The sequence below is a fragment of the Hydra vulgaris genome, chromosome 10 (genome assembly GCF_038396675.1).
Source record: "Hydra vulgaris chromosome 10, alternate assembly HydraT2T_AEP".
In the NCBI taxonomy this organism is placed as follows: Eukaryota; Metazoa; Cnidaria; class Hydrozoa; order Anthoathecata; family Hydridae; genus Hydra; species Hydra vulgaris.
This window is the reverse complement of record NC_088929.1, coordinates 32,224,991-32,332,500: the sequence shown is the minus strand read 5'-3', so window position 1 is coordinate 32,332,500 and position 107,510 is coordinate 32,224,991. Positions and strand designations below refer to the sequence as shown.

General features: G+C 27.8%; 3 protein-coding genes across 4 annotated transcripts; 1 reads left to right on the top strand and 2 right to left on the bottom strand.

The window, feature by feature from the left end:
- Positions 1-19,379: 19,379 nt before the first annotated feature.
- On the bottom strand, positions 19,380-93,210 carry LOC100212805 (glycogen debranching enzyme). 2 transcript variants are annotated; one of them, XM_065807817.1, is made up of 24 exons: positions 93,013-93,210; positions 85,305-86,064; positions 77,210-77,315; positions 76,952-77,058; positions 76,644-76,856; positions 74,618-74,884; positions 73,916-73,973; positions 73,685-73,808; positions 73,389-73,552; positions 63,834-63,935; positions 62,565-62,717; positions 62,047-62,194; positions 54,165-54,304; positions 52,218-52,342; positions 45,933-46,099; positions 40,497-40,764; positions 40,128-40,361; positions 38,209-38,428; positions 37,797-38,044; positions 36,444-36,559; positions 36,138-36,328; positions 35,008-35,105; positions 34,798-34,885; positions 19,380-19,654 (listed from the first exon to the last, which is right to left on the bottom strand). In XM_065807817.1, the coding sequence occupies exons 1-24, from the start codon at positions 93,077-93,079 to the stop codon at positions 19,397-19,399; spliced, it is 4,422 nt and encodes a 1,473-aa protein (XP_065663889.1). In that variant the 5' UTR covers positions 93,080-93,210; the 3' UTR covers positions 19,380-19,396. The 2 variants fall into 2 exon arrangements, with proteins under 2 accessions (XP_065663889.1, XP_065663890.1); XM_065807818.1 differs by lacking the exon at positions 19,380-19,654 and having other exon boundaries at positions 34,866-34,931.
- On the bottom strand, positions 59,182-60,672 carry LOC136085697 (uncharacterized). The gene is made up of 2 exons (XM_065807003.1): positions 60,419-60,672; positions 59,182-60,317 (listed from the first exon to the last, which is right to left on the bottom strand). Exons 1-2 carry the CDS (start codon positions 60,630-60,632, stop codon positions 59,182-59,184), a joined length of 1,350 nt encoding a protein of 449 aa, XP_065663075.1. The 5' UTR covers positions 60,633-60,672.
- Positions 93,211-93,996: 786 nt separating the features above from the next.
- Positions 93,997-96,452, top strand: LOC136085917 (uncharacterized). Its single transcript, XM_065807808.1, has 2 exons — positions 93,997-94,146; positions 94,597-96,452. The coding sequence occupies exon 2, from the start codon at positions 95,328-95,330 to the stop codon at positions 96,081-96,083; it is 756 nt and encodes a 251-aa protein (XP_065663880.1). The 5' UTR covers positions 93,997-94,146; positions 94,597-95,327; the 3' UTR covers positions 96,084-96,452.
- The last annotated feature ends 11,058 nt before the right edge of the window (positions 96,453-107,510 follow it).

Sequence of the window (107,510 nt, the reverse complement as noted above, 5' to 3'; positions counted from 1 at the left end):
TTGTTGGATAGCGATCGAGTGCTATTTTTCAATTTTGGTCCGTAAAAGTAAAAAGTAAAAGTTTTTTTCCTATTTTTCTCTTAGAAGTTTTAAAAACAATCATATGGTATCACTTAAGTGTTGGTATTTATCCCATTTATTAGGCTCTCGATTATAGTTAACCATTTTAACCACAACCTAAACCATAATGTCCTCTTTATAAAAGAACTTAAATGCCACCTTGTCTAGTCGGGGTAAATTGAGCAGGTTTAAAAAAATAAAATCTAACGGCACGATAAAATACGAAGAAACGATTTCGTTAAGTAAACATTTTAAGGTTCATAATATATAGGTATACTTTTCAATTAATTATTTTTAAAAAGATCTTAAAATTGCCTAAATTCAATTTCTTTTTTAAAATAATACAATTAATATTTTTAAAATTTTATTATATTTTAAAATAATTTTACTTAATTATTACGTAGTCATTAAAATATATAAATCAAAAAGTTGAAAAATTAAAATTTGATTTACGCGTTATATGTTTGTTTAGTTTTATAATGATAGTACTGTACATTTTGCATTAAATATCATTTGTTATATACACTTTATAAAATTTATTTATATAAAAATGGATTTTATAAATTAATTCATTTACTATTGATAGGTACGCGTAAATCCGACCTTAACAGAAGCGGTATCTTTCTCCAAATTTTGAACCACGCTTATGGTGGTTCATACCCCAAAAAAAAATTCAAAGAAATCTAATAATTTTAATTTATTTTGAGTTGAAGCAGTTTCATGGCTCTCAGTTTCTTTCTACGTTCAGTTCACTTTTTATTCATTAATGTTATCCTTTGATTGTCCATTTTGGAAGCATTATTAATTAAAAAATAATTATACGGTATACCAAGCTCATTATAAACTGATTCCAGTCCAATTACTCCATCATTCAATTCAATAATAGCTGAAAATACAGATAATTCTAGTGCTTTCTAAACACACTTTTAGGGCACTTTTTCCAAATCACATTATTCAACGACTCGTTATTATTTTGTGTTTGTCCATGTAAACATTTGATAAGCAGTTCATCTTTTGAAAGATTAAAAATAAGTATTACCTTGCTTCTTCAGCTTTAATAAACTTGATAATGCAAGTTTTCAAGCTTGTAATGGAATTCATTTCAATATTAAGGAGTTGTTCCTATGGTGTTGCTAAGGGCGTAATTTTTATAGGGTTGCATAAAAATGAATTTTAGTTGACATACTCAATATTTTTAATAATTCAAATAATATATTCAAATTTATTATAAAATTTTGCATAGAAAAAATCAAAAAAATTTTTTTTATGATTTTTGACCAAAAATAGGGGTTTGAACCACCTTAACTTTAGTCTTTTTAAGAGTGGCATGCTATGAACATGTTATGCTGTGTTATTTTTTTAGAAGTTTGCATCAGCATAGATTTATTTTGAGAACTAGAATAGTTTAACCTGCCAGCTACTACAGTTTGATAAGACCAGAGTTTTCTTTATCAATGGAAGCAGTTAGAAATTTTTTTTTATTATCAATTACAAATTGAACTGATATTGGTTCACTTTGTAGCCATTGTTATTTTCTTCAAATCGAATTTTAGAGTTTTGCATATATACCTTTGTCAAATATGCTTTATGAAATTAGACAGCTTATTATTTGCAGTTAAGTTTATGCCATTTACAACTGTATCCAAAATATTATGGTTAGCTAACTTAAAGTTTTTTGTGTTTTATATGAATAAATATTAATATTTTTTCATGTTTTAACTATATAAAAGTATGAATTTCATTACAAAATCTTATAAATAGGTGTTTTCAGATGTGCAAATATTAAAACAAGTTTGTAACACTTATCTAGTTTTGCTAAGACCCAATTATTACATAATTATTTAGAATAGAATACATAATATTTTCGCTACATAAAATCGGATACATCATCTAACTTGTAGTAACCATTATTAGAGACCAGGCGGACATCAGCGGATTACAAACCAAATTAATAATATACATATTGAAAAATGTTTTTTAAGTCTCAAATTACTGGACCAATTTGGACCGCAAAACTATTTGAGTTAAAATTTCACTTATATAAGTGAAATTTTAACTAAAAAAAGTACTTCAAATACTCCATCATTTGAAATCATTTTATTCGATTTAACTTACGTGCAAAATAGTGTTGTAATAAGTAGCTCATTTGAAAGATAGTAGGCACCGCCGATTCGGTTCTCAAAGTCCGCAAAAAGTCAGACCGACTTATTTTGCGGATTAAAACAGTCCGAGTGTTAAATATTTTACAAACCATGGTGCGGATTCACAACTCTTTCGTAGGGAAGAGTGACCTAAAACGGGCTCCTTTTCAAAAAATGATAGAATCAGCTATCTATAACCAACCGAAAATTACAAACAAAGTATTTTTCAGGAAATTCAATCTATGCTCTACAATTTAACATCAAAAAAATAAAGGTGTGGCTATGCCTTTCATTAGGAAATAACCGTTGAACAAAGAGATGCTAGGGGCCCGTTTCACCCTTGAGGTAGCCTAAAATGGGCCCCTTATTTAATTTCTGAATAAAACCTAATTATTAAACAAAAATTGACTGTAATTTATTGATGGTACATAATCTTCTGTTCATTGTTCACATTAAAATTTGAAACTCTGAGTAAACTCAACTGAGGCAGAATGTACAATGTGCCTAAATTGAAGTGACAACTCTCGAACTAATCTTGTGCAAATTAAAAGATAATATGTTTAATTTTAAAAAATATCAAAAAACATAATAAACATAAGTGCTTTTTATAATTGCAATAAACATAAATACAATATTTAGCTCAACAAAATTTAAAAGTGGTCATTTCAAATATATTTAAAAAAATGAAACCTCAGTTTTATTTATTACTTATAGCGGTAAAGATTAGTTATCTTTATTGTTCAATTCTTCAGCACATAACACTGCTTTTTTTATTGGGTTTTTTATTTTTATCAGTTTCTTTGATGAAGTGTGGTCTTTTTTTGGCTTTCGTAATTTTTTTTTTTCTTTTGCTCTTTTGATTTCTGTTAATAACTTTCGGTTTTCTTTTAATAAAATTTTTATTGTCTTTATATTTTGCTTTTCTTCCAAATAATATTTGTATGGACTGCTTGTCAAAACAGCAGTAAACCCTTGTGCTGATGATTTTTTTTTTCGAGGAGTAATAATCTTTGGAATAGGAGAAACTTTTGTCAAGGGAAAATATTGGTTTTTATTTGATACTGTTGGTGGAACAACTGGCTCTGAAAAGTTGAGACTTTGTGTCAGAACTTGATTAACAACTGGCGTTACAACTTTTGAGGCCTGAAGCTCAATGAGCAGATCCTCATTTTGAGCAATGTCTAGAATGTCTAGAATCTGCTGGGGCGAGATTAATGTTTGACCGGGAACATCTTCTAACGTTATTTTTTTATTGAGCAACTGCAGAGGAATATCAATTGAAAGTGCTGAGGCAAAATGATTTTCTGTAAAAACATTTCGATTTATCGGGAAAATGTCAGTCTTAACGAAACCATTAACAGCAGTGATCGCAGATCACTGGATGTTAATGGTTTCGTTAAGGATGATTTCTCAGCCAATTTTCAACCTCTTGTGCATAATAAGTCATTAAAGGCTTCATAAAAGTTACATCTAAAGGTTGAAGTTTATGGCTACAATGTGGTGGAAGACACAATAAAATAACGTTATTTTGACGAGCTAGATTTTTTTTTTTTCAATACTGTTATTTAGGGGCTCCAAGAAGACCTAACGGTCTTGTCACAGAGCACCGCGGAAGTGCATTTAACCAGAAAGTTCACGCCTCCTTCCTTACCGTGACGCGAAAATATGTCCAAGGCTCGTTTCGAACCTGGATCTCTTGCTTATAAAGCAAGCGCTCTAACCACTGCGCCACGGCCGCACTGTTGAATTACTTTTAGATTTAAAGTATGAGTTTTATGCCCATCTAATATTAGCAAAACAGGTTCATGCTCTGTTGGGTTAGCATACTTTACAAAGTGCATGAACCAAGTAACAAATATATCACTTTGAATCCAACCTGATGGGTGACAAACAGCAATTGAACTGGGCGGTGCAGCATCCATTAGTTCAGATTTCATGTGAACTCTTGGAAAAACGAAAAGAGGTGGCACAAAATTGCCTGAAGCACTCATGCAGATTTCCACTGTAAGCAACTGCCCATGCTCAGCAGCAGTTAGGCATCCAACCTTTTTGATGGCTTATTTGGAACAGTAGTAATGTTTCATCAACATTATAAACACGATCTGAAAAAAAGTGATGCTTTTCCTGCAATGCTTGCAATAAATCAAAAAACTTTCCGACACTGGCTTGATTAAAGCTCTGTGCTCTTGCTGCAGAAGTTGGTTCTGGTGTTCTTACAGATAATTGAGGGTGTCGAGTCAAAAATCCATGAAACCAATTAGCACCAGCTTGTTCACTTTTTGGACTGAACCTTTCATGAAGATTGTTAAGTTTAGCAAACTGGTAGGCAACTTTACGAAAACTTGAGGTGTTAAACCAAAAAGCATAGCTTTCATTTGCTTGATATGAGTCACCAGCTCATTTTCCATTTCAATAGAAAACACACATTTTACTGATTCAAGTGATTTCAACGAGGCTTGTACAAAGTTCAAATTAAGTCTACACCTTCTTTGCAAAGTACTCCGTGGTACATGGAACTGCTTGCATGCTTTTTTTAATCCCATTTCTTTCTTTCTTACAGTCTCAATAGCTGATGACATAGACCTCTCACTCAAACACTGCCTTTTTGTTTTTCTTACATATTTCCCCATATCTAAAACAAGAGGAATTGATAGAAAAAAAGCTTATAAAATCAGTCCAATTCAATCAAACTATAAAAAAAACGTCTTACGATGTACATTTTACACTAAATTTTTTTGTAACTATATATAATTCTCTATATATTGTAATTATATTTAATATAATTACAATATATAGGGAGCTATATATAATCTTGTAATTATATATTACAAACTCTTTAAAAATATAATTAAAAACACACAAAGTATAAAATAACATTTAGATTCAGTTCAATATTATATATTTAAATAATATGTATACATTGTATTTAATAAGGATTGATAAAAAATATTGCCAAATCTATAATTAAGTAAGATTTACATATTTTCATAAAAATTACAAATTATAATCAATATTCAAATATATATGCAAATAAATGACATGAATGAAAAATTTTTAAAAATACAAATACATAGCTGTTGCTTTAAATTACAATAAAAAATAGCAAAGGAAGTTGTTGCAAATACCTTTTTCAAATAAAAATATTTATGAACCCGTTACTACATTTATAATATTGCCAATTTATTCTTTTTTTAACTGACACTAAGCTGAAATAATTTGCCGTAAAATCTTGCTAATTGCACAGGTGAAATAGGCCCCGGGGCCCAATTCAACCGGTTTTGGAGTGTGTTATTGATATTAAGTGAAAAACATGAATTGTTAGACTATTCTCATAAAAATCTTGTGCCAATAAAAAGATAACATGTTAAAGCTTTAAAAAGTATCCAAATAACACAATAAACATAAGTGTTTTTTACGATTATAGTAAAAAATATTTAGCTCAAAAAAGTTTCTAAAGTACTACTTTCAAATATTCCTTTTGCCAAAAGATAACAATGAAAAAAACTATTTTACGGATGGTTTTCTTAAATGTTTATAGTCTGCTGCACAATATTCTACAGTTAAATTTATAACAATTATTGTCCAAGCAAGAGATTTGATAGGGGCCCATCTCACCTTAAGGGCCCGTTTTAGACCACTTTCCCCTAAGTCCAAAATTTGCGTAAAGTTTTGTAAGTTTTGCTTAAGTTCAAAGTTACGCTAAGTGGTATTCACAAACCTTGCGTAAACAAAAGCGTACGAAATTCCCAAGTTTTAACGTAAGTTATTACTAACACAAAAAGTCTAAAAAACAGTATTCACAACATTTTCCTAAAAAGTGCTCAGCAAACTTTACGCAAGAAAAGTTAGGTCTGCTATTTTCTGACTTTTTTAAGTTTGGCGTTTTAACTTTAAATCATCTAATAATATTTAAAAATGGCGTTTTTATAATTATAAAAGATTTCAGATTTTGTTTGTTATTGCCAATAAAATATAATTTTATCTTAATTTTATACTGCTATACGTTAAGTTATTTTTTTAAACAATACAATTATAGTTTTTTTTTTTAACAACAACAACAATAGCAGTATATTTACCAAAAATTTAGATGTACTACATAAACTTGTTTTATAAAACGTGTTTTCACCTTAAATTTAAGGTTAAAAAAATATACACACAATCTATATAATAGATGGTTCACTCTCTCATAGCCTAGCTAAAACAAGGAGAGTGACCATGGTACGGATATATCATATAGTTTTGTAGTATGCCAATAACTATACTTAATAACTAGTTACTGTCATACATCAAAACTAAATGATATATCCATACTATATTAACTTATGGTTGTATCTATAAGATACTATCTATACTATATTATACAAAAATATATACAATAATATTATTGAAGTATATACTTTAACTTGCATAACTAGCATAAAGAGAGAGTCTCTCACTCTGTGTGAGAGAGAAAATATTTGTGCTAATATAGATACGATATTCCCAAAAATATGTAATCAATTCATTAGTTTTTTAAATATCTATTTTTTTTTTATTTATAAATGTGAACAAGACTATTTCAAAATACAAAAATGCTAAAATTATCTCTGAGTAATCAGGCTATTGAAGTAAAAAAGTGTTATAACCTTTGAATAATGATGCTATGTTTTTGATAATTTCAGTTATTCAAAGGTATTAACAATATTAAGATTATTTTGAATAATAAGGCTCTGTTTTTAATTATTTCAATTATCAGGAGATATTAATATTTATGGATAATTTAAATTATTAAAAAAAAGAGCATTGTTTTTTAAAGCCTAATTTCTTGGTAAATAATATTGTTATTTTCAAATAGTAAACATATTCTGTAATAGTTTAAATTGTTTTGATAGATCCTTTTTTTTGTATTTTTATATGAAATCTCATTGTTATAGTTTGTTATTGCAAAGAGCAGAAATTCCATAAAAAGTTCCTTGATCCACCAGTTAATCAAAATGGAGTGTTGCTGTTGAAAATAGTATTACAACTCTTGAGATGACAGCATATTGTTCACACTGGTTGTAGCTATTTGATTGTACTGTATTTGGTGTCTTGAAAACCTACTACAATACTTGTTGTTGTGATTTAATCAATACTTGCTCTGTCAAAGAGTCAAACTTTTTTATACTGCACATACCTAATTCACAGAATTAACTTTATGCTATCCATCAAATATAAAAATCATGTTTTTATTTGTGCAAATATGGTACCATAAATTCTCAATCTGAAATATCACTGAAAAAAAACTTACAAAAAACAAGTGAGTTTTAATTCAAACTCAACTTTTATTAATTGATACAATTGAAACATTTTCCATAACATATTATGAAAAATACAATGTATTTTTCATAGTATGTTATGGAAAAGTTGTCGAACTTTTGCTTATGTTTTCAAAATGTTCCTTATGTTTCTGACAATAGAAATTTTGTTTATAAATAGTTTTAAATATACTAGAATGCAATCAAATGTATTTCTTGAATTTATTGAAGCAATTTCTTTATTTAATGAAACTGTCTTTCCCTATTGCAAATAAAAGTGTTTTTGATTCAAGTCAATTATATGATAAAACAAGACCACTGAAAAGAAAATTTAACATGATGACAACTTTGATTTCACTGAACAACTGAGGAAGAAGGTGTTTGGTGCAGGTTACATTAATCCTGGAGGTGAAACAAGCACCAAGAAAGCCATTTCTGCTGAAATTGAAGGGTATTTGAATTCAAAACCAGTTCCAGCAAATACAAACGTACTGGAATTCTGGAACAAAACCAGTATATTTACCCAATAATGTCAAGGCTTGCCAGAAAAAACCTCTGTATACCAGCTGCATCATCAACATCTGAAAGAGTTTTCTCAACAGCAAGGAATATATACAGCTTGAGAAGAACCAATCTTTCAATCTCAAAGGTTGAGATGTTGGTATATATGAAAGAAAACCCTAGGCAACTCAGCAAAATTCAAGACATTGAGTGGTCAGGAAATGAATTTGGAAAATGATTCATCTTCAGTGTGATTTTGACTTTTTTTATTTCTTAACGTAAAAATTATTTCGTTTCATTGTATATTTGAATATTGCGAATAAATAAAAATGAATCTTATTTCGAAAGCATTCTTTATTCTGAATCCGTATAAGTCCGTAAAAATAGTATCGGTTCGGATTCCGATTTGAAAAAAAATTTTTGAATTGCAATCCGATCCGAAAGCATCGAATCGGACTGCAGTCCGAAAATATAATCCGAAAAAATTTTAACGAATTTTTTTCCGATACTTTCGGATCAAATCAATCCGTACGTAATTTGAACCGTTCAGCATAGATAGTTCGGTGCACAATCTGACAATCCGATAAACAGTAACGGATCGGCGGTCTCTATAAGATAGTACTAAGTTTATTAAATTATCCAATAAAAAGAAATGTTTTGATAAAGTTGTGACATTTAAAGTTAAGAAAAACTCAAAATTTTATCATCGTTTCTTTAACAAATCCATATATTGAAAATTTGACGTTTAAAATGCTATAACTTTTTTTTTTTAAATATCTTTGCTCCCAACAAGGATGCCAACAACCACTAATTAAAGTTGGAAGTTATTGGAAGAGAAAAGATGAAAATTGTAGAGCAAGATAACGATTGGCGGACGACTTAAAGGATTGCAAATTATATGAATCAGGAAAGCAAGATGAAAGAAGCGAATTCCAAAGAACTGATGTTCGAGGAAAAAAACTAAACGAATAAGAGTTTTTGAAGCACTTAGGAACAGTCACACAAAAGGATGAGACTTAATTGAATGGCGAGTAACACGAGAATTTTAGTAGGTGGCACAAGAGACGCCAGCTCTTTAGAGCAGTGCTCATTATAGTATTTGTAGAAAAGAGAAAGAGAAGCAACGTTACGACGAGGTGATAATGATTGGAGGTTGGCTGCAAGAGCAGATCCAACTATGTTTACAATGCGTTTTTGCACCTTGACTAAAAGAGAATAGGCATCATTAGAAGATCCGCCCCAGATATGGCAACAATATTCCATACAAGGCCGGATTTGAGATTTATAGAGATAGAGAAAAAAAACCGGATTAAGAAAGTGTCGAGCTCGATAAATAAATGCAACCTTAGCAGGTGCTAATTTTGCAACTGATTTGATTTATGGTTTCCAAGAAAGATTGGAAGTAAGAGTTAATCTTAGAAGAGTAGATGACTCATCGAGTACATCACCGTTCATAAATATAGAACTAAATTATTGCGATAACAATTGGATAAAAAAAATTAAGTTTTATCTGTATTGAAGTTCACCAGCCACTGTGAGCCCCATGCTGTAGCAGAAGTGAGATCTTTTTCAAGCTCAAATGCTCTCTCCAAGCAATCAGAGAGTGTTGGTTTCTTATCACGACAAGAATAAATGGTAATATCATCAGCAAACAATGCCACCTTAGATGTGAGAATATCTGGAAGATCGTTAATGTTAATTAAAAATAGTAAAAGGCCGAGGATAGAACCTTGAGGTTCCCGATAAAAAAAAGGCTAATATTCAGAAAGAAGTCCATAGTATATGGAGTTCATTAAAAGAAAAGAAACTGGTGCATAAGGATCTTGAATCAATAGTAATGTATTTAATCAATTTATTTAATGAAAACGGCAATGAAGTTCAAGAGCAAGCAATTATCATTTTGGACCAACACTCCAAAACAGTCTGCCCCTACGTATACTTCACTTGAAATTGACAAGAATCCCTCACAGTTTATTAAGCCCACCAATGAGCGATCTGTTATCGATGATCAACAAAGTGCATTAACTTTGAGATTGTTGACCACGAAAAATCAAAAAAATGCAAGAACAGTGGCTCAAGATCGACTCAATTTTGAGATTGCAGCTTTAAATTGTGAAGTTGCTGGACTGAAGACTAGAAAGAGAAGTGGATTCATTGCTGAAGCTGAAGAGGATGATTTGAAAAAGAAAAAGAAGAAACTAGCTCATCTATGTAAAGAACTGGCCAAAAAAAAGTATGATCAGCTCAACAGAAGAAAAACATAGAACTGAAAAAAGCTAGAATGAAGGAAATCTGCTTGGAGCATCCAGAAGTCAAAGAAAAACTAAAAATCAGAAAGAAACCTGGTCGATCTTCAGTAGAAGTATATAATCCTCTTCTTTTGAAGGCGATTATGGATATTGCTCTCCATGGTTCGTCCGCTGATGAAAGACGTCGGTCAGAGGTTCTTCGGGTAATGTTAGCTTAGCTATGTTTGTTAATATTGTATTTGTTAGAATTTTACTCTTAATTAGCACTTGCACTATTGTAAATATCCTTGAAATGTTAACAACTAATTTCAAGATTTGATTTGAATATAATTTACGTAATAAATCCCGTTTTCTGTAAAAAAGTTAATTATATCCAAATATATTTCTTTATTATTTAGAGCATTAAAACTCTCGACAAATTGACATCCGAGATAAACAAAATTGGATTTGCAATCAGCAAGAGCACCCTATATACTCCTCTACTTCTGAGAAGTTACAAAACATTAGAAGGCAAAAGGCACGTCAAAACAGTCCCTGTTAGATTGATCAGTCCTCAGAATAAATCTCATTTAAAACATGTTAAGGGACTCTTTTGCAGTTCAACTATAAAATATGTGGAAGAAATTTATTCTATTTTAGGGCCAGATGAAGTGTGTTTCATTAGCCAAGACAACAAGGCTAGAGTACCAATTAGAATCACAGCAGCCAAAAAACAGGCGCCGTTGTTGATGCATTTGGAGTACCGGGTAACTCTCCCGGACCACGACTGGGTCGTGGCTGCTAAACACAAGCTTATACCATCTGTATACGCTGGAATTACAATCAAAAAAGATGGTCTCGGAAAAACAGATGTTGTTACTTATTCTGGACCTACCTACATTGCTGTTCGATCAGGAAAACACGCATCCTTGACTGCCTTCGCTCATGGGTTAGGCTTTCAGCGGCTTTTAGATATCAAAGAATTCGACTCTATTACCAGAGATCCTCAAACTAATATGGTTAAGCCTATCGTTGTGTTTAGCGTCGATGGAGGACCCGACGATAATCCCAGGTAATTACATTGACAAAAGCTAATTTGTAAAAAATATTAATATAATTTTTACCCTATAAAAACCAGCATATCTTTTTAAATAAGGCAGGATAATAGAGGAAAATTTAGAAAAACAGAACTTTGGTTTTGCTGGACTGGCTTTGGCTGATATTTGGTCTGATCTACAAATCGACGGTTATCCAACCATTGCAGAGTATATTGATCCAGACAAATCAGAGCTAGAGTCAAGGAGCCTTTTATTATAAGATCAACGTCGGATTGCCGATCATCTTCGTACAAGTCAATATTTTACTCAAATTGTGAAATGTGAAAATCGTTCTTGTTGTCGGACTATCAAAGCAGCATATGTCTCAGAATGACATATGCTGCTTTGAGCCCGGATATGTCTCAGAATACTTTCAATGTTTGATGCTCAACGCATCAAACATTGAAACTATTCTTCCTCGTACTGCCAAAGGATTTCCAATTTTGTCGTATGATGCGTTTAGTCCATCAATTCAGTCTAGCCTAGCTGATAGAACCTGTAAAAAGTGCAATATCTACTTTGCCTCTCAAGCTATGTTGAAAAAGCACGCTTCTATCCTTTCTTCTGCTATAACACTCCCTCTAATCAATAGGGTCCAACCTGTTCGTATCGCTGCCAAGCGTCAGATAGAATTTTTGGCAGTCATCGCCTTGCAGAAGAGTTCGGAAACTGCTGAATGGTTAGATTAAAATGAAATTGACGCAACGAATTTCATTGTACTTCAAGAATACGATATCCTTTAAGAGCGCGAAGAGCATTCACTACCTATTGTTTCAATCGATGATCACTTCAACAACCATGGGAAGATTATATTAAAGATATATAATACTATTTGCTTAGTTGATTATTTAATGAGATATCGACTATTATATAATATAATTTGATGAGATCTACTATTATATAAATGTATAATTTTGTCAGAAAAAAAATCAATGGTTTTTAAGCATTTTTATTGTTTTTTAGGGAGGGAGGGGGGAGTACACGAAAACTGACATCATATATAACGGGGAGTTGGCCAAAAATTGACAGAGTTTGACAAAGGGGGGAGAGGGGAGTCGAAAAATTGAGAAAAAACACTGACATCATTTATGGATGACCCCACATCGAGAGTTGACTGTACAATCGATTTGCGTTACATCACTTAGGTTAGCGAGCAATTATTATTGTAGATTTTTTATATCTATTATTAAGAGTTAGAGTTATATAACAAAAGTATTGAATTCATTCATTAAAAATAATTAACAAAGGAAATCATATAAAACTGGTGGCACTCATCCTTAGTGATTTTTCATAACATTTATAAAAGTTATCAAATCGAAACAAACTTTCCGCTAAACCAAGAGCAACATTAAAAAATTATTTTAGTATTACTTCGTTATTAATACTTATTTCAGTCATTTAAATAATAAAATCTTCGTTTTGTCGAAGTTTTTATTTCTTACGTTTATGCGTATTTCCTTATTTTGATTAGGTTGAAATTTTAAAATGCTGCAAGTTTTACATTCAAATCTTATAAAAAAATTTTGACCTAAAAACTGGTATCACAACTTAGGACGGAGAGGGGGTTTAGGTATATGTGATCGTTCAAATCAAAAAAAGGTTCTAACTGATTATTTTTTATCTTAGAAGAATAACAAATAAATCTTTTTTTTTTTTCTATGCCTAAATAAAAATATTTATATAGTTCTTATTTTTATTCATTTATTTATATTTATATGTTAACCAAAATAAGAATGCATAAACAAATAAAATAAACAATAATATAAATAATTTTAATTACCATTAAAAAAAAAAAAAATGATTGTTCTAAATTCTCCTAATATAAAAAGTTCTAGTCATAAACCTACGTGACGAAATAAGAATTTAATACGAACTTAATAAGAAATAGAATTACGTTACTTAATGACGTAATTCATTTTGATAACGAAAAAGAACCAGAACTTTTGTAAATGTAGTTTTAACTTACGTTACACAAATTCAAAATGAAAATGTGCTTTAACTAACCATTTATTCAAAACTTTAAATGTAAAAAGCGTAAAATATTCTTTCGCATATATTATTAAAAAATATAAGTTTTTTAACTAAATTTTAGAAAAAACAAAACGTTACATAAATAATGCATAAACAATAACTGAAGAAAATATAATTAGGGTTATTTCGAACCTAAAATTTAAAAAATCTCCTGACTCTTTCGGTATCTCAGCAGAACATTTGAAATACGCAAATTGTGATACTCAAACAAAATAGCTCATCAAATTTTTTAATTATTCCATTAATTATGGATGGACACCATTATCAATGTCGACGTCTATTATTGTACCCCTTGTTAAATCGTATAAAAAATCTTTAGATAGCCCGAACAATTATCGCGGTATTAGCATTATACCAATTTTTACAAAGGTTCTAGAATACCTAATCCTTATTATATGTCCGGATATTAGAGATACTCACCCCCTACAATTTGGATTCAATGCTAACTGCTCAACGCTACATGCTGAATTTCTAATTAGCGAAACAATTAAACATTACAATAGCAACAATTCACCTGTATACCTATGCTCTTTAGATGTAGAAAAAGCTTTTGATAGCTGCAACTGGAATATCCTATTTGATAAATTATATTTCGATAAAAAATTACCACTCTGTATAGTTAACACTATCTCTTCGTTATATAACAATAGTAGTGCAACAGTCTCATATCAAGGTTGTAAATCAAACTCCTTTCTTCTAAAGGAGTAAGACAAGGTTCGATTCTTTCACCTCACCTGTATAATATTTACACTGAAAGTCTTCTTGAAACTATTACAAATCAAGGTATTGTTGGCACATCGATATATGGTAACTTCACTGGTGTGGTGGCATATGCGGATGATATCATACTTTTAAGCTCTACCCTCTCTGGTCTCAAAAAGCTGATAAAAACATGCAATATTTACAGTAATTTAAATTGTATTAAAATAAATGCCGAAAAAACTGATTTCTTGATTTCAGGTAAAGCACAAATACAAACCAATACGATAACGATATCTAGTAATAAAATAAATCTTCAGAATAAACTTAGACATCTGGGATTCACATGGGATACTAAACATTCAACTTTTGCTTCACTCAATAATACAAATGTTGATGAAAAAATTTCAAACTTTAGAGCTGTTGTTCAAACTCTTATTCAATCTGGAATCCGGTTTGCCCACCCAAGTTCTATTTCTTATATATATAAATTATTGGCAGTCCCTACCTTAGCTTATGGTATGGAGATATGTGAAAATAATTCTGATTTGATGAAAAAGCTAGATGTAATTGGAAGGAGTGCACTAAAATCGCTTTTAAATGTTTCAAAACACAGTAAGAACTATACAAATTCGCTATTTAAAATCCAGGAAATTTCAAAAAGTATTCAACAAAATAAATTAAACTTGTTTCTTCGTCTTCTTAATAATAAAACAACTTCAGACATTATCTTTTCACAACTGAAACACCCCTTATTTAAACATTCGTTTGTTAGCGATATTCAGGACCTATGCCGTTTTCGGATGCTAAATTTTCAAAACTTAATTCAAAATAAAAAGAAGATAAAAATAGCACTTTCTAAAAGTGAAATTCCCTCCGAAGTTGAACAAACTTTGAAACATGCAATAGAGTGCTGGAATGCGAAAGAGCAAAGAGGAATTTTTAAACAAATTCTGGAAGAAAAAATTCTTAAGTGAAAATCACGAGAAATAACTTTCTTATTTTTCTTTTTTACCTTGTAAATTACATTGGGTGTTAAATAAATGAAATAATAATAATAATAAGTCCTTTCATTAATTTCTTAAAATACATATATTTCATAAAGTATAAAATCTGACCAACAATAATTTGAACATGTTAGCTCCATTTTCATACTAAATTAATACCGATTATGAAAAGAAATTCATGGTTAAAATAAGATTTAACAATGATACTTTTTTTATCATGCGACAATAAGAAAAACCATAACTTTCGGAAGCATAAAAATGACTTGAATAAATCAATTTTAGTACTAAAGGTATATTTTAAATAAACTTTCATGAGTCTACATTATTATTCGTTTGTTAAAAGTTGACGAAAAAGAGAATAAAATTTGACTACTTTTTCATTTTCCGCCGTGGTTTTGCCCATATATAAATACACACACAAACACAAATACAGATATATATATATATATATATATATATATATATATATATATATATATATATATATATATATATATATATATATATATATATATATATATATATATATATATATATATATATATATATATATATATATATATATATATATATATATATATATATATATATATATATATATATATATATAAGAGAGAGAGAGAGAGAGAGAGAGAGAGAGAGAGAGAGAGAGAGAGAGAGAGAGAGAGAGAGAGAATATTCCTCTTAAACTACCCAATCTTTTAATCAATAATAAAATAATTAAAAGGGAATTGACTACAAACTTTCTGGGAGTGCTCTAAGATGAAAAATTGTCATGGAAATTTCATATTAAATATATTGAAGGTAAGATCTCAAAAAATATTGCCATGTTATACCGAACAAAACCTTTTCTTAATAACGAGTCTTTAAAAAATTTATATTTTTCGTTTATACACAGTTATCTTTCATACCGTAACATTTCCTGGGGTAGCACTAGTCACACTAAACTCAAAAAAAATTTATAGTAAACAAAAACATGCTTGCAGGATAGTATTTGGGGAAAATAGAAAAACACAATGCAAACCTCTCTTACGTCAGCTTGGAGCTTTAAATATTTATAAGCTTAATATTCATCAAGTAATGTTATTTATGTTTAAAGCAAAACTTGGGTTTTCTCCAGTAACATTTCAATCCTACTTTAATGAAATCTCCCATAAATATCCAACCAAATTTTCAGTGAATAACTTTGTGGTTCCCATAAACCTTCTTAAATTAAGTTCGTACCAAATTCAATATCGGGGACCTTTAGTTTGGAAAAAATTTCTTCCAATCTTTAGTAAAAAACAAATCTTCGTTTTAAACTGCACTTTGCAAAGTTTTAAGGATGATTCAAAACGGTATTTACTGAACATGGAATTCGATATATTAGATTACAAATACCTTTTTTGAAAACAATTTAAAGGTTTGGACTGAATCGCTTGAAAATAAATTAAATCTTTATCACTTTCTTTAGCTTTTATTAAAATGGTTTCTAACCATTAGTATAAAAGATAACGAAAATAAAATTGTCTTTTTCGTTCATATTTTTGATGATATTAAATAATCAGCCCAAATACTTATGTTTACATATATTGCTTTTTTTTTTTTTTAAATTAAACAACGCATTTTTTTTTTGTGTTTTTATAACTTTCATGATTTTCTGTCGTTTTTACTTTTTTATTTTAAAAATTATTCTGCTGGAAGATTGTTAGCAACAAATTATTTTATTGCTGAAGTATTTGATTTGTTTTTGTATTTATACTGTCTTTTTGTCTTTTATCATTTATTGTGCATGTAAATTTTTGTGCGACGGGGCTCGGTGATAAGACAACCTGTCTTCTTCTTGCTCCGGCCAGGATTTTTCTTTTATTGTAATTTCTTTTTTGTAATATTTATCAACGGCAAAATAAATAAATAATAATAATAAAAAAAAAAAACCTTTAGTTTGTTGATTTTAACTTACTCCCTTGTAAAGATTTCTTTTCAAAGGCGTTATATTAGCCTTTTTCCAAACATCAGGTAGAATTTCATCTTCTATTTTATTATTTCAACAGCATTTAATCTCCTTTCGATATCTGTTAGTGATGCATCAACATCTGCTAATAACGTGTGTGGGTGATAAGTAACAATATTTAATGTTAAAAATGTTATCTTCTACATAAACAGAACGGAAATACTTATTTATTTTTTCTGCAATAGACGTTTGATCGGTGACAGTTCCTTTATTAGCATATGTGAGATGACTATGAATTAGAATAAAGTTTTTTTCTTGAACAGAAATCAAGAAAGGAACGAGTTTTATATAAAATACCTATTGCAGATTATATTTTTGATGTAATGTGCTTAATACGATTTCTCAATGATAAATTTTTGTCTATTTGAACACCGAGAAACATTGTATATTTTTCCTGTTTTAGGTTGTTAATATATAAATAGCTGTTTTATGAATTAAAATGTAGTTATTTTTTTTTACAATTTAAAGTTTACTTGCTTTGAACCATAAATTTAAGTTTTCCAGTTCAGTATTTATTATTCCGAACATCGGTTTTAAAATGCTATGATTATAAAATAAAGTTCATCAGCATAGATTTTTAAAGATACTATAGATAATGCCTTATACATATCATAGATATAAATCAAAAACAATAATGGTCCTAAAAATCTTGAGGGACCCCACGCTCAATATCAAGAACACATGACTCCTTGTTTATTGCAAGCTGTTCTCTGATACTCTGTTTTTTGCCCGTTTATACATTAGTCTTTAGATACCATAATTTTTCAATTTTGATTGTAAGATGTCGTGGTCAACTGTATCAAATGCCTTTGAAAGGTATGTAAATCATACTCTTCTTTATCAAAAAATTGAAATATTTTAATTATAAGTTCAATGATAACATACTCTGTTGAACAAGTTTTTTGAAAATCAAATTGATTTTATATATTTTGATTCATCAACTAGGAAGCAAATTTTTTTAATCTAAACTTGAGTAATTACAAAAAAATTTTAACTTCACTTGACTTTGAAGATACTAAAGGAAAGTCTCCATTCATCTGTTTTTTTTTACGTTCCCGATGAGCGGAGACTCACCTTAAAGGACTGAATAATAAAGTCTCATTTTTTTGATTTTTTAGTTACGCTAAAAAAATGCAATTTAAACATATTTTTTTTATCAAAATACGAAATTCGTGTACTTCCTAGAACATACATTAACTGCATTGAGTCGTCAATATCAATTGCCAGTTTTTAGCCAATCGAAACTTGTTGTCGACCAATCGAAATTTGTTGTTCAACATTGATGCTTCTTATCTTAAGTAGATCGTAGTACAGATTAAATATAAAAATAAAAACGTGTCAATAACCAGTTTTGAATTAGGTAAACAGAATCCAGAACCCATGAGTCATTCTCAATAGTTGATAATTGCTAATTGTATTCTCCGGTTAAATCTTAGAGAAGTCTCGGTGGGTCACTTTTTAAAGATTTCAAATTTGGGGGTGCCTCAAGATAATTTTTCTAGAGCATTTCAATTTCGACAGAATATTTCTGATAAGAATTGACAAATGTTGTTCAACCAGGCCAACATGAACTTTTGGATGATTTATAAAAGTTTTTTTTTTGGGTGTCCTAATTCTCTGGAAAATCATGAATAGCAAAAAATTTTAACCTTAAGAGTCTTAACTTTAGTTTAATTTTATTGGTTTATATCTAAATTTGGTTTTTATTTAAATTCTAAAAGTTTTAATTTCCCCAAAAAATTGAATCAAAAGCATGAATTTTAAGGTCATATTTTTTAATCAGGTTGTATAAAATTGAAGCTTAAAAATAATAAGAAATCTTGTAGTTAAGAAAATATTCATAGAAAAAACATTCATTTTTTAAAATAAAAATTTAGAAAAAATCATATAAATATATATAAAAATGTACTTTTTGTATATAGCAACTTTTTTTAAGAATATCTATTAGTAATTATATAAAATATACTCATATATCTAATTATAATAATGTATATAGTTTTTATTTATTTTTAATATTAGTATATAGTATCTAACTATAGTATTGTATAGAGTAATTTTTTTAAAGAATATATATTAGTAATAATATAAAATATACTTATATATCTAATTATAATAATATCATAAATATATGTGACATAATAATTTTTATCAACAATAATGATAAAAATAACAACAATAATGTTATAATATTAAGAATAATAGTATTAATAATAATAATAATAATAATAATAACAATAATAATAGTAATATATAAACATTTATAATAGTTTTGTAAATAAGAAAATACTTAATTGAAAATAATCAAAATTAATGAAGAATATAAAAAGATTGAAAACATCGCCTAAATCAAAAAATATCATAAATCATTGTTGGTCAATATCGTACAAAACTTCTAATATAGATGCCATTGACCAGGCTTGGGTAGGGCAGCTATGATGGCATAATTCACCATTTTTATTAGTTAACTCAGGTAGCCCAGCCCAATCTGAGTGTAATAATTCACGTTTATGGTTTGATAAAATCTCGTATATTCTTTGTCTAACATCTTCCAATGGTTTCATTGATTTTTTAGCAAATATCCACTTCGCTCTTAGAAAAGGACCAAGGACCCATACCCATTCCTTAAAAAAAAAAATTATTAAATATATATATACATATATATATATATATATATATATATATATATATATATATATATATATATATATATATATATAACTTTCTAAATTATATATACAACTTTCTAAATTATATATACAACTTTCTAAATTATATATATAACTTTCTAGTCTTCTTGAAGTTTATGGAAATTAGCAAGATTTAGACTATATAAGCTGCCCGATTGAACAACGCAATAATTATATGTGAAACTGTATGTGCCAGATGGCAGTCAAATAATATAGAGGTACAATAGCACTTATCTTTATTATTATTGCCTTTCAAAAATCTATTCAAGTATTATATTCAATCATAATTAGGGCATTCAATACCGGTATACCGAAAACCGGTATCCCGGTTTACCGGCCATCTTTCTATTACCGATACCGAGTTCTCAATACCGGTATATACCGGTATTTCAATTATTTTTTTCATCGCACAGAAACTGTTCCATTAGACTTCGTGCGTGTTTTGACACAGACATTTTAAGAGAGTTATAAGCATGAAAATATCACAGAAAAAAACTTTGATTATAAAAATGGATAACAAAAAAAATTTTCACTTTGTTTTTTGTAACTTTGTTGTGTTGTGCTTCATTTGATTTGTTTTATATATATTTGCAAATATAACAACATCAAATAAAGACAAAGAATAGATTTAAAAAGAATAAATATTTAACACAAACGTATTCATAGGCAAGATAAAAAAACCTAAAAACATCTCTATATAATATAAAGACATAACTAGATCTCTATTACAGATTTAGTTATGTTTTTTTATTTATATATTATAGAGATGTTATATTTTTTTTCATGTTTTAAATCTTGTCTGATATTTGATATTTCGTAATCACTGGTTGCGATTGCGAAATGATGTGTATATATATGTGTAGTTTATATTATTTTTGTTTATGATTCGCAGTCAGTTTAAGTATAACACATTTAACGAAATAAAATATAATATAATGAAAAGTTCATATAATTCAATATGTAATTCATATAATTATATTAAATTCATATAAGTTTATATCTTTATCTTCATTTTTATAAATTTTTAATATTTATTTATTTTGTATTTCAATATTATTTTTCATATTTTGCAAATTATAGTATTCAAAAACGTGCTGCCATGGCTGATAAACCAAAAGTATTTGAAGATTTTAAAAAAGGACTTCAGGATAAAAACTGTGGAATTACTTTTTGCGCGAAAAGTCTAGAGCTGCAGCAAAATGTAAAAAATGTGCTAGAGAAATGAAGACCTGTGGTGGCTCAACTAGTGGACTCCATACACATTTAAGGACTTCTCACCAAATAAATTTATTGAAACGTTATCAAGTTGAAGTTTCAACTTCGCCATCTACTGCTGGTGTTTCGACTACGCCTGATTTGCAACTCGTTAGGCCCAGAAATAAAATTACAACTTTTTACACGAAAAACGAAGCCGAAGATACACTGCCAAATGTTTTAGCTAAAATGACGGCCACCGATGGCTTGCCATTCAGAGTTTTATAACATCTAATGAGCTAAGAAAATCGCTGGTAGCTCGAGGTTTTGATGTGCCAAAATCATCTGAATCCATTCGCCAAATAGTTATGAAATATGCTACTAAAATTCGAAATTCAATAATAGAAGAATTATCTGAACTTCAACGTCAAGGAAATCGATTTAGTCTTACGTTTGACGAGTGGACTTCGGTAAAAAATAGAAGTTATTTGAACATTAATGTTCATTCTCGAAATAGATTTTGGAATTTGGGTTTAGCAAGAGTTAATGGACATTTCCCAGCAGAAATGTGTGTTAAGTTAATTGAAAACATACTGAAATAACACAACTTAAAAATTGATCGCGATATTGTATGTATTACCATAGATGGTGCTTCGGTTATGAAGAAAGTAGGCCGATTAATGTCCATCGACCAACGACTTTGTCTAACCCATGGAATCCATTTGGCTGTGGTTGACGTCTTGTATAAAATAACAGTTGTGGAATCGACAGATGATTATTTTGAATCTGGAACAGCTTACTTTTCATGCTAGAGCGTTTTTATAAACTAAAAAATTTTATTCAAAAAGCCCTGATTGACTTAAACTCGAGTATTAATTTTACGGAATCTGAATTAGAATTGATATTATCAACAGTTTCTATGTTGTTACCAGTGAAATTGGCTGTAGAGGCTTTATGTCGGAGAGACGCTAATCTACTATCAGCTGATGCTACCCTGGCATTTATGCTGCAAAATTTAGGCGTGGGACCATTAAGTAACAATATGAAGACCTCCTTAATTAAAAGAATAAAAGAAAGACGCACAAATTTATCTTATCTCAAACAATATCTTCATAAAGGAGATCAAGCCCAAAATAATTTTGGTTCAGATATCATATTTGATCGGCTAACTAAAACTGCTTTGGTAAATTTAATTGTGCATCTTATCCAGCGGCTCTCATCCGTACAAACTGAAACTACAGCATTCCCTACAGAAACAGGTGATGACGGAGATACCATAATGTGCGAAGACGAACCTTTGAGCTTGACATTAAAGGAGCAGCTAGACATCGTCATAAATAATGAGATGAAAATGAAAACAGTACCAAAAACAAAGCGAAATATTAACGATTTGACTAAAATGGTACGAAAAGAACTTTCTATATTTGAGGAATACGGTACACGTGGTACCAACTTGATGTTGGTCTATATTTTATTATATTTTATACGATTATCTTTTAACTATTCCCCCAACGAGCGTAGAAGCTGAATGGGCTTTCTCTTCATCGGGAATGCTATGTACGAAAATTCGATCATCTTTAAATGACGAAACTTTAAATAATTTATGTTTGTTGCGGGCCTATTTTAATAATAAATAACTTTTTTATGTTTTTTGTTTCAAATTAATTAATTATATATATTATTTTAACTTAAAAAATAAAGTTTTCGAACCGTTTAACTGTTGCTTTGGGTTTTACTTAATTTTTTTTTGAGTAATTGTAAATACCGGTATTAATACCGGTATTTCGGTTTTCACTTAACCTAATACCGAAAAACCGGTATTCCATTTTTGGTCCGGTATTGGATGCCCTAACCATAATGTCCTATAAGAAAAGTGCTTCTACCACTGAAAGAAAAAAGACGATCTGGATAAAGAATCTCGTAGGATTTTATGAGTCACATAGAAAAAGAAGAACTGTTCTACTAGAAAAACAACCACTGCAAGATGACAGCAGGATACCAGTTAAAATCCAAATTGTTGGTCGCTATCTGTTCCTGGAAGAACGCAACAAAGGGAGATAAGAACACAAAGCAAATTCAGAAAGAAGTAACATTTACAAATTTAAGTCCTTCACGCAAAACTGGATCATGTGCTGAAAACGTATGATAGATGTGTAAAACAAAGAAAATATGATACATTGGATGAAGTTTTTGATATCATAAAAAAAGATGGTGAATGGCTCTGCAGTGAGGACAAAAGATTGTATCTTCTTCAGATTAAAAGTAAAGAACAGGTCGGGTATACAACTGGGAAGGCTGTTAGTTCAAAAACCATCCATCTATTCAAAAAAAAAAAAAAATGTCCTTAAAGCCTACTTCAACAACAGTAATAGCAACAACATCAACTTCTAAATCCGAGTCTGAGACTCAATTAAAAGAATATCAAGTGTCTGAAGATTTAGAAGAACAGTCCACAAGTACAAACAAGAACTACAGCAAATCCGAAACTGCAACCAAATTAGTAACATTCTCAAAGTTATCAACCGAGAAAGCAACAACCATTTGTCGACAGTTATCTCAAGATAGGATCAACATTCACACAACTCCAGTCTGGTATATTCAGATCACACTCCGCGCATGTTTTACAGTATAAAAGAATAAAAATTAAAACATTCAGAATGTTTTTAGAAACATTTTAGTCTTTTAATTTACGTTTTTGTGGTTTTTTAAAAAAACAATACATTAATTCAGTTTCCTCAATTAAATTAATGCTTATTTTTATAATTTTGTCAAATTAGATGTCATACAGTAGTTAGGTGCGGTTTTTTATACAAAAACAGTAAGTTTTAAGACCTTTATTATAGGTATATTAGAGCGCGACAAATCAACGAACGTGTTAAAAAAAAGACTTTTACTTATGCAAACGTTGGCGTTTGTTTAAAATTTTTCAAAACAAAAGCCTTACTTCAGCAATTTTCTTTCCAAATAATTAAGCGATTAATAGTTTTTTGTTTAAAAAGCACATATTTACAAATAAAAAACATTTAGCTACTAAAGGTCTAAACCCATTTTCAACAACTTTAAAAGAAACCACGCTAAAACTACTTTCTTCATTAGAAACAAGGACGTTTAACTTATAATTTGGACGTATAGATGGACGTTTAACTTATAGTTTAAAAGCCAAGATATGCGCGCTAGCAATTGTTAAAAATAACAATAGCCAAACAATAGGAAACATTTGCGTCACGTGGAAATACGATTATACATCGATATTATCATAGTCATAATAACACATAGTGTGGCCAGTTGGGCAGTTTTCACAAGATTCTTTTGTTTTTTTTTACAATAAAAATTGAAAATTTGAATTAATGTTGAAAATAGTTTATTTATCGTGCCCAGACTACCAATAAGTGCACAAAAATCTAAATAATGGCAAACTTTGGAGAGGTACAGTCCATTGATTCTCTTATATTAGATCTAGAATTAGACGTTTGTTTTGAAAATAGTAAGTTTCTTAATGATGTCGATGCTCTTCTTACAGAAACTGAGAATGGAAGCGTTTCAAACAACTTTAACTGCCAGCAGTGTGTGAAAAAATGGAAATCAGAGAAAGGACTTAAACGCCACATAACAACACATCACTCTAAGATTGACTCTTTAACACTGCAAACAAATACAACAACTGATATTAGGCGTGCGTGAACTGCAGACGAGTTCATAACTTTCATTTTAAAAAGCATTAAATTTGTGCAAAACGATCTCCGCTACCTTCCATATATCAGATATGAGCTTTCAAAGTACAGTTTCTCTGAAGATGATGCAAAGCATTCATTTGATCTAATAAATGAACTTATTGAAAATTTTAATGGTAATGCGGAAGTTTTTTATCCACAATTTTACAAAGTTGCTGGTCAGAAAGATTTTATGAAAAATCTCACAGATAAAACCTCAACTCTTGTAGGATATGACCTTGCAAATCACATTTTGGCTCACTTGACTAAGTCTTAAAATGCCACCTCAGTTGAAATTAAGTTTACAGATAAAGAAAAAAATTCAATTGAATATTTGGGTGAGTATGTATTTAGTACTTTTTATCGAAGGATACGTTATTCGAAAAGTTGGCAAACCAGATTTTGTCAAGAAACACTCTCAATTCTGTTGGCTGGAAAAATTGTAGAAAATGATTCTAATTATTTTAATGAGTATAATCATGATACTAATAAAAAATTTACTAGTTTAAAAAATCGAGGTGCTCTTTGATCTATATCTTCTGATACTTTGTCACTATTTAAAATAGCAGAAATAGCATTCAGAAAATCAACAAAATTTTAAGTAAAAATATTGACTGCAGCAAGATGACTGCAGAGTTACTTCAAGATGTTGGGGTTTTATTTCACTTCTCAAAAATTTGCGATGTTTCTTCTACCAAAGTATCTAAAGAAATGTCTCTCAATCTTCTAGACCATCTTTTAACTCTTTATATTCGTGTTTGCTCATTTTCCTATTCAAAGGACCTTGTAAACTTGCATAAAATCAAGTCTAAGAACAAAAGAACAAATTCATTAAAAAAGAAATCAAGAAAGGAACTTTGAACTCCACTGAATAGTTTAGATAAAAAATAGACATTAGAAAAGGTCATTTTCATAGCGACAAATGTCATTAAAAACATATTCTTGCATAGGAACTATATTGCAACATGATGGAGAGATAGAATGATTAATAAAGTGAAACCAAATGAAAGTAAGTTTTTATATTAAGTATTAAATGTTTTATAATTAAAACTAGTTTAGTTTATTTTTTTATTTAGTTATTTATTTTCACTATTTTGTTAAAATTATTTTATTAAAATAATTTTGAAATAAATAATGTTAAGAATTTTATTTTAGCCTCTTTATTCTTTGTAACACAACTTCATTTAAGAGTCACTTTTCAGCCTCCTAGATAATTTTAAAGGTTAACAATGTACCTTAATCTTTTTATCTCACTATTTTCAAGAAGGTTTCCTAAGTCTCGAATACTAAAAAATAGTATTCAAGACTTGGGAACCCTTCTTGCAAATACTACGGACAAATGTATGTGTGTATATATATATATATATATATATATATATATATATATATATATATATATATATATATATATATATATATACACACACACACACACACAATTATTTTATACAAATAATGCTTTTACAAGGTTTGTGGGTATGAAAATAGCCGTTTTTAATTTCCTTCTTTTGATGAATTTATTTTTTGTTCCAATTTCGGCGTGGTAATTTCGCTTTGGTAAAGGTCTTTGGTTCAGGATTACTATCAAGACTATTAGTTCCTATAATTGGTTTGAAAGTACATTGGTTTCTTATTGTATTGTTATTATACCCAACATCATGTAAAGATGGGTTATCCATTCTTCTTCCAATGGCTCGTTGTTGGCCAAAATAATTTTCTAATGAATCTTGACATAGCCATTCAGTTAAAACATATTGGACACCCATATTTAAAAGGTATTTAATTAAATCAATAACTGAGTAAACAGTAATATTGATCCCTTCATATGTTTGCCAAGATAAAAACATATTTCCCCAATCAGCCTTAGTAAAATTTCCAGGTCTTTGATCTATAGACAATTTCCAATCTTCAAAATATTTTAAAAAGACTTTAGTCAACCATAATAGCCTTTCATCATTCATCAAATAAAATGGCTTGGAAAAACAGTGCTAACAGATGAACTAAGTACTTGAACTGCTAATCTTACATTCATTTTGGAAAATGGGCTTAACCTAATGTGTTCTAAGGAGAGACTTGGGCAAGTGTGAAGGCCACAGTTTAGATCTTCATAAAATAATTCAGATATGTGGTTTCACAAAATGTGATTATCAGTATTCCACATATATCTTCCTTTACCTGATGCAGAATGAAAAAGGCAATTTCGAGCAGTCTTTATCAAATGTGGAGGATCAGCAAATTTATTTTTAATGCAATAGATACACTTAACGTTTGTGTTAATATCTTGTTCTTCTATCATATAAAAATGCATGCTAAAAAATTTGTGATTGCATGAGGCACCACCGTTGTAGCAATTACTTTAAGATTGCATGAAAGCTCTAAAATACTGACAGCCTTCCAAAATAAGGGGAATAATTGAATAGCTTGGATGTTTGTTGTAGCAAAGTTTGCAAAACTATATTTAAAAGGGTTTACAATACCTCTCACAAGAAAAACAAAGATATGTGTTGCATATTCAAGTATTTGCTGCTCATCCCAAAATAGCTTCATAAATGAAGTGACTGTCCTTTAAGTTTTTGATATGATTGAAACCAAGTCTTTGTGTAGGTTATTACTGACAAGATGAGAGGATTTACTTAATTCCTTTTGCATTTCTTTTATGTTCTCTTTTAGCAATTTATTTTCTAAACGATAATTTTGTAGGGTTAATTTTACACATTCTGGTACAGTTTTAGAAATTGGAGCTCTAAGTTTAGCTGGAATAAGTAATTTATCACTATTTTTTTGAAAATATATTTTTTCTTGAGACTGAAGACATTGACATGCCTTACAAATTTCATCCTTAGTAATAATAACTTTGCATGAAAGAGATCAGATATGTTTTGTTTGATTTAAAGCTAAAGAATAACTATTAAATAATTCAAACATTTTAGGTATAACATGAATAAGATATCCATAAGAACCAACTGATTTATTTGTAATACCAGGGCATACCATATATGATAACAAAATTAAAATAAGGTTAGAAATAGTTGTATTGAACATCGATCTTTTTAAATGCAAGTATATTTCATGATTATCTGGTAGAAGTCATAAAAATATACAAATAGTAAATGATAGGCTATCATCAATGTAAATTTCTTACTTCGGAACAGTGTGAACATCATCCATCTTACTCAATTTAAAAAAAGTTTTGATAGCATTTATATCCCAGTCAAGTTTTTGAAAGCTATTACGTTTAACCAATTCCTTAAAAGGCTTATATGACTTACTATTAATTGCTTCATATGATATAGAAGGAAAAGCTGATCTCTTTAGGGATATATAAAAAGCTGATCCTCCTGCTTGGGAATAAGCAAACATGAACAAGGGCATTGCAATGAAAAGTTTTTAACTGGAAGATTTAATGTAGGTAGTGAACCAGGCTTTTTAGGAGTACTTTCACCAGGAGTAGTTTTAGTTGGATTGACGTTAGCCTCGTAATGCTTTTTGCAAATAAAAACTTTTTTTATTTTATTTGGGTCTTTAGGCTTTCGTCAATCACTCTATCTTTAGTTATAATGTGTATAAATTTTTTTCTCCATTCTTTGTTGAAATCATCATCGGTGGATGGTATCTTAAAAAGTGAAACACCTTTATTTCTTCGAGAAGTACCACAACCGAAAATGGAACAATTAGCACCAGGTATTTGCGAATACCAAGGATAAATCAACAACTTTTTTGTAAATATTATTCTTAAACTCTTTGTTTACAAACAGTGTGCACTAGTTAGTAGACTGGGTTCTAAAAAAACACTAACAATAAGATAAACAAAACTGTTCTTCAACTGGCTAGACTATGTATTTTATGACTATGAAATGATAACTGTCTCATTTATCTAATTAAATAAAAAAACTTTATTATGTAAAGTATTGGGGTTAATATATTTTACTATTTTGTTAAAAATATTCTATATATTCGATCACCCTTGTAACTCCTCTATATAACAAAACTATATAACAAAACTTTATAATTTATAACTATATAACAAAAAGTTTTTAAGTCATGATTATTCTAGAATTCTACTTGTAAAAAAAAATTCAAATACCGAAAAAATATCAAAACAAAGTTGTGAGACAAAAAACGATTGGATTATTGTCAAAAAAGAGAAGCTTAAATTTTTAAAAGATAAGCGAAATCTAAATGTAGGGAATAATAGTTGCCAACAATATCTAGTTCAATTTATAAATGATCTATATGATCTACAACATGTAGGAAATTCTTTTTACTTTACAATATTCATTTTAGTGTACTTCATATTGCATTTTTACAAAAATATTATTTTGACATCAAATTTTTTTTACAAATAAGTTATTATTAAACAAAGCTTTCAAATCAATTTAAATATTTACTATCACGCGAGACATTCTTAATTACATAAAATGCATTAATATTTCCCAAAAGTTAGTGTTTTACGGGTAATAAAATGTTTACTAAAAGAAGTTTGCAAAGCAAAAATGTCGACTAAATATTGGTTTATTTTGTAAAGTTATTTCAAAAAATGACGCAAAAAATTCCAACCCGCATAGAATTTTAGTAACTGGCAGCGTCTTTGATCTAATAAACATCCATCTATTCAAACGTCCAAGTTAGAACAAAGAAAGTAATTACATTTTAGCATGGTTTTTGCATGCGTTTACAACAGCATGCAAAACTATAGTTAAAATGACTGCATTTGCAATTAGTTAAAAAAAAACCATGCTTTAGCACTCTTCAATAGCGTGTTTTTTTTTCTTCTTATTTTCCTTAACCCTTTTACTACGAAAGCGGCCAAAAATAAAAAATTATTTATACCATTAAAATTTTCCGGTTAAATCTACTATAATTTTTCAGAAAATCCGTAAAATGCTTTGTTTACGAAAGCTGCATTGCTGCAAACCTAAATTCTTACTTTAATAACTATTATCAATAACTGGAATTTTAATGCAAAAAATATTTAAAAATAGACAGTTCAGTTTACATAGTTAATAAATATAATGTATTTAAATCTTCTTTTTTTAGCAAAATAACATGACTGTTTTAATTTTATGTAAAAAAAGGTTGCAGTCGCAAATATAATAAAATAAGAAAAAACATTTAGTATTTTTTATTAAAATAACAACATCAGTTTGTTAAATAGTTACATCATTATTTGAACTTAATTAGTTCAACTAAATAATAACAACTAACTTAAAATATTTTGTTTCATAAATTTTTACAGTTTAAAAATAGAACATAATTTTTATAGTTAAAAGTTTTAAATAATACAAGAACACTGCTTTAAAATTTTATTTGTTTGTTATTAGTATGAAAAGTTAGTTATTTCCTAGTTAATCTCCATACTCTATTTCAGCATGGTATGATTTAAAGCATGGTGATGTACAAAAGCATGGTGATGCACAAAAACCTGGACATAAAGGGCAAATGGTCTTGACATCCCTTCGAACACCTTACTTAGAACATACACGACATCTTGCCTGTGGCTTTTTCCAAGTTGTAGTAGTAACTAATGTGTCAGGAAAATGTCTCTCTTTAAGTCTTGATGGAGCATCCCCAATTTCTCTTTCTTTTATAAAATCAACTGAATTGATATCATCAAATACCAAAGATACAGCAAAATCATGTTGAAACTTTAAGAGTTTAGTGTTGGGATAATTTTTCTTGTATAAGATGTAACTATTTAACAAGGCAATATGCAGCAAATGAAATGTTAACTCTTTATACCATTTCATACTTTTTTTGGCAATTAAATAAGGTTTTAACATTTGATCGTGTTTGTCAATTGAACCCATATTATAGTTGTATTCTACAATACATCTTGGTTTTGTGTTCACTGAGAGAGGAGGTCATCATGTTGACTACTAAGCATATATATCCCCACCACGTCCCTGGTAGTACCGCGCTCAACTTGTTTCTCCGCGCAGCGGCCTTGTTCGTCAAGGTTCGTGTTTCGGAGTTATAGAGTTGAGAGAGGGTTATAACCACAATTAAGTAGCCTCCTCATCTGTAGTGGCCTTCTGGGCCTTGGGGAGGTGAAATAACAAAAAAAAAAAAAAAAAAAAAAAAAAAAATATAAATATCTTTTTTATCTTTGTACTTTAAACATAGAAGTGGGCTAAAGTGAAATACAGCAGTTTCTTTAGTCAGAACATTTGGTTTATTAGTGGAAATCGATTTTGGTAAACTAGTGGAAATCGATTTGATCAAGTTGTTCCACATGCTGTTGTTCCATGGTGGTGAAGAAAGTGGAAAAGCTTACATGAAGAATACCGATTATCCATCTAAATAGTATAACCTTTATTCAGAAGTGGCAACATCATGTATACAACAATTTTTTCAGTATTATTAAAGCTTTAACATTCTTCTGGTAGTTGAATATCAATAGCATCATTTGGACTTTGTTTTCCGGTATAAATTCTGAAGCGATACATGTATCCAGAATCTTCACATAAGCAAAATAGTTTTATTCCAAATCTGGCTCTTTTAAGAAGAAGATATTGTTTAAAGAGTAGTCTATCTTTCCATAGTAACAAATACTCTTCTACTGCAATACATTAATTTGGGGCATAAACACTTTGAAATTTTTGAAAAAATCCTTTATAACTGGTCGTAACTTGTATAATCTATCTTGATTTGGATCATTAGGGTTTGATAAATTTCAGTTTGTTTTCATTTATATGAAAAAATTTCAATAGTGAATTTTTTTTTTTTTTTTTTTTTTTTTTGTTATTCACCTCCTCAAGGCCGAGAAGGCCACTACAGATGAGGAAGGCTACTTATTAGTGGTTATAACCCTCTCTCAACTCTATAACTCCGAAACACGAACCTTAGGGAACAAGGCCGCTGCGCGGAGAAACAAGTTGAGCGCGGTACTACCAGGGACGTGGTGGGGATCGAACTCGGAACCTCTCGCCTATGAAGCGAGCGCTTTACCACTACACCACTACCGAATTAAAGCGACTATGAGACATAACTTTATTAAACAGGTGTTTGAAGTATTTTATCAGCTGACCAATACAAATGTGTAGCAGGTTTATGAACTAAACCCAAAATTAAGATTAAACATAGAAACTTTTTTATTTCAGAAAGAGTTGTTGGATTCCAAAAACAAACATAGGAGTGTCTTGGTATATTTCTGCGGGTTTCAATATATTGCTGAGCAAAAAGTTTGAACAATCAAATGATATCATCATTTATCAGTAACAAATAATTTATTGGTCTAGAGTCAGTAATCTCAACATTAAACCCAGGTTGACCTAGAAATTTTAAAGAAATATCTGGCAGACATTTCTTTAAAAAACATCCGTAAATATTTTAATAGAAATACCAATTAGAGCAACAGGCAATAACAAATAATAAAACTAACATTATAAGAAAGTCTATGTAACACTGCCAGAATATTGCGGCATGGTATTATTTTTATTTTCAAGCGCCAGAAATAGTCAGCACAATTTATATGGTGATAGTTAAAGGGTGAAGTAAAGTAATGTTTGCATATTAAAAATGGTTTTAAAAGTTTTAAAAGTTTTGCTAAAAAATACATAATCTAATTAAATATATAAAATTATTATGTTTATTATAGTTTTAATTTTTTTGTGTGCGTTTAACAACACCAATAATATGATATTTTTATTAACTTATTATTAAATACTCAATATGCTATTATTATTTTGAAAGATTTTAAAAATGTCAAAACAACTAAGCATCTTTTCAATGTTAAAGAAAGATGGTACAGTGGAGCATATCATTAAACCCAAAAGAGATTTTGAAGAGAGAGAGAGAGACTAAGCATGCATAAAAAAAAAGTGCAATGATGTTGGGAAAATTAGATATATGAACAAAAGGTATTGAATTTATGTTTTGGGACACTCTAAATGAATTGCAATAAAAAACACGAGCAACGCTGGATTCATATTGACAAATCAAATGAGTATTTCTCTTGTTGGGTTTGCCAAAAGTATCCAAATATTAGCAATGCAACCAATTCAGTAACAATGGGATGTAAATTTTGGAAAAGAACATACTTGTTACGCCACAATAAAGATGATAGCATAAAGTTTGTATTTTTAAATATCGAGAGAATCTTTACAATATAGCTCCAAGTCTTGAGAAACTGTATTGACATAAGCCTAAAAAACCACGGATAATCACCAAGAAAATTTGAACAGACTTTTTCAGATATCATATTTTGTTAAGAGGATCTTCCATTAAAAAAATTTTAGTTGATGCCAATGGTATATTAAATGCAATAGAATTTGTTTAAAAAAATTTAACAATAGAAAAAATGGATCAAGATATATATATTTAAACAATATCTATGCAAAAACTGAAAATGTTAACTTTGATGGTGCATCTGTAATGTCTGGCAATAAAGCTGGTGTTTAAACTAAAATACGAAACCTCAGAATAGTATATACCCATTGCGTGGTGCATAGATGAGGACTTTTTGTGTTAGACCCAATACAGTTTGATATTTATTTAACGATGTTTGGTGACAATATCAATAGTTTATTTTATTTTTACTAATTGTTGGGAGATTGAGGAATATTCATTGGTTAGCTAGCTAAGAAAGGGCATTAAAATTGCTCGAAACTGACTATAAAGTTATTATTTATAATTTAGAAAGCAAGGGAAATGAGACAGACGAAACTGCAAAAAAAGCTAAAGGATTTTTGTTCAAAAAGATTTTATTCAAGATATCACTAACAATATTATCATGAGAGATTCAAAAAGAAGAAATTTTAATTTGTGAGATTTTGCGTAAAGTTGTAAAGAACTAGATGCTTTATCAGTTAAACTAGGATCGAATATTGAACGTTTACTAGATTTAGAAGTAAAAGAACATCAGTTAATCTGCAAAGGTATTGATTCAACAGTATTAAAAAAGCGTAATATAAAGAGAATTGACAACATTAAAATTGTTAAACAGCAACCTAAAGATTATTTTACTTACTATAACAAAAAATATTTTATTAAAATCATTGACGGAGCAAAAGAATATATAGACAAATGATTCTGGCACAATTTCAATCAAGAGCCTCTATAATTCTTAATAACAATCTTTGATTGTCAAAACTGGCCATAATCATTTACATCGCTACAGACAAAAATTGTGGATTTAATGAAATAAAAAGTGTTTGCAACTTTTATGAGCATATATAATATGATGAGAAACATGAGATGCAGAGAAACTTATAAATTGTATTGCAATGGCCTTTATTCAGAGAGAAAGTTTCTATATTAAGGACAAATTCAATGTTAAACATTTACAGTGACATCTCGCTGGAAAAGAAACCTGAGTTGGCAGGTATAAATATTTTGCTAGAGATTATGCTAACTTTCAGCGCTTCAACAGCAAATTGTGAACTCAGTTTTTCTTGTGTGAACTTACAAAAAAATGTTTTGCAAACTACATTAAATGATGACACCTTGGAAGATATTATGTGTATAAAGCTTAATGGCCAGTTAATTGAAGATTTTTTGCCTGAAAAACATGTCAAAAATTGGATTAATGCGGCAATTAATATTAGACATTTGGAAGGCCATAAATCAAAAAGCTTTTGCAAATCTTGAATGCATTTCTATAAATATATAAAGAAATATATAAATATTAACAAGATGTGATTATGCAATTTACATTTCTTTAGTTCCTTTTATTTAATTCCTTCATTTATACTTTTTTTTTTATAAGTAGATAAATTCAACGAACTAAATTGAGAATGCAAATGCGTGAAAAATTGTTTTGAAATATAAAAACTGATTAAATTCAATAAGCATCTTTGATATATCAAATAACTTATTAACTAGAATAAAAATTATTTGAAAACAAAACTCCCTTATTTGACATTCTTCTGTTAAATTAGACGTTTGTCAATAATTGAAGATATGAACATCAAAATACATTAAAAAAAAAACTATTTGTCATGCCTGTATATATATATATATATATATATATATATATATATATATATATATATATATATATATATATATATATATATATATATATATATATATATATATATATATATATATATATATATATATATACACATACACACACACAAACATTATAAATATATTTAAAATATTTTTATAATGTTTATATATACATATTTTATGTTATTTTAAAACTGAAAATTTTGCAAACACGCTTACCGGTCCTTGGTGATAATTAAACCCTTTAGCTGTGTTGTAATCATTACTATCAAAATCATTATTGTAACACCCATTATAGTTCCAATCTCTATGAAAAAATATCATTATTGTAACACCCATTAGAGTTCCAATCTCTATGAAAACAATTTTACATTTAAAGCTAATTTTTGAAATTCACTAAAGCTTGATATATAAAAACTTGATTCTTACTCTGGGTCAAGTGTAGCCAGACCTAATGGACCAAGTAGATATTGTTCAACCTTTTTCAAGGCAACATCAACATGATCAAGTTTGAATAAAGAGGAAGACTACATTAAATAACAGATATAAATAACTTAGTTTTATATTCCTTCCCACTACAAATAAAATTTAAATTTATAAATTTAAATATAATAAAATAATAATAATAATTTAAACAATCTTGTATTAGTGCTTAAAGTTTGTATTAGTGATTAAGTTAAATTTCAAAATTAATTTGTCCTAAATTATATACCAATATATTTTTAGATAAGTTTTGATTTTAAAATTTACTGGTCTTAAAATAAAATTATATGCTATTATATTTTAGGACAATTTTGATTTCAAAATATGCCTGTCTTAAAATTAAAACTATATAACAATATATTTTTAGGTAAATTTTAACTTAAAAATTTAACATTAAACTAACATGTACATGGTGGAGCGATTTTGAAAATTTTTGAAATTTAATTTGCCTGAGCAGCAAATCAATATCTTTTGGTGAAAAAAGAACCTTACTCTTTTTTTTTTAGTTTAGATGAGTTTTTGAGGTTCCTCTTTGGATTCTAAATTTTTGATGGGTCCTAATATTGTTTAAATTTTTTTTTTCTAAACTATATCAACTTGATACTTAAAAGAAGCAAAATATTATGCTGATTTTGAAAATAATATTTGTTTTTATTAAAAAATTAAAATTAAAAAAGTAGAGTCGTTTTTTTCATTAAAAACCCCCGTATTCAACAAAACGGGGGTTTTAAGGTATATATTTGCAAGTATTTTTTTTACTAAAAATTTTTTTTAATAAAATAATTATTTATGAAACAAGCATTTTTTTCTGCTTTTTTTGAGTCCAAGGTTGATATGATTTAGAAAAAAAAAAATTCAAAAATATTAGGACCTGTCAAGAATTTAAATTCCAAAGAGGACCCTCAAGATCTCATCAAAATCAAAAAATATTTTTTTACTTTTATCTTATAATTAATAGACATTGATTCGTGTCTCAGTAATATTGGTTTTTAAACTCTTTTTTTTTTGTACATCTTATAATTTTTATTATTTTAATTTTCAGATTAAAATACCAATAAAAAAATTAAATAATTTACAGCACAAATAGCAATAGGAAAATTTGGACGAAGTTGAAAATCAGTATAAACAAGCGATGAAAAAACAGTATCCTTATAAATTTCTCTTTTATGAACCATGCTTTCGGTAGAATCTTTTTGTATAAAAAATTTCTCTTCAAAATTATTTTGAATTTTATCACGCCATTCCTTGTAGCTCCAAACTGTTTCACCTAAATCATAAAGTACTTTATTAAAAAAAACTATTTTACTCAATAAGAAACACTTATACGTTGTCTTTTAAAAATTTTCTATATAATAAAATAATACTTTCTTTTAAAAACTTACCCAAGGGATTGGATTTTCGTACCACACTGTAATCATAGAAATTCCTTTCATTCATTTCAACCAACCAACTTAAAGCCAAGTGAGATAAAGCTACAATCTCAATAGCGCTTCCATCTCTAAAATCCCAAAAGGGAAACTAAAACTGCATTGTGCAAACAATTTTCAAAGCAAGTCCAAATCCACAGAATATTATTAGAGACTATTATTATCATAAATCATTGCAAATACAGCCCTCAGAATTAGGCTCAACATTTTACAATTCTGACCAATTTTTGACCTTAAAGTGCCTGAGGTCGGCAATTTTTTGTTAACCTCAATTCTATGTTGTTATAGTGAAAACTTTGTATTAAAAACTTTGAACCAATCTGGTGCCAACCAAAAATAGTTTAAGGTCAGCAGTTTATTGCTTAACATTTTTGGCTAACTCCACAGATTTCAAAACCAAGACCTATATCTTAAGGCTTAAAAAATAAAACTATCAAAAAAAAATTTCTAACTCTTTTTCGAAAAAAGAAAGTGTCTGGAATTAAGTGCACAAAATATATCAAAGCTCCACAGATCTTATTACAAAATATTACGAGTACATATATATATAACTGCTTTAATTTACTTGTGATATTTTTCGCATACTTTCTTTAAAATAACTTCATATTTATAAATAATGCTACAGTTTTTTCTCTGCTTAGAAATAGAAATAAAGAATCTAAGATAAAAGCCAATGTTTATTTTTTTATATTTGGATACACATGTACATATTAAAAAAAAAACAAAAAAAAACACCATACATTCATTCATTATTCATTCATTCATTAACAGTATTATTTCTTTATTATTATTCTTTTTTTTTGTTTAAAATGATATTTTTATTTATAAATAACATTTTAAAATTTCATAGTTTATGACGTTTATAAAAACTTTGCATATTAAAATTCTAGAGGAAGGAGGGGGTTGTGGTACACAAACCAGACTTTTACCATTGACACTTTTCTTCAGAAAATAATTGTAGTTCCAGTTTTTATTCAGCTCATGTTAAAATAGTTTTAGTATTTGTTTATTGCTAACTATTGCTAATGAATAAATGAATGAATCAATGAACGAATAACTAAAATCTGTCAGTGGTAAAGGTAAGACTTTAAGAGTTTGAGAGAACTTTTTAAGGACTTAGAGAGATTAAATACTTAAAACTCTCTCAGTAATTTAAGTATTTAATCTCAGGATTATTTTTGACTTAAGACACTTTGTCCTATTGGCACTGTGTAAAACCTTTATTTATCAATAATTATTAAAAATAAATAAAACAAAGCAACTAAAACAGAAAGCCATCTATATATAAATATTTGATAATAACTTTACCTTGGAGTAGCTGGAACACCGTGATTTCCTGCACATTTAGAACTTCCCATTTTATCCATCCAAGTTCCACAATTGTATTTGCTTCCTCCATATACAAAACCAGTAGATTCATCAACTCCAATACCAAGTATGAAACCATCGTCTGACATATGCTCATCAAGTTCTATTCCAGCATTACGTTCAGTAAAACAAACTCCTTCAAAATGCCGCTGAAATATTTCATGGATCACATCTTGCAATGGCTGCATCTAAAATCAAAATAACATCAATTTAACAACATGGAAAATAGTAGCTGTCTAAAGGTACCATATAATTTAATAATAACATATAATTTAACAGCAAGGAAAAAGTAGCTGTCTAATTGTACATGCTGTTCCCAAGGAAAATCATGTACAATTAAAAAAAATGTTACATGTGAACATTGAGGCTCTGAATCATCTGTTGGATACATCCTCTGTACAGGAGCATGGAGAAATTGAACACTTTCATCACTCATTTGTACATAATCTTTAACAGCTTTTAACCAAAACCATGTGGCATCACGAGCATTATACCTTGCATGTGTCCCACCAGACAATAAATTAGGTATTAAACCATGTCTTAAAGCACCACCAAAAGCAAGGATCAATGTTCTAACATTAACAAAAGCATTTGCTGACAAAAGATATTCATAAATATTTAAGCCAAAATTACTATTTCAAAAATAAACAATGTTATCTACAACAAAAGTTAACCTTGCAGTAATAAAATTCTAAATTTAGTATACAATGCATTTAATATATGCACATAAATATGTGTACATAAAGCAAGAATAATTTAATACAAAACTAATTTCATACAAATAGTTACAAAAACTTTAAGTTGAACTTTTTTTTGAACATAAGTTTGTCTAACACAAGTTTGTAAAGGTATGACAGGTGTTTTTTTTTTTTAACATTTATTTTTGTTAAACAATCATAATGCTATTTTTAAATATTTTCAGGATTAATGGATTTTCTGATGGAATGATGCATAATTAAATTTTTTGTTATCTCCTCTAGCAATCTTTTTTCTTTCATTATTTGCATCAAATTATTTATTACCTTATTAATCTCTTTTTTTTCATCATTTGCATCAATAAATTTTTTGTTATCTCTCTTATGTTGTTATCTTATGCTGTTATCTAACTCTTTTCTAAAAGAGAATAATGAAAAAATTAAATTAAATTCTAATTTTTTGAGTTGCTCTATCTTTATCAATAGCTTAAGTATTATTGGTTCAGTCAATGTTTTTGAAAATCACTAATGTTCGTGTAAAAAAATTCTAAATCACTAATGTTTGTGAAAAAAAGTCCAAAGCACTAATGTTTGGGAAAAATATTTGTTTATATTGACATGTTGTTTGACATGTTGGCTGTCAGACTACAAATTATTTTACAAAATTTTTTTTTATTTGTGACTGAATATTAATGTAAATATATGAAAATATAACATTTGAATGTTTGTTGTGTAATTAAGTTATGCACCTAATTTTTTACTTTAGTTAATCAATCAGACAAGCTTTGTTTTTTTCTTTCTAAATAAATCATGTTAGCAATGTTTAATTTATTTAAAGATGATATATATATATATATATATATATATATATATATATATATGTGACGCGTTTTTTTGGTTCTTGTTTTTTTGGTTTTTTTGATCGTTTTTTTGGAAAAAAAACGCAGGGGTCCGTTTTTTTGGTTTTTTTGGGAAATATTTAAAAATTCATCATTTAAGCTACTAAATTTAACTTTAATGGCAATATTATTAAACACATTTTAATTTCAGATTTATATAGAAAAACAAAGGTTGAATTTGACTAAAATTCTTTTTCTTTTGGTATGTTTAAAGGTAATTGTTAATGTTTAGGTTAACATGGTTATAGCAGTCCTGTATAAAAAATTATTAGTTAACTTTATCTTCCTCTATTTAATTTTTATTGACTTTATTGTTATATATTGACACAATAAACACTTTTTATCTAAATTTATTATACTTAAATACATTTACTTAATTTTGTTTAATATTTGATATATATATATATATATATATATATATATATATATATATAAATATATATATATTTATATATATATATATATATATTTATATATATATATATATATATATATAAATATATATATATTTATATATATATATATATATTTATATATATATATATATATTTATATATATATATATATTTATATATATATATATATATATATATATATATATATATATATATATATATATATATATATAATTTGAAAAAATAATTTATTAATTTTTAATAAATAAGCTCTTGAAATACCTAGCAAGCTGAAACCTTCCAGTAATAAGAAGCAAGCCACGTATTGAAACAAACGTATCTCTTCCCCAACAACGCATGAAACCAGAAGAAAAATGGGGCAATCCAGCTGCCATTGTTATTTTTAGATTATCACAAAATGGTACTGGTGGTAAAATTGACTGGTTCTCTATGCCACACATTTGAACTGATCCAAGTGCAAGATTTTTAACCATGACAGATCCTCCTCTTACAAACCTAATTAAGAAAAAAGAAAACCTCAACTGCTGAATACTTGAATATCAAAATTCAGGAACACTATAAAATAAAACTAAAAAGTTATTGTGTTAAATAATGAAATTCAAAAGATCTTTTTTAAAAAAACAAACATACACAGACATCTTTTCAAAGATGCTAGTCAAACATGCTTCATATGCAAAAGAAACTATTGCTTCAAAATATGAGGGAACCAGATATCGCGGTAGACACTTCAAACAATGTAACAATCCTTCAAACCATTCCCCCAGACTTTTTGTTTTTTCATTATTGTTTAACCTCCTGATAATATATTCCATCAACCAATCGCCTTGACGAAGATTCTTACATAATGGATGACCAAGGTCATTATTAAGCCTTACTTTTCTCAGGAGAGAAAAAATACCTGAAAGTAATACAACAAATTAGTTTTCAGAAACTGAGCAACTGTACCAACTGTACTAAACTCTGTCTAATACAATTTAAAAGTTGTTTGGTTGTATATGCCACAAATGTATACATTAGGAGGAAATAAATAAACTCAATTATATCTTAATATCCAATTACATAATTACATCTTTATATTCAATTAAAAAAAAAAAGAACTAAGAAGTAAATCACTTTAATTTTTTAGTTTTAGTTCTTCATTTTTTGAGCTATTAAAAAAATGAAAGGGAAAAAATATAAAAATTTTAAATGGAAAGTTTTTCTTAAATAAAAGCAATTTAAGTGTAGAGGAAAAGCATTTTTTTTTTAGTACAAGTAATCTCAAAATTGATGCTATTGGAAGTGGAGGAATAAACAAAAACCATACACCAGACACCACCAAACAGATTTAAAATGTTTCTACAAGTATGGTGTTTATATTATTCCTTTATAAAGCACTCATTAGGGTGGCCCATTTTAAACTTTTTTTTTGAAATTTTCATCTGGGTTTTTACCAGTGATAACATTCTAAAAACGCTAAATACATAAAATTTTGAATTTAGGAAAATTTTTAGATCCCCCACCAAAACATTGGAAGTTAGAATAACTGATTGTGGAAATGTTGTGCAACATTTTTATCCACTAATTGTTATTGTTACTAAGTGGGGTTTACACAACTTAATTATTGATCATTAAAAAATAATTAAACAAAAATTTATTAATTTACAACTATTTGTACATATCCCACAAAAGATTTATTAAAATATTATTAATTATACAATTAATAACATTACTGAAAAGTTATTTTTTTGCTTGTTAAAAACTTATTTCTTTGAGTAATATGTTCCTTTAAAGCTTTTTTAATGCTTTTCCACAACTTGAGCAAGTTATTCTCTCTCTACTGGATCAAAACATTTGCCTTTGATGTCTCCTATAAGCTTGATACCCCGCTCTGCAATACCGCTGACACAAAAAAGATTGCATATAAACTTCTTTGCAGTGTTTAAGTCCTCGAATTTGTTCCAATACTCTGGTGGAACATTTAGCCATTCTTGGGGTCTGTTTAATTTTAACAGATGAAAATGCAACTATGACTTTTTGCCAATTAAAAATGATAAAAAAGGTTATTCTTTATCACACCAAATAATAATAAGAGGCTTTGATTTATAAGAAGTGAATACTTTAGGTCTTGGTAAGTTTATAAGTTTCTGATCCATTATAGTCTTTTCTGCATAACTCAAAGAACCATCGAACAAAGAAAAGACTACCAGCTCTTCAGATAAGTAACTCAGGTGTCGTTCAAAAGACTTGATGGTTTCTTCTGCATTTTCAAGGTCGATTGATTTAAATTTCCTCATTAAATAAAAGCAGCCACAGTAATAGCAGATTGAAAAAAGTACTTTCCGTAAAAAAGCAAATTGTACTCATTCACCCTCTCAACTTTTTTTGCTTCTTCATCATTAAGTTCAAAAATATGAGATAGTAGGAATATTTTTGTATAGTAAATGGCTTTCGACATCCACTTTGCATAATAATCAAAACCGGCATATCGAATGCTTTTGTGATACTGCAGTTTGATGTAACATTGTTGCTCTTTTTCAGCAAGTATTTTGTCAACTCCAGCTATTAAGCCCACTTGAAGAAACTTTTGCTGGCATTTTAGGAATTCCCAGTCAATAAGCCACTTGTTGTTATCAGAGTGTTACAGTAATGTGTAAGTGTTTGTATGTGATATATCAAATGGACTGTCCAGTTTCAATGTAAAAGATGTAGTTTTTTACTTTACTTTTCTTGTCTTCTGCTTTCAGGATTTTTTTTCAGTGTTGTCTCTTTTACCAAATGGACAATCTGATCAGCACAGTCCTTCCTGTTAGACTTCGTTAGAATATGAGTAGGTAACCAAAAGTTTTTAATGATATCGCTGACTAGATGATTTACAATCAGCCTTGTTATTTTTCTAGAATCATTTTTTCTTTCAAAAAGATATTTTTGCAATATAGCTCTATTCAATGGAACTTTCCTACTTTAAAGTTTGCTAAGGAAAAATATAAATATATGGTAATATATAAAAATAATATAATATATAAATAGCTTTTTCCTCCTAAAGTTTTCTAAGGAAAAACCAACAACCCAATGATTTAAATGAGAAGAATGTCTGCTTTTTTTAGCGGCAATATTTTTGTTTATAGCAATAGCTGAAACATGTATTCAATCTAATAAATATTTTTTCCTAATTTGAGCACTGTCTCTTCTGCTTCAATAGATACATTACTTCCCAAACTTTTACTAGGTTTACCAACCTACTTTGGTATAATTGGCATTGCCATGGTTTAATACAAGACTGAAGCTTGTAATATAAATACTGTCAGTAACTGTATGTTTAGATATATACGTGGCAACATTAAAAGGATATAGAGTAGGGTTCATTGAAAACTTTATAAATTAAACTTATTAAAAAACTATTGTTGCCTCAAGAGAATTAAAAACTTAATACTTAATGATTCCTAAAATACAATTTTAAAATACTAAATTTATTTATTTGCCTCAAGAGAATTAAAAACTTAAGACAAGGTTTATTAAAAACTTTATAAATTAAACTTATTAACACAGCATGTTTTTAAGAACTATTGTTGCTTCAAGAGAATGAAAAACTTAAGACTAACGACTTCTTTAAATGCAATTTCACAATCTTAAAATTATAATGGAACAAAAGTATTACGATTATAATGTTTGAAAAGTGTTGGAATAAGAGTAACTAACTGAATTATGTCACTAAACTGAATTTTTAGTAATGGATTGCATAACACTTTTGCAATCCATTACTAGAACTTTCAATGTTTTGCGGGGAATCTAAAAATCATTCTAAATTTGAAAATTTTTAGCATTTTTAAATCAAATGTCATCACTGGTAAAACCCTAGTTAAAACTTCTTCTTTCATTGGTCAGTGACCTTGTTTATCAACATTTGTGTTTCCTACTCATAAAGAAAGTGTTGCTATTACATTACAGTAGCATCTTAGACCGTAGTACTTAGCTACACCTTCCTTTGGGGAAATGTGTGTGTATATATATATATTTTTCATTTTATTTGAATTTCATGCTATTTTTTGCTATACAATGTTCTTATTGCATTGGAACAGCCACAAATAGACATAAAGTCTATTCCAAAATAGCATCATTTATTGAACATAATTTAAGCTCATCAAAGTACTAATCATTTGCTAAGTTGATGATAGCGGGATTTAAACTCATATGATACGACAGTCTAGGTTTTAACATTTATTTATTTATACATATACATATACATATACATATACATATATATATATATATATATATATATATATATATATATATATATATATATATATATATATATATATATATATATATATATATATATATATATATACACACACACACACACACACACATTTGCATGTATATATTTTATACAATCTTTTTAAGCTTCACTTTAGGTCTTTACCCAAAAATGTTGACTGCTGTTTAAAATGGCCTAAAACATATATCTTTTAAATAATTTAACAAATAAAAACATACAAGTAAAAGGTTTTTTTTAAATATAAGTTATCCAAAAATTTCATATGTGATATGAGCCCCAATACTTTATATCCCTAAAGTTGAGGGTTCTGTGGTATGTGTCTCAAAAGCTAAGATTTTATATCAGTATCAGGTAAAATCTTTAAAACTATTTAATCCTTCCTTACCAATATTAGTATAAAAGTTGTCCTTGATGGACAGCACTCTTCTCATTTCCTGTAACTTCAGGGGTTCCTCAAAGTTAAATTCTTGGCCCTATACTTTTTTAATTTACATAACAATCTCCTTGAAGTTATTGCAACAGTCTAGATCTTCTTATATTTATGAATGGTAATTTACTCAATGAGTCATCTACCCTTTATCTCCTAGGATTATCTCTTTTTTTTCAAGTTGATTGCATAAATAGCATCTGCTAAGGTTGCGTCACTTTATCGTGCTTGCTACTTTCTTACTCTGGATTCTATTATCTATCTCTATATTTATCTCAAATCTGTCCTTGTATGGAATACTGTTGCCATATCTGAAGCCGATCTTTAAGTGATGCCCTTCCTCTTTTAGACAAGGTGCAAAAACGCATTGTAAACATAGTTGGACCTGCTCTTGCAACCAACCTTCAACCATTGTCATATCATCATAATGTTGTTTCTCTTTCTCTTTTCTATAAATACTATAATGAGTGCTGCTCTAAAGAGCAAGCATCTCTAGTGTCATTTACAAAAATTAATTCTTGTGTTACGCCTCATTTAATTAAGTCTCATCTTTTTACTGTGACTGTTATTAAGTTCTCCAAAAATTCTTATTTGTCTAGTTTTTTCCCTCAAACATCAGTTCTTTGAAACTTGCTCACTTCATCTTGTTTTCCTGATTCACATAATTTGCAATCTTTTAAGTCGTTTGTTAACCGTAATCTTGCTTTATAAACTTCATTTTTTCTCTTCAAGTAACTTCCAAATCTAATAGTGGTTGCTTGCAGCCTTGTTGGAAGTGAAGTTAAAGAAAAAAATAATTATATTGAATTTTTATAGAACCTTACTAAAAATACTTTTTTTGGTGTTGAACATAGATCTTGGTACCCAACCAAAGCATAGGTTTTTCTTTGGTATGCTAATTCACTTTTTTTGAGACTATGATTCATAATATCATTGCAGCAGAGCAGCATTATCAAAACAGAAAAGTATTAAAATATTGTAACAAAAAATTATCATAATAACAATAAAGTGCTTTCTTAACAGAGAAGTGTTACAAAATATTATTAAAGAATTAAAAAATTGACCTGCACACCTTTTAAGAAACAATTTTAACAAAAAAGAAGTTTTAAAAATATACAGCGGTTGAAAAATGAAAACTTTTTTCTATCCAACAAATACTTTAAAACTCATTTTTCTTAACAGTAATTGCTATTTCTAAATTCATCCTTATAATTCTTGATTATTAATTATTCAACTTAATTAAATAAAAATTTTTTTATAGCATTAATCATTATATAACAATCAATTTATCTATGTAATCTAAGTAAAAAAGGAAAAATAACATCGTGAATAAACGTTTCTAAGTACTTTCACTATTATAAACTGTATGAAAATTTACCTTGTAAACCTGCATAAACTAGTTTTCCATAACCAGGTATATCATAAGTTCCTCCAACACCATTTATCTTTTCTTCATTCTCGCAACGATATAACACATAATTAAAATCAGATAAACTTAAGTCATCAAGAAAATCCAAGCTTTTATTGGTTGGTTCAAGTTGACTCCTAAATTAAGGACAAAATGTTATAAATACTTATGACTAGAAACTAATTATGAAAACTATATTTTAAGCGAAATTTTCTTTTTTATTTACTTTCTTTAACAACACTCAACAACTCGCAACAAACTTTTGCAACAAACACTCAACAACTCATTCATTAATAGAAAAAAAAGAGAAAATTAGACAAGCTAACAAAATAAACACTTTGTGTGTGGAGTGTTTATTAAAATAAAAAAAGCGTTTGATACAGTTGAGCACACAATCCTCCTAGAAAAACTGCAACAATATGGCATTTAGAGTATTTTTTTCCTTTTCTCTGGTTTTCCTCTTATCTTTGTAATAGAACAAAATTTGTTTTAATTAATGGTATAAACTCAGAACTAGCTAAATCTTTTAATGGTGTTGTGTAACACCATTAAAGGCTCAGTTTTAGGACCATTATTTTTTCTTATTTGTATCAATAATTTGATTTTTCACTAAATTTTCTACTGCTTATCACTTTGCGGATGACACTAACTTGCTTCTAATTAACAAATCACTTAAAAAATTAACAAAAATATAAATCACAATCTAATATTGTTCAATTGCTCTGTTCCAATAAATTATCTCAACTCTAAAAAATGGAAACTATTATAAATCTGTTCAAACAAAAATAAATAAACAATTAAATTTCAGATTAAGTGGGCAGAAAATAAATCCAGTTAACTCTATTATCTTGGAATCAAAATAGACTCTAATTTATCTTTTGCATTGCAACTTTATGACTTAGCATTGAAATTAAGCAGGTCGAACAGCATATTAGCTAAAATCCATCATTATGCCAATCATGAAACTTTGCCTAATATATATCATGTTATTTTCCACTCTCATCTCAGATATGCTAGTCAAGTTTAGGGAAAATCTAAGCAACTTGTTTTTTTAATACTAACTTATCTCCAAAAAATGTCCAAAATAAATCTCTAAAATTAATTTATTTCTAGCATACTAATTCGAACTGCATCATATTATATATTTTTATTTAAGAAATAAAAATTTTTATTTTTTTATTTTTAAACACTTAAATACCTAAAAGCATAAGTTTCTATTAGCCAAAAATCTGAAAATTAAATAGAATAACCCACGCATGCTTAGCAGACTATTACATATCCATACGCCTCTTTACATTTTCGGAACTCCTTGATACTAAAAACCAGGAAGAAGTAATCTTTTTGTGACAGCCCAGTTCTGCTCCAGAGCAATAAATCACACCATGTCTAACACTCTAACCTGGTGGTTGCGTCTCAACTACAAAAAGTACCTTATCTTACACTTCAACAAAAGAAGAAATCCCAACCACTAATACTATATTTTGACTCAGCAAGGGATGCAGTTTCTTGATTCCTCTTACAACCAAAAAAAATCTTGGCATTTGCATTTCACACAACCTTAAATGGGACATGCAGATCAAAATAATACCATCAAAAGCTCTCTGTCCTCGTCCAACTAAAGAAATTCTTTATTTAGAAAAATGCACAAGTCTGAAAGTGACTTTACACATTGCTGGTCAGACCTAATTTCAAGTATGTATATGAGGAGCCCATTTGCAAAACATAAAACAGTATAAAAATAAAAATTTTGATTAGACTCTATTTAGTGTATAATAAACAAGGGTTGTCTATTAAATTTTTAGGATCTATATAAAATATCTTACAAATCCTTTTATTTCACCAAGAGACTGCCATTATAGATTATTAGTTATTCAAGTAAAATGGTATATGGAAAAACTATCGGTAAGCCTAGGTAAAAAATACAAAGTTTTAGATGAACAAAATATAAATTTGTTTGTAAGAATCAATTATGTAACTAATAAAATTATATCCAAACTTTATATGACTGTTAAAACTTTATATATGACTGTTAAAACTTTATATATGACTGTTAAAACTTTATATATGACTGATAAAACTTTATATATGACTGTTAAAACTTTATATATGACTGTTAAAACTTTATATACGACTGTTAAAACTTTATATATGACTGTTAAAACTTTATATATGACTGTTAAAACTTTATATATAACTGTTAAAACTTTATATATAATTGTTAAAACTTTATATATGACTGTTAAAACTTTATATATAACTGTTAAAGTAGGGATTTTGCTATGCAGTATATATGGAGATAAAATTATTACCACTTCACCATTTTAACACTGTTTCTTCATTTTCTAATTTACCTCCTTTTTTAATCTTTTTACTTGTTATTCCTTATTTATTCAAATAATCTTCTTAATTTATAGCTACTTTCTTTTTCTACTTCTAAATCAAAGTAAGAGAACTTTTCACAATCATCATTCTTGAATTTGATGCATATGAAGTTGATGAAGGCAACTGACAACTTTTTTTGGTTGGCGAGAAATAAGCACTACCAAGCATTATATTAGGAATATATACCAGGTTTATAAATGTATAGCATATATATGGTAGCAGTTTTACCATACTGCATGTATTAATGTTGTTATCCACTTTGACTAAAGTCAACTAGTCGAAAGTTGAAATTAGTTGACTTTGAAAAATCAAACAGTCGAATTAATTGACTAAGGATTTCTTACTAATCGACTAAAAGTTGAATTAGTCAAGAAAAAATCTTCAATTCTTTTTTTTCCATTTGATCCAATTTTTAACTTTTGTTTGTTCATTTAATAAGAATTTGATTCAATTTTTAAACAAAAAACTTGTTATAAATAAAAAACGGCTTAACTGATTAGCTCTTCGTGATTTTGCCGTCATAAAATTATCTTTATCTTTTTTAATTTGAGGAAATTTACTTTTTTAACTACTGCAATAAAATAAATTGTTGCAAAACAAGTTTATTTTACTAATTAAGAAAAACAAATCTAGAAGTGTTATTTTCTAAATGTACATATTGTGGAATGTCTATTTTGTTTCAATTTTTTGTTTTATTTTTAATATTAAATAATTAAATTTATATTACATTTTTTATTATCTTTTAATATAAAATAATTACTTTCTTTTTTCGACAATTGTATTTTTTTTTCATTATTTCTTAAAATTGCAACTTTGCAAGTAATGATTTTTTACTTTTAAAATGTTATTAACAAACGAAAAATATAACTTGTTGCAAAGAAAAAAAACTCTAGTTAATTACTTTATCAGCGCTTTTTTTTGCGACAAAGATTTAAGTTTCCAAACACCATTTATTAAAAAATATATACTGTGCTTTCACTTGTCTTAAGGTAAAAAAGTTATTTTTATTTGAATATTTTTAGTGCTGTGTTATAAGTTATAACATGTTAGCAAAAAAATTATTTTTTTTATAAAAAATAGAAAAGGAGGAAGAAAAATCGAGAAAATAAATCTAACTTTTTTTAATTTAAATAACATGTTTATTTAAAATTCTTTCTAAATTATAAGAAAATTTCTGTTTTCACTTTTTTGATATTGTACAATCTGTTAATTATATAAAGTTGATGTCACTTTTATAAAATATTATTTTTCTAAACTACTATTTTTCGCAAAATAAAACTTATAAATATAAAAAAAGACATTGCAAGAGCTACACTAGTGGCCATCGGAATGGACACCCCTGTAATTTTTACCATTTTTCTAAGAAAAGTTGACATATCATGCATTTGGTGGATTTAATTATTTATTTTTATATTTAAACCACGCCATCTATTATTTGGCTTATAGGAAATCACAAATTTTAATCGTTTATATCAATTTTAAACATAATTATGAATTATTATTGTTAATTGATGTCAAAAATGAGTCATTGCTCTGCTAATGGGTTTCTCTAGTAAAAGGTTAATGTCTCATTATTTTTGTGCTTTTGTGAAAATTAGTCTATTTATTGTGATGACTAACAGTTAATTACGTTATTAATTAACATTTTTATCCATAAATCTTCTAAGCTATAAATACAAGATCATTGTTTTGCAGTCATTTAGTTGAGTTTCAACAATTGCTGGTGAAAAGTCAACAGTGCTCTTGAAAATTTAGTGTGTTTTTTAAAATTGTACTTTTATTTACAATGGCAAAAGGATATTGGTCACCTACAAAGTGATGCAAAGCTGTTACATTATGTGGAGAAGGTTACTCATACATAGAAGTTGCCAAAAAGTTGGGAAATGGAGCAACAAAATCTGAAGTGAGGAAGGTGTGCGAAAGGTTTAAGGCAACCAATACCTTCAAAAATATGCCAAAAAATGGAAAAATTAAGAAGACAACTGCCAACGATGACAGGATGACGATGACAGGATGATAATGAGGCTTGCACTTAAGAACCGAAGAGCAACTTCAGCTGTGAACTTCAGAAGTGATGAAAGCAAGATTTCCATTTTTGGAAGTGATGGAATCAATTATGTGAGAAAAAGGCCCAGTGAAAATCTTTTACCTGAGTGGACATTGGTTACAATGAAGCATTCCATAGGTGTGGGGATGCATGACCAGAGATGCTGTGGGTCGTATCCACATTGTGAATGGTATTTTAAATGCCAAAAAATACCAAGAAAACATATTAGAAGCCAAATTACTCCCATCGATTAATGATTAGTTTGAGGGCAAAACAAAAACCTGCATGTTCCAGCAGGACAGTGTTACATGCCACACCACAAAAACTGTCAAAAATTGGTTTAAAGCCAATAAGATAAACGTTTTGAAGTGGCCTGGAAACAGTCCGGACCTGAATCCAATAGATAAATGTGGTCTCAACTGAAAAAACTTGTAAGGAAAGAAAAACCTGGGAACAAGCGACAATTAATAGAGGCCATAATCAAGTCTTGAGTTCACGTGATCAGCACTGAAGATTTGGGCAATTTAGTGGACTCAATGCCTCGTAGGATTGCTGCAGTAATAAAAAATAATGGATATCCAACAAAATATTAAGCTTTTTTTTATATAACAACAATGTTGTTTTTAGGTATACCTATCTTGTGGTTTTTGTGGTGCATCTGGTATTTTCTCCAAGATTAAGTTAGCAGTAACTGGTTTTATTTAAAGCAGATCAAATAATATTAGGACACACCAAATTTCAACTTCATAGGTTCACTAGCTGCAGAGATACAATCGATAAATTGAATGCGGTTTTTGGGTACACATACAAAAAACAACAAAAGTTCACTTAACATTAACAACAAAACTATTTCTTAAGAATTAATCAAACTAGCTGGGAAAAACTTTAAGCAACTCTAAACACATTCAAACAGTTTTTCTCAAAAGCAAATAATAAACAAGTTATTGAGATGAGCTTTTTTTGGTGTTTTTGCGGTAGGTATACCTGTAACATAAAATAAAATAAACACTATTTTTTAGCTAATTTTTTTTGTTTTGTTTTTATTTTATTTTTTTATATTCGGTAACTATTTGTTATTGTTTGTTATAAGAAATAGTCTAAATAAATATTCTTGCTCTTGCAAGATGATAAATAAAACTTTTTTTAATGTTTCTTTTATGATTTCTTTTTTTAAGCATCATATATATTTTATTTTTTTTTGCTGAACATTTTTGATGGAAAAGTTGGAATATAATAAAAATTTTCTTTGTTTTTTTTAAACTTATTACATTTGTAAATAGCGTGAATATCAAACGTAATTTTTATGCAAACTTTTTACGTAATCGACATTCAAACTTTATAAGTGGTTTTTATAACGTTAAAGTTATAAACTACTTTCATCTTACCACTTAAACAATATCTATAGACTTGTTTGAATATTAAAAAATAATAAAAAATGGCTCACGTAAAATGGCTTTGCACTTACATTAAATGGCTTAGAGCATATGTAAATGGTGTGCCAGTTTACACTTTAAAACAAAGCCTGATATATACATATATGTATATATATATATATATATATATATATATATATATATATATATATATATATATATATATATATATATATATATATATATATATATATATATATATATACATATATATATATATATATATATATATATATATATATATATATATATATATATATATATATATATATATATATATATGTATATAATGATGACCGCTTTATTATTTATGAAAACAACAATTCAATTTAGTTAAAAATTATAAAGAAAATTTAAACTAAAATACATCTAAAACCATTTAATACAGCTTACCTTAAGTAAGCAATTGATGATTGTGCTTCAGGTTTTTGCAAATACTTTAATACCAAAACACTTCCAGGAGGAAAATTTCTCAAAAGCACATAATCTTTTTCACTGTGAGTTAGAATTGAGCAAAACTGAAAAATATTTTGTGGATTAATTTATCAAATGTAAATACAAACATTCATATGCACACACAAAAATATATACATATACACATATATATATATATACCAAGCCTTCTGAGGAAAGGCGTGCAATCAGACGCCTTATCTGACCTGGCATACAACATTTTATTTTGACAACTTAGCCATGGCTTTTAGCATGTTTTGATAATTTGCACATTTTTAAAACGCACAATAATAAATAGCCTCTTTAATGTTGAGGAGGTAAAATCAGTTAAAAAAAAAAGTAACTGCTTCTAATTGTTATGGTATCAAATTGGTATTCATATTATTGGAACTGTCAAAAAAATGTTATGTTTTTATTTTATACTAAAGATTGGTTTTATTCCACCAATTGAACACATTCTGCATTTATGTTAATTTGATATACAAGAATATTCTATTCAATAAAATATATATATATATATATATATATATATATATATATATATATATATATATATATATATATATATATATATATATATACACAACCCTAGGAATTGGAGTCGGCATTAAAGTGTTTGAGGTAGGCAAAAAATTGCCAACCAATTATATAATAAAATAATATTAGAATTAAAAATATTTTTGAAAAAAAAATATTTTTAGGGGTAGCTCATGTCTAAGGGTAAGACCCTTAGACATCAGACAGGTCTCTATAATTATCAAAAAATTAGTTCTTCAAAAGTATATCATGTTGGGTCTCAAAAGAAACGAAATTATACAAAAACTTAAAAAGTAATCATCATGTTATGAAAAACATTAAGAAAAAAAAATATATAAAAAAACTATAACAAAATTTTTTAGTAAAAATGCATATTTTTCCGAATTTTGAATACATATTCTTGCTTGATGACAATACAATAATCAAAAAACAAGTTTTGCAATAAGTTAATTAATTTAGCTAATACTAATTAAGTTTGTTTTTTATATGGGAAGAAGAATGATTTGTATATGCGATTAGCAAAACTTCATGAAGAATAAATTTAACCGCGATGGCTTAATGAAATAAAATAGTAATATCAGAAAAAATTGATTGCAAAATTTGTGTTTTAATAACATATAAAACCATTGGGTTTTAAAAGTTTGTTTTTAATCTTACTTGTTATTTTATAGTTTAAAAATGTTTAAAATTCATTTTCTAGCCAGTGAAATCTAAAATAATAATTTTTTTAGAAAACGATGATTATCTTTAAAGTTTTTATATAATTTCGCTTCTTTTGTGACTCAACATGATATACCTTTGAAGAACTATTTTTTTGATAATTATAGGGACCCGCCTGATGTTTAAGGGTCTTGAGCTAACCCTAAAAAAATTTTTTTTTGAAAATTTTTTGAAAAAAAAGCTCCTATTAAATATGAGAAACTTATAGGTAAGAATGCAACTCTCTAAATGATGCATCAAAGTTAGTGGCCTAATGTCAAAATTAGTGGCCTAATGTCAAAGTTAGTGGTCTAATTTCAAAGTTAGTGGTCTAATGTCAATTGAGGAACTTACATTTATTGTTAACAGGTAAAAATCAAGAAAAATCTTGTGTCAGTTTCCAAACTTAAAACTATGCAATACTTCTTCTTTAAACTTTTTAGAAGACTCATGATGAATCTAACATTTTTTTTACCATTGAAACTCAAAACCAAAATGTCCAAACAAACAGGTGGTGGGAGGGGCCTCCCTTAATAAAGTCTGCAAACACTTTAATTTTATTAAATAAATCATTGAAAAATTTACTATTTAAAACTAACTAGCATAAAACCTTAAGAAAAAAATTATTAAAACCTTTGAAATCAAACTTACAAGTGAATTTTCTACAGCCACGTGCTCATTTATGACCACAGAATAAGTGTGTGCACCATTGATAAAATCATCATCTCTAGTGTATACTTTTTCATCATCCTTTTCAATATATGCTTCTAATACTAAATCTTCAAACATACCTGGGTAATAAATAACAAAGTAACTTTAAACCTGAATTTTAGTAACTTCCATCTAATACAGAATTTTTATGGGAGCTGCCATAGATTTCAGTATCATACATCAACTAACTAAATAGGGTGAACATGTAAAGGAGTGTCACTACATTGACTAAGGGTTTGGGTTTTTTTCATTATTCTTTGTTTTTTCTTCTATTTGCAAAAAATGTTACCAATGTTATGTTAATATAATAACTATATATATATATATATATATATATATATATATATGTATAGTTTATTAGTTATTTATTTTATCATTCCTTAAGTTTGTTTTGCTTTTCAGTTTATGGTTTGTTTATTTTTAATTTTCTCTTTAAAAAAATATTTTTAGGGGTCACCCAAGACCCTTGAACGCTTAATGAGCTCCGATTATTATCAACAAAAAAGTTTTTCAAAAGTGTATCATGTTGGGTCTCAAGTGAAATTATATTAAAATTTTAAAGATGACAACTATAATATATAAAAATAAATATGTCAGATTTAACAGCATAAAAAATAAAGTTTATTAACTAAAAATGAAAAAAGTGCATTTTTACCAATTTTTTTTTAATACTTTTTTTTTTTAATAAGTTTTTTATAATATAATTACCATTTTTGAAATTTTCATATAATTTCACTTCATTTGAAACTCAACATGATTTCAACACATGACTTTCAACACTTTTGAAGAATCTTTATTTTATAATAACTCAATGTTTGAACTCATTAAGGGTTTTTGAGGGACCCCTAAAAATACTTTTTATTCAAAAAAATTTTAAATCTAGTGTTTTTTTATCATATAGAATGCATGGGGTGTTGATTAACAGTAAGTTGCTTTATGTATGTTTGTGTTCTTTCTGGACCTTGGTTCACCAGTAAGTTATTATATATATGTTTGTGTTTCTAAACAGTGTTCACTTACCCGTAAGCTACTTTATGTATGTTTGTGTTCTGTTCAAGTCTCTGATGCAGTGTGAGCTCAGTAACCAACCAGTGACTCCAACTATAAAACCAACACTCACCTTAATCTCTAGTATTTTGTTAGATGTAATGTTTTTCCTAATGCATTTACAAACTATTCCCACCAATGTTTTAAAATGCTGCTTACTTAAAAACATTGATGAGAACACTTTGGATAAGTAACTTTTAACTACTCCAGGCCATATCAGGTTCAGGATCATCACAATAACCCTGCTACTGGTATTGACTGCCTTTGGGCTCTTGGTTGAGTAAAGGCTAAAGATGGTGTCTTGATAAAAATACTCATCTTGGGCAGATGTTAATTGCATCTGGCTACTGTCTTGCAGAAGGCCTCCTAAGTAAAGACTAGGGGTAAACATAATAATTCTGCTGACCAGCCTTAAACCACTTCTTCATTTATCTGGCTGGCATAGATGTAAACCTGTATTACATAGTTTCCTGCCTAGAATGATGAATGCTAGGTCTTCTTGACTGTACTCATAGATTTTTGCTTGTGCCTCCCTGATAGTGGCTATGTAACTCTTCCTATTATCTCCTAATGAGGGTACAGCTCTAAAATTCAGTTTAATGGTTCTGAAGCCAGCTGGTGATAAGATTTCCCAAATTCTGTGGTAGCTCTCAGAGAGGCTGATTCCACCAACAGCTGAAAAATATCTGAGTATTAACAGTGCCATGTTATGCATGGAATCCCTATTAATGTTTTTGGTGCACACTAACGAGGCCACATAAGGAGTCCTATATTGCAACTTTGGGTTAACTAATGGGACAGAGATAACTGCATAGCTCATTGCTTGGGATGCCATTCTCTATCTATATGAATGATTCAAGTTTTCTTGAAACTTAAACCATGCCCAAACCAAAATATTAAACATAAAAAATCATTCCCACCACCTTACTGTTTTAACATATCTTTCACAAAAATTTATGGTCTGCAAAGTAACATTCTATCAGTTGAACTTTAGCTCTTGCAAAATTCACCAAACCTGCTTGCTCTTTGCGAGAGCAAGACTCTAATTGTCACATGTTTGGTTTGGGAGTATACTTACACATCAATTAACCTAATTGTCGAAAAATTAGCTTTGAATCCCTTGACAATGTGCTTCTGCTTCACACCGCTTTACTCATGTTTGTTCTCTTTAGTCTTTATCATTCTCCTTTTTAAGATGCAATTACTTTTAGATGTAATTTCTAATCAAATTTACCATGCCCTTTCACTTTACCCCTCTACCAATATTTTTGTTATTGATTACTTTAATGCTCACCACACTGAATGGCTTGGCTCTAACATTACTGACCCTGCTGGCACTAAAGCCTATAACTTCTGCATTTTTCAATCTCTTACTTAGATATTTAACTTTGCACTACTTACTACCCTAAAGTTGATTGGAATTCTTTTTGTGATTTTTGTTGTGATGGTCCTTAGGCTGATGTCTTTTTTCTGTAACCTCCTGGATCCAGGCAAGAATGGAGGTTTTTATTCCTTCTCATTGGTCAAGCCTGATTCTGCTTCATGATTTTCACCTTCTTGTGCAGCTGCCACATCTAATCCTAATCATTTTTTTTTTCAAAAAAATAACTTTCTTGAGAACAAACAGCTATTTATTATTGCAAGAAATCAATGTAAAAAGGTGTTTTCTGATGGGGTCCAGACAACATTCGTGTCATAGTCTTACAAAATTGTTCTACAGAACTCTCTTCAATTCTCTCTAAACTATTTAATAAGTGCTTGACTGAGTCTTGTTTTCCTGCCTGCTGGAAAATGGCATCTGCTGTTCCAATTTTCAAAAACTCTGGACAACATTCTGACCCATCTAATTTGAACAGTCTTCTTTCTGTTATTAGCAAAGTCCTTGAGTCTTTGATCAACAAATTTCTCACATCCCATTTTGAGTCAATAACTTACTGTCAGACAATCAATACAACTTTCGATGCTCTTGCTCTACGGCTGACTTGCTAATTGTTGTGACCAAAAGATTTTATTGTGCATTAGATGGAGGCGGCAAGGCTAGAGCTATTACTTTTGACATAACTAAAGCTTTCGACAAAGTTTGGCATGCTGGTCATCTCCATAAGCTAGCTTCATATGGTGTATCTGGGAAAGCACTAAATATTATGATTACAGATGTTTGATAAAAAATTTTTGTTACGAGAATTATGTCGCTATTTATATTTGGAAGATGTAACTAATGACAGTTGTACCTAATATTTCAATAAAAATGTTTATAAAAAAGAAAACTTTTAGGAAAACCAATTAATCTTAAAAACATTATAGATATGCTTTTTCTGATGTTAAGTGAAAATGAAGGCATGACACTACCTTTAATTTGATTTTGTGTAAAAATATATTTTAAGTTTTTTTAATAAAAATTTTTGAATTTAAACTAAAAATAAAAAAAGGGCATTTTTACAAGTCTTAAATGAGAGAACAAATATGTTCTTTAAAACTTTTATATAACTTCGCTTATTTAAGGGACCCTTTAAATGTTCAAGGGACTTGGGACACCTCTAAAAATATTTTTCGTTCAAAAATTTTTTAAATCTAGTGTTATTTTATTATAAAGAACACACTTAGAACTCAGACAAAACAATTTTTAGAAATTGTTGTTTTTCTATGCACCCTAATATATATATACACTATCAACAGAAAGTTTGAGGCAGGTACTGAATTTTTAGAAATAAGTTAATAAGTGAACCCTTACAAGTTTAATTCGTTCTCTAATTGTTGTGTTTACAAAAACTAAATATTATCAACTATATTTTATCAAAAATTTCTAATTTTAACTCACATTTTAATTAAATTTTTGATTTGTCAAAATAACCTCTTTTATTCTTTATTACAGCTGAACAGAGCTTTGGCATACGATTAATTAATTTATGAAGTGTTTCAGGTTGTATTGCGTTCCATTTCACTTGCAATATGTGCCAAAGGTTATTTATAGAAGATAACTGTTCTTCTCACACCTTCCTGCCAAGAACTTTCCACAGCAACTCAATCAGATTAAGATCTGGTGATTGCGGTGGCCATTCCATCATTTTTAATATTTGCTGGTGTTAAAGATCTTCTAAAAAGCTTTTGCAGAGCTTGCTGGTATGTTTTGGATCATTATCATAAATAAAAACATACTGATTCGCAAATAATCTCTCACCAGACAGCAGTACTTGATGTTCTAAAATGTCTTTATAAACCTCTTTTGTCGTTATTCCTTTAATTCTGTGTAGGTTCCCAACATATTCTCCACCAAAACATCCCCAATCAGTGACAGAACCACCTCCATGTTTTACTGTTGGTAGCAGGGTTGCAAAAAAACCGGTTTTTTTGAAAAAAACCAAAAACCATAGGTTTTTTTAAAAAAACCAAAAAAACCATGGTTTTTTTGGTTTAAATTAGGTTTTTATTAAAAAATGCCGTATTTAGTTACCCTTTTAAATTAAAAAAAAGCATAACGCATTTTATGTGAATAAACTATATTCTTTATCAATATTAATGTTATATTTCATCAAAATTATTCAATACATCATTATTTAATGTTCTATATATAAATACAAGCTTTGCTGCTTTTTCTACCCCCAATTGGTTTCTTAACTTAGAATGAACAAGGCCAAAAGTTGAAAAAATTCTTTCAATTCCAACACTAGAAGCTGGTGCATTTAATAAACCTTCAATATCCACTATGTTACAATCCACAATTTTAAGAGATTTCCACCATTCTATTGGTGATACATTTTTTAAAACAGATTCACTATACAAATAGCTTTTATCGAATGGAGCAGATTTGGCTTTTAATTTGAATATTATTGGTAACAAGTTCTTGAACTCTTTATCTGCGAAATTCATGGCAGCTTCATTTTCATTTTCAGAAAGATTAGATCCAAAATATCTAGGATCTAGTGTGTTTGCCAGTAAATGAGTTTGCCAGTAAATGAGCATCACTGACAGTCTGATGGTATCTAGATTCAATTTTTTTTTTTTTTTCGTTTGATAAAAATGATAAACTGTTCATCAAATCTTTAAAAATTTCAACACTGTCACTTATTTTTGCTTGATCACTTTGCAACGTATCTAGAGCTACTGCAATTGGTTTTAATATTTTTAATAAATCCTCTGCGTTTCGCTTTATCTGTATATCACTTACTTTTTTACCAATCATAGGATCCAATTCTTTATTTTTTTCAAACATTGTGAAAATGATGCTCCAGTTGTTGACATATTTTTCAAGTGAATCACATACAGAATTCCAGCGAGTTTCAGTAGGAAGTGGCAATTTTGTTCCTCCGCTTAATTTATAAATTGCTCCAGCTTGATGATTATTTCTTACATATTTTATTATTTGTGTAACATGCTTGCTCACATTTTCAATGTTAAGATCATTTGCTAAAAGATTCAGCATATGAGCAGCACACCCATAAGTTATGATATCTTTTTCAGATGACAGTTCTTGTCTCATTGATTTCATATTAGCTGCATTGTCAGTCACAAAGCTTTTTACTGTGCATCCAAATTTACGTCTTAAAGAATTTATTGCTTCTTTTGCTAATTGTGTAAGATATTCACCAGTATGTGAATGACCAGAAGTGTTGATTGTTTCTACTAAAATGTTAATTTTATCTGTAATTACAGAGATACAAACTATTGGTTCATTATGTACATTACTCCAGCCATCTAAAGACATGGCTACAATTTTCCCATTCAATACATTACATTTTTCAATTTCTTCTGTGTAAACCCTATCTAATATTTCTCCTCCAATTTGAGTTTTATTAGGTAGAGTGTATCCTGGATGAAGCATATTGATAAATTTTTTAAATTCTTTGTGTTCAACTGTTCTGAAGCTAGAGTTTGTACTGTAGATTGTACTTGGTAGATTTATATATCTACCAAGTTGCAGATCAAATAAATCTTTCTCTTTGAGGCTTGTTCGTGTGAAAAACTTATCAATTTTCAAATATTTATCAGCTGATGTTGAATTGGGCTGGAACCTTTTCATTTGTTGTTGTGATGTTGATGGTGAGTTACCTTTAAAATGAAATTGCAGTTTATTGAATTATTCTAAATATATATGTTTACAATTTAGGGAAAGTATAAAATTTAAAATAACAATGCACTCATTTAATTACCTTCAAGAAGTTGTTGATCTTCAATTGAATCCATAATTTCATGGGGTTGTGATTGCTTGCACTTTTTTATATGTTCATGCATCCTTTGAATTTGACCTTCCATTTCTTTTCTACACGCATTACAAACTGCTCTACACCCCTTTCTTTCTGGAACAGTCACTCGTGTATATTTTAACCAAATCATATCACATTTGCGCCCAGTTTTTTGAGACATTTTTGTGGTATCAATAAATTATGTTATAACTACTTATACTTTTGCTAAACATATAAATCTATATATATATATATATATATATATATATATATATATATATATATATATATATATATATATATATATATATATATATATATATATATATATATATTGTTAAGAAAACTTCCTGATGAAATAAGTTCATCAGGAAGCAATGCTTCTTGATGAACCTATTGAAGGAGAAACTGCCTGTAGAAGAAAACAGATAAATAAGTGTTATTACTAATTTATTACTGCTTTGTTCTATAATAACACTGAGGACTCTATTCTATGAAAAAACAAAAACAAAACTCATGGATTCAAAAAAAATCATCTATATTGAAGATTAGTTTTATTTGTGAACATAACCCTCTTTTAGTTTCCTGTTGTAAGTTCAAATCATTTTTTAAAAAAACATTAATTTGGTTTAAACCAACATTTTTTTAATTGGTTTAAACCATGGTTTAAACCAATGGTTTAAACCATTTGGTTAAAACCATGCAACCCTGGTTGGTAGTAAACATTCTTCTGAATAAATTTCCCCTGCATATCTGTGCACAAAAACATGACGTTTTGAGCAAAAAATTTCAAATTTAGACTCATCTGTCTAAAGAATGTTTCTCCATTGTGCAATTGACCAATGTGCATGTGTTTTAGCTAAATTCAGCATTTTTGTCTTTTTACCTGGCCTTAATAATGGTTTACGAGTAACTACTCGCGTATGCAAGCCAAATTTCTTCAGAAGATCCTTGACAGTGGAAGTCTCAAAATCATTTAACTGATTGTACATAGACCTGATTTTTTTGGCGTTGTATCTTTTATTTGATAAAGACATTTTTTTTATTTTTCTATCTTGTAATTTATTAGTTTTTTTAGGTCTTCCAGAGTGTTTTTTACTTGCATGGGCACCACTTTCTTTGTGCTGTAATAATGTACACAACATCTTAAAATTTTCATTTTTTTTTAATATTTGAACTTGTGAATAGCTCAGTTTGTGGTAAACCAGAATTCTTTTTCTTTCAGTAATGGTTAAATCTTTTCTTTTACCCATTTTTAACAGAAAATCATCTAAACTATTACTGACATAAACTAAAATAAAAAGACACTCATTGAAGTCAAAAAAATAAGCAACTTTAATATATTTGAAACTTAATAGCATAAATTCATAACCTACCTAAAACTTTCTGTTGATATTGTGTGTGTGTATATATATATACATACATATATATATTTATATAAATTTTATATATATATATACTTATAGTATAAATTTTATATATGTATATATAGATATTTATATAAATTTTATATATATATATATATAAAATTTATATAAATAAACAACCATTATAAAAATATAATTTGCAAAAAATATCTGAAATTTTTTAAAAACCTTCAACTTCAACAGTAACATCTCTAACACAATGATATAAATATTCTTTGTTAGGAGCACTGTGGGCAATAAGAATATAACTTTCATGAGTTACAGGCTTGTGGCGAGTAATCACTGTTATTTCGGGTGTTCTTTGATCAACAAATATCTGCAAAAAAAAAATAAAAAATACTTACATAAATTAAATTGCACATGGTATTTATTCACATGGTGTCTGTACATAACTTTATTAATGTAGAGATAAGATGAAAATTAAGAAAGATAATAGGATGAAAATTAAGAATATTTAAAGATAATAATAAAGATAATTATTCTTTGACAGTTTTTGATGGCCAGATCAGTAATTAATTATCTTTGACATATTTTAAAACAATTATGTTAAAACAAGGTAAGTAAACAAAATGAAATAACTATTTTTTAAATAAAAAGGAAAATTTTTAAATTTTAAAAACAGCTTTCATTCAGCAATAAAGTATAATCAAAACAGAACAATAATAAAAGCAAAAAAAAAAATGTACCTGATTGTAACCATCATTATTTAGTTGAATGTGCAAACGATTCATTACTTCTTTAAATTTGAGTAAGCCATGATGAAAAGAAACATAATCTTTATCTCCAGATTTAAAGTCTGACCATGAACAATATAGCCTTGATTCATTTACAACAGATATCTAAAATTAAAGTAAATTCATTGCAACAGTATAGCGAACAAAGTTTTAATGGTAAAAGAGAAAAATAAAAAAAACAAAGAAACTATTTTAAAAAATAGAAAAATGTTTTAATATAAAAATAATTTCGCTGTGATACTCTGTAAGAAAAAAAACAATGAAAATAAAGAAAAGAAATTTAGCTTTAATGTTTCTATATCAATTGAGTGTTGGGTGTATATATTTACATATAGCAAGCCCTGATTAACTTACTAAATGTTTGACTAATACCTTAAAGATTCAACTAATTCCTAGGAGGTAAAACCAATTGGCTGAAGACTTAATTTAAATTTACAGTGATTCCACTGTAAATTTTTTTTCTCACTATACTAAAAGGGATTCCAATTGCAAAGACAAGTTGTGTGAAGACAAGAATGCCTTTATATATAACCTTTTACAAAACGAAGAATAAATAAAAGTTACAATTTAAAAGTCTAACTTATATTTATTATATTTTAAAAACAAAATTAATAATTAAATATGTTTAATAATAAAAATAATTAATTAATAAAATATTACTGCTATAAAATATGTAAATTTAAAAATTATTTTGATATTTGTTAAAAACTTGTTCTGTTTATAAAATTTTAAAACGAAAATACCATTTAGTAAGAAATAGTCCAAATAAATATGATTTCACGGTAAAGAAAACAAAATATTTTAATGGAAATAAAAATAAAACAAAGTAGAAAAAACTGCGTTCATCATTTAATTACAATTAGCCGCCTCCAGTTGAACTAAAATGCTTATTGTAAAAATTTTAATAAGTAAAAATCTAATCTAACTGTATATTTGTGTAAACCATTTAAAAAACAGAAAAAATTATGCAGATTTATGAAGTTAATATTAACCTTACAACCAGAAATATAAACAACAAATATTCTTGACTAATATCTCAATATATAATTTGTTTTGGTCATATTAATAAACCCAAAACTTATTTTCAAATGTTTATTTACAAAATAAACATAACTTGTCTTGGCACTTGGGAATCCCTTTAACTAACTAATTTCCTTTATAACTAAATCAAAAACAATAATTTTAAAGCATCCATTAGAATTGTAAAAAATATATACATACATTGTGTGGAACAATTTCATCAAAACCCCTGTTACTGCCACAAGCATTACTACCAGCTAAGACAACAGCAGCATTAGCAATCATAGCTTGAGCTGTCCGCACCTAAAAAAAATAACAAATTGCTAACTTATGTAGGCAACATGAATTCAATCTAATTTTTTTCGCCTTTTTATATAGCACTTTATTTATAGTAAAAGTAATACTTCATCATTATTATTATTGTTATTACTATTATAAAAATACTATAAATACACTACTTTATTAAATTTTATTTTTGATTTATCATAACCATTAGCAAAATTCTTGATAATGATATTATTGTTATCTAAAATATACATGCTATACAACTAATAGGGATGCAATGATAGATATTTGATACATTATCAGTACTCAGACTCCCAAACTGTTTTTTTTTAAAGAATATGTTTTATAGTACCAAAAACAAAAAGAGGACATTGACTTTGTTGACTAAAATGTAAAACTAGTGACTTTGTTGGCTAAAATGTATTCACATAAAATGCAAGTATCATTTAGTAACAAAGTAACGATACAAAAGAGAGAATGATGTAAACATCGTTCACTTTTTTTCATTTTACTTCTGTAAATGATATTTGCTTTTGGTACTATTTTACTTATTTTCTTTTTTAAATAAAAAAACTCGAAAAAGCATTGTTATAACCCTAGTGACCAGGTATGGGATGTTCAAACAGGTGTTTAGAGTTAAAGTATCATTAAATTAAGACTCTTGAGTCTTAAGAAATTTTTGAACTCCATATAAATGACAATAAAGTACAGCACTTTTGGGAAGTCTGTATTCTATTACTTTTTGAAACATACGCATTATTATTTTAATCAGGGACTCCAAGTTAATTAAAAATAGATACTAGTACTCTTAAAGTCATAATTTTCATATAAATTTAGTTTCTAAACATTTTTGTGCCTTCAAAACAAATTTGAAAAAAAAAGATCTCGGAAATCTTTTTGAGACTTTATAACAGCAGACCTTGGTTTAAGGTGGTATATAAGATGGTGGAATAAAAATAATGATCCAAAAATAAATAAAAAATTGAATTTTTATTTGATTGATGGAATTTCACCCTTTGATATGTCTACTTTCATACAACAAACATTAATAATGATAAAAAAAAAAATACATATTAATTTATACATATTAATATCCTTAAAAAACACTAGGTAGCATCAGAGTCCATAGCAACATTCTTAGTTGCCATAAACTAAAGTTTATTCCTTATTTACCTCTCATAAGCAGGCTTGGACAGTAATGGCGTGCGATCGAATGCTATTGCTGACCATGCAAATGATTTTTTTTGTTGACAACTTGACCATGACTGTTTAGTTGTTTTGATGATTTAAACATTTTAGAAATGCGCTGAAAAAAGAAATGCTAAGCTAAACAATTTAGCTAAGCATTTTTAAGTCTGAAAACTATAAAAAAAATTTAAAAAACTGAAAAAGAAAACAATTCCTCACGAAAAAGAAAATATGTAAGCTTTGAAATAAAACTCAAAAACTCAAACTTGAGGGGAGATTTACTTTTTGTATTTTTCATTTTTTCGTTTTTAATTGCGGTTGAAATAACTTACTTTAAAACTTATCTTTTAAAACATTTTACTAAAGTTAAGTAAAACGCTTTTACAAATTACTTCTAATGACTCTTTAATAAATGATTTAATGAAATGAAATAAATATAATATTTTTAAATTATATTAACTTTTTTTTTTGAAAAAGTTGCGAAAAAATTATTTTTTTCAATAATGTAGTCTTTTTTAATTAGTAATTTTTAATCATTTCATTAGTAAGTTAAGTTTAAAAAAAAAGCTTTGAAACAATTCTTTGTAAAAATAGAAAAAAAAGAAGAATTAAATTGTTCATAATTTAAAATATTTAAAAAAGTAATCTTATGAAAGATTTTTAAAGACATAGAAAAATAGTTTCAAATGTTTAAATTTATCACAAAAAATACATACCTACTAAAAAAATTTACATATTTAATTTACACAAAATGTGTTTATTTAAATGATCATAATTAGTTTTTTTATTTTATTTAAAGCTTTCGCGTAAAATAAAAACCTTAGAAGAGATCAAGGGTTAATTGTTATTCATAACATAATGATTTTTTTATTGCATTTAAATTGTTAAAATATTAAAACAGCCGAGGTCAATTTGTAAAGAAAAAAAAATTATTAGCGTGGTCAGTTACAGAGTGCGATCGCACACCATTCGTGTCCAAGCCTGCATAAAGTGCCTTATTATGACTTTTAACATTTTCAAGGTGTTTTTAATACACCTTTACTGGTCTAAATAACATAATTTGAAGCCACAATAATTACTTAGATAAAATATGTCGTTATGGTGTTGCTGTACATTGATTTACTTTATATTTTTATGTCTTTGAATTTAGATTGTCGTAATAATTAATACAATTGAAATTTATGATAATAATAAAAATATGAATGTAAAGAAAAAATCAAAATATAACAAAAAAAAATCTCAGATAAAAAAAAAACCTCAGATCAGATCAAAAAGAGAACGGAAAGATGATTTAAAACAACAATTTAATGAGGCATCTGGTGCTTTTGGTGAATCCCCTCAATCCTCCTCAGCAAGAAAGCTGATACTGTTATTCTGAAGGTTTTGTTAATAATACGTAAACTTTTTCTTGATCTTTTATTTTAATGTGCTTGCAAATATTTATCATCAACTTGAAGCATGTTCTGATTGTGCTGCTGACAATGTTGCTATTAACCAGAATGCAATGTTGCTGAGAGTAATATGGAACATGTTGCAAAAGAAGTTTAAAAACTTAAAAACTAGGAAAGTTGACCTTTTCCAGAAACTAGGAGAACTCCTGTTTCTGGAAAAGGTCAACTTACTAATAAATTTTTATGGTATGGCAATAAGAGTAATCTTCTGCAACTTTTACGCTATAAAAAAAAGCCATATATGTAATACTGTTTTATTTTACAAACACAAATGATCCACTTAAATGTCACAAACTCTGTCCTCGAGATATCAATGATGCAAGTACTAGTCCAAGGGATAAAAGAATTACAAAACCTCCAACACAATCTCTCTTTGAATAAAGAATCAACCAACTTTTACGGATTTAATGGCTAAGGATTTGTTAAATAAATGTTTAAATGGAAAAATCCAGAATATATGGACTCATATGGTCAAGATTCCCTAAAACTGTATTTGTTGAAAGGTAAATTCACAATTTTGAACGTACACTATTTTGATTACTTTTTTCGTCTTAAAACATTTTAGTAAGATTGAAGATATCCTTTAGAGTTTCATAAATACTAAAACTAAATAAAACAAATTAATAACCACAAACCATGTGATGAAAGTTTGAATTATAATTACCTAAATATATATTCATTATTTAACAATAGAATAAATATAAATAAAAGAAAAAAGAAAAGTTTACAAATTGTTTAATTTTATTAGGCCAACTTAATCAAATTAATCAGAAGAAAAATTTGTTGATTGCTTTTAAATAAAGTAAATAAACAAAACATTTGAAAAAAATTGGTAAAAAAAATATCAGAAATAAATATTTTAATTTTTATATTTGTTTGATTTCATGTTATGTTTTGTTCAGATATGGAAGCAACAGCTGGTAATTTTATTCTATTGTTTTAAATTTTTGCTTTAAAATAAAAAGAATTTTATATATTTTTAATTAAAAAAGAAAAAAAAAAGCATAAAAAAAATAAAAGTAATAATTTCTATTTTGCTCAAGGATAGAACACCTTAACTTTACTTTTGACTAACTAAACACCACTTTTAAAAATTTAATTGTCAATTTTTTTTTATATAATGATCAATTACTAAATTTTCAGACAATACCAGACATTTTTTTGTGAATTATATAACCAATATAATTTTACAAATTATATAATAAAAATATAAAGGTATTTAGAAAATAAAATTAAAATTTATGCTTGAGTTTAACTTTATTGACTTTTAATTTTTTTTTAAACTAAATCACCAAATTTTGTTCAATAACCAAACTTTATTTTTCTTTACAGAAATTTTGTTCTTTTTAACCTATTAGAGTTTATTATCTAGGGAATCATTAGGATTGTATGTATGTTTTCCGTGAGAGGTGGTGACAGATAATCCAACAAAAGTTTAATTAGAGGATTCAGTAAGAGTTTTACCATTCAATATAAAAATACCAATAATACTGAGATAATTCTTAATTGAGTTATTATCTTCAGGAACAACTAAGTTTTGCTCCAGAAGGTTATTGGAAACAAAAAACATTTTTGCCCATCAAGGCAACAACTTGAATACTGCAGTTAAAAAGAAATAATTTAATAAAATTAATAAATTTGCTGAAAAGCTCTGCTGCTCATAACAAAATTACTGATATTTCAAGATATTTTTAATAGATTTTAAAAATTATATTTATATAAGTATAATTTTTCATGCAAACTGAAGCTTATTTGGAGAACACATATTTTTCAAAATATTTTTATCAACTCTTGAATATTTAGAATGTTATATAACTAACCAAAAAATATAAAAGCAAAAACAAACAAAAATTTGACCAAAAAAAAATAAATAGATTTCAAAATATTATCAGAAACATAAAGACAAACCAGAGATATAGTCAAGATAGAATACTGTATTGACTATATCTTTATTTATGCATTCAAACTAATATGGTATATAGAAGGTATATTTTACCATGAATACACATCACTCTATAGCAAAATGTAATCATACATTTATAATAATGTTATGGTACATTGTGCAGTACGGTGAAGTGAAAATAATTGTTAATAGAAATTCAATTATTTTCTCTCATTTCCATATTAAGAAAATTAAAAATATGAGATGACCATATTTGAATAGAAATGAACCCCTGCAGCACTTTTTGACTAAAGATATAATCCATGCTTGATACTTTTTTTCTCAAATAATGATTTGTAGTATCATTCCTTTTGAACGCATTATTACAGTATCGCCCACAATTTTTTTCGTCGCGTCCATAATTATTTTTGTCACATCCATAACTATTTCCGTCGAGTCCAAATTTTTTCCGTAATTAAAATACTTGAGTATTTTAATCATGAAATATATAATGGCAAACGAAAACAATACAAACATCAATCATTCGAATGTCGAAACAGAAGAACAAAAAATAAAACTGCAACCGAAGAAAATATTTCTACAATACAAACAATGATGAATAGCAATGAATCAAGTCGATCTATTGCAAATGCAACAGGTCTTTCAATTAGGACAATTCAAAACTGGATACGAAAACTTGAACAAGATCAAAATACAGTGCCTAAAAAGCGTGGCAGAGCGGCACAAGATAATATTGAAAGAAAGAGAGAAATTGAATTATTAATTAATGCAAATAATGCAATAACTACGATCAACATTGCAGAATTAATGCTCGAAGAACATAAATGCTCGACAACTACAATTAAAAGAGAATTAAAACAAATGGGATATACCCGTAAAAGGCTTAAATCGGTCGTTATTGCGAGAAATTCAGCTCATGTAATAGCAACAAGGTTCATGTTTTGCAATCATGTTTCTTTTCTGCAAAATTCTGATCTGATTTATATTGATGAAACCGGTTTCAATTTGCATGATTCACGACATTATGGATATGCATTGTTGGGAAGTACCCCATATATTACAGTCCCCACACAGAAAGGAAGGAATGTTAGCTTAATATGCGCCATTTCAGTTATGGGATGTATTGGTTTTAAAATAAAGGTTGAGGCCTTTAATACTGCTAGCATGAACAAGTGGATCAAACAAGATTTAAGACCAGCTTTAAGTGATCGAAGATATGTTGTAATAATGGACAATGCGCGATTCCACCATTCATCAACTGTAGAATCGGCATTTCGAGAAAGTAATTGTACTATCCAGTTTTTACCACTTTACAGCCCTCAACTTAATCCTATCGGGGAGTTTTTTGGTGTGATGAAAAACTTATTCAGAAGGATACAACCATGACCTAATAATCCACAAGAAATTATTAACATTATTACTGAGATTTTAACAGGTTTTATTGAATACTCTTTTGAAAATTATTATTCTCACAATAAGCGTGAGTGGGTGTTAACTCAGAACTACTTGCTTATGATGCAAGCACACTACCACAACCGCATTACACCATTACTGCATTATACCATCTCTTTTCATCTCACCACAAACCGAAGCAAAAACCCCTGTCACCCCATTTATACAATGTTCTACAGCTAGATCAGTTAGTCTTAGTGGGGTTCGCTATAAATTACTTTAATCTGTCAACTTTTATCTATTCTTTGCCATAAAATTAAGAGTAGGAGCTTTGAACTGCCACACACTTGTTTGATTAGGTTATATACTTCTTTTTCTTTTAGCTCTTGTATAGGCATATACAATCAATATCAACTATTACTTGGATGTCAATGCTCATCTGATACCATTGCCAGAAGGATATTTTCTTGATGACTAAAGACTACTTGAATAACTTTGTCTACTACCTTACATAATGTAGCTGACAGATACTGTGGTTTGACTATTGTGCTTCACAGGTGCCTGCTGCAATAAAGGATAGAAAACTTCTTTTTGATGATGAACTATATAAGAGCATAAACACATATAATGAATGCTGTGATAGTTACCTATATGTTGTTTCTATATTGTTTTTAGTTGATGAAGGATTGGTTGTAGAAACAAATTATCTGAAGATCCTGTTAGCAGTTGTGAGCCATCTAAAATAAGATAGTTTTCCAGGACTGTGCATCACTTAGTAAAGCTTGATAGATGTTAACAAGGTAAAGCTAATCTGCTAATGAGCACTTTCTAATACTTTACGCATTTCTACATTATGGTTTATAGGTTGAAAACCAACATCCTTTAAGTTAGAGCCTTTTAATAGAGCTTGAATATCTGGGACAAGATGTTGGTCCATCCAGCTCATCAAATCAATAGCATAGTAGAAGCTCATTTACAAGCAGCAAACAAATTACAAAAGCTGCTAGTTTTTTTAAGTAACTTCTGTTCAATTTTCAATCAAATTTCTAAAAAAAGCTATTTTCACTCCACTCTGCACTATTGTGTTCATGTCCCATGAACAATTTTGTTTCCTAGCCTACATTAGAAATATATGTCACATCAGATATTTTCAAAATATGATGGTTTATTAGGATATGAAAAGCTATTTAACTTAGGTAATTTTTCAAAGTGTTTTCTTTTTAAGCAACAGTTGTTTTTTCATAACTCACTTTTGTGTATTTTTATGCCGACTCAGCAGTTCTTTTTTCATACAATTATATTTTTTGTTCATATATATGATTATAATAATAACTTAAAAAATAGTAAAGTACAAGATAGTAAAGATCAAAGACCAAAACTCCAAGCCTCGAAACTAAGACTAAGACCAAGACAGTTTAATAAGAGTCTTGAGACGTCTCAAGACCAAGATATTTATTTTGTAATTTAAAATTAGACCTTTTTTTAAATCCTGGGATGCATATTTAGTGCAGGACTTCATTTTTAGAATACCTTGACATTCTTTTATCCTTTTTTCAAATATTGACTGCAGCAAATCTTTATAAGTTATCATTAGAGGCACATCCAAAGCTATGTTTTTGGCCTCTCAATGATTTGTGGGCTGAAGACAAGTTTTATGATACTTTTCTATAAAGATAAAATACAGATCTTTATTTAACTAAATTACTGCATAGTATCGATGAATTTAAATAGTATTGTTTTTGAGATACAGTTATCTTTGTCTTCATGAGCAGCCTGAAACTCCATTATACAAGTTTTCTCATGGTTGGTATGGTTGTGTTTTACATTTTATATCTTGGCCAAGTTGGTTTAAATTGAATTGAGAGGCTTTTCCAGTTTGTTCTGCAAATCTGATTAAAGTTTGACCTGAGAATATAAAGATCACTGAGAACATTATTAAAACCCATAACTATATATGTAATGATGATGAAGGAATTTTGTTTATCATTCTAACTTGCGGGATCTTCATCACAATGAACAAGCAATTTTTGAATAGCATTTTTAAGTAACTAGACTGTTTTGTTTGTTTTATTGGCCCCCTTTTTTAACTTGAAACTCAGAAAGATAGAGACCAAGGCTTCAAAACATTCTTAGAGTTCCTGTATTTACGCTTTTTACACATCTTTTTACTTTCACACTATAAAAATGCATGGATGCCACCATGGTCAGTTAAGCCCATAACCATGTTAGCCAACTTTAAATTCCATGCAATTTGAAAATCCTATGATTCTAGCTGGAGAATATCTAAAACTTAATTTGTATTCTGACATGTTACATTTTCAGGAACATCTTCAGCGATAAAAATAAACTGTATACATTGCATACCAGACTATGAACTTCTGATCTATTTATTAATACTGATAACCTGTTCTGGTCAATGATATTAACACATATTTTCAATAGACTTTCTTCCTCCATCAATTGATACTTATATTATATTAGTAAGATTAATATAAGATTATTATACTATATTAAGGATTCAATGCTCTCTTACTTTTAATGTTCATAACAAAATCAGAAGAATCATTTACTACGATCAGATTTCTGTCAACTTTATTATTACCAAATTCAAATTTAATGGACTGAACACTGTATTTACTTCTTACAGTTAATTCATGTTCTGAAAGTAACTTTGTCACTCCTGATTGCATAACTCTCTTTCAAGTCATATCAAGAATAGTTTTCTATATCCTCTCCTTGAAAGATCAAGAATTAAAGTTGCTTGTTTCAAAGTATTAGATTTCTTCTCCTTGTTCTTGACTAACTTTTATCATTAGATATTTTCCTAAGGTCGTTAAATAAAATCAATTGCTTGAATTTATTTGTTTTAAGATCATTTTTACTTGATTATGAAAGAAACCACCTGCACTCTGCAGACTTTGTTCCATATGACATTTGATATACATCATTAAATTTCAGCAGATGTTTCAACACTCTATTAGATGCAATAAACTTTTAACTAATTTTTTCTATCTTTTATGTCCGGAATTCCAGAGTTTTTATACCGCCATTATACATAAGGACTCCAGATTCAAAATTTGTTTGTTCTTTTAACCTAAAAGTCTTAATTTTTTCCAAAAAGTAGTCTATAAGTCTCATTTTTGAAACTCCTGGATACCAAAAACCAAGACGAAATAATCTTTTTGTAATTTTCAAATCTGGAACTCTTTATATATATATATATATATATATATATATATATATATATATATATATATATATATATATATATATATATATATATATATATATATATATATATATATATATATATATATATATATATATACATACATATATATATATATATACATATATATATATATTTATATATATATATTTATATATATATATATATATATATTACATGCAAGTGGCAAGACACCAAAAGACATGACATGAATGTGTTTTATTTGAATTTTTGTAAACAAATATCTTCTGAAAAGATATAAACTATAAAATTTTAAATTAAACTTATACATAAAAAAAATTCAATACCTCCAGATAAGATGGATTGTCATGTGTAACATCCATAAATAGTGCATGAGGACGATATGGATGAAGTTCACTAGATGACCAATGAATAAATGAACCAACTGGATCTCCTCCGTAATGATAAACCAATCTACCAAGCTCATGAGAAGTAGCTGCATTCAAACTTTCTATAAAAAAAAACTTTCTATTTAGAATAAACTAGTATTTAAATGATAATAATAACTATTTAAAATAACCAAAATTAACAACATTTAAAATAAAATCCTTATTAAAAAATAAATGTGACAAAAATTACAAACCTCTAATAAGTGAGTTCAAACCAAGGCGGTTAATAAATACATTATCAGTTTCTTCATTGTTTGTAAAAAGCTCAGCGACAACATATAAATCTTCTCTGACAAGGCGAGCACAATCCAGAAGATACTAAAATTTTATAGATAAAATGTAAAACCAATTTCTTACCTTATTTTAAAACCAATATAATAAACATTGATTAGTCATATGATTAGTCATAAATTATCATTACTAACCTCTGCAACATGGATAGGAGTGCTGTGACAATTATCAATTCGAAATCCATGAAAAATCCTTAAATTTAAAAGCTCACAATAAAATTCATTAGCAAGTTTTTAACAACAAAAAATATAGTTTATATAATTAAAAGTTTATTAATAGCAAAGCAGAATAATTATAAATTTTATAATACAAAGCAGTTTTTTACATTATTACCATTACATAGTTAAATACTTACTTACAAATATAATTAAACAATTATTTTCTACTTAATAACATAATTAATAAGGTGTTTCTCAAATTATCATTTGATTATTAACAATAATTTCATAATAATAACTATTTTGCTTATTACTATATTAATAAAAACCTAAACAAACTTTTTCATGTAAAAATACTTGCGTTTGGTTTCAAAAGACCGGATTTTGAGGCCAGATTAAGAGTGTTTAAACAAAAACTTTGATTGGAAACACAAATTGTTACTGCAATTCTTATTGATAAAAACTTTTTATTGAACTGTATAAGTATTGGGTTCTGTCAAAGAAAGTGTTAATCTCTGGAGTTTCGGAAAATACTTGACTTAAAAATTATAGAGACAAAAGAAAGGTAGGTAAAAAATTGTTTTTAATTCTAAAATTGTAAATGGTTTGTATAAAAGATAACAAAAATAAGCTGTTAAAAAAGCCTTTGTAAGATAAAATGAAACAAATAACTAATACCTTGCCATTTGCTCAGTATACTCTTTCATATATGTCCAAAGATAAGGAGAGTCAGAAGGTGTTTCACCATAACGTAGTTTAATACTATCACCCCAAGCCAACAACTCTCTTACTAAATAAACACTTGAATGAGGTTCAGCAAAGTTTTTTAGTGCATCACCGCCCATCACCCATCCATTATGAGCCATTATAAGCATAGCTTCTTCACCTTCCATAAGTAAAATATCTTCTTCATATGATGAATCAGGAAATGGATATGCAAAGTACCTAAATAAAATATGTAACTTCTTGTTAATATAACACTTTTAAATGGTTCTGTACTTATTTTTACCTAATTTATATTTTTACCTAATTTATATACCTATGTGGTTAATTAAACCTAATGTTATTTATTTATAGTAGTTGTGGTAGTGGTGTAATGGCAGAGTGCTCGCCTCATAAGCAAGAAGTTTTGAGTTTAATCATATGCGTGCCTCATAAGCGCGGTACTACCCCTGGTAGTATCGCGTCCAACTTAGTGTCAACTTTTTGTTCATTATTTTAGCTGGTCTTCTACTACCAATCGTAAAAGTGGTAGTAGAAGACCAGCTAAAATAATGAACAAAAAGAGATTAATTTGCTTCACAGTGCTTTCAACAACAATGATTCAATAAGTCAACAAGATGCAGCAGAAAAGTTCAAGTGTATGCAGCCTTACATCTGCAAAACGTTAAAAAAACAAGGAATAGTCTGCCAAAAAAAAACAAGAGCACCTGAATACACTGTGCAACAAGTATCAACCGTGAAATCCCAATGCCAAAAAACACAAATTTTCTTGGAAAGCCAAAACATCTCATATGTACCAAAAAACTGTAACCCAACAAAATTGCCTTATTTCTTTGGAAATTTGAGTTCATCAGTATACAAAAACAACTGGAGAGCAAAGAATTGCAAACAATTGATTACCCAAATCAAGAGATGCATTCGTCAAACTGATATAAATGCTATACAATGCTCCTGTACCAATATCATAACAAAGCTACGTCAAACCGCTGATGATGGACCATATTCAAATATTCATTAATTTCTTCATTAAGGTAAGTGATGTACTTTCAATTAAAATAAATGTTTTTTTCATTTTCTAAACATGTGCTTTTATTATAGCCCTAAATGAAAATTCTAATTTTTTAATTATCACCCAATAATAATACAGTTTAGCAACAAAATTGTGATATTTTTATCACTCTTTAAATTACTTGTTGAAGTTAAAGAACATCATACTTTTCACCTGAAAACTTTTATTTTATTTATCTTTTGGTTTTTCTTTAGACTCAAGAGGTTTGGGTTTCAATTCATCCACCGCCTCTGGATGTTCCAATCCATCCAATGCCTCTGGAAGTATTGCGCTTAATCTGTTTTTCCTTGGATTTTGAGGAGGTTAATATATTTAAAACAATAGAAATAATGACAAAAAATTAAGTAAGAAAATTATTGATTAACATAAAAACTATTTTGTATTTAAACAAGTTTGCCTGTTAATTTTTGAAATAATAATTTAAATGATGTTATTTTATAAATAATATATCAGTTAAATGCTATTTCTTACAAATTTCCTTACAAACAAAAAATGTTACAACATTTTTTTCAAAATAAATGCAAAATAATTGCAAGGTTCCGCATATATTTTTGAGATTTGAAAAAATTGGAAAACCCTTAAGACATATTTTAATTTTTTTTTTTTTCTTTTTCTTTGCAGTATTAAACTACAAACAACCACAAGGGCCACTACAGTTGAGAAAGACTTTATTAAATTATTTTTATAACCCTCTGGCAACCCTTCAACTCCAAAATATATGCTTTGATGAACAAAGCTACTATGCTGAGAAACAGATAATGAAACACCGAGAAACTTTACTTATATGTTAAAATTATTGTGTAAATTAAAAAGTGTTACTTAAGTTAGAATCATTAAGAATGTTAACAAATTAAATTTTTGACTAAAAAAGAGACGAAACAAACTATCTGTGGAAAAATTAAAAAGACTTACTTAATAGAAATTGAGTGTTCTTCAGTCACATGATTACACCTTGGTCCATTAGAATCAATAAACTGGTATTTTACATAACCTAATATGTTGTTGACCATTCTTTCTTCCATACCATAAAACTGTTGCAATTTTTCATCAATCAAACAAGATAAAAGCTCTTTGAAATAGTTTACATATTGGGAAACAGTCTCCAAATGACTTTCCTTGTTGCCGCTAAAACAAAACTTTCTCTAAATTGTTAGGGTAAGTTAAAATGCAATTAGGATTTGTATAAATATAAGTGAAAGAAATATTTTTTTTAAAGTTACCAATATTCAAAACATTTTGACTTTGCAACTTCTAAATCAACAAAACAACCATACAATTTGTATTGAGGATCTTGAATTATAACCAATTCAGAAAGACAAGAACTTTCCTATAATAAGTTTAAAAAAAACATAGCTGTATCTATTTTTTACAAGGTGATATTTAATCACAAATAATATAATAATAATACAAAAAACTATTTTTTACAAGGTGATATTTAATCACAAATAATATAATAATACAAAAAACACTAAAAATACCTCGAAAGGCCAAGTTGAACTATTACATAATAATTCAAATTCTTTAACAGTTTCTTCAAAATTAAAAATGAAATACTGCCAAAGATTCAAATCAGAAATAAAATCTCTAAAAACAGTTAATAATTATAGTTATTTTTAATTGTTTTCAAAAATATACAACTATATTTCAATTCTGGTAAGTGAAATTTTTATTATCTTGAATTTTTTATATTCTATATGCAATATATATATATATATATATCAGGCCTTCCCAGGAGAGGCGTGCGGTCGCACGCCTTGAGTGAACACGGATATTTATTTTTTTTTGGATAACTTGGCCACGCTTTTTTAGCATATATTAAAAATAACGCATTTTTAAAAAGGCGCTGAAAAAATCAAATTAAATTTGTTGTATTATTTTGTAATTTTTTTAATAATTTATTCTTTTCATTAATAAGGAAATAATAACATAAAAATAGTATATATATATATTTTTTTTGAATTATTTTTTCTTATAACAAAATTTTTTTTTTTCTGTTTTACATATTTTTTTTTCTAATTTTAAATTTTTTCGCATCAGTATGTCTTTCTACAATAAATAACTTCTAAGTTCTAGAAGAATTATTTTCTACAAGGTTCTTGTAAAGGATATGAATGTTTAGCTCATTCGGCTTGGACGTTACATAGCGCCTTGGAGACCCGGGTTCGCATCCCGCGTCGGTAGAGCGTGTTTTTCAAAATAGTTCAAAAAAGTTTTCGGTCACATTTTCTGTTTATTTTTTCGACTTGTCTCAAATATCGTTGCTGAAAAAATCAACACCTAAAAATATATTATAAATAATTATAATATAAATAAATAAAAAATAATTATAAATAAATAAATTTTTTTTTTATGTTTACTAGACATAAAAAAAAAAAATTGTAATAAGAAAGAAAAAAACTTTTTAAATAAGTATAAAAATATATATATATATATATATATATTTCATTTTTATGTTCATATTTTTATATTAATAATAAGAATAAATTATGAATAAAAATAATAAAATAATACGACAATTTAGTTAGGTTTTTTCAGCGCCTTTTTAAAAATGCGTCATTAATATATGCTAAAAAACCGTGGCTAAACTCTCAAAAAATATATATATATGCGTGGTCACTCAAAGCGACCGACCGCACGCCTCTCCTGGGAAGGCCTGTATATATATATATATATATATATATATATATATATATATATATATATATATATATATATATATATATATATATATATATATATATATTATATACACATTTGAGCTATTTTACTATTTAATTACTAATTCAATAGTTTCTGAGTTTAATCTTCACCAAGTCTTTTTTATCTATAGATTTTAGATGACTAGTTGGCTTCCTTGACTTATTTGATGTACCACTTAAAAGCATTAAGCTAATTAAATGTTTAGATAGTTGCACATTATGTAGTCTAATTAAGTCAATTATTATTTTCATTGAATGGGATAAGAATTTGGAATAATATAGACCTCACTTTTTGATTTAGTTTATTCTGTGTTATGAAGTACTTGCTCATTTAAGGACGCTAGTTGTCTAAAATGAAAGTGACATAATGTTGTCTAAAATGAAAGTGACATAATGTTGTCCTCTCATTAAATTTAAGTAAAAACTTTTTATAAATATTCTTTATAAAGAGTATGTTTCTTTATAAGAGTACATTATCGACTGTATTTTATGTTTGTAAAGATTTGACAACAAAAAAAATAATGTCAATATGCTTTTAGCAATTAAACTATAAACTCTTAACAACAAGACTTAATTATCAATAAAGACTTAATTACCAATAAAATTTATATTTTATTTAAGATTTAATAATATCATATTAAATTCTTATGTTAATTCAAAGATATTTCATGATTGAATTCAAGCACTTTCTAATACCAATCTTTTTTTATAAGGTATCATTCTTGTAACAAATAGTCTAATAAAAAACAGGTGTGTAGTATGTAATACCTACCTAGAGTATCCCATATTTGAAATTTACAAGAAGGAAGCCTGTCATTGCCAACTAGGGCATTAGAAGTAGAAGAGTTTAAAAAATGTACTAAATTTAGTTTTAAGAAATTACTAAAAAAAAATTTAAAAAAAACTCCCTGAAAAGTTAATGTTTCAAAGTAACAGATAGTTAAGATCTAACTACTCATACAGCCCATATATCCATACACCCAATATATATACATATACATATATATATATATATATATATATATATATATATATATATATATATACATATATATATATATATATATATATATATATATATATATATATATATATATATATATATACATATATATATATATATATATATATATATATATATATATATATACATATATACATTTATATATACATATATATATATACATATATATATATATATATATATATATATATATATATATATATATATATATATATATATATATATATATATATATATATATATATATATATATTAGGGTGTCCCAAAAAACAACATTTTTGAAAAATATATGCAGAGACCCCCTTAATGTGTTTTATCTAATACAAAAACACTAGATTTAAAATTTTTATGAATAAAATATATTTTAAGGGGTCCCTCAAGACACTCGAATATTTAATGGGTCCCTAATATTTTCAAAAAAAAAATTTTTCAAAAATATGTCAACCTGGTACTCAAATGAAGCGAAATTATATAAAAATTTAAAAAATAATATAGATTTCAAATATATAATGGTTATTTTTGCTTTTATTACATGAAAAATTATGCTTTTTACCAAAAACAAAAAAATGCATTTTTTATGTATTTTTATGACAATTTTGATAAATAAGTTGAAATTTTTCCAAATTAAATATTATTTGTTGAAATTTTTATATAATTTTGCTTCATTTGAGTACCAGGTTGACATACTTTTAAAAAACTTTTTTTTTGAAAATATTAGGGACCCATTAAATATTCGAGGGTCTTGAGGGACCCCTTAAAATATTTTTTATTCAAAAAAAATTTTAAATCTAGTGTTTTTGTATTAGATAGAACACATTAAGGGGGTCTCTGCATATATTTTTCAAAAATGTTGTTTTTTGGGACATCCTAATATATATATATATATATATATATATATATATATATATATATATATATATATATATATATATATATATATATATCAGGCCTTGTTAAGAAGCGCTACGCAGCTCGCATTTTGTTTGCGAAAAGGCGTTCAGGCTACGCGTTCAGCAGTTTTGCGCTACGCAAAAATTTATATCTTTTAGAATATTTAAATTATCTTTTGATTATCGTTAACGTGACGTTTATTCAGAAGAAATAAAGTCGTAAGTAAAAGCATTTAACCGCAATTGTAAAATAATAGATTTTTTTATTAAAGAAACTAATTTTAAAATATTTTATTAATAATTATTAAAGAAAATAATTGTTTCATAATTTTTTTTTTGTTATTAAAAATTAGGTAAAAAGAAAAAGTGTTTTAAGTTTTATCTTAAGGAATTAAATATATAAATTCCTTTTAAATATAAAAATTATTTTTAGTCATAATAAGTTTAAAAAATGCACGATTTATTTTGATGTAAATATTTTATTAATAAGATATTTTGTTTATTGTTAATTCCATAACGTAAAGTTTTAATGACGTTCATTTAATTTATGAAAATAAATTATGATCACGAATATGTTATCGGTAACTGATAAATAACAAAAAAAAACTTTATTGTTTAAAAACATTATTAAAAAGAATTCACAAATTAAATAAGAAAAAATGTATTAACAGTTAATAAAATAACCAAAAACCAAATATAAAATCATAAGAAAATAAACAAATATTTTACGTTTCATGAAAAAAATATTTTTTTCAAAATAAAATTTAGTTCATATTTGAAAAAAATAATAAAAATGATTTTTTTAATAAGAACTTAGATTTTATTTGTAACTTTTGTTATAGTGAGAAAAAAAAAACTGTTTGTATGATTTTTAACGCGTTAATAAAATAGCTTTAATTACAATGTGGTACTTGAAAAGACGCTAGTGACGCAATATAACTTCTAACGATGCAAAATATATTTGCTGAGTTGAGTTACTTAGAAATGCGTTACGCGTTTTCGCTACGCAGCAAAATCTCGTAACAAGGCCTGATATATATGTATATATATATATATATATATATATATATATATATATATATATATATATTATATATATATATATATATATAACCCTCGGAATTAGGAAAAATGAGGTCGGAAATAATTTAGCGACCTCAATCTTTTAAAGGTCGGCATAGGTCGGCAAAAAAAATTTGGCACATAAGTCTTACCATAAAACATAGAAACAAGGTCAGCAATTTATTGCTGACTTCAAACACTTTAAGATTGGCCGACCCTAACCAGCCTTCAGAATTAGGGTCAACATTTAGCAATACCAACTTAACTGCCAATCTAAAAGTGTCTGAGGTCAGCAAAAATTTGCCAAAATTTTTTTTGCCAACCTGATGCTAACCTCTAACAGTTTAAATTCCAAGGGCTGATATATAATACATATATATATATATATATATATATATATATATATATATATATATATATATATATATATACATATATATATACATATATATATATACATGTATATATACATATATATATACATATATATATGTATATATATATGTATATATATATGTATATATATGTATATATATATATATATATATATATATATATATATATATATATATATATATATATATATCAGGCCTTGTTACGAGATTTTGCTGCGTAACGAAAACGCCTAACGCATTTCTAAGTAACTCAACTCAGCAAATATATTTTGTATTGTTAAAAGTTATATTGCGTCCCTTGCAACTTTTTAAGTACCGCATTGTAATTAAAATTATTTTATTAACGCGTTAAAAATCATACAGTTTTTTTTCTCTCACTATAACAGAAGTTACAAATAAAATCTAAATTCCTATTTGAAAAATCATTTTTATTATTTTTATCAAATATGAACTAAATTTTATTTTAAAAAAATATTTTTTTCATAAAACGTAAAATAATATTTGTTTATTTTTTAATAATTTTACAGTTGGTTTTTGGTTATTTTATTAACTGTTAATAAATTTTTTCTTATTTATTTTGTGAACTCTTTTTAATGTTATTAAACAATAAAGAGTTTTTTTTTATTATTTATCAGTTACCAATAACATATTCATGATCATAATTTATTTTCATAAATTAAACGAACGTCATTAAAACTTTATGTTATTGAATTAACAATAAACAAAATTATTAATTAAATATTTACATCAAAATAAATCGTGCATTTTTTTAAACTATTATGACAAAAAATAATTTTTATATTTAAAAGGAATTTATATATTTAATTCCTTAAGATAAAACTTAAAACACTTTTTTTTTTTAACTAATTTTTAACAACAGCAAAAAAATTATTAAACAAACTGTTTCTTTAACAAAAAATCTATTAGTTTACAATTGTGGTTAAATGCTTTTACTTACAACTTTACTTCTTCTAAATAAACGTCACTTTAACATCAAAAGATAATTTAAATATTCTAAAAGATAAAAGTTTTTGCGTAGCGCAAAACTGCTGTACGCGTAGGCAAATCACCTTTTCGCAGGCAAAATGCGAGCTGCGTAACGCTTCTTAACAAGGCCTGACATATATAGTAGACACAATTCTATTTCTTTTACTATGAAACAAGAAGTAAATTCAAAAATATCTTTTTTTCAAAAATATCTAATTCTTCAGTTACCACTACCATTTTTCATAAAAAAACCTATTCTGGTCTTCACACTAATTTTTATAGTTTCACTCCATTTTTGTACAGAGTTAGTCTAATCAAATGCTTAAGCGATAGAACATTTAAAATTAATAGTACTAAACTTGGGTTTCACTCTAACATAAACGACCTCTTTAAAGTATTTCAAAGAAACATGTACCCATCTTGGCTCATTTCAAAAATATATAACTCCTATTTAAACAAGATTAATTTAAATCCTCCACCACAACCAAAAATCAAAGAATCTTTGTCTCATTTTAAACTGCCGTTTTTTGGGAAAAATATCTGATTTAACTAAAAAAAGACTGAATTCAATTGCTAAAAGATATTGCCATTCAGCAAATATTAAATTAGTATTTACCACACTGAAAACTTCTAAATTCTCTTCTTCTAAAGATCCTATTCCTCTAGAGTTCAAATCGTTCAAGGTGTATAAATTCGTATGTGCAGGATGTAACTCCTGTTATATAGGCGAAACTACTCGCCATCTGAAGACCCGGATATCTGAACATTACAAGAGGGACAAAAAGTCTCATATCTATAAACATCTCCATGCTAATGAAAATTGTTTCACACAAATAAATGAGAAGTGTTTTTCTGTGTTAGATTCAGCATCTAACAAATTTGAGCTAAAACTTAAAGAAAGTATGTTTATAGAATGATTAAAACCTGGTATGAATAAACAGGTTGACCATGTACAAATGACACTTTCTGTTTAGCTGCTATTTTTTATATATATTGTGTATCTTTTTAACCTATTCTTTTGTTATTTCCTATTTCTTTTGTATGACATGATAAACTTTTTAACTGATTTTATTGTATTTTTGTAATTATATTATTATTAGTTTGTACAAGAATAATTATATTTGTATTGTTTTTTTTTAACACCTTTATAGGTATTTTAACAAATTTTAAATATTCAAATTTAACTGAAGATGACTAGTGTTATTCAAAACATGTTTTGATTTTGATTTAAAATATGTATATATATATATATATATATGTATATATATATATGAATACCAATGAATAGGAAAAGGCCGATACCGATGAATTCACTAATTATTAAAATTTTGAAAATATAAAGCCATACAACTTTAAATCGTGTAAACTTTTTCATGGAATCAGTACTGGTAAACAAATACTTGGACCCAAATCAGAGCCAAACCATTATTTTTAAAAATATTAGAAAAACTCAGTTAAAAATATATTTTTTAACTGAGTTTTTCTGAAAAAAACTTTTAAAAAATAAATGCAATTTTAGTGGAATGCTTTCTATTTTAATTTTAAAAAGAAACTGGTACTAAGATAAGCAGTTTTCTTAGAGTTCTTTATTAATTTCTTAGTAAATTAGATATCTAAACAACAATCATATAAAAATATAAAAGGCTATACTTGAACACATATAGAAAAAAATGCTTAAATAGGTTACTTTTAAGTATAGCAATAAAACACAAAAAAAAACACAAAATAAAAGTATTCTAAAAACTATATGGTAAAAAAAGTTCTTAACAAATTTGCCTGTAAACAAAGTCAAAATAAACAATTTCTCAAATAAATTTTAAGTAATGCATGAAGTTTAACTTATTTATTATTTAATTACTATCATAATGCAGGTTAAAAATATTAAAATGCCATCGGTTAGAAAATCGGTAAATGAATAAAAAAATGCTGATGCCAATACCGATTCCGATAGTGCAAAAAGTGGCCGATTAAACCAATGCTGATTAGTCAGTACATCACTAATATATATATATATATATATATATATATATATATATATATATATATATATATATATATATATATATATATATATATATACATATATATATATATGTATATGTATATGTGTATATGTGTGTATATATATATATATATATATTTGTATATATATATATATATATATATATATATATATATATATATATATATATATATATATATATATCAATACTAATAAATTAAAGTTCTTTTATACTTAAGATAATTGATAATTTTGAAAAAATTAAAAATTAGTGATGTATCAAAATTTTATATATATATATATATATATATATATATATATATATATATATATATATATATATATATATATATATATATATATATATATATATATATATATATATATCAATACTAAAAAATTAAAATATTTTTATACATAAAATAATTGTTAACTTTGAAAGAAATAAAAAATAACTAAATAAAAAAACTCCTGAAAAATTTTTGTTATTAACAAATTAAAATTCTTCTTATACCTCAAATAAATTGAAAATCTTGAAAAATCTTCTTCACTTCTGAGATTTTTACTTATACCCATATTATCTAGGTGACCATTGCTAATTTTTTTATTTAAATACCATAAAGCTCTGTCTAAAAGAAATGCTGGTCTCAGATGTGGAGAGTTCTTTAAGTTATATGAAGCCTCTGGATGTTGTAAAATCCATTCACTGTCATTAGAAACATGGTTCCAGACAACATCTACGATAGAGAACATCCCCCATTCTTTGTGAATGCTTTTAATTAAAGAATTAAGATCTTTTTCTGAACTTGAATCATCTATAAAAATTTCAGAATTAAATTTGTGATGATTTTTTATAGAATAAGATGATTTTGATTTTCCCAACTCATGTACAGGTGAAAAATGAAGCATGTTATATCCAGCTTTAAAAGAAACTTCTAATCTGTTTTTCCATTCAGGCAAAATTCCCAAACATTTTGTAAGAACTGTTTGAAGGACTATTCCATCTAAATTTAACTCCCCTGTTATTGCTCTTAACACTGGGTCAACAATAATGGTGCATTGATAACAACGAACACCAAATTTGTCTTCAACATATAGGTTAAAAACACCAGGAACAGTTAAATATAAACTACCTAGGTAATCTTGGTCTTCAACGGAATTAAGATTTTTAATGCAATAGAACTTCCTGCGATCAAAAGCAGACCCAGAAATTATTGGGTAATTAGTGTATAAATCACCAAAGCAACAATCAAAAACAATACTGAGCTTTAAGCCTAAATAAAAAAAAGTAACAACTTTAAATTTTGTAATTTCAAAAATCTTTTCAAAACACTATTTAAACTTGGTCAAATTATATTGAACAAATTATATTGAAATGTTTTATAATTATTTTATAACAATTCTTATTAGTTTTGTAAAAACATAATACCCTATTAATAAAACATCAATCACAATTTAAAAGAATACAAATCTAAATAATATTTAAATTTAAAAGAATACAAATCTAAATAACAAAAATATTCAAATTTTATCATACTCATCTTTTATTCTATTTGACTAAAGTAAGTAATTTCAAATTTTATTTATAAACATTCATTTATAAATTATAACAACTAAATAAAACAATAATTTAATTGGAATAAATAAATATACTTTTATGAGAAAAAGTATATTTATGTATTAAAAAAACTTTATTTGGAATAAATATACTTTTTTATGAGAGTTTGTAGCACAAGGATTTAACATCATATAATAATCTAAGCTCAGCTTATTTTTAATTAAGTTAAAAACTTTCTTACGTTATTTTAAAACAATTTTTCTTAAGTAGAAAGCAGTAAAAATGTTAATAATCAGTTTTAAATAAAAAAAATAAAAATAAGATTTTAAAACTTGATAACAATATAATAATCATGCTAAAAAAAATCCAAATAAAAAAACAACTTACAATTTGAAAATAAAGTTCTTAAGTTTTAAAGGAGTACATAAATTTACATAATAACACAACTTACATAAATTTTGGCCCTGATTTTTTTTTCTTTTCTAAAATACATATTTGCGCTCAAGGATGTTAGAAAACAACATAAAACTACACTTTACAACTTAAAAATAATTAAAAAAAACAACAACCCATAAATAAAAAAATTTAAGGAATTGTTTTTTGTTTTCAAAAATTTTGAAAAAAGTATTGTAAATATGTTGATTTGACGTTGTATAGGTTCAAAAAATTTTGTTGAAATTAAAAATGAAAATATGATAAATAAAGATGTTGATCATTTTAGACACAATTAAATCTTATTCAGGATCAGATCATTTGTTACAAGAATTTAAGATCTTTAATTAAAGTTGTTCATTTTCTTGATACAAATCATAGAAATAAAAATGCTATTTCTAACAACACACTTGTTGAAGATAGTTCTAATGATGAATCAAATCCATATATTGTTCTTGAAAATTATGAAGATTTTAATTCTAGGAGTACTGATCATGATTCTGAAGAGTACAATTACGTTGATGATGATGATGATGATGATGATGATGATGATGATGATGATGATGATGATGATGATGATGATGATGATGATCATGATGATCATGATGATCATGATGATGATGATATGATGATGATGATGATGATGATGATGATGATGATGATGATGATGATGATGATGATGATGATGATGATGATGATGATGATGATGATGATGATGATGATGATGATGATGATGACAGTGATTATTGTGATCAATCTATTGAAGAAAATACAATCAATATAAAAATCAATAGAATTGCAAACTCAAATCGTATCTGTTTTATTTGTAAATGTCAGTCTAATTTGACAAAATATGAAGAGAAAATTGACGATTCTCTTAAAACAAACATATTTATACTAATTGAAAGTCAGTGTTTTCAGTTTCATTTGACAGATAGTAAGTGGCTTAAAGATGAATATTTAGATATATCAATAAAAAACTCTGCTAACATTAATAAAACAATTACACAAGATTTATTTAAAAGTTTTTGGTCTAGGATTTAAAACAGCATCTGTATTCTCAAAATTTTGTGCATCTTTATATGCAAAATAACATAACAACTGAGTTTTGTTTCAAAAATACATGAATTTAAAATAATAAAAAACTTTCAAACGTTTGAAAGAACAAGCTCTTGCAGTTCATCTCTTTTGGTTAAAAAATGGTCTTGATCAAAATTCAATTGCTTGCTATTTTGGTTTGTCATGTTGATTAAAAGTTCAGAAATATTGCCATCAGATTAGTGCCTCACTTAATGCTGAATTTTTTTTGTTTTTTTAATTTAGGAGCAAAATCACAATCACAAAAATATTGACTGTTAAATAACACAGATATGATCAAAGATTTGTAGCAATTATAGCCAACGGTACTTATTTATTCTGTGAAAAAAGTTCAAAGTTTGTAATGAATTCATTACAACAAAACCTGTACAATGGGCAAAAAAGACATTTAGCTAAGCCTTTTGGTAGTATGCACTGCAAATGATTTTATTATTGATGTTTAAGGACCTTTTGCTCCAACTATTAATGACACAATTATAATAAGCAATATTTTAAAAATAAAAAGTGATTTAAAAGAACTAGTTCAGTCCAAGGATTTATTAGTTTTTAGAGGTTTTAGAGATATCATTGATGAATCGAAAACTACATATAAAGTATTTACCAAGATGAAACTTGTTCTAAAAGTCAGTTTACTAGTTTTCAAGCTAACCATACTAGGTTTGTTACAAAATACAGATGGGTTGTTGAGACTGTTAATGGTACATTTAAACAATCTTTTGATTCTTTGGAAAAATAAGAAATACAATGCTTCTTCATATAATGATTGATGTTAAAATAGCTGCTTCTTGAATTAACTGTTTTTATTTAAAATATATATCCGATAAAGAAGACGGTAAAGATATTGCATATAAGATAATTCTAATGAAAAAAAAAAATTAATTTAAAAAATGAATTGAAATCATACATTTAATACAAAAAGCAAAAGTAAAAAGAAATTTGAACCAATTGACGCATTAGATATAAAAAGTTTCCCAAAGTTTTCTATAAAGAATATGCGAAAATACATCAAATTTGATAGTTATTAGATAAAGCAAAGTTACAGTTATCTAGCAGAACATTTAAATAAAAATGAAAAAATATATTACTTTGATTGATAAAAATATTCAACACACTCAAAAATATAAATTGATTTCCACTGAAATTCAGTCAAGACATTCAAACGCTACTAAGTATAGGCTATTTATCAAATATTTGCCAAACATAAATAGTCCAGAATCAGTATTGTCTTGGGCATGTGGGTTTTTTTCTGGTTTAAGAACTTGTGGTTGTTGCAGTAACATTGTTAGCATCATATCTTATTTCATAAAAATGTTCTGAAAAAAGTTGCATTATTAAATCATAATAAATCTATGGGTTATGATTCCATAACAGTATTGAAAAATTTGGCATCAACTATTTCAGCATCACTCTCTATGTTGTTTATCAAATTGTTTATTTTCTCTACTTTGCCAAATGATTGGCAATTGCCAATTGTTTTTCCATTATTTAAAAAGGGAAACAAAATTGAACCTGGAAACTACCGACCTGGGCAAACTGTTTGCAGATGACACAAAGATGTTTTTTCTAGCTGCTGTTTCTAATGAAACAGACCATTTAACTTTACAACATGCTGTTAATAAAGTATGGGAACCGGCTAAAACATGGTCTATGACTTTCAACGAGGAAAAATTTAATGTAGTGCATTTTGGTCAAAATAAACAGTAGATTATAGCTACAAACTAAATAAAACATAAAATAGAAAAAAAAAAGACTTGGATGTATTGTTTACAAAAGACTTTAAATGCAAGGAATATAATGCAACTGTAACTTATAAAGCCAACCATTTTTTAGGAAAACATTTAAAACTGATAACAGAAACGTAAAAAGACAATCGTGTCCATCTTTAGTAAGACATCACTTGGAATATGCAGTGCCTGTCTTATGACTGTACTTAAAAGGTGATATTAAAACTCCTCCTCCACAGGAAGATCTTTTTTTTAATTTTAATGTTTTTTATTGACTATGATAAAAAAAATGTTGGGATTGTATTGCAGTCTTTATATAGGCAGCCGTGGCGCAGTAATAGCACACTTGCCTCAGAAACAAAGGATCTGTGGTTCAAACCCCACCTCTGGGCAAGTTTTGCAGCATCGGTTAGGAAGGAGGCATGAACTTCCAATTAAATACTCATCTGTGGTGCTCTTTGATAAGACCGTAAAGACTTCTTGGGGCACCTAAATAAAATTTAAAAATATATATATCAAAATGTGGGCATTTTATATTGATTCAATATTGTTAACAACACTTAGCCAAAATTGAGATAAACATTGTACCAATATTGCACCAATGTTGCTTGCTACTAGGAAACTTAATCACGGCTCTTCCTTATAATTCTTGTAGTCTGAACACTGTTTAATAACAATATTGCAACATAACAATAACAATGCTTCATAACAATACTTCGCATTGTTAAATACCGTAACTCATTGTAAAGACTAAAAAGTTGAAAATAAAATATAACAAAAACATTTGCTAAAAATATAATCTTTTTTGTACTAAAAAGCGGAAAATTAACTTTTAAATTTAAATTTAATAGTAGAGTAAACTAAAGATTGATAGGTCTATTTCAAAATAAATCTGTCACTCATTTGTCACTCAAAACTGTCAGTCTTTAGTTTAGGGAACTATTAAATTTAAATATTTTCTGCATTTTAGTACAAAAAAAGATTTTTTGTACTAAAACACGGAAAATATCTTTGTGTACTTAGTGTACTCAATAATTCTTGTTTAAATTGAATAGTTTGTGAATAACTTCAAGGGTAGAAAAATGAATGTCTATCAATTGCGAAAAGAATCGGCAAACATAGGTAGTAACAAAGATTTTTAAAACTGTTTTGTTTAAGTACTGCTTTCTAACTTTCTATCCTAGATTCAGTTTAATTATGTATTGTTTAGTATATCATTTGTTATGGATTGGTATAAATTATTGATTCCAAGTTGGATGAAGAATCATGTTATATTTGGTTTATGAATGTGTAGTTTTCTGGCTCCAAATTTTATAGAGTATTTAGCAATGAAATTACAGTATGTAAACTATTTAATAATATCAAATAATTTTTTTAAATGATTTTTTTTTCAAAATCTTGTAATTAAAGTGATTCAAAAAGACCAATCAGTCTTATCTTGGAACACTGCAAAATGCATTCCTGTCTTCAGAGAACAGTAAGCAAACTTTTTATTATGGTATTAAGGTTTATTATTATTCATTTATTGTTTTTTTTTAAACTTAATTACAGTTGAAGAGCTTTGCCTTTACAAGTTTAAAAAAAAACAATGCTCTTCTTATTTTTTAGAGCTTAATATAGAGTTTAGAATTTTTTTATTTACTGGTTTCTTTTTCACTGTTTGAGTAGTGTATACACATGGTATAACAAAGTGGATATTAGGAGTTGACTTGATTGAATATTTTGACTCCTATAATATTGAAGTCTTTGTTTTCTTGTTTCTTTTGTTTTTTAATAAACTTTGAATCTTCTTTAATGATAAGTTTGTTAGCCAAAGATGGTTGACATCTTCTTGATAATGCAGATTTGACTATTTTTACTGCATAAATGTTTCTTTTATTTTTAAAGGTGTCAAGCTTTAGTTCATTAAAAAGCTAATAGATGCTTTTAGTTTTGTAACAAAATAACACTGATTTTGTATTATATCAAGTCTCTTTGGCTGTGCTTTAGATTTACAAGGTATAATGCACTGTCATATTCAAATTAGCTCAGTATAAGTCCTTTATCAGCTGATATATACTTGTGCTAATATTCCCATATCAAAGTGACATTTTTAAATGGTTGCATCAAATTGTTTTTTGAATTGGAGATCCTGATCTAAAGTAACCCTCAATAGCTAAACACAAGTTAATGGTTGAATTTCCTTATTTTCAATTTAAATATGGAAGTTTTTCAGCTGATTTGAACATTAGCAGATGCATTTTACTGGTATAGATCATCCAGGTCATATTTTAAAAATCTGGAAAATGATTTGGGTAAAATATCCAGAAAAAATGTGGAATATGTTTTCCCTTTTTTCCTCAAAATTCTGCTTTTACCTAAGTTGTTTCTAACTTTTTTTCAAACTTTTCTTTATTTTTCTACAAGTGATGAGTGAAAAAGCTTTAAAAATAAATATATTACAAAAATTTATACCTAAAACTTGTATGCATAGAAAAATGTTTTGGATACCCGGAAAAACTAAAAGTTGAAAAAAAATATCTGAAGTTCTGAAAATATCCAGAAAAGGATAATCCTTGTACTGGAGTTGGTAGTTAAACCATGACGTACATAGAAGTTATTAGTTTCTCTTTGATCAATTTCTAAATAACACTTTGATCAATTTCTCAATTACAATTTGCAAAAAGCTGTCTGCAGCTGTTAGGGTATTGTCATCTGCAAATAAAGTTTCAGTTGTTGAAGCTTGTGGAAGTTCTCTTATGTAGATTTTTTAAAGTTCTGCATTGAGGCTACCACCTTGAGATACCCCTCTTTATATTGGCTTCCATTAAGTGAACTTATTTCTATTTTTTACCTTCTCTTTTATTTCTTTTTACAGGTTTGATTTAGTTTTTGAAATACGACTCTTTAGTTTGTTTTGGAATTGGCCTAAATTTTCTTAAATTTTATTGATTTCATCAAATTCCCTAATTATTTTTCAAGTCCCTTACATTTAGCACTGTTTTTTATTCATATTACTTTAAAAATCAGGGGATAATGTGCAAAAACTTCAACTGTAAGCAATTATGAAAGCAACAGACCTTTTAACACTACGTTAACACGTTTAGCACTTTTTTTAGACAGAAAAAAAGTGAAATATATTATTGAGAAAATAAATTATTGAGAAAAAAGAAGAAAAAAAAAAGAAAAATGTCAACTTCGGAAAAAATGAAAAAGTTTAAACAATAACTAATATAGTATAATATTTTATAATATAGTACAATATTTTATAATATAATAGAATATTTAATATAATAATAATATTAAAAGATATTTGCTTTAAAGCAAATATTAAAATAATATTTGCTTTAAAGCAAATCGTTTGGGCTCTTGCAACTTAAGTTATATTTAAATAAAATAAACTTATCATCTTTAAGAGTAAAAAAAATTACCTTTTTTTAGTCTGTATAATTTTAGGCAAGAATCTTTTTGAAGTACTAATATCTTCTCGCAAACCATTTTTTCACGATGTCAAAAAAATTAAAAAAAATTTTTCGCTTAAAAAAAAAAACAATTTTTTTTTTTAAACTAAAATTTCGTACTTGCAGTTACTGCGTAACTATACGCGATATCTGAAAACCGCTTAAACCAATGTTTTTTTAGTCATGATTTTTTTAATTAATTTTTTTTTATTTTTTGTTCTTTTATAACAAATTTTATAAAATATAAAAAAAAACAACTGAAAAATTAAAATTAAAGATATCGGTATAAAATAAAGCATAAAGAACGCAGAATCTCGCAGAAGACGATCACCAAGCCAAGAGCCGCGAAAATATTTGATATCGAAACTTTTATAATAAAAAACAAAATCATATCGACTTCTTCGAGATACTGCATTCATTATTTTTTTTATTTTATAACAGTGTTTTTATTTTTAAATTTCATATAGTTACAATTTTAAATAATACAATTTTAACTTTTGAAAAAAAGGGTGTTTCCCAGATCTCTGTATGATTAGGGGAGAGTTGCCGAAATTGGAACAGCTCCTTAATTGGAACACTTAGCTTTATTTAGAAACTGGAACTTATTCTACTTTCATGAATATTTTTTCTTGTAAAGAAAATAATTTTCTTTATTTTTTGAAACTTCTAGTATTTAAACTTAAAAACTGCACGTATGTGAATAAAATTACTTTTTTTTAAAGAAAAAAATTTTTGCGATCTAATTTTATCGTTGCATTTAAACGATTACAGAAGCTTAACGATATTGAGTTTGATGATAATTTTTTTAAAATTTTAAATTTTAAGGGTTTTAAGTCTATGTGATATTAAGAGCTTATATCGTAAGTTGTTACTTGTATGTAAATATTTTGCTACAACACCATGGTCAGTATGTTGCCCAGAATGGAACTTCAAAAGTTGCCGTAACGATGTCATCTCATAACACGCTACTTGACGTCCGAATTATCAGAAAATTTCATTAGTCCGACTGTATAATATTTTTTAAAGCGAATTTCTTTTATAGACATAGTATTATTGTTAGACATTTGTTGCTTTTTTGGAATTGGTATTTAGTCTTGCTTTAAAGTATGAAATGATTTTTCACAAAATTTTTTTCATAGTCTAAAGTCTAGTCATAGTCTAAGGATATAAAGTTGATTGTAAACATCGTATACTTTAATTAACAAATCATTTTATCTTTTAGTAAAAAATAAAATGTAAAAGTTTTACAAAAGTTATACATTTCTATTTAACGGATAAACTTGTAAGACAACATAAAGTATATACCCAGCATAAGTTTTTTACTCTATATAGAAGTTAATATTTAAGTTGCAAACTTTATATAGTTTATATAGATTTTGATTTATATAGTTAATGATTAACTAAACAAAAATGATGAAAAATAATGATTATATAATGAGTATATAATTAACTTAATCATATATGAATAACAAATAAATATATGAAAAAATAGGCCTGTAATAAGATTATAAAACTCTCCTTATGTATCTTCATAGTAATTTGCTTTTATTTTAGATGCAAACACCACGAAAATATGGAAAATGGAAAGTAGAAAACTTGAAAAAGGCTGTTGAAGTAATAAAACAAGGAGAAATCAGCTTAAATGAAGACGCTTATGAATTTTGTATTGATAAAAGCAACTTTGTCAAGGCATATAAATGAAAAAAACAAAGTTGCTGTTGCAAATGTGAAATTTCATGGTCGACTTACCACCTTACCTAATGAAATTGAAACAGAACTAGCTGATCACTGTTTATTATTAGAATCGATGTACTTTGGATTAAGGATTGATGATCTTCGTCGTCTAGCATTTGATATTGCGGAAGCTAACAACATCACACATAATTTTAACAAACAAACACGAATGGCAGGAAAAAAGTGGTATTATGCATTTATGCAAAGGCACCCACAACTGTCGCTTCGTGGGCCTGAATCAACATCAATTGCACGTGCACAAGGTTTTAATAAAGAGCGAGTGCAATCTTTCTTTAATTTACTTTCAAAGTTATACATGGAAGAAAAGTTAACTCCAGACAGACTTTATAATATGGATGAAACTAGTTTATCAACAGTACAAGATGGTCAGATAAAAATTATTAGTGCAAGGGGCAAAAAACGAGTTGGAATTATGACTAGTAGTGAACGAGGAAATTCAGTAACAGCTGTAGTTTGTGTATCTGCAGCAGGATTTTATGTTCCACCAATGTTAATATATAAACGCAAAAGAATGAAGCCAGAAATAACAAATGGTGCACCTCCAGGAATTGTATTTAGTACTCGAGAAAGGATGGATGTCAAATGAAGGTTTTTTAGATTGGCTCAATCATTTCATTAAAGTTGTTAAACCTTTAAAACAATCAAAAGTTTTGTTGATACTTGATGGTCATGTTACACATTCAAAAAATTTGGCAGCGATATATCTAGCACGAAATGCTGGAGTGCGTATGGTATCACTACCTCCCCATACTACACACAGACTGCAACCATTAGATGTTGCGTTCTTTGGACCACTTGGTACATACTATGATGAAGCTATGCGAAAATGGATGCGGTCACATATATCACAACCAGTAACAACTTGGCAAGTTGCAGAATTATTTGGTGACGCGTATAGTCAGGCAGCATCATTGAGAATTGCTATGAAAGGATTTCAGGCTAGTGGGTTGTGGCCTTTGGACATAAATGTATTCACTGATTCTGATTTTACAGCCTCTTCATTTACTGATGTTGGTCCTTCAAACAATCTTCAGTCATCTGAAAGTATAGATGGGATGACAAAACTATCTACAGATAAATCAAGTGAAAAAAAATTAAAATGTCATGTTTCAGTTTCAACTTTGTCTCTTTTGCCAGTGGTTTCACTTGAAGTAAAAAACAAAAAAAGAAGATCACGAACAACTCAGGCGGCTGATCTTACAAGCTCCCCATATAGACGTGCTCTAGAAATTACACCAAGAAATCAAAAGCACACACTAAATCAAATAGCTTCCAAACAAATTTAAAAATCTACAAAAAAAAAGCTCACACTAAATCCAATAACTGCCAAACTATTGCAAAAACCACAGGAAAGCAAAGTAGCACTTGACTCAATCACCATGGACCAAATGAAATTGAGCACATCAAATAAAATCACCATCGCCACCACAGCACACCACATATCACCACTACCATCCCAAGTGCAGAAGCTGCAAGAAAAAAAGACTTATGAATTGCGAAAAAAGGATTAAATATTTGTTGTAATTTTTATTTGTTATTATATCTTTTAAATATCTTTTATTAAAAAGCTAATCAATTAATTTTTCCTTTGAGCCATAAGTTTTATAGCTGTAATTTATTCAAATATTAGAACTGTTCTAATTAAAGAATATATGTGTTCCATTCAAGGAGACCAGTTGCTTTTATTGGAACAAAATGGTGCCTTGAAAAATCAAAGTTTATATCCAATAAGGGTGCGATCAATAGAGTCAAATCATTAATAAAAGCATAGTAGGGTTGTATATCTATATTATTTAATTCATAAATGTTTTCATAGTTAAGCCATCTTTGGTTAATAAATATTTTTTCCTAAAGTGTTCCAATTAAGGCAACTTTCCCCTACTTAATATGTTTATTTTAAAGCTACAACAATAACAACAACAACAACAATAATACAAGGCCGTACTGACAACTTTTACTTTAGGCCTAAGAAGAGAAGGGGTGCGAGCAACTTGTCTCTTAACAATAAAGCTTTTCAACATTCTGTTGTAATGTCTACATCTTATTGCATGTTTTTTAGAGTTGCATAAATTTACCCTTAAGTGTCAAATATACTTTATTCGTAGTTGTATTGCTCATATTCCAGTCATTTGCAAAAGTATTGGACCACCACTCAGAAAACGTAGTTTATCAGAGAAACATGAAATAATGGTAACATAACTATTTTGTATTACTAAATCTTGTACTTTACTGTAAATACAAATCATGACGAATAAATTTTAGTATTTTACATGCGCTCATCAAAGTAGTATTTTATATGCGCGAATATCAATGACTGCTTCTAGTCGGCGAGCTATACAAGCCACAAGTGACGCGCAATAGTTTTCCTTGATTTCTTTCACCCTCTTATCTTTGATGGCCGCAACTAGTGGCGGGGCGCTTGGAGGTTGTCTTTCCGTTACTAAATCTTTTATTCAAGACCACAAATTTTCAATTGGGTTTAAGTCTAGACTATTGCCAGGCCATTCCAGGACTTCAACGCAATTTTTCAAAAACGCAAAAAAATTCTCCACCACCTTGGATCGGTGGCATGGAGCGCCTTCATGTATAAAAATTGTGGTTTTGTGGATTGCCATATGCAGATTCAACTTTTGTCTGAGTAATTAAACATACTTTTGTCGATTCATGGTTGTCTAAGGAGTTAAAAAATATAGTACAGTGGTACCTTTTTTGTTCATGATAAAAACGGTAACATGGATATTTCATCGTTGAAACAGTAAATTTTTTTCAAATTGTTTCCAACGGGTCTACGAACATGCTTTTTCCAAACAACGAACTATTGTAACGTTGATTCATCGGAAAATAACACTTTCCCTGAGTTGTCCTTGGTCTAATGCTGGTGCTGTTTGGCAAAATTCTAGACTTTTTTTACCAAAGGTGTCAGTCGTGGTTTTTTAGCTGGTTAATACAACTTTAGCCTGAATTCTTTGCTGAAGCGAAGCAAAACTGTGCTAATACAAACATTAGTTAGTTTTTGCAGTAACTCGTAGAAGATCGCGCAATGATGCGTTTCATAATGTGGCAATAAAACTGGAGCAACCTAAATCACGTCTGATGCAATAATTAACTGGACAATTGACAGCACTCTTCTTCATTACCTGTAGCTTTATGGGTTTCTCAAGTTTCTATCCTTGGCCCTATACTTTTTTTAATTTACGTTACCGATCTTCTATATTTTATTTATAATTCTTATATCTAAGGTAGCATTGTTCGCTGATGGTACTACCATTTATTCTAGTCTTGATAAGAAGTCTCTGATTTCTTGGATGGAGCATTTGAGCTTGAAAGAGATTTTACTTCTGCTACAACATGTTGCTCTCAGTGGCTGGTGAGCTTTAACTCAGATAAAACTCAATGTTTTTTAGCTAATCATTATTGCAACAATCTAAATATATTTATCAACGGTAATGTACTCAATCAGTCATCTACCCTTCATCTTCTAGGATTAACTCTTACTTCTGATCTTTCTTGAAAATCATATATCAAATCCATTGCAAAACTATCACCTGCTAAGGTTGCTTCTTTTTATTGTGCTCACCTTTTTCTTACTCCGGATTCTATTCTTTATCTCTATAAATTTCCAATCCGTCCTTGTATGAAATACTGTAAATCTCGAGCGGATCTTCGAACGATGCCCTTTCTCTTTTAAACAAGGTACATTGCAAACACAGTAAGCATTGTAAACATAGTTGGACCTTCACTTGCAGCCAACCTTCAACCATTGTCACATTGTTGTAATGTTGCTTCTCTTTCTCTTTTCTATAAATACTGTAATGGGCGCTGCTCTAAAGAGCTAGCGTCTCTTGTACCATCTACAAAAATTCATTCTCGTATTTTTTATCAATTAATTGTTATTGCAATTGTTCCCAAGTGCTTCAAAAAAATTTTTTTTGAGCTCACTTTATCTTGTGTTCCTGATTCACACAATTTGCAACCTCTCAAGCCATTTATATACATATATATGGCTTGAGATTTTGATATAGTTTGCACCACTCTTTCCTGGCAAATTTTTGTTTTTTATTTAAGCGTGGTTTTTTTGCAGCAGCACGCCATAAATAATTTAAATTGTGGAGGACCCTTCGCACAGTTCTAGGGCTTGCTTTCAGACCATTTGACAGTGTACATTTCGTAGACAAGTCTGTAGATGATGCTTGTCTGTTTTCTTTCATTAATCTCACTAACGAGCGAACATCACGGTCATTTGAAATTTTATTGCGTCCAGTCCTATGACGATCATTAATTGACCGGGTCTCTTTGTATCGTTGAATTATGTTAGTAATGCAAGAGTGAGATCTTCCGAGCTTTTCTGCTATTTGTCTGATGCTATAACCTTCTTCTTTTAATACAAGAGCCGCGTATCTGTTTTTTTTCAATTCAAAAAATAAATGTTTATTTGATATCGAAACTCAGGTTTCGACATTTTATTTTATAGCCAACGTAATAAGCAATTAAGACAGTTAAAAAAATTAATGGATTATTATTTTTAATAAGTGCAAATTAAAGATTTGAAAGTCGTTTTTTAAGTACTCATCAGTTTAAGTTAAACGCTATTTAATTAGAATTAGATTAAAAAAATTATACCACTTTAATCCGTATGTTTTAATTAACAAGATATTAAAAAAAAAATTTAATATGTCAATTAGAATCTTCTTAATTTTAATTTAAAGATCAAGAAACCAACTAAAAAATGAGTGTATATTTTACATTGTTAGAAGACCTAACGGTCTTGTCACAGAGCACCGCGGAAGTGCATTTAAACTGGATGTTCACGCCTCCTTCCTTACCGTGACGCAAAATTAGCTCAAAGCTCGTTTCAAACCTGGAACTCTTGCTTATAAAGCAAGCGCTCTAACCACTGCGCCACGGCCGCACAATATATATACATATATACAATTTTTTATGAAATAACTTACATAAAACCAATAAAAAAATTGGATTTTTGAGTTAACAAAATTAGTATTTTCATCATTGTGCAATATTTGCCTAGAAGGTGCTGTAAGTACAGAGGCGTTGAGGGGGCGGAGGGGTGTCTAGCCCCCCTGCTAAATTTACTAGTCGGCATATTGGACAATGGAGTCAGCAAAATTGGATCTATAGCTGGCAGTCGGCAAATGTCAGCTAACGAGGACCTCTTTTTTTTTTTAGAGATCTTAGTTGGCAAAAAACAGATACGTCACCCCCACCCACCCACCCCCCACCCCCCCACGCCTTTAAAATCTCTTTGGGACGGCCTTGAGTGAGCTTACAATCTTAAAATAAATAAGTATTGGACCATAAATTACTCAACGCTAAATTTATTTAAAAAACAGAAGTAGGAGATCTTAAACTTTTTTACCTGGCGATTTTCATTAAACGCTATTGCATGCGCTATTTTGATTTTTCATTTAACTTTCATAAGTTTTCATTTAATTCTCATAAGATTGTGATTCATTACGTATTGAAATAATAAACAAGTTTACTAAAAACATCATTTACACTATTTATAGACAACCAGCTTATATTTAAAATAAGTCAAAACTTATCTGCGCACATTTGTAACCGTATAAAAAATATCGCGTAAGTATGTTTACGTAGTTAAAGAAATTAAAATTGAACAGCTCAACTACGTAAGTGGAAAAGTCAAATATCTTATTAATACTCAACTCGACTATAACCTTTTGCAAGTGTTAACAAATCACCAAAAATAATTACGTCAATATTATTCGGGTGACAGGAACAGTTCCAAAATCCAAGTAAATTGATGTTGAGAAAGCGAAGAAAAACTATACTACTTGCGCATCAACAGAAATTGATATTTCTATTTTTAACAAAAAAACTTTGAATTGGTCTGAGATTTGCTGTTTTTGCTGTTTATATTTTTGTACGGGAACTTTTTTCGCACCCTGTATAGTAAATAAAATATAAATTTTATATATTTATAAAAGTAAAAGACTTTATCTACTTTTTTACTGAAAACTAAATACCCCTGGATGAAGTGCATATACTTTAACCAATTTTTATTAAAAGTGCATTTACTTTATCCACTTATCGATTGTTGCAGAAGACTTTATTAGTGGAGATAACGAGTTGTTTGGTTGTATTATTGGTTCGACAGGTGAGGGAGATTCATAGCCGTTCCGAAGAGATGGGGACGTCCAAAGGAGGAGGTACACAGTAATAAACCAACAAAAAACGTATCTGTTTTTTGCTGGTTTATTACTGTGTTGTTACACAGTAACAGTGCTCTTTGTTCTCCATTAGTATTTAACAATCCACTTGGGCTAATATATGTTGTCAATAAACGTTTCATCTATTTTATAGCAGCCTCTGGTCTGACGTTGCTTTGTGGGTAATATACACATGATAAGCAATACCTTATGCCCCACTCATTTAAAAAGGATTTCATCTCGTAAGAGCTAAACTGTCCTCTATCGCCTGATATCTTTTTGGGAACTCAAAAAATAATAAAATATTTTCTATGCGCGTTACAAATAGAAGACGTTTTTGAGTTTGTTTTGCTTGATGCTTCTTCAGTCCAAACTGAAAATTGGTCGCCGTTTATTATATACCTGTGACCTGCTATTTGAAGTTATTTCAAATGACAAGTCACAACTATATAGTAAAGGTTTTTTAATGTTTTTTGAAAGGGATATTCAGGAAATATTGGAATCACTGATAATGTCTTATTTATTACTAAAGAACTGTTTAACCGATTGCAAACAGTTTATTCAAATAGAATCATCTTACCATCAAGCCTATTAGATATAGCTTATGGAGTATCACAAGGATCAATACTAGGCCCGTTACGTTTTCTAATAGATACCAATAATCTCTACAAAACCACGAACTTAATGACAGTTATATTTGGCACTAAACTTTTTTAATTAACAATAACCTTACAAAACTATTTAACAATATGAACGCTAAACTTATAAAAAACTGGTTTAAACCAAACAAACTATTAATTAACATCGGAAAAACTAAATAGATGCTTTTCTATCTGCTTCAAAAAAAACTTCCAAATATTACGCTACTTTTTTTTAATAATTGAAATAAAACGAACATGTATTACAAAATTTTAAGGCACTTATATTGATGAAAATCTCACGTGGAAAAATCACGTTAATGATTTAAATAACAAAATTGCTAGAACCGTAAGAGTATTACCTAAATCTAGAAGTTGTTTAAATAGACATAGCTTAATTCAATTATATTACTCATTTGTTTAGTGCATATAAACTATGCTAATATTGCATGGGGTATTGTAAATAAAAGACGTGCAATATGTCAACAGAAGCATATCTTGTAAACTTTAAAGGTTATTTTACTCATGCCAAACCTCTCTTATTTGAAATGAATATTTTAAATATATATCAGCTTAACGTTTATAATGTTCTATGTTTTACGTATAAATGTAAAACCAATGATTCCCCGTCTCCTAATTGTAACTTATACTCATTAAAAGAAAAAAAAATAGCACCATTTACAAAATGAAACTTTTAGACGACTTCAATTTTCGCATACTAATTTTAGTAAATCTTTTATTTCATTTCGAGGAGACTTTCTATAGAATAAAATAATTTTGAAGTATTTTGATTTTTCACAAGAATGGAATTATAACTCATTTAAAAGAAAACTTAAGAAAACCATTTTGTCAATTGATAACATACTTTTAATACCCGCTCCCTGAGTTTTTATATATATCTGTATGTTCTATATTCTTTCGTTGTACATCTTTTACTTTTTTTAAAAAAGCTTATATCATGCTAAACATACATGAATATATGTATACATACACGCATATACATAATATCTATATGACATATATGTATGCTTTTATTCATATATGTCTATGTGTACGTGTATATAAAGCCAACAACCCCCCCCCCCTCCTCCATCAATGATTTTTTTTTTTCATTTAGTCGGCAAATTTGACATTTTTAGACAAGTCAGTCGGCAAATGTAGACCATTTAGACGAGTCAGTCGGCAAATTTAGATAGTAAGTCGGCAAATGTCGACTAGGCAGTCGGCACGTTTCGAAAAACGAGAACCTTTTTTTAGTCGACAAAATTTTTATTGTCATCCCCCCCCCCTCCCACGTGACACCTACTTGCGTCGGCCCTGCGTGTATATGTATGTATATGTGTTTTTGTGTACATAAAAGTAAACTTGTTTCTTTGTATTTATGTATGTGTTGATATGTGTGTGTGTGTTTGTATGTATTTAAAACTTTTAACTAACCTGTTTTGCTGTCTTCATAACCAACCTGTTTGCACATTTTACAAAATTGGAAAACAAAGAATAGACAAAAATAAACTTTATGACACAGAGAGAAGTATATATCAATTGATGAATACAAAATTAGAATAATAATACTGAACTAAAAATGGCTGAAAGAAATGTTGCATAGGCTTTCAATAAAACGTTTAGTTTAGTCCGAACAGACACTTTTAAAGAACTGGAAAAAAAAACGAAAAAGAAAAATGGCATAAATTGCAATAACTTTATTCATGGAGCCTATTTATTTCCACGATGATGCAAAATCAAAAAGGATCAACCACAAAGAAGAACAATTAAATACCAAAATGTGTAATATACAAGATAAAAATAAAACTTAAAAATTGAAGTGTGCTAACTGTAAAAAACGATGGAATTTATATCTGATTAGTATAATAAACATTCTATAACTCTATTTATTAAAAAGTATAAAAATAAAATTAAAAATATTTATTTCAAAACTATGGACATAAATATATATAGACTTGAATCTACTTCTTATAACTTACTAAGAAAAACTCAATTATTAGATTATTACAAACACCCCAACCGACATAAACACTCAAAAAATAAAAGTACAATATTAAAAATGTTTAGTTTTAAATCTTAGCGGTTCCCTCCGACAAGACGTAACGACCTTCTTTGAGTTTTTTATTTTTATTGATATACTCATTTTTATTTTTTTATTTTTTAATAAAGATAGGTATAAAGATCATACTAAAAAAAGTAAAAATATGGTATAAAAAATGCAACCCTTGCTCAGGCATCAGAAAACATTGTGTTATTTAGATTAATAATGAATATTTATGTTAACCAGTAAATAAATGCAGTACCCCAAGGTTCCCTACTTAATTCTCTTTATATTAATATTTTTTTCTGATTTATATTAATACTTTTACTTTAATGCAATAATGTTTACTAATGACAAAAAAAAAATTTTGTAGTTGTTAACGTGCTCCCAGTCTTTACGGTCTTTACGGTCTTTACGGTCTTTTCACAGAGCACCTCTGAAAAGCTGGCAAGTTCACGCCTCCTTCTTTACCAATGTTACTCATTAAGCTAAAGCCGGCGTCAAACCTCAGATCTCTTGGTTCTGAGCCAGAACTCTAACAACTACGCCACGGCTGCACATTTATCTTATTTTTCGCTATCAATCAAAGATCTTTATGAATCTGTGAACGATGACTGTGAAATCCTTGACAAATGGTTTAAAGTAAATAAACTATCTTTAAATGCGAAAAAAAAAAAAGAAATAATAATAAATAAAAATCTTGTTTCCATTTAACCAGCAGAAATATAATATACTAAGCAGCTACCATTATTAAAAATTGATAACATAAATATAAAAAAAAAACAAACTGTAACAATTAAATTTTTTAGAATATTGACGAAAAGATTTCTTGGAAAGTCTATATACATACAATAAATAAAACATATCAAAATGTATCGGCATACTTTACGAGTTAAAAGAGAATCTAAATATTCTCAACATTTTGTATATTCAAAAATTATCTAATATTGTATAAGGAAGTAGGGCATTTCCAAAAGATCAGGCAGGGATAATCGTATATATTTTGCCTATTGTTTTCATAATAATAAAACTAGCAATCTCCAATTAACTCTCATTTAGTTCTAATAAATATTTTGTAAACAAAGAATGGTATACAATTTATATTATTCGTATCGATATACAATTTATATTATAATATACATTAGTATCGTTTTCAAAGAATAAATTAGGTTTAAAACGGAATCAAGCACAAAGCAGAAAAACGCGAATTTTGTTTACTTGATAAATAAACTTTAATTCTTTTATATATTAGCAAAAATTTACAGAAAGTTACAGGATTGAGTTATGATTATGGAGTCACAACAATCGTTTAAAAGCAGTCCATACTTATTTAAAAGCAACGTGACCATACACGTTTACGAAAATAAATTGCTTGTGAATATTTCAAGTGAAATACTATAACTCCTATTTGGTAATTGTGGCATTTTTAAGATTTTTTCGCGCTTTTTTTTCGCGCTTTTTTGTCTTTTACGACCATCTTTAATCCGCCATTTTTACTGCCACAAATTTAGTTGCAAAAGACAATCATAGAACAAATTTTGTTTAAAAAGGGAAGGGTACCCAAGAAAAAATCTGATATAAAGAGTTTTAAAACGGCAGCTATTTGTCCGCGGTGTAGTTCTTGTCTGACTAAGGTTAAAAGAGGATTGCATCATAAATGCAATAAAACAACGCTCAGGTAGAAAACGTTTTTATAACTTTGATTATTTGACTGTGAAAGGTTGTATACCATGTTCTATAGAAAGCAAGTTCGTAAATGTAATTTTTTTTTTCAGAAATAACATAACAGCTGCATCCGGATATCAAGGTATTAGAAAAACCGTATAAATTTAAAAGTAAAAGAAATGTTAAGAATAATAAATCAAAAATGATAACTTTAATTTAAAAAAACCTTTGTAAGCTTTTGAACCTATAACCTTTTTAACAATGTAAAGTTGTCGAAACCTTTTTCATTCAGTCTCCATAGTTTTGTAACTTATTTAGATGTCAAGAAACAAATGGCTTCTCGCGTTATTAAAGAAAAGCTATGTAGTGAAACTGGTAACACCTTTTCATTGAAGACAAGAGGTAGTAAACTGAAACTATCTATTGGATCTGAGAATACTCCAAAAACAACCATTTTTACTCACAAAAAACTTCTTTATATTCAGAATTCTCTTTCCTTAAGTAATCATCAAATGATAAAACTTGCTAATATGATATGGTAAATTCACAATACTTATACAAATTTAATTCTGCACAATAAAATGATGCAATATTTGGAGTAAAACTTATTATATAAAAAAATTAATAATTACAGAGATGTTGAAAAAAGAAGAAACGCTGTAGAACCTGGACTGAAAGACTGTGTCTCTGATTTGGACAGTTATCTTCTCCTATTATTTAACGAAGAAAATATTTTATTTGAATTCAAAAAAAAAGATTAAACTTCGGAGTATAAAAATATTATAGTAGCGTACTTGCAGTACGCTATGTTACCCTTTTTGTTAAACTACTCCTGGATCTTAAATGTGTTGATTCTTAGAATCAGCTGCTAAAAATTGCTGTTGACAGGGGAAGTGGTTTTATTAAATTTTGTTTAAATATAGTTAATCTCAATGAAACTTTTAAAAATTACGGCAAAGTTGAAATAGATTACCTTAAAACAAAACCGGTAACAGCTTGTAGATCTTTATATAAAAATGGTCTAAAAAAAAAATTTAAAGATTCGTCAGTAAATGCTTCATTTCTTCTTCTGGTAGCTCTAGAAATCCCAGAAAGATATTTAAACATTAAAATATTATTTGAAAAATTAAATCTTAAAAAAGTTGAGCACATTGGGGTATGCGACTTAAATCTTAGTCAAATTCTGAAACTCTATCTCCAAGTAGCAGTTCAATTCATCCCTGTTATGTATGTGAGTGGAATAGAAGAGAAACTTGGACAAATGCTCCATACAGAACTTTCGGGACCTGTCAAAACAACTATACAAAATTCAAAGAATCTGGTTCAAAACCTAAGTGTGCACAACATTTTAAGAATTGCATAAACCCTGTATTAGTACATGGAAACCCCTCTGAAATTTTTGTAGATAGACTTGTTTTACCGGAGCTTCATATAATGGAGGGAACTGTCAACCATGTAATGGATAACATGGAGCGGATTTGGTCGGAAATGAATATGAAGAAGATTTACGAACAGTTGCAAATTATTAAGACTGGTTAGCATAGTGAAAAACTTAATGGAAATTCTTCTCGAAAAATTCTTAAAAAGTGGGAAATTTTTAATGATAAGCTGCCAATTAAACTAAAGTCTTTTGGAGAATGCTTAAGGTTGATAAATTTAGTTATTGAGTCTTGCTTTGGATCCGGACTTGATGAAAACTTTCAAACTAGTATTGAAAATTTAAAAGCCTGCTATAAAAATTTGATGTTGGAACATGTTATTACTTTAACACCAAAATTTCATATCCTGTTCAATCATGTATCTGAACTCTGTAAAACAAAAAAAATGGGCCTTGGAGTTTATTCGGAGCAATCAGGAGAAAGCGTTCACTACCTCTTCAAAACTGCCTTGTACCGGACAAGGTGTCCACAAATAATTCTAATTATGGACATAATTTAGTAAGGGCATTAAGTTCTTATAATGGAAAACATCTTGTTTCTCTTGGACATGTTGATCTAAATGTTGATATTTTTTAGTGATTCAATTCAAGAAGAAATAGTTTTTAATTTTATATTTGTAAATAATTGATGGTTTAAAACATTCCGATTATGTGATTATTAAAACTTTTAAAATAAAATTTTGAATGAAAACATGGCGGACCAAAAAAAGGCGCAAAATAAAAGGCGCGAAAAAAAGGCGTGA

What these genes read in the sequence shown, in the direction of transcription:
- LOC100212805 (XM_065807817.1), bottom strand. Translation starts at nt 93,079, where the DNA reads ATGGTTTGCGAGAAGATATTAGTACTTCAAAAAGATTCTTGCCTAAAA. An exon ending in TCATCAATTGCTTACTTAAG is followed by an intron (nt 46,100 to 52,217) that starts GTAAGCTGTATT and finishes TCCTTAATTTAG; the next exon opens with GAGTCAACTTGAACCAACCA. An exon ending in ACGAAAATCCAATCCCTTGG is followed by an intron (nt 36,329 to 36,443) that starts GTAAGTTTTTAA and finishes TTTATGATTTAG; the next exon opens with GTGAAACAGTTTGGAGCTAC.
- LOC136085697 (XM_065807003.1), bottom strand. Translation starts at nt 60,632, where the DNA reads ATGTCTCAAAAAACTGGGCGCAAATGTGATATGATTTGGTTAAAATAT. An exon ending in AGATCAACAACTTCTTGAAG is followed by an intron (nt 60,318 to 60,418) that starts GTAATTAAATGA and finishes TTCATTTTAAAG; the next exon opens with GTAACTCACCATCAACATCA.
- LOC136085917 (XM_065807808.1), top strand. Translation starts at nt 95,328, where the DNA reads ATGGTGCACCTCCAGGAATTGTATTTAGTACTCGAGAAAGGATGGATG.